The sequence below is a fragment of the Xenopus tropicalis genome, chromosome 3, assembly GCF_000004195.4.
Source record: "Xenopus tropicalis strain Nigerian chromosome 3, UCB_Xtro_10.0, whole genome shotgun sequence".
In the NCBI taxonomy this organism is placed as follows: Eukaryota; Metazoa; Chordata; class Amphibia; order Anura; family Pipidae; genus Xenopus; species Xenopus tropicalis.
Genome location: NC_030679.2, coordinates 72,460,330 through 72,604,508, shown reverse-complemented (window position 1 = coordinate 72,604,508; position 144,179 = coordinate 72,460,330). Strand labels below are relative to the sequence as shown.

The following is a 144,179-nucleotide window of genomic DNA, read 5'->3' as shown; positions in this document are numbered from 1 at the left end:
TCAGAGTAAAGAAAGAAAAGTGCATTAGGCCAGCCTAATGGAGAGAAGGAAAAACAGAAGACAGGAAATTTACCATTCACCCAGAAAAGGTCTGTCAGTCCATGTGAACACTTGCATTAAAACCAATGTAGCAGACTTTAGCACACATTACAGACAGATTAAAGTTTTACAATCTCCACAGTGGTGTATTGAAAACATTCTTTTATTTAAAGAAAAACAAAACAAAAAAGCCTTTCACGTTTTGTGCCTAAAAACAAGGGCACTTAATCATTTTTCTACCATGAAACAATAACGAGGAGTATAATACAATATTAAAGGAATAATGCAATAAAAGGCGCAAAGGATTTAGGGCCAGAATTATGATTGCTCAAGCAGTCATAAAGGAAACACAGCATGAATTTTAAACTCTGCTGCTAGGATTCTCCTGCTCTCTCCTGTTCAGTCCCAAGTAATATCTCTAGCATGGCTGTCTGTTAAGCAAACGATAGCCTACAAAATCCTTCTGCTAACATTCAAAGCCCTTCACTCCTCTGCTCCTCACTACATTTCTTCACTGGTCTCCCTGCACATTCCTGGTTGTCTCCTCTGCTCTTCTGAGAGCCTCCATCTTTTTACACCATCCACGCCCACTGCTCTCTCTCATCTTACACCTTTCTATCTCGCTGCTCCTTACCTCTGGAACTCTATCCCTGAATTCCTCCATAGCGAACACACACTCTCTTTTGGGGAAAAATCAGATGCTACCTTCTGGAGCAAAGAGAAAGAAAGGTAAAAACTAAATAAGCTTTATCAGAAAGGTCTATGTAAATACAGCCATAAGCACTTGCATAAATGCTGCACTGACTTTTGTCAAAAGATTTGTCTGTAATTCATGTGCCAGAGACACGCAGCTCTCTGCTCTCTCCCCTCTCCTGCTCCCCCCTCCTGCTCCCCCCTCCCTCAAGAATGCTAAGAACTCACTCCCCCCCCCCTTAGGAATGTGGATCTGAGCCAATCAGCAGGAAGCTGACTCATAATCTTACAAACTAAGCATGTACACTTGGTCTCGGTGCAGGAGTGAGGCATTATGGGAACTTTCTTTACACAGCTCAGTGTTTTTTCTTCCTGTTTGGCTTCTGATCATCTGAACAGGTGAAATATGGGGAGACTTAAGGGCACTATTGAGAGAACTGAAGGTATGCCTGCAGCTTGAGATTAACTCTTTATTAGCCTTTCCTTCTCCTTTAAGGGCAAATGCCCATACCTGGTGCACACTTACCTTCCAATTTGTGCCTGATTGTTACCCAACCACTTTGATTGTAAGCTCTATGGGGCAGGGACCTCCTTCCCAATGTCTCATACCACAAACCTCTGTGTATTTATAGTTATTTATTGTATTTATTATAGTACTTCTTCTCCCTGTGTGTAATTGGGTATATTGTAAGATTGTACAGAGCTGCGTATCCTTGTAGCGCTTTATAAATAGTTATACATACTGTAAGCGAGATCAGACATACAGACAGTCCTTTAGGTGAATACAGTCCATTTTATTATGTACAGTGACTGACTCTGGTATCCAGCAGGAGCATAAACAAAACCCTTGCCGCACTTGGGCTCTAACTAATTCATAGGGTGCTTTCCCTCTCTATTACCAGTCCCCTACTGGGGACTGGTAATAGAGAGGGAAAGCAAGAAAACACAACTCCCCAGAGTCACGGTACCTTTGAGAGTCCTTCTGTTTGGGAGAAAATGCTCCAAGCTGCTTTAGGCAGGCACAGACCCTCACACAGCAAGTTCAGTCCTCAGTCTCAGTCCCAGCCCCTCACTCTCTGACTGCAGGCATATCTAGCCTGCTAATTATTCCCCAGGTGAGACTCCCTTGGGGAATTAACCCACTCAGCACCGATATACATGAGGGAGTAGGAGATGAACCTAGGGGAAATATATCTCCCTTCCACCTGTTTACCTGGTACCGGTTCACAATACATATAAATACATTCAAGATTGGTTGCTCTTTTTCTCAAAACATTACTTTCTTCATCATACTAAATAAAAAACAAATATATATTCTAAAGTATTTATAGTGTTTTTACATTGTTTTACAGTGTTTTAGTATTTACCTGCAAGTACACAATGTATTTGCAAGTTTCACATCTGTGCAAAGATCTAATTGCAATACTGAATACACAAAAGATCTACACCATTCGAGACTGCTATTCCCGTGCTTCCTCCATTGTCTTGTACATGATAATATGTGCTAAGTGCTCTACATGAGGCATGTACATTGGAGAAACAGGGCAAAAACTATGTACAAGGATGAACCATCACTGATATAAGATGAAGGCCAAAGCATGTGATACACCAGTGGGACAACACATCTGCAATCAAGCCCACAGGCTTCAGGACATGAAGGTGTTATTCTGAAAGGGATCTTTAAAACTGAATGAGAAATAACGATCTATAAATTTAAATGGAGTTATTTAACACATTAAGACAGGACCTTAATTTGGGGTCAGGTTTCATGCCACGCTATCTGACCTGACTGAATCCAGACCCCTGGACTATTTACAACCCACCCTAATAAACAGTAATTACTTTTATTATCCCCACAAGTTATCTCTATCTGTAACTTCCTAATTTATTGCTCATGAACACTTCTCGCTGATCTAACAGTATATACATTGTGCCTTTCCAACTTTCATTTGTATCTTGCCTGATGAAGAGGCCTTAGAGCTCTGAAAGCTTGCAATGCATTTTTATTGTTAGACAATATAGGTATCACTTCTACAATACTTTTGTATTTGTTTGCGTTTTTATTAGTTTTGCCACTGGCTAATATGGTACCACAGTTTTTTCTCTTCATCATACTTAAAGTTAACTCAAAAGTGAACAATCTCTAACTGTTAACTCAGCCAGAGATGACAAAAAGTCTGTCTGATGGCAGAAGATTCAAGGATTGGGATGATAACATTTTAGAAAGAAGCATAAAACTAACATAACAGTCTGTGTATGCATATAAAATCACTTCCAGTAGCAGCATGCAAATATAAAGTGAACTCGATAATCCCATGTGCTACTATCGCTAACAGATCCTGATGAAATATGGTTAAGTTGCCAATTTAGGAGACCATGGGTGGGTATAGTAAATGTCAATTGTGCATAAAAATATAGCTGCTGGTGCTGTCAATTCACTCATTTCCAGTTTTATATATACTGGCACTTCTATGTAGGTTTGGCATTTCTCATGTTAACATTTAATTTCTCTCTGCAAAAGTGCAGCTTTTAAGCAAATGTGGCCCTACATCAAGCAGCTTTTGCCATTTAAATACCATTAAAGGAACAATATTTGATATTGCTTAAGTTGATTTTAATGCCTAAATGTGCATCAATTCTGTCCAGCTTGCATTAGCAAGAGCTGTGGGGAACAGTTTTACATTAGGATCAAAAGAAGTTTTTAATTCTCAAGTCAGTACAGTATTTTAATATAATTTTAACCTTCTGCTTTGTCCAACTCATGCCTTTTCCAATTTCAGTTAAAGATAAGATACCATTATGAATCAAAGTTAAACCAGAACTGTGTAAATTCCAAGAAATACCAGCATGCACACCATTGCTTCTCCTATTGCATTATCCCATCAAGAGGGGATTTTATATAAATGTATGTAGAAATTATGTAAACGTTTATCTTGAACAGAGATTTTAAATCTGTGGTTATTGCATACCATTGAAATATAGCTCCTCAAATCACCCAATGGACAAGCTTCTTAAAACACACTTTGTGACCTATATACTGTATATATAGATATATATTTATATAGACTAGAGAGTGTGTTTTAAAGTAGCTTGTCTGTTATGTGTGTGTGTGTATACAGTATATATATATATATATATATATATATACGTGTGTGTATGTGTATATATGTATATATATATATATATATATATATATACATACACAAGACAAGGGTGCACAGCAAACAATGTAAAAACAGCTGCTTTGCACTCCCACTACTTTGGTGGACAAATCAAAATTATTTATGTAATCATATGTTCATAAGTTCAACAATTTGGTCACTACTCTGTCACTTCTCTCAAGGACCTGTGTTTCCACTAACAGTGAGGAACCACCTCCCTCACCCAATACAGAAAGAAGAAAAGAATTTGCTGTTATCAAGATTTGAGATATAAACAACAAAAACAGAAAGGAAATAGACAATTCCTCTTTAGTAGCACAGCTACCTCTATGTGCGCATCCTATACTACATTTCCCAGAACTATCCTTAAGCCCCAACTTTGTGTTTGCATTTAATTACTAGTGTGCTGCCCAAACCACTGCTGACACATATGAGCACAGAGACAAATTAGTGTGGTAAACCCAACCCATTATTGCGAAGTATTCACCACAAAGGGATTTACTTTTACCTCTATATACCTTACAGAAAACATAATGCAAATGAGAGTTTACACTTTAAAAAGTGACTGCTTTGCTATAATATTAGTATTCTGGTATAATGTGTCACAGTACTAATGGGGAACTCTTAAAAGAGTCAGTCTAAAAGTACAGAGAAACGAGAAACTAACGCAGAAAGATCATTCACCAATACTAATAGGCATTAGTAGTGTTGTTTCCTTGGTTATTGCATTTTAAGCAAATCTCTCTGAATTTAAAAAAAAAACTATATAACAACCACAGTAAATGTTATATTTGCTTTTTTTATACTAACGCAAGAGTCTTCCACCCAGGGGGTTAAAATACATTATAAATTTACAACAATGAAAAATTGCAGTATTCCAGCAGACTAATATACCATATCTCTGAAAATGTAACTGGAGAAGTTAGATCTAATACATTTTAGGTACTCCAAGGTCCTTCTGATTATGATTGAAAAGGATTATATTAAAATAAATGCGGCTGTAAGACCGGCAGATACATGTCTTGCAACCACCTCCTTCTTCCTCAGGCCGCCTAATTATTTATGCAAGCATCCCTGATGTTTTACCAGCTGTTAGAATTGCAATGATAGTTTTGATTTGTTATAATACTTTGTTATGATTCATAATTAACTGTCGGTTTTCTTCCGCATGCTTCTTGCTTAATCACCTTAAGTCTTAAGGAACAGTTGCTTCCAATTTTCAAAATACAAGTGCATTTGCAATTGAGGATGTTTTCTTCCTTTGGTTAATAAAATATATTTTAATGTATGAAAGTATAATTATATATTTAAACATCAACATTATTCTTGGATCCAAGCCTGCATATTACTTAAAGGCACACTATCACATATTCATTTCTATTTTATTTAACATTGTATTATATTTTTAACATTTCCGCTACTATTACTCTCACAGTCATAAACCCATTTCCTAACAGCAGATTCTTCTTTCTGATGTACTGAATAATTACTGCTCTAGGCACAGTGAACTGCCAAAAAGCACAAAAATCACTTGGGAACCCTAAATACTGTTACCAAGCAATACTTAAAATGTAGTGGAACTATGTTTTCCAGCATCTCATTTCTCCCAGAGAAGACCCATTACCCTAATATTGCCAGCCTTACTAAACTCTCTTGTTTCAGCCACTCACCCAATATATCCTAATAAAAACTTCAACAGGGTTATGTAATAAAGCTAATATAAGCTTATATAATATAATGTTTGCTACAGTTCTTATTACCTATAGCAACCAATCAACAGATACCATTAACTAGTCTCCTGTTTAAAAGTAAGCATGTCATTGGTTGCTTTGGATTACTGCACCTGGGCAAACTTAGTACCTTTTATTACAAATGGGGGTAAATTCTGCAGTGATGGGCCTCAAGAAATACATTTACCTGTGCAAGCCTATTGTATTCAAAACTTTTCTAGGAGACTAGGGGGCACATTTACTAAGCCACGAATGGGCCAAATGCGTCCGATTGCGTTTTTTTCGTAATGATCGGTATGTTGCGATTTTTTCGGAAAAATGTCGCTACTAATACGATTTGTGCGAAAAAACGCGAGTTTTTCGTAGCCATTCCGAAAGTAGCGTTAAAACTTGCGCAAAAAGTTGCGCTTTTTTCGTAGTGTTAAAACTTGCGCGAAACGTTGCACCTTTTAAGTTTTAACGCTACGAAAAAGGCGCAACTTTTCGCGCAAGTTTTAACGCTACGAAAAAATCGGGCGATTTTGCGCAACTTTCGGAATGGCTACGAAAAACTCGCGTTTTTTTGCGCAAATCGTATTGGTAACGGAAAAGTCGAGACAATTTCCGAATAGTCGCAAAGACGCCGAAAAAATCGCAAAAAATACGCAAAAAGTCGCAAAATGTTCGTTTTCAAGTCGGAATTTTTCCAATTCGGTTCAGATTCGTGTCTTAGTAAATGTGCCCCTAGGTTTGTTTTCAGAAATAATACACATTTTTAACTTCCATTTTACATTTGTTATATTATAATAAGCCAAACCTGTTACCCAATGCCTGCATGTGAGAGAGTGGGGCAATATTAGGTCTATTACCAGTTTGGGGTCTTTCCTTTTTCTTTAAAAAAAATTGGGTTATGGTGGAGATAAGCTAGTTTGGAACCATTCCTCTTACCATTGCCTTAAAACTGCAAAGAAGTGACCCAGAGCAGGGATGGAAGAGCTAATGTGTCATTTTTGGTGCACAGAATGCTAAAATATATTCTGGTTACAATAATCCCCATTAATATGTTGATTGCCACCATGACCCAACTGTACTCAGGATCTAATCCATTTTCCTACATTCCTGCTACCCTAAATCACATGGGATCACCAGTGGTATTGAAGTTTTAAAGATTGAGGTTGATTATAACAAGATATCTATTTTAAGCAGTGTTATCTCTATTAGGCATTCACAATTTCCACTAACCTTCTAGTCAGTCGTGAAAAGCTACAGTATATACATTTAACAATAATACCCTTTAAATATCCTTTCACATTAACAGGCTCAGTTACTTGCTTGAATTACTTTTGTTATACAGTATATCTAACACAAGTTTTGTGAGATCAGATTAATTACAAAGCAGAAAAGATAAACTGCATTGACACGGGCTGGATTGACACTGAAGAACATTCTATATTTTGCACTATATATTTTAAGATTGCCCCACTGATTTCAGTATAAAAAGATGCATAAGGTCAGCTTTACTCCTGCATTTCTCACAGCATTCCATAAGAAGAAGTATTACAAGCGAACAATTTCAACTTGAAATAAAGAAATTCTCTTTCATAAGTGTTTGTGTTATTTTAAAGATAAATATTTGTTTGGTTATTTCCTTGCTAGAGCTAACCAAACTGTATAATATATCAGCGATTTCACTGAATGTTTATTTTGCTATTTAACAAAATAAATGATTTTTCTAAATAATGTGCTTGTATAACAATGATATAGATAACTACTGTTGCTCTACTGTATGGCAAGTAAGTAAAAATGAATAGGCCATGACTTTGTAAATAGGAATTTGCTTTTTGCAAATGATCCAAGACTATATAGGAAAATGACTCTTTGGGACCATGCAGCATTATGTAAAATACTGAGAAAGACATTGATATTCCATAAACAATTCTGCATGAAATTTCATTTCCCTGTAGGGAATATCAGAATATTTTTAAATGAGTTAAAATTAAGATAAACTGCAGCTGACCCCAGGCATTATAAATGCCATTAAAATTCTCGCTCTGCTAAGGCCATCTGTTGCTTCTGAGGCCAGCTATTCATTAACCTTATTAGTGACTGTCCCTACAGCCTTCAACTGACATTTCCCTGGTTAATAAGACCTGTTTTCTAACACACAACAAAAACTGATTAAAGCATTTATATGGATTGTCAAATAACTACAGTGGTAACAAATAGCAGCTGCCAGTAAAGGCATATTAGATTATATTTATGGGATGCTTACATTCCTATTAGCCTGCATCATCTTTAGATATCCCAGTTCCAACATCATTAGAGTATTTATAATGTGAGCTTGTTATAACTAATCATACTAGTAAATGCAGATGAGGGTGAACCCTTAAGCCTTTTATGGTACCTTAAATTTTCCAAAATTTTCACAGGTTCATATCTCCCGCAAAATGACTACGAGTAATGTACTGGTTATTGATTAAAACAAGGATTCATACGCTATAAAAGCATACGCAGCAGTTTAATGTAGTTCAGTCCACTTGTAATCCATGAAAGAACAGCTTTTCCACCACCGCCATGTTTTGTAATGTCCCTCAGTGTCTATACCATCTATATTTCCTTTAACAATAGGGCCCCAAGTGAGATTTCCAAGTATAAATCTGCATTTAAATGCAGCTATGTAAATATACAGTTATATATACTTCTACAGACTTTTTAGACTTATACATACAGATTTGCTCAATACTAATTACCAGCAGTTACTGTCACATGCAGTGTGGCCATTTAAGCTTTCCTGGATTTGGAAAAAAGCCTTGCAAGTGAGACTGGCCTCACAGTTTGAGAGACATCATTCAAAGATATAATTCAAACATTTTAAACACTTCCAATTTTGACAAAGGTGAATTATCTTGTGTTATTCATTGGACAAGTATTGACTAATACAGGGATCAGTTATCTGGAAACTCATTATCCAGAAAGCTCCAAATTATGGGAAGGCCATCTCCCATAGACTCAATTTTATCAAATAATTCAAAATTAAAACAGTAACTTGCACTTGATTCCAGCTAAGATATAATGAATCCTTATTAAAGGCAAAACAGCATTGCATTTGGATTTATATTAGTTTTGTCACATAATAAATCACCACAAAATCATGTTTTTTTCTGCCCTATAATCGGCTTTTGGCAAAAAACCCAAACTGAGAAAATCAAGCTTTAGTAAATGCCCCCCCCCTTAATGTATTGAGATCCAAACTAAAGAAAGACCCCTTATCTGGAAAAGACCTGGTCCCGAGCATTCTGGATAACAGGGCCCATACCTGTAGTTATAACTAGTGTAAACTCTGTAACCTTTCCACTATAGTTCTATTTTTGCAGACACTTCTTTAGAAATCTTTTTAAAATACACTATAGATATGACTGAATCATGCACATGTATAGAACAGAATATTACATCTTTGTATTTTAGACACGGGCCAATGAGATAATGTGCATATCTACCAGGGGATACAGAAGGCAGGCCTGGGTTCACCATTGGCATTGCTCCAGTGATATGATCATTTATGGGCTTATTTATAAGTTTTTGAGTTTGTGAATTCATTTCTTTTCCCTAAATCAAATAAACTTGCAAATATTTGAAGTTTACAAACAAATAATTTGAGTTTGAAAATATGGCTTGACTTTGCCTAGGACAACTCCCAATGACTTCTATAGAAACTTGCAAGATTTTAGATGGCAAAGTTTTACATTTGAGTTTTCGGGTGTATTGCATTTAATAAATACCCGTAGTTCCAGTTGTAGTGCTGAGAAACTCGAAACGTGAAAAAAATCAAACTCAAAGGGGATAAATCTCCCCCATACTGCACTGACTGAAAGACCAGATAATGTGAAATGTGATCAAACATGTGGTTGGACTGGTTTAGATGATTGCATTTTTTTGGACTAAGGAATGACTTCTTTTTAGAACATCAACCATCATGATGTTTTGTTCTAAAAACATCATTATGGTTGATAATAATAACTGTCCAATCAGGACAGTCATATTCCTTTTTTTATCAGAATTATTAAGAATGACTTTTTTCACGGTTCAAGTTTTTTTGCACTAAAAAAACGCAAATTCAAATTATGTCAAATACTCAAATGTAAGATAAAATTTAAGGTAAAAATACACCATCAAAAACCTAGCGCGTTTCTATAGGAGTCAATGGGATTTGTCCTAGGCAAAGTAAAGCTATTTTTTCACAAACTCAAATTTTTCGAGTTTTTCGAGTTTAATTCAAAAAATTCTTTGTTCTTTCTTAGTGATAAATAAGCAAGCATTCGATATGCAAGTTTATTCGATTTGGAAAAACAAACTCAAATTCACAAACTGGAAGTACTGTGACTGGCTGTGCTATGATATATTTTGCATAGCTGAGACAATTTTACAATTTCAAGGTTTTTATTTCAGTATTTAGAAGAATGTAATATAAAAAAGGTAACATAGATAGACAGTGACACTATTTTGTTAGCCCATATAGTTGGTTCAAAGACCTGAGAATAAACATCAGGAAAGCAGATTTCACATAAATACCAGGAGCAGCAATCCATCAAACAGAGATAGACTAAACTCTTAGCATCATGCATGTTTCCAAAGTGACACTATCTTTTACTACAAGACAAGCTAGGCAGGTGAATGAGAAAGCTTAAATCCATAGTGATGTGGCATTAATGTCTGTACACCTTCAGTGTGTATTTTGATTTTGTTAGCCACAGTTGAAGTTGATACCATTAGATTTTCTCTTTCAATTAAATAAAATTCTAACAGTATAAGTGACTTGCTTATGATAAATAGCTGTATTGTAGATTGAGAACAGACAGACAAACAATTATACAGTTGTAGAGGGTATACTGAGTTGAAAATTGTTTATTCTCTCCATGGACTCTAATGAACCAGTTGCCTCTGGTGGATACCATATTGATTTCTAGCATGTCCTGATCATTGAAAACAAATTAAACATTTTTTACTTTACTTACAATATGGCAATTTGACAAAACCATAAATGAAATTGCATCTTGGGTTCAAGCTTTGTTATTGTATTTGTTTTAATGTGCTCCTAGTTCCTTTACTGTTCAATACTTCATCTACTGTAATCTCGAGGACTTCATTTTAAAAATGGTGCTTATACTGCACAAGTCATGGGTCAAAAAAAAGTCACAAACCATTTAGGATATCATAATAAATGTGTCATATAAAACATGGTGACATCATTTTCTGTTTGTTTTTGTCAGATAGTACAAAGTACTTTTTACCCGATCCTGTACTTTTTCACACATATCATCAGAATTAGCCACTTCCAGTAACAATTCTATTGTTACAAGAATTCATTGTGATATTCATACACTGAAACATTCATATTTGTTAGACTATTATATGAACAACAGTACACATTAGCCATTGCCTAGAGTATCACAGAAGCAAATGATGAAGGTGCTGAGTTCTTTACGTACTGTATGTATAAAGAAGGTCAGTTTACATTGTCGAAAGCACAAACCAACTTAATACCAACAGAAAAGCTTTTTCATAAACTAAGTTATGTAAATTGCAGAATGCCCTTACTGTCAGCAGGTGTATTATTTCTTAGAAGACAGACAACTGTGTTAATCTCCTTCTTGCTTAATCCCTGTCTCTCTACAAATCATCACTGACAATTTAAACAGATTTAGATGTGACTAAAATCAAGAAAAGGGGATCTTGGGATGCAGGGAGTAATGCAGGCTTCATGAGGTAATTTTGTTTGTGGGAAAGAGAGTAAATCTAACAAATCTAACAAAAGAAGCCCTCTGGCCCAGCCCTGAGGATCAAATTCAATTCTACCAAGATACACATTAAGCCCTGTCTATCACAAGTTTGCCCTTGAACAGAAGAATAATGATGAGATTCACCTGACTCCTTCTGTCCCTGGAGAGTAAAAGATGAAGAGACATTTGAAGAACAGAAATACCATATTTGCATTGGTATCGTACATTAAAGAGATATGCAAGTATTATTTAAAATGGTCAGAAGACTGAAAAAATAAATGAATGTGAGTAAATATTTACTCATGCTCATGCTCTGGCTATAATATGAAAACAATATAAAAATTGGCGCTATGGTGCGTTTCCAGAGAAACAGTTAATTCAGTGCATTAATGCAGTATTTCATCATGCTCTGCACAAAGTAGCTAGTGCTGTCTATAAATAGGTTTATGCATTCATTTAACATTTTTATATGCTGTTTTTCCACTGAATCATTATTTATAATATAATAATAATGTGTATATTCTCTAGCAACAAGTTCAGCATACCAGGAAAAGCATGCTTTCTGTATACTGTATACTGCCCTCTAATGCGCTTTATCTTTTTCTTTTTTTAATAATGAGTTTCTCCTTGAAACATTCGTTTAATTCTATTTTAGTAGACTGGCTAGTGATCATTATGACATTAGAATAAAGTAATCCGTGGGACATATTTAGATAAAATGATGAGCCATTGCAATGCATGAAAACCTGTTTCATTCATTTAAGACATCATCCTAATTTGTATAATTTTGCACTTTAATGGAAAAAATAAAACTGGGCTTTCCCAAGTGGATGCAAATCACTAATCTAATTTCATTTACACATATGGACTGCATCCAAATGAATCTGCCTGGTTATGTTCTGTATAATGACAGTATTTAAATACATTTTTATTCAAAATGAGTATAGGTATTGCATTCCTTTGGCATTGCATTCATACCTATATATTAAAGCATTTATGATTTCTAGGCACTAAAATAGGAGCAGAATTGCACCAATAAAAATGCCACAAACAATTCACTTTTGCCTACTTGCGCACATTTATACTAGGGAAATAGGTGTTTGTTACCTCTTCTTTGGCACTGTGGCACAAAGGAGGCTTGTACCTAAACTTTCTTGACAAGGTAATAGGTACATGTTGGGCCTAAAGGGGCTTGATGAATCACATGAATTCCTGCATACCAACCATCTTCACACAGGTCACTCTAGTGGAGTAACTAGATTGCACCAGGCACCCCCGCAAAAATATCGACTTCCCCATGACTTGTGTCCCTTACATTCTTTGCTCCCTGCCCATAGGTTGGATATCGGCAGGGGAGGGGAGCTTTATTTGCAACCATGGAGGCCACAAAAGCCCAGGCCTAGGGTGGACAAATGAATGGGCAGCATGATGCCCAGTCACGCCTGAAAATTGCTCACTCTGTAGCGATGTGATCTAGGCATGCTGGTGATCTCTGTGCATCCTGTCCCCTGTGCTCTGGTGTAAGATCAAAGGATGCACTTGCATGCTATACTAGAGGGGTGGGGTGGGCGGTGGAGGATGCTGGTTTCTGGGCACTCAGAAAATAAATCCGGTCCTGCTGCAAATGACTAGGGACAAATACTCATACTTCTAGATCTCTCTGCAGTTGACCATTCTCTCATTTTAAAATAAGTCCAAATGCATGGTATGAGTAATTCTGCTTTAACATGGTTGTCATGGTGATTTCTCTATGCATACCTTTAAGTGTAACTGCTTTTAACATGACATCTCCACCTGTTGATTTCTCTGTTGGTGTGTCCCAGGGCTCTATTCTAGGGCCTCTTCTCTCTTTACATTCTCTTTCTTGCTGACCTCATCACATCCTTCGACTTCTCCTATCACCTTTATGCAAATCAGTTACGCAATTCCATACTGCCATAGCTGCTCACCACCTGAAACTTAACACTTGAAACTTAACTTTTTTAGGCAACAATGGATTCTTCATTCTAAGAAACATCACAAAAATATGGCCTTTCCTCTGTTCCTATACTGCTAAAACACTGGCTTATTCTCTCCAGGACAAACTCCTGCTACGTATTACTAGTTGGTCACCCAGAATCACCTCTCCACCCACCACATTCCATCTTTACTGCTGCTGCTAACATCATTACCATTATCTAAACCTCTCCCCACCACCTCCCTGCTCAAGTCTCTCTCCTGGGTTCTAGTCAAGTGGCACATCATATTTAAAATTCTTATCTTGTCTTTTAGAGCCCTGCTGTAACAATGAGGCAGCAGGGACCTTGGCCTTGCCTTCCTCTCCCCGTTACTTCTGGAATACACTCTAGTTCCCTCACCTGCCCAGAACTCTTGCCTTGGTTCTCTCACATTATGTCCTGGTGGCATCCAAATAGCAGAGTGCTTCTCCTGAAGTGAAAGGCATTTGCTATTGGCAGAAGAGTGATCTCAGACTGAAATCTTAGCATTTGTTCTGCATGTTGGGAAACCGTGCATGACACCTGCATTCTTATGCTTCTCTCTATATATCTGTGCCTGGCACTCCATACACTCTTCTGGGCCTTGCACTGAACTCTCGAAACATTTTTAACCATACAATTTCTCTCCAGAGAAACATAAAACATTTTTCATTGATTGCATCTCGCCTCTAGAATGCTCTACCACCTTGTTTAGCCCCCACACTAACACTAAAAATCGCCTTCTAGAGGGGGCACTTCTATAGTTTTCCTCTGCATAAACATACTCTTAACCAATGTATGCTCTTGTTTTTTACCCCTTTTAGCCTCTGTCTGTCTCCTCTTCCAAATAGATTGTAAGCACTTCAGGGCATTGAACCACCTAGCACTTAAGTATATATTAATTTACTTTCTCTGTCTAATTTAGAATAACTATACCTCTGTTTATGTTTCACCTTGTAAAGTACTGCACACATTTGTGTTGCTATATTATTAGATAAATACACACATACAAACCATTTTGCTGATGGTGTGAAGGAATTAAATGGTGTTTAAAAAAACAGAGGTGCTTAGAACTCAGTAATTGAAATGAGTATAAGTAATTGTTTGCTCTGTAATGTAAGATAAATATCGTACAGTATGTTAACAAAAACTGCCCAGCACCTTCACATGTAAATAATTTCAGAGTGGCAGAACATTTCATGATGCAGGATCTACAGTATAACTGTGTCCCAACCAGCACCCCTTGGCACTCCAGTATTCCTGTTTGACCACAGCAAATTAACCTTTTTGTTTAGGGTGTGAGAGCAATTATTTGTAAATGACAGAAGCCTGGATATTAAAATACTACTATGTTAAAAATTGTTAAGACACATGCAATATACAGCAAGATTGGATTGAGATGGGTCATAAAAACACTTGTATATGTTTCACAACAATGAACATATTTTTCTAAAAAGAAAATTACACATAAGCAATCAAAAGTGTGAGCAACATAAATAAATCACTCACTGGGGAGTAGTGGCTCATATGCTACAGAACATGATAATAACATTGACTCTGTGCAGAAAGTACTTTAAGATGAATGTTTTGTGTTTAGTTTAATTATCACAAGCACATATCTCAAGTCAAGAACCACTGTGAGCTCACTGTAGAGGGCTGCGACTCATGCAGTGTTTGCACAAAATCCCATTTTTTTCATTGAGAAAATAGCCATCTATTTCCTGCATAATATGTAATCAGTTCTGCTTGTAAAAACAATTACTTTGCCATAGATGGTAAGTGTGTCTTAAACCATTCCATATTTTATTCTTTTTATACTACATAACACCATGACTGTGTTTCTGTGCTGCTTGTAAAGCAAAGTCCTCTACAAAGTTAACTGAAGCTGTTTATAATGTAACAATGATATGCTTAGCAGGAAGAGACAGCAGGATCCCAGTGTAGAACATTTAGCAGTTCCACAGTGAGAAAGACTATGTGCAGAATTCAGATTCAAGCAGGAATTCAGAAGAGCCATTGTCAGGCTAAACTGCAAGACCAAGAAGACTAATGTAGTTAGAGATAAGTTGGCCAGTACACAGGACTGCAATGTCTCCTTATCTCCATGTCTCCTTTAATGCATATCATTATGCTAAATGTTACCTTGTGCTTTCATTATATATATGAAACAAATTCTGTTTGAAACATCACCAACTCTGTTAGTTTTCACATCTTCTCAGCTCCCAGATAACCACACATAGAGCAAGAGGGCCCAACACAGCTTGACTGCTACTAATTCAGAGGCTTCAACTAGCTATTCCAGCACCTGACATATGTTTGAGAAACTGAAATCCAGTTTCAATCAGGACTGAAAAGCTTGTTAGCTAATGACCCCCCAAGTATGTGCGTGGGAGATCATCTGCTAACAGGAAATAGCCAGGGCTGTATCTCTCTCATGCACCATATGTGACTTGCCATTTAAATAGGCTATATCATCAATATTATGTTGCATTATGGACATAGCAACACACATTTTCTTCATAAGTACAACTTTCAAAATCATGTTTTAAACTATATTTGTTTTGTTTACAACTCCCCTAATGAATTGTCACATATATTAAAACATGCATTATTATATGCTGAACTCTATACTTACTCTAGTTAGATGGTACATGATGAAATAGTTCTTTACTGCTTTGCTGACATTACATTTTGCATCACCTCACCTCAATAATTGAAATTTGGATTAATGATTAAGCTCATTATTTGATTATTTAGTTTATATTATGAAATAATGGATCTACCTCAGAAGAATATGTTCATTAATAATTATTCATTACAGTACACAAATAATTTATGCTTAAACAAGAACTGAGACCCCTCTGTAGTAGGCCAAAAAAGAGACATGAAACGTGGGCAACCCAGTGACATTTACAGGTAAAAAAGGTTCAGCCCACTTAAACAAGCGACATAGATTGTATCTTTTCATATACAAGTATGGGATCTACTATCTTGGGGTTTTTCACATAAAGGGCTTTTCCATCATTTTGATTTCCACACATTAAGGGTACTAAAACCATCTAAACATTAAATAAGCCCTGTAGTATTGTTTTTGCCCCCAAGATGTAGTTAAGTTAGGATCAAGAACAAGGCCCTGTTTTGTTCTTATAGAGTAAAAGCGCAGGTTATTGAAGAGCAGTCTGTTTTCAAGACAAAGGCATACTATTTCAGATGGGATCGGTGCACAGGTATCTTCTATTCATAATGTCCTAGCATCTGCCTCCATTAGAAGGCCACAAACATTTGACATGTCTTGCCAAGAATGTGATATGCCAAGTTTAAATGTGTCAGTTTCAAGGATATGCTTGCGTGCGCTGAAAATAGGACATTGTTAGAAGGTTCCAATGGTAAGTCTACCTGTAATTGTGCCCCAGTATCTTGCGGTTTCAGGATCTGAGTCCTGTGTAATAATATATAATGTATATTGCAATAAACACAGGATGACATTTGCTGCTATGCTTCCCCATTTTGTGCAACATTTTGTGACAATACTGCTGCTGGATGTTTGCAAATAGCGGTAAGCAATTATTGTTCTCGCAAGCATTCTCACCCCTGCTGTTTAGGGAAGAAAGTCATCTTGGCTCCACTCCCCATAATACTTTAATTGCTTTAATTGTGCATAAGTGTCTTATCACCACCATCATTTACTTTGCTGTCAGTGATGCCCACCTTTCTCTAGTCAGCATTGTCTTTTGGCGTGCTGTTTGTCAGTGGAAGGCTGTTTGGCTTTATAGAGCTTATAGTTACACTGAAGATTCCTCATGGACTGACACACTGGTTACTGTGGTGATATGTAATCTATAAATAAGATAATATCTATTTGCATTGGTTTTGGAACATGCAACTTATTATTTTATCTTAATCATGCTCTGCTCCTGGTTGTTGGTACTTCCTTCTGGCTGGCAGCCTGTAATTCATAATGATATGTTATGTTGATACATTCTGATTGTTTTATCATTTCAATTTACCATGACATGGTTTTTTTTAGTTTTTTAGTGCTTCTTTGTCTTCAGATATTTAGTAATGTCAAAATTTCCTTATGGAGGGAGGTAGTCTTTTTCAGAATTTCTATCCCACTTGCTGCATATATTACTTGTTTTTGAAATTGACTTCCAAGCAAAAATAATCAAACAATCCGGTAGTTAAATAAAATTGAGATGATATGAAATTAGAATTTGTCTCTATATCAGATATGCTGTCTATTTCAGATTATTAAGTGTAGTTGGCTTCCGTGGTCAAACACAGTTTCTTGTTATTTGTAAATGTACTGAAGTCACATGAGGAAAGCCCAGTGTGTTGGTTGAATATTGCTTCAGTGCTTTAATGTTGTTTGGGGAAGCACTGGAGAACAATAAATGCTCAATGGTCTTATTTTATTGAAGCTGCCACTTACAGACACCTGATGCTGTACTGAATTATAACATCTGCAAATGTTCTCCTAACAATCAATTTATCAGCAACTTTTTATGATAGAAGGATATATCATTAATTTCTCGAAGGAGTTACTGCATAAAGATACTGCAGGCAATAATCTTTATCTTGCACATTATATTTTTCTTCAGTACATTTCCAATCACCTTCTTTTCATTTTATTGCTTTGAACAGTTTCCTTTCCACTGTGAGATCTTTTGATCTTTTTTTTATCTTACATGCTAATATCTGACAGTAGCAATGGTGAATAACAATACTTCAATGTCCCCTTTGAGCTCTCATACACACTGAATCTATTATCTAACATACAAGTATGAAGTTTCTGTAGGTCAACTTGAGATTCCAGCCTCTTCATTTTTCTTTATACTTTTAAGTTTAAATCTTCAAAAATGATTTGATGACCTAGTGACTGAAACACTGTAGACAAAATCATTAGGGCATATTTATTGTTTCCTTATGTCATGTCATATTATAACATAAAATTGAGGTTTACATATCATTTATATTGCAATTTGGTTGGGCAGTTTGGAAATTATGGAAGTTCTGGGAGAGATGCACCTAAATGGAAGGTGGGCATTGATGGTAATGCTATATAAATGCTATCCATGAGCACCAACACTGAAGGGCATATTTTTATGACAGATACAGTACTTTTAAAGGAGAAAGAAAGGTAAAAACTAAGTAAGCTTTATCAGAAAGGTCTATGTAAATACAGCCATAAGCACTCACAGAAACGCTGCACTGAGTTCTCTGTGAAAAGATTTCTTGTGTCTGTAATTCCTGTGCCACAGACACGCAGCTTTCTGCTCTCTCCCGCTCCCCCTCCCCTCACGAATGCTAAGAACTCACTCCCCCCCTTAGGAATGTGGATCTGAGCCAATCAGCAGGAAGCTGACTGGTCCGGATGTCTCTGCAGGAGTGAGGCATTATGGGAACTTTCTTTACACAGCTCAGCGTTTTTTCTTCCTCTTTGGCTTCTGATCTTCTGAACAGGTGAAATATGGGGAGACTTAAGGGCACTATTAAGAGAACTGTAGGTATGCCTGCAACTTGAGATTAACTCTTTATTAGCCTTTCCTTCTCCTTTAAGTTGGTGTACAGGCTTTTTAAATTCAAAGAACAAGATGGAGATGGGGGTATGCTGCTCTCCTGGTAGAGCACTGCTACATGCAACTGTTTCAGCTGGGTCCTCACAGGAGTGGCCCTGGGGCCAAACGATCGAATTCTGCAATGGGGCAGTCGGTTCTGGGACCGCATCAACGAGCCCATGCGTCTCCGACTGGATTTTCTAACCTGGCCGATTGATATCTGGCCAATTTCAGGCCAGATATCGGTTGGCCAGGCTCCTTGTTTCTGCCCCTACACGGGCCGATAAGCTGCCGAGTCGGTCCAAGGGACCGATATCGGCAGCTTCTATCGGCCCGTGTATGGGGGCCTTAAGTTAGGCAGTTTAGCTAGTAAGACAAGCCTTGTGCTCCAATTTGGGATTAATATCAATGCCATAAAGTGAAAGGATCACAGTTTAGACTGAGAGTTTTCCAGTGGAAGGGATCCAGACTACTAGTTGATATTTCATAAAGGTGTATATTAAGCCTGCCAAACTGTCTCCACAATGGTGACAGTGTTCAGCTCTGTATTGAAATATTGCTACAACCCATCTACCTCATTGATTACCATGTACTACATGAGTACTTACTCTTGTGTGCTAAATAAACACCTGTTTTGCTTAGTGTTGCCTTTAATTTCTGCAGGAAAGCAGCGACAATGCTAAGAAAAACTTGCTTGTGGGACCTAGAAACATTTTGTAAGGAATGGGTGGGCCAGACTCCAGTAGCAAACATTAAGAAGGCAAACCTCTAGAAAAAAAGATTTAATTCTAATTAGAAGTTTAAGATGGTCTTTATGACCAGGACACAGAGTAGAAAGGCTACCTGCCTCTGCAAGAAACACTCAGGGGGACTGGGGTGTTTTCTGCTTCTTCAAGGAAAAGAGGGAGAAACTTATTGAGACAGATGCCAGGAAGCTGAGCATCCCCGAAAGATGTGTCAAGTGTAGAGTACAGGGTGAACCCCCATTATATTTCTGCTTGTTCTTGGTCACAATAAGTGTAGTCAAGGAACCCACCAAGTATGGCACCAAGTATTTTTTTCTGATTCATGTTTGTAGGGTAATCAACTGTTTCAGTAGCTGTAATAGATTTGATATATCAGCTGTATTCACCTGTTTTCCTCAAACATTGTAAAAAATATCTCTAATTTAACAAGAGGTCACAAGCTAAACATAATATCATGAAATTGTCACCAGCAGAAATAATTTACTGCTAAAAGCACACTCTAAAATAAATGCTGAATACACCAGATGCTTGCATAATACTGAAAAATCGGGATCAGGCTAATTATTTTTTTACATCAAAGTGTTTTCCGAAACACATTTATTCATGGCATTATAAGCATATTTGTGATTACCATATTTTTCCAATTGAGTTATTAATGCATGGGTTTTTACTGTGAGTTTCTTTGAGAGATTTTTTTCCAGTTTTTCTTCCTCTGAAGGAAATAGGCATAACAAAAACATTTTAATGCAGTGAAACAAAAAAATAGGCTGCACTGAACAATTAGCATTTACACGGAAACCTTTCAACAGTAACCGCTGGTGGGAAATGCTACCAGCTCCATGGCCCAAGGGGTTCCATTTTAAATAATTTATCAACATTTTTCTTGCAGTGAGATCAAAATTAGCTGTATACTTTGGGGACAAAATTATAGCATAGCAATCAAACATATTAGGCAACCAAAATGAAAAGAATTCAAATACAGCAGGAGATGGACCATGTTTTCAAAGGGAAATTAACTATTCTTTTCATTTCATTTTTTTTTTTGTTCTCGAGTCACAATCTTAAGAAAAAAACGTAACCTTGTAAATTGCCAACATGATCACAAAGAAATGACAGCTTTGCTTTAAAATCGTTCACTATTATAGCACCCTTGCTTGTTCATTTGCTATATGCAAAGTGGTTAACGGAAAGTTCCATATAAAATTGGTTCTGCACATAAACCAATTGCTTTATAACAAAAGAAATTGATCAACTAGAAACTAAATAGATATATACTGAGTCAGGAGGTTAACTTGTGGGATTTATATTTTTGGCCTTGCTTGTATTTACTGTATTTGTATACTACTTTTGCCCCTTGGACTTTTCTTGTTCAGCTGGAATGAGGGAGATAAACAACTGAGCATACAGAGCATTAAGGGACCCTTTACTTTCACCATAATGTAAGGCTTATAAGAGAACAAACCATCAAAACAGTTATGGGTAGAAATGCCATAAATTAAATACAGATCTTGGAAAACTAAAGTTTCAGTGTCTCTATAACACTTTTAAAGAACAGGCCTGCGCTCCTTGTCCAAAGCTTTACACCAGGTGCAAATCGGATGGGGAATCTTGGTACTCCCCCTCCATTACCACAATCCAAAAAATATTCTGATGCACTCAGGATTTTTTTGTATCAAAATTGTAAAAATATTTTCTTTATTATATCAATGTTTCAACACAAGTGTTGAAACAAAAATTTATATCATAACATAAAGAACCACCCATAATAGGCTGGTCTAATAAACAACTCTTCCCTAAGTATAAAACACAACATATCCATCACCTGACATTTAAAAAGCATTTAAAGGACAAGTATCTCTATAACAGTAATGATTAAGGCCTTCAAACTTGTGCACAGGGGCACCATATTGGATGCCCAGTGTGGGTCTGAGCAGCTAAGTTTAGGGGTCATCACAATTCATCAAGCAAAAAATAAGGTTCACCAGGCTGATAAATTGTGGTGCAACTTGCATGGAGCTGCCATGTTATGGAAATATGAATTAATTACTAACCAGTCTTGGATTTGGCAGGTTATATATAGGCTTAAAAGATTGTTACTATGTATTGTGACATATTCTAAAATACAGTATATTGTGGGTCAGTCCCTAAGCCCAGGTAACTGACAGCAGCAACAGAGCATGTGTGGCAAATCAGCAGAAAAGAAGAAGATGGGGAGCTGCTAGGGGTCTTTTTCAATACTTGCCTTGGGCTCTTACAGAATTTCAAAACATAATATTTAGCATTTGTACCCTCAGAGTTGGACTGGGGGGTGCAGGGCCCACTGGGCTACTGCCTCAGGGGCCCCTGTACCCCCCAATGGGCCCCTGCCGCAGCCTTCACAACCCCTGCAGGGGCCCACCAACCAGCCAACCCCCTCCTCCGAGCGTGCGTAAATGAAACTTAACTTCCACACGTCGGGGGAGAGACCGGCAGCTCAGGGGAGGGCCCTGCAGGGTTTTTTCCCAGTGCCCCGGCGCCCCTAGCGCACCCTGTGTACCCTAGTAGTTGTTAAACTTTAGGTCTCCTTTAAGAATGTGAGAAGGTTAACTTCCTTTCTTTGCCACATTGTGCTAAGGTATAAATAAATGGTATTAAACACAGTGGGGTGAGCTACTAAATTATCCAAATAATCTAAATAAAATATCTGTCTGTTAAATGATGATGGTGATCTTCATCATCATGCACTGGGATATATGTATAGGCATTATAACAGTTAGTGAAAATCAATGCATGGAAAATAAATAAATGCTCTAAGCTAATCATATTGTGTTCTAGACCCTTATCTATGTTATTGTAACAATACACTCTCAGGTGGGAGATATAAAATTGCATTATCCAATAGGTTACACATAGAGGTCAAATTGGGTTAATGGTATTAACACCCAGTTTAGAATTTGTAATACTTCTTACTCACGCCTGACTAGAAACTGCAATTCTATTGCACCACTACAAATAAGAATCGCATAGCTTAATGGTATTAAAATCCTACAAAATGTATATCATAATGTGAGTTATAAAGGCCACATAAATGTTTTTCTTGAATTGTGATCAAGATGCAAGACAGTTAAACCAAATTGGTCCTGTGAGATCGGTTTGTTTGGGCTTACTATATATACATACAAATATACAGGCATGGGATCCATTATCCGGAAACCCGATATCCAGAAAGCTCTGAATTACGGAAAGCCTGTCTCCCATAGACTCCATTTTAATCAAATAATTCAGATTTTTAAAATTGATTTCTTTTTCTCTGTAAAAATAAAACAGTGCTTTGTATTTGATCCCAACTAAGATATAATTAATCCTTACTAGATGCAAAATAATCCTATTGGGTTAAATTAATGTTTTATCGATCCAAATTACAGAAAGACCCCTTTTCCGGAATACCCTTGGTCCCGAGCATTTTGGATAACAGGTCCTATACCTGTATATATATATATATATATATATATATATATATATCCAAAAAAAAGAAAAGACCAGCAACACCGAGTTATATTCCAAAAAGATCAATCATGTATTAAAAACGCATGAGGCAACACTCAGGGGCACATTTACTTACCCACGAACGTTCCAACGGCGTCCGAATGCGTTTTTTTTCGTAATGATCGGTATTTTGCGATTTTTCGGAAAATTGTCGCAATTTTTTCGTAGCCATTACGAATGTTTCGCAAAATGTCGCGACTTTTTCGTAGCCGTTACGAATTGCGCGAAAAGCCAAGACTTTTTCGCAGCTTTCACGCCGAGTACGAAAGATTCGGATTCATGGTGACTTTTCTTGGGCCAGGTTGGAGCTGCAGGGTGCCATTGAGTCCTATGGGAGGCTTCCAAAATCATGCTAAGTCTGAAAGTTTCGCCCACCGCTTACGAGCGCTCAATACGGAAAAGTCGCGACAAGATACGAGTGAATCGTAATGGCTATGAAAAATTCGCGACTTTTCGCGCAAGTCGTAATGTTTACGAAAAAGTCGCGACAATTTCCGAAAAGTCGTAAAGGCGACGAAAAAATCGCAAAAAATACGAAAAAGTCGCAAAATGTTCGTTTCCAATCGGAATTTTTCCAATTTGGATTCGAATTCATATCTTAGTAAATCAGCCCCTCAGTGTTGCTGGTCTTTTTTTTGGATATTTAAATCATTTACCTTGCACACGAGGTAAGAGCTGAAGCAGAGTGCCACCCTGGGTTCGCTATATATATATATATATATATTTCTTATGGGAGTTAGTACTTTGTTTTTCGTTTTGTGTGTCTAGTATTTCTCCATATGTGTTGTCCGTTGAGACTGACTGGTAGCTCCTCCCGCGCTACATTGTAGCGTTTATAGATATCATGTTTTATTCATATGTTTCAACTTGAATATCTCAACACTGTATAACTTTTTCCAGTTGCTGTCTTGTATAAGTTTCGCTTTATACATATGTTAATGTAATTCACACAATAACAATGGGTGTTAGTATATTGTATAGTGTGACGTCACGCTTGCACATTTGTTGTCTGTATTTTCCCGCCACTAGGGGTAAGTTGAACTGAACTGAAGTTGCTCGGATGAGTAGTGAAACGTCTTCAATGATTACCAAACAAGTCCAGTTGCTTTAGATTTATTTATACTAGATAGGGGTATTTATGGTTTGATTTCACTCTGTATTGCCACTTTGAGAAAGGCTGAGGTGTTCAGCCGAAACGTCAGTCCACCATTCATTAAAGGAATCTTTATTTTTTCACATAAGTCCTGTGAGAGCGGCTTCTTTATTTTCTATTCTATATATATATATATATATATATATATACACAAAGGATGGCACACCGCTACATAACATACCTCGGGTGCTCGGTAAAGGGTTCCAATAGTATAAAAAAGACCAGCAACTCCGGGCTGTTTATGCTACTTTGAATACATGTTTTGATTTTTCACAAGAAATCCGGGAGTTGCTGGTCTTTTTTATACTATATATATATATATATAATCCAAAACAAAAATCGGCACTCACCGCATCAGCATCTCACGCCGGGTGCTAATCACACATAAAGAGCACATTCACAAAAAAGCACTCACGGCTTCAAAAATATAGAAAAACAATTTTAGATTTATTAGATCATCGCATCAACGCGTTTCGATCCAAATAGGATCGTCATCAGGATGGGGAAGGGAAGTGAGGTGCACCCATAAATACAGAACTCAACCAATCAGAGTTCACAAGCAATTTACATAATCAATCACTGTGCAAATGTCAACATTTAAATAATTAGTATATATATATAGTGTATAAGTACCCCCAGAAGTGAAAAATACCCAAGTTCATAAGAATAAAAACTCCCATGAAGTATGTGAAAATATATCACAAGTGTAAATAAATATTAAGAGACCTCAATATTACCAAAGGAAATCAGCCCAGATTAAACCTGGATATAAAAAGGTAATAATCACACACAACAGTGGCGATATGTACCAATAGTATATCACATAGTGAGATTAATTTGGTAACACTCTATACCCGCAATAGAGGTCATATTAATAAAGTGAATAAGTGCAATAAATACAATAAATATGGGGATAAAAGATGTTAAAAAGCGTCAATCTTATTCGAAAATATTAAAAAAATTACAATAATCAGGGATCTCAGATGAAAGGGATGAATATATCATCTCATCAAATCGTATCAAAAAATAATCAGAGATTGGATATTGATCTTAAATTGTAAATTGTAACACCTCCATGGTCATGGAATCAGATTCATAGAAAGCACGAAAGTGAAAACATTTCATTAAGGCCACGAGGGGCAATGGTATCCAGTCTTCGAATCCACTGGGCTTCTCTTTGTAATAATAGCCTAGAACGATCACCACCACGTGAAGGAGGGGGGATATGATCAATTAAAGTAGCCCTAAGCATAGGTAATGAGTGTTTCTGTTGTACAAAGTGTCTAGCAAGAGGACTGTCAGACTCCCCAGAAACCAGAGCCGCCCGTATCACAGATCTATGATTGTTCATGCGTATCCGGAAAGATGTAACGCATTTGCCTATATAATATAAGCCACATGGGCACATGATGCAGTAAATAACATGATCCGAAGTACAGGTCAATCTGTATCGAATTAAATACTTTTTCCCAGTCCGGGGGTGAGCAAAGGTATTGCCAGTAATAAGGTGGCCACATGTCATACACCCACTGCATTTAAAGCATCCTGGTTTCCCAGGTTTCAGCCATGTGCCATTTGGTTCATGTTTCAAATCAGTTACCATCAGTATGTCTCTGAGGGACCGGCCACGGCGGTATGCACATATCGGGGGAGGCATCTGGGTAAATGGTAGGCTAGAATCCAACTGTAGGATAGGCCAATGTCTTTTAAGTATATTATTTATCTCATAGCTCACCGGCGTGTAGTTGGTAACAAACACCATCCGATCCGGATGTGTCTCTTTCTGCAAAAATTCAGGTAAGCCATCCCGTGTCTTCCTAATCGCCTTTTCCATTTCCCCATGGAGAAAATCAGCAGTATATCCCCTTTCAACAAAACGATTGCACATCTCCACAGCTTGTTGTGATGCAGTTGCAAAATCAGTATTAATCCTAAACACTCTTAGAAATTGTGTATAAGGGATCGATTTGATCACAGAGGAAGGATGAAAGCTATAAGCATGGAGCAGTGTATTACGATCTGTCTCCTTGCGATATAATGTGGTACCTACACCAAAAGGAGTGCGGAACAACCTGACATCCAAAAAATCTATTGTATCCTTAGCATAATTTAAGGTAAATTTAACAGGAGTAGGGAGGGCATTAAGACTGGCAACGAACGATTCAACTCCAGTGTGGTCCCCGTGCCATAAAATTAAGATATCGTCGATATATCTGCAATATAGCAGTAATTTATCCATATAAATGATAAATGTTTCTATATTTTTGAAGCCGTGAGTGCTTTTTTGTGAATGTGCTCTTTATGTGTGATTAGCACCCGGCGTGAGATGCTGATGCGGTGAGTGCCGATTTTTGTTTTGGATTATATTTGCCACTTTTTGGCTTTATGATCGTGCACCCCATCTGAACGTTTGCTGCCCTGGTGAAATTCTATAGAACTTTTACCTTTTTTTGCCGGTTTGGATCGGAAGCGGTGACTTGTTTTTTCAGGGACTCTGAGTGAGAGGGAGCCTATGGAGGATAGATATGAGATCTCGAGATTTGACGTCGAAGTCACGCGAGAATTCGCCTTCACACAGGAAGACGCAACGCGGATCCTCTTTACAGACTCGGCTGCCGCACATACTGATGGTAAGTTGCCAAAAGATGTATTTAATCGGTTAAACACTCTTAGAAAGCGTGAAGTTGACTTCTACTTACATGGTCTCTATCTGTCTGACTATTATCGGTCACGGAAAATCCCTAGGGGATTTAGATTACGTAATGTACCTACCATTGGGAGGTCAAATGCAGAGTTTTGTAGCCGTTGGTGCGGCATCCTAAATAAATGTTCCTTTGACCTTATGTTGTTGGTCATTGAGGAAGTTGGGAAGGAACTAGTTAAAACTCGGGCTGACATTGTTGAATTGGAGAATAAATCTTTACAAACTCTCACTACGGATCAGTCTAACAACTGGTTACAGAAGCTTGAAACAGGCATACGCCAATACAAACAGGAACTCATTTCTTTCAAGCAGACTAAGTTAATTAAAGTTGAACAGGATTACAAAGACAAGAGGGTTTATGGTTGGTTGACTGGTCGGGGGGAGGCACCTAGGAGAATACGGCGCCACTATAAACGTGATAAAAATTTGTCTACTGTTGATAGTTCTGGTGATTCCCCCTCATCTGATTCGGAATTTACTAGTTCAACTACACCATGTGCTACTCAGCAAGGGGGAGTAACCATTACTCGGGGTCAGAGTCTTTTTTTAGACACCGACACAAGAAAAGAAACCACACCCGTCGGGGGGGTCGTGGCAAATCGCAGGGGCAGACCTCCCAGAAAACCGATACAGTGATTTTCAATTTGAGTCAGCATGTGTTAACTACAGGGGAAATTTCTCTGCTTTCACGTGGTTTATCCTTTGTACCTGTTGATAAAAAAGATCCTTTTGACCTTGAGGTTGATTTATTTAGATTTCAACGTAAATTAAAATTAAGAGATCATTTTAAGGATCATGAGGATGAACCAAGGGAGAAATTCCGTCCTGTTAGTACTTTTGATCCCCCTAACACTGCAACTTCTATTAAAACATTTACTCAAATTGTACAAAGGGATAGTAATGAGATTCTGGGTAAACCAAAAAAATTTTTTTCTAATTTGACAAGAATGGAGAGGGATGCGATTAATTCTTTACGTAATGATAGACAGTTGATAGTGCGCCCCGCTGATAAAGGTGGTGCTGTTGTACTACTGGATTTGACGTATTATAGACAGGAGTTGTTACAGCAGCTCTCTAATACTGATGTATATGATAGGTTACCTGGTGATCCAACTAATAAATTTAAGCAAAGACTTGATAAAGAATTGGAGCTGGCATTGTCAACTGGCTGGATTAGTCAGGATTGCTACAATTTTCTTGGTACTAAATTTCCTAGGTGCCCTATCATATACACTTTGCCCAAGATTCATAAAAATTTATCGGCTCCTCCTGGCCGTCCCATTATATCAGCTAGAGGCTCCTTATTTTCCAATATTGCTATATTTTTGGACACCTTTTTACAGCCACAGTGTACCCGAATGAGATCATACATAGCGGATACAGCGTCTCTACTGGAAATTTTGAAACAAATTGGTCCCCTTCCAGATAATACATTATTTGTTACCCTTGACGTTTGCAATCTATATACCATTATTCCCCTCCAAGAAGGGATTGCTGCTTGTAAGGAAGCACTCATTGAGGGTCACAAGGGGATCCCACCTATTGAGTTTTTGTGCTCATTATTACAACTAGTATTAACATGTAACTATTTTAGGTTCGAACGGACATTCTATCTACAAAAGACTGGCACGGCGATGGGCTCCAATGTGGCCCCCTCTTATGCCAATTTGTACATGAATTCTTTTGAATCAGAATACATTTATCCTATCTATATGGATAAATTACTGCTATATTGCAGATATATCGACGATATCTTAATTTTATGGCACGGGGACCACACTGGAGTTGAATCGTTCGTTGCCAGTCTTAATGCCCTCCCTACTCCTGTTAAATTTACCTTAAATTATGCTAAGGATACAATAGATTTTTTGGATGTCAGGTTGTTCCGCACTCCTTTTGGTGTAGGTACCACATTATATCGCAAGGAGACAGATCGTAATACACTGCTCCATGCTTATAGCTTTCATCCTTCCTCTGTGATCAAATCGATCCCTTATACACAATTTCTAAGAGTGTTTAGGATTAATACTGATTTTGCAACTGCATCACAACAAGCTGTGGAGATGTGCAATCGTTTTGTTGAAAGGGGATATACTGCTGATTTTCTCCATGGGGAAATGGAAAAGGCGATTAGGAAGACACGGGATGGCTTACCTGAATTTTTGCAGAAAGAGACACATCCGGATCGGATGGTGTTTGTTACCAACTACACGCCGGTGAGCTATGAGATAAATAATATACTTAAAAGACATTGGCCTATCCTACAGTTGGATTCTAGCCTACCATTTACCCAGATGCCTCCCCCGATATGTGCATACCGCCGTGGCCGGTCCCTCAGAGACATACTGATGGTAACTGATTTGAAACATGAACCAAGTGGCACATGGCTGAAACCTGGGAAACCAGGATGCTTTAAATGCAGTGGGTGTATGACATGTGGCCACCTTATTACTGGCAATACCTTTGCTCACCCCCGGACTGGGAAAAAGTATTTAATTCGATACAGATTGACCTGTACTTCGGATCATGTTATTTACTGCATCATGTGCCCATGTGGCTTATATTATATAGGCAAATGCGTTACATCTTTCCGGATACGCATGAACAATCATAGATCTGTGATACGGGCGGCTCTGGTTTCTGGGGAGTCTGACAGTCCTCTTGCTAGACACTTTGTACAACAGAAACACTCATTACCTATGCTTAGGGCTACTTTAATTGATCATATCCCCCCTCCTTCACGTGGTGGTGATCGTTCTAGGCTATTATTACAAAGAGAAGCCCAGTGGATTCGAAGACTGGATACCATTGCCCCTCGTGGCCTTAATGAAATGTTTTCACTTTCGTGCTTTCTATGAATCTGATTCCATGACCATGGAGGTGTTACAATTTACAATTTAAGATCAATATCCAATCTCTGATTATTTTTTGATACGATTTGATGAGATGATATATTCATCCCTTTCATCTGAGATCCCTGATTATTGTAATTTTTTTAATATTTTCGAATAAGATTGACGCTTTTTAACATCTTTTATCCCCATATTTATTGTATTTATTGCACTTATTCACTTTATTAATATGACCTCTATTGCGGGTATAGAGTGTTACCAAATTAATCTCACTATGTGATATACTATTGGTACATATCGCCACTGTTGTGTGTGATTATTACCTTTTTATATCCAGGTTTAATCTGGGCTGATTTCCTTTGGTAATATTGAGGTCTCTTAATATTTATTTACACTTGTGATATATTTTCACATACTTCATGGGAGTTTTTATTCTTATGAACTTGGGTATTTTTCACTTCTGGGGGTACTTATACACTATATATATATACTAATTATTTAAATGTTGACATTTGCACAGTGATTGATTATGTAAATTGCTTGTGAACTCTGATTGGTTGAGTTCTGTATTTATGGGTGCACCTCACTTCCCTTCCCCATCCTGATGACGATCCTATTTGGATCGAAACGCGTTGATGCGATGATCTAATAAATCTAAAATTGTTTTTCTATATTTTTGAAGCCGTGAGTGCTTTTTTGTGAATGTGCTATATATATATATATATATATATATATATATATATATATATCACTAAATATTGCCCTTTTATATCCCTTGATCCACCATTTAGTGATGGGCTGTGTGCCCACAATTCTTACGTTTTAATTTAAGTTCGAGTAGGCTTTACTAATTAGGTGGTATGATTTTAGTGTACAAATTAGACACAATACACAGCAGCTAATCTAGGTAGAATAAATGGCAAGATGAGATTTGAGCTCTGAAGATGCTAAGTCTTCTGTATACAGAAAAAAATGGATTTGATAAAAGGTACGTTAAGAGAAAGTTTAGTTTTGAAAAGGGGAGATGTGTGACATGTTCACAGCCCACCACAGCATCTATTTCCACTTCTGTGAGTTTGTCTAATAACTATACCTAGCATAGGGCAACAGGAGAATCTATGTGAGATGGGGTGAGCCAGTGTTCAATGATTACTATTAAAGTTAAGGAAGTGGAGAGGAAACAGGTCATGAATGCAGGTGAGCTTATTTCACACACAGCATGTTCTTCAAATCGCACATTTAACGGTGGCAGGAAACATGTTGGCTAGCAGGTAATATAAATGAGGTTACTTTGATTTCTCAAATTGTTAGAAGCATGCTGAGAAATGCATGAGAGGAATAAGAGACCAAGACCAACATTAGGATACATTTAACTCAGCTGCTAAGAGAGGAAAGAGAAGATAGGGAAGAATTCACAGGACCCTGTATAAAGTCAATTATGAAATAAAATGGTTAGTTTAAAAAGCAAATAGTGTAATACTAAAGAATAATAACATTTGAAAGGCGGGTAAGCAAGTTGATGGGTGATTTGCAAAAATTGATACAGATAAGAGGCCTCTGCCTACTAATTAAACTTCCTTGAAGATACCCCTATGTTAACATCTGTGACAGTCTCATAACTTATATTTTAGGACCTGTTTTATACGTTCAACAGTTCACAAAACTGTAATTCCTGAGACAGGCAGTTGTATTTAAACAAGCAATTCTTAATTTTTAACTGACTTTCTTTTTCACTTAAATAATAATACTATACTTTGTGCTTAATGTTGATCCATGCTCATAAATTTGCAGACAGTTTTTAGGCAGAAACAGCCTGTGGGATTCCAGCCTGGGGGTTTCCATTCTTGGTACAGAGGTCTTACAGCAGATGGCACGAACAACGTAGAATTATTAGACCAGAGCTGCCTGTTTCCTCACTATAGAAAGTCTTGGAAATGGCAAAATAAGTTTGCAGTTTGGTAGTTTGAAGAAGAAATACATATTTACCCATTTTGACTTCACCAGATTTTGCAAAACTTTTTTCTGGACTCCACTTAGTTTCCTTCTTGTGCCTTCCATGTCAGTATGCATGGGTAGTTTTGCACCACCTAAAAAAGGAGGTAAGACCTGTAACATAGCCAATCCAAATTAACCATGACCTAAAGGACCACATGAACTGCTGCCTATCACTGTTATTTTTTTGCCATACTGGCCAGGGAATATGATCTTCCTCTTCACAGTTTTAATTTTCTTGACTCTCTCCTGTGCTTACACAGGCTATCACTGGCCATTGCAACAGTGCTTGCATGAGCATTGCATGTATGGCAAATAACTATTGCACCAGTGTTGCATGCGTGGTAGCTGGCCTTTGTGCCAATCTTTTCATGTGCTGTAGCTGGTTATGTCAGTGTTTGTGAGGCTATGTTATGGGCTCTGACAGGTTTCACCAGGCTTTTCACTAGCATTGTGGATTAGGCCACGCATCATCTGTGTATTTTGCATGGATTCTTATTGTTGGTTACAGTGATGCTGTAGTCTGACCCTAAATTCTTGGCTTGCTTTAGGGCAGGTAGTGTTACCTTGTAGTATTATCAGAAATATGTTTAGGTTCAGTGGTTGTTTTTCTGAAATGCTGACACTGAGATTCAGAACTGGGTTTACTGAAGCAATTTTTACTTGTTTATGCTAGGAGCAGATGTTTTTAATTCTCACCCCTTGTTTAGGCTCGGCTTGGTAGATTCCATGAGTACTGAAATAAAAGGGATGAGATAAAAAGTAAAATGACAACAGAATACCCCTGTCATTCATAGTTAATAAGTGAAAGCATAACAAACACAAACTAGAAAGGGAAGTTTGAGAACAAACTTCATGTTGGGTTGAAAAACATGAAGTCACTGAATGGGCTCTGCCCACTTTCTCTGACCATGGACCACAGTTATATAGTAAAAACCACTGTGCAAAGTTTGGGGACCCTGGTTTTAATAGTGTCTGCATGGCAGCAACTTAAATTTCCCCACTGAAAGTCAACGACATCTGATTGGCGGTTGGTGGCTCCACCCCCTTTTTCTAACCTGGAACTGCAGTTACCCAGTGACTAACTCTGCGAAGTTTAGGGACCCTAGGATTAATAGTTAAAGAACGGCAGTAATTACACCAATAAAAGTCAATAGGTGAATTGTGATTGGTTCCGCCCACTTTTTCTAACCTTGAGTCGAAGTCACCCAGTGACAAACAGTGGGCACCCTGGCATAAATAGTTTGAGAATGACAGCATTTTAAATTTAAACCAATAAAATTCAATGGATGAAATCTGATTGGCTGTTAGTGGCCCAACCTACTTTTCCTATTTTTGAACTGCAGTCCCCCAGTGACCAACTTTGCAAAATTTGGGGACTCAGGCATTCATTGTGAGGCTGACAGCATTTTACATTTCACCATTAAAAGTAAATAGGTGAAATGTTATTGGCTGTTGGTGGCTCCGCCCACTTTTTTCTAACTTTGAATGGTAAATACCCAGTGACTAACTCTGGAAACTTTAACAACCCTGGAATTAATATTTAAATAATGGCATCAGTTTAAATATAAACCAAGGAAATCTAATGGGTGGAAATGGATTGGCTGTTGGTGGCTCCTCCCACTTGTTTGGGAACCCTGACATAAATAGTGTGAGCAAAGCAACATTTTAAATATAAACCAAAAAAATTCAATTGGTGAAGTCTGATTGGCTGTTGGTGGCTCCACCCACTTTTTAAAACCTAAAAATGCAGTTCCCTAGTGACCCTGGTGTTAATACTGTGAGAATGGCAGCAGGTTGAATTTCCCATTGAAAATCAATAGGTAAAACCTGATTGGCTGTTGTTGGCTCCACCCATTTTTCTAACTCTGAACTGCAGTTACCAGGTGACTAGCACTGCAAAGTTTGGAGACCTTAGTATTAATATTTAAAGAATGGCCGCAGTCTAAATTTAAACATATGAAGTCTATAGGTGAAATCGAATTGGTTGTTGTTGGCCCCACCCACTTTTCTAAACTTGGAACATAGTCACCTAGTGACAAACTGTGCAAAGTTTGGGGACCCTGACATTAAACATGTGAGAATGGCAGCAGTTAAAATTTTCCCACTGAAAACAATGAAAGAAATGTGATTGGCTTTTAGCGGCCCCGCCCACTTTTTCTAACCTTGGGTACAAAGTCACGCTGTGACTGACTGTGCAAAGTTTGCGAACTCTGGCATCAAACCAATAAAATTCAATAGGTGAAATCTGATTGGCTGTTGGTGGCCCCGCCCACTTTTTCAAAACTAAAACTGTAGTCCTCTAGTGACCAACTGTGAAAAGTTTGGGGACTCTGGTATTAATACTGTCAGAATGGCTGCAGGTTGAATTTCCCCATTTAGAGTCAATAGGTAAAATCTGATTGGCTGTTGGTGGCTCCACCCACTTACAAAAAAAAAATCTTAAATGCATAGTCACCCAGTGTCTGACTATGCAAAGTTTGGGAAGCCTGGCAACAAACCAATAAAAATCAATAGGTGAAATCTGATTGGTTGTTGGTGGCTCCACCCACTTTTCAAAACTAAAATTGCAGTCCCCTAGAAAAGTTTGGGGACCCTGGTGTTAATTCTGTGAGACTGGCAGCAGGTTGAATTTCCCCATTGAAAGTCAATAGGTAAACTCTGATTGGCTGTTGGTGGCTCCGCCCACTTTTCAAAAGTAAAATTGCAGTCCCCTAGTGACCAACTGTGAAAAGTTTGGGGACCCTGGTGTTAATTCTGTGAGAATGGCAGCAGATTGAATTTCCCCATTGAAAGTCAAAAGGTAAACTCTGATTGGCTGTTGGTGGCTCCGCCCACTTTTTCTTACCTTGAACCACAGTGACCTGGTGCCTAACTCTGCAAAGTTTGGGGACCCTGGTGTTATTACTGTGAGACTGGCAGCAGGTTGGATTTCTGCCAAGTCAATAGGTAAAATCTGATTGGCTGTTCACATCTCCGCCCACTTTGGGCATCCAACAATCATCATATTTTCATTCAGGCTGAGCCCATGACGGTGTGATTCAAGTTTGGGGAGTGTGGCCTCAAAGCTGTAAGTTTGGCAGCAGTTTCGATTTCCTCATAAAAGTCAATGGGTACAATATGATTGGCTGCTGTTGGCCCCTCCCACTTTGTGGTTTGTTTTTTTTTAATGCGTAGTCACCCAGTGACTGACTGTGCAAAGTTCGGAAAATCTGGCATCAAACCAATAAAAATCAATAGGTGAAATTTGATTGGCTGTTGGTGGCTCCGCCCACTTTTCAAAACTTAAACTGCAGTCCCCTAGTGACCAAGTGTAAAAAGTTTGGGGACCCTGGGGTTATTACTGTGAGAATGGCAGCAGGTTGAATTTCCGCTAAATCAATAGGTAAAATCTGATTGGCGGTTCACAGCTCCACCCACTTTTGGGCATCCAATAATCATCCTATTTTCATTCAGGCTGACCCCATGACTATGTGATTCAAGTTTGGGGAGTGTAGCCTCAAAGCTGTAAGATTGGCAGCAGTTTCAATTTCCCCGTTAAAGTCAATAATTAAAATTTGATTGGCTGTTGTTGGCCCCTCCCACTTTGGGGTCATCCAACAAATGTTGCTGCTTCATTTGGGGTGACACCATGATTATGTTATTCAAGTTTGGGGGCTGTAGCTTCAAAGCTGTAAGTGTGGCAGCAGTTTGAAAATCTTCCCTGTCAAAGTCAATGGGAAAATTGGGGGGTTCGGAGCGGCGCAATCGCTTAGAAAAGCACAAGCAACCTGCTCCGCTATTGGGCGAAGAAGTGTGGGGCGTTTGGGTGTTGTACCCCTAAAACTGTAGGAGGAGTAGCGTTTAGAAAATGGGGGGCGCTAAGAAGAAGAAGCAGAAGAAGATGAAGAATAAGCTAAAGTCGAAGAACAGTATGTTGGGGTTTTCAACCCAACATAAATATAGTCTTTATGTATTTACAGTATTCAGTGTTCGCTTTACACTGACTTTGGTGGTGCACAATTGCACACATGTGTATGTATAACTATAGGAGCTATCTGTGTCTTTCTAAGTCTGAGATGGGGTGGCTAATGGCAGGTATTATGATACATATAGCGCTATATATGGCCAAACAGCATACACCTCAGAAGAGGGTGCACCCATCATGAAGTGTATGCTACCAAGTGCATACCAGCTTAGGACCATTTTGACAGAAGGGTGGAACTAAGGGTGATCACTAGCATTACAGGTAAAATGTTGTCCATATAGTGCAAAATTGCAATTGTGGCTTTAGTTTGTTATCTTATCATTATTTCCATTGGCCTCTTGTAGGATTAATATATTTTAGTAGAATGATGTTGATGCTGAGGAATACATTCAAGGGTGGAACTTTATGGACAGTCTTTTTTGTAACCCTATTCAACTAACAATCTTACATGTCACATAGTGGCTGCTTGCTGTGTCCTTTAGACAAGAAAAACTGTCACAAAAACGGCTTCATACCTGACCATTCTTCTTGTAAATCTACTTTCTTGAAAATACAGAACATATCCATGGTATAAATATTTGTTATCAGCAATTATTTCATATTCAGCAACTTGAATTTAGGTACAGAGGTCTTTAAGTGTCTCATAATCTGAATATAAACTGTCTTGATGTGGAAATGGTGTAACCCAATATACAGTATATCATTTAAGGGTGCTTGTAACTATTCAGTATAGTTCCTTTAAATAAGACTTGTTCTGCAGAATAACAATTTCTCTCCAGGTATGATACATATGGAAATGAATGATTTATGTGGGTAGAATTTATTATTCATATCAATAAAAGTACTCTCTCAAATATGAAAGGATCACAGAGCAGACAAAGTGCTGCATGAGCAGCCTTGACTCATTTTATGATGCATTGCAACCAGAGACCTTGATAAATAGCTTCTGTATCATTTGGTGATCCCCTTGGGCAAGGTCTCTTCTGATTTCATGCCAATACCAGAAATGATTGCAAGATGTGTCAAGGAAAACATCTGCACAGTTGATTTAATGAAAATGAGTGACTTTTACAGAGAGCAGGTTGTTTATGCAGAGAATTTTAGTTACTTATAAAATGTTTCTGTTATTTATCCGGACCTTAGAGATTGCAACTAACAGCTAGCAATTTTGCCTGCTGTGTTAAGGTTTTCAAAATACCCCAAAATAGTTACAATAAACATAATTTAATCATATTTCAGTTAATATATATATATATATTTTCAAAAAATTATAGGTTTGGCTAAAAATGTACAAGTGCTTAGTCTATATACTGTAGTTCATCCTGATTATTTAACTGTCTGTGTTCTTCAGCATGTGCTTCATACTTATTTTGTATATTTGAGTGTTATCAAACAAATTAGAGTTTAGTTAAATGCTCTTCCTCCATACTTGAATGCAGGGATCCCCAACCTGTTTTACTTGTGAGCCACACTCAGATGTAAGAAATGTTGGGGAGCCACACAAGCATGAAAAAAGTTCATTGGGGATGCTAAGTAAGGACTGTAGGAGGCTCTGCTTGGAGTAAAACTGTGTCTCTGTAATTCCAAAACTTGCTTCCAAGGCAGAAATTTAAAAACGGGCACTTACTTTGTGCCAATTGCTCATGCCTGGAAACATCAAAGGCATGAGCCTCAGCCTGGAATCAAATTATTCTATATAAACACAAACTCAGGGGGCTGCAAGACTGGCATCCCAGTGCCAGAGCTTTTTCCAATATAGGACAGGTCCTAAAGAACCAACATTATACTTTATAGTTTCCATCTGAAATACTGCACACAGTGTCTGTTCTAGTGTTGTTTGGCAAATGTCAGAACAAGTGCCAGATGCCTTGTGTGAAAATTATCAGTTTCTCAGGTTCTGTGACAGAAACACTCCTTCTCTGCGTTGCACTGACAGATGGACAGGTCCCAGGCTACAGTCACTTCTGAATAAGTGAGGGCATGGTCAGGCCTGGATGCCATTTTCATGGTGAGGGTGAATTGTATAGGGTCATGCAATTAACATACACCTCAGCGACAGATCTGCTATCATAATTATTGGCATTGTGAGTGTAGGTAGTGTTATACTTTGTGGCTTTAAAGGTATTCTGGAAATGGTGAGTTTGCATGTGGGCTGTCATTTCTCTGCTGTGGATGGACTGAGAGGAAGACTGATTGTGGCTAATAGTAAAAATACACCACTATATAAATTGCAGTTCATTAAAACTGTTAAATACATTTACTAATATAGGCATGTACATTTTTTAAACTGGTGCAACCAGTTCATGGTGTACATTAAAATATCTAAGGTCCTTTATTTGAAGTCATAATAAGAAGAAAGTACTTTGATGATTAAGCATCACGTTTGTATTGTAAACAATAAAGCATTCTGTTCGACATTGCATTTGAGAGAATACGATTGCTATCATAAGGGCTTGATTGAATCAATACAGGCAGAACAATGTTTATTTCTATGCAGTCTATGCAGCCATTGCTTTCACACAAGGCCTAAACACATCAATAATTAATCATGTAGCCCACTCTCAATCACACAAGAAAAGGTCAGTGTCACACATTAACAATACAACCATATACATGACTAGAAACATGTACCGTTACAAATGTCACCTTTGCTGGAATTATTTAGTTAGTAAGGTCTGCAATGATAGTATGACCTCCATATTTTAACTGTTCCCAATATGTATAAGAGGGTTTATAAGGAAAAAAAATTGTGTTGTAAGTACCAGATGTCTACCAAAACATTGCAACTGGCTAATATTAGGTTGAGAGAAACAGGACTGCCTTTTAAAAAATGAGTTTACATTTAAAGCTACCATCAAGTCTTGAAAATTCTTTCCTAAATGTATAATGCATTTATTTATATAGCCTTGACATATATAGCAGTACTTTACAAATATTATGTTTATCGGCAAATTTTCATTTAGGATTGGAGACCTGCCTGACAATAATAATAATATTAATAATAAATAAAGGCTTTTCTGACCTGTTGGGCTCTAATTGCTGTTGGCTAGCGACGGGAGATCTTCCAAGTGATAAGTGGCCTGCTCACTAAATCTCACTGAATGTACAGAGAGAAGTGGCTACCAGGGTACAGGCCAGAACCAAGAGTCCTGTACCTGAAAGGGAAATGCCAAAGCACAGAATGTGGAAGATACTACTCCTGACAAATGCTTTGTGGATGACAGAGACAGCTATTGTTCTCATACAGTGCTGGATGGACTGCCTATCAGGTGGAACACCATGGAGGGGGGGGGTCACCCCACAACATCATATTTATGGGAGTAATATGCCAAGTTATTATATTTATACACTTTCCTCTCATATACGTTACATGCATGCAAAAATATGTTCAACATTTACAAGTAGTTGTTTTATTAGTACAGGTATAGGATCTATTATTCAGAATACTTAGGACTTGGGGATTTCCAGTTAAGGGATCTTTCAATAATTTGGATCTCCATACCACACATCTTCTGAAAATCATGAAACATTAAATGAACCCAATAGGATTGTTTTGCGTTTGGAATTAAGTACAAGCTACTGTTTTATTATAACAGAGAAAAGGGAAATCTTTTTTAAACATTAGAATTATTTGCTTTAAATGGACTCTATGAAAGATGGCCATAACATAATTCCAAACTTTCTGAATAGCTGGTTTCCAGGTAAGGGATTCCATATCTGCCACATACAGTATTTTGTTTTGCAAATGTTTCCTAGCCTGACTTACTACACAAACATTTCTTCATGAGCTGGAGAATTGTCCTTCCCATTATATTTAGAACTTGGGTGCTCCTGTAATTGGTTAGAAGTCAGCGCTAAACTACATGGGCGATTTTGATCAAATTTTGCAAGTCAGATTTTTTCTTGTCACGCAACAACACAGGATTTTGTGGGATCCTACAAAATATGATTCCCACAGCTGTAACGCAAATCGGATCAGATAGTTGGATGGTATGTTTTGTCCTTGCATCTACATCTAACAGTCAATGTATTTCACTAAGAAAATAAAGTGTCATATACCATCAAATTTTATCTTGTTGATGCAAACACAGCAAACATCGCTCCATTCCGACAGGCGTGTCGTGTCAGATGGCAAATGTTTCATATGAAACCTAGCTGAAGCCTTGCCTGACCCAGCCCACCGACCAGCAACCCAATGGAAACAGAGCTGTCCACCTCCCCAAAAATTTCTGAAGTGTCCCGATTTTGCCACAACCCCCCCCCCATCCCCCAGTCGTCAATATTAAACCACTCATTTCCTCTAAAACCATGAATGTCTAGTCATCTAGATCTGAATATAAAAAACACTAACTGATTAAAATGTGGAAGGAAAACCTCAAATATTTTGTTAGAAAAAACAATAAAACCATGAACTAAATAAAATTGTTACAGTTTGTCTAGTACAGCTCACTTTAACTTCTACATGATGTCTACAGCGTTTAGATGGAGTATTCTTACATTTGCGTTTTTGTGGTTTCAACACATAATAAATGTAGAAAGCTGCTGTTTTAGTTTAGTTTAGTTTAGTGTCAGACTGGCAAAGGGGTTTTTGTGTACTTTTACCTTTTGTTACTCATGGCTGCAGTTCAGTTAACTCTAGCACTGCTGTAAAGGTCAAATATTATCAGTAAAGGAAGGGGCCATCCTTAAAAAGAATCCTTAGATATTACACAATATATATTTGTTGCATTTATACGACTTAAGTGGCCTTTTGTGCTTGCATATGATGGACCCACATTTCTGCTGAATACATTTGCCCTATATTACTTTCCTAAAAATAACTGCCTTTGTGTTCTCCCCCATGCATACAAAGAATACGTATTGCTTGGCTGTAAAGGGAAAAATGCAGTTGTAAAAAGGCTTGTACATTGATTAAACTGTTTATATAAAAAGCTGAGTATTGTTATTGAATATCTTTTTATAACAATGCCTCAATGAGCATTTTCAGTTACCCTTGAGTGCTAATACACCTAAAGTCCAAGACTGCCATCTTGTGGGTAATTTGCACACAAACGCAAACAAAATCTTAACCAGTTTTATCCTCTTAACCTGATGTCATAAATTCTTCCTTTTACATTTAAATGCAAGAACAAAAAAGTATACTTTGCGTATTTCTAACTTTTTCAGATATTTACCAAGAATTAAATTCCCTGCCTTAAACAGCTTCCAGGGATATCACTATGCATTTAACTCCCAGTTTGCACAATACTACAGAGGGACTTTTGCATAGTTAACTTTAAAGAAAACAATGACCTGCCTGCCTGTGCCTAATGAGTCTAAAGCAAAGGGATACATTTGGGGTTAGGGAATTATTTTAGGTGGAATTAAAGGGAAAGAGAATTAAAACTGTATTGACAAATATAGAGGCCTGTATTGAAATACTGTTACCGTGCCCACATCATACAAGATAAAGGGTTTGCTCTGGAATGTAGTCAGCCCTTAGGCTAATGCCACGCGAAAACCTTTCTGACTTTGAAAGTTCAATGCATGATTTTGGAAGCCTTCCTTAGGACTCAATGGCACTCTGCAGCTCCAACCTGGCCAAAAGATACCACGATACCAAAGCTTGAATGAATAACGAAAGTTTCATAGTCGTTGCGCAAAGCACGAAAAGTATGACTTTTTTAACTTTTTAATGGTATTATTGTTAACAGTATGAAAAGTTCTTAAAATATGATTTTTTTCTAATCGTGGTCATCGTGCTTTAATGAATGGGCCCCTAAGTGTGGCATTAGCCTATACTTTGCTGAGGGACTGTTTAATTGTGGGGACACTCTGGGACTTACAGTGGCTTGCAAAAGTATTCGGCCCCCTTGAACTTTTCCACATTTTGTCACATTACAGCCACAAACATGAATCAATTTTATTGAAATTCCACGTGAAAGACCAATACAAAGTGGTGAACACGGGGGAAGTGGAACGAAAATCATACATGATTCCAAACATTTTTTACAAATAAATAACTGCAAAGTGGGGTGTGCGTAATTATTCAGCCCCCTTTGGTCTGAGTGCAGTCAGTTGCCCATAGACATTGCCTGATGAGTGCTAATGACTAAATAGAGTGCACCTGTGTGTAATCTAATGACAGTACAAATACAGCTGCTCTGTGACGGCCTCAGAGGTTGTCTAAGAGAATATTGGGAGCAACAACACCATGAAGTCCAAAGAACACATCAGACAGGTCAGGGATAAAGTTATTGAGAAATTTAAAGCAGGCTTAGGCTACAAAAAGATTTCCAAAGCCTTGAACATCCCACGGAGCAACTGTTCAATCTACCAAGACAAGGCCGTCCACCTAAATTCACAGGCCGAACAAGGAGAGCGCTGATCAGAAATGCAGCCAAGAGGCCCATGGTGACTCTGGACAAGCTGCAGAGATCTACAGCTCAGGTGGGGGAATCTGTCCATAGGACAACTATTAGTTGTGCACTGCACAAAGTTGGCCTTTATGGAAGAGTGGCAAGAAGAAAGCCATTGTTAACAGAAAACCATAAGAAGTCCCGTATGCAGTTTGCCACAAGCCATGTGGGGGACACAGCAAATATGTGGAAGAAGGTGCTCTGGTCAGATGAGACCAAAATGGAACTTTTTGGCCAAAATGCAAAACGCTATGTGTGGCGGAAAACTAACACTGCACATCACTCTGAACACACCATCCCCACTGTCAAATATGGTGGTGGCAGCATCATGCTCTGGGGGTGCTTCTCTTCAGCAGGGACAGGGAAGCTGGTCAGAGTTGATGGGAAGATGGATGGAGCCAAATCATGGAAGAAAACCTCTTGGAGTCTGCAAAAGACTTGAGACTGGGGCGGAGTCCCAGCAGGACAGCAGGACAACGACCCTAAACATAAAGCAACAATGGAATGGTTTAAAACAAAACATATCCATGTGTTAGAATGGCCCAGTCAAAGTCCAGATCTAAATCCAATCGAGAATCTGTGGCAAGATCTGAAAACTGCTGTTCACAAACGCTGTCCATCTAATCTGACTGAGCTGGAGCTGTTTTGCAAAGAAGAATGGGCAAGGATTTCAGTCTCTAGATGTGCAAAGCTGGTAGAGACATACCCTAAAAGCCTGGCAGCTGTAATTGCAGCAAAAGGTGCTTCTACAAAGTATTGACTCAGGGGGCTGAATAATTACGCACACCCCACTTTGCAGTTATTTATTTGTAAAAAAATGTTTGGAATCATGTATGATTTTCGTTCCACTTCTCATGTGTACACCACTTTGTATTGGTCTTTCACGTGGAATTCCAATAAAATCGATTCATGTTTGTGGCTGTAATGTGACAAAATGTGGAAAAGTTCAAGGGGGCCGAATACTTTTGCAAGCCACTGTACATACATCTTTTGAAAAAATGATTTCAATGCAGGATTCTGTTGGAGGATGCATTTTGAAAAACACATGTTTCCCATTACAGAATCCCTTTAAGGTCAGCACTGATCTCATCAAAGACTGTCTCCACAAATGATTCAACACCATTCTTAATTTCTTTATTCCTTGATAGTAAATGATTTAATATGACCAGTTTGTTGATAGAGAGAGACATTCAAAGCAAGACATTTCTAATCATAAGCATTTAAGTTGCTGACTCTCTCAAAAGAATTAAGGTTCAGAATTGTAACTACTGTCAAAGAACAGTATCCTATTGGCATAAGGACAATATTTCTTGCCATGGTACCCTGAACATTTGTATTGCATCTCAAGTTCAAAAATAGCTCAATGGGCAAAGAAAAGTATGTGAGGGAAAGTGGATAAGTATGTTTGGGTACAAAAGGCAGCGAAAAGAAAGAAACCTCAGTTTAAAATGGATTAGATCAAGAAAAGTACAATGAAATATCACATTACATTTGATACAGACAGTTATTAGACGGCATACCCCTGACCAGGAATAAAAATCAGCAAGAGTAACAGAGACAGGAGTTGAGTAGACTTGAGCTTGGTTAATAGACCCTTGGATAACAGGTTATTTTTAAACTACTTAAAATATACACCGTAATATGGTGAAAAGTGCCTCTTAAACATTCTTTTACTTTCCCACTTTAGATACCTTTATGCACTCACTCCACTGGCTGCTGTGTGGTGAGCAGGATTCTGGGCTCACAAATAACCTTGCCTTCATTCTCACAATTAACTGTAATCTAGTCCTTAATGAGAACAGTCCATCTGTTTTTCTCATCATCATCATTTTCCTGTCAGTTTAAATTTTACACACATGTTGTCTCCCATGCAGAACAACCAGTCATCATAAGGAACTAGTTCGTTTTTAGTTCATTCCTAATCACTTTCTGAAAATGGATCTCTGGGCTGCCTTATTCTAGGTGGTATCAACCATCCACCTTTTGAATATTACTGCATAATCTGCTGCAAATAATTGACCGTCAGGCAGACTTAGTAAAGCAGATTCAGCAGTAAAAAATCTATTGGAGTAGAAATTGCTGACACAAGCCATTAAAATAATAAAGCAGTGGGCTCTGCTGTTCACTTAAAGGAGCGGGCCAAGTAATTGCTTTGCCTTAAAGGTTAGAATAAATAAAGCTTTCTCAATAAGCAATAAACACTTGATATTTCTCTCTCTTCCTCTCAAATTTATCAGGGAGAGGCATTTTAGGACTGCTGGGGTAGTTTGTGGGTCATTACATCCTGAGCTTCTTCCCCTTCTTCTGTATTGCAGTTCTCATTGCAGCAATTTGCTAGGTCAAAATTACTGGAAACAATATTACTAACACAGGAAAAGCCTGTTTCCCAGAGGAGTTGGTAACAAAATAACAATTAGGTACCTGATAAGGTCCAATATTACATGGGCAAAATAGACCTGGCCTTAGGCTTTTGTATGGATGCCCACAGGTCTGTGATCAGCACAGCGTTTAGGGATGGTAAGACTACAAAACATGTTGTTATCCCAAACATTTTTGGGATAACGCCTTCCCATTTTTAAATACACTGCAATAGATCATATACCCTCTCTTAAGTTTGAAGGGGGGGGGTAGTGACAGGTCGAAGCTTCTGTTGCATTTTCTCTAGCTTGTTTTTGAGTCAGTAACAAAGTAGAACTTTGTTACTGATATCATGTGTTTCCATATGGTTCTAATGTGCATGTTGTATCATGAAAATAGTCCTATGTTCCAAGAGCTAGAGCAAAACATTGATATGTATACATTGATATACACTATACAAGCTATACTATACATGCTAATGACACAAGGAGCAGTTTCTCAACAGTGTGTAGGTGGCAGAGAGTGCCTAAACCACTCATGCCACTTCCTATTGATATAAAAGCAAGTACATGTTGTTATGTGTTCTTGTCCTTACAATGCACATAAAAGCATTTTAATAATTGTCTGATTAGGGCTGTGGAAAACTGGGCATTTTTCCTTAATCAGCAAACTAAAAATGCTTTTACTACTCCTGATAATATTAAACAAAAGCATCTTAAAGGAGAAGGAAAGGCAAATTCACTTGGGGGTACCAAAATTTTAGGCACCCCCATGATTTTAATCGCTTACCTTGTACCCCGGGCTGGTGCCCCTGTTCGGAGAAAACAACACCAGCCCAGGCTACCTGGAGCGCAGCGCTTACTTCTTCCTGCTTCCCTTTCCGAAAATGCCAGCGGTCGGCACATGCGCAGTAGAGTGAAAAGCCGACTTCTCTGTTAAAGTTCAGCTTTTCACTCTACTGCGCATGCGCGCACAGGGAACCAGGAAGGAGGAAGCGATCGCTGCTAGGAAGCATGCTGTTCTCTCCGAGCAGGGGCACCAGCCCCGGGTACAAGGTAAGCGATTAAAGTCACTTGGGGGTGCCTAACATTTTGGCACCCCCAAGTGACTTTGCCTTTCTTTCTCCTTTAAGTGATAAACATGAAAGACTGAACATCTCTCCATGTGCACAAGATGCAACCTAAGTGAATTCCATGAGAATGCTCCCTTTAGCATTTTTGCACAATTACATGAGAAGTGATTTGTGACCCACAGAGATTCACATAGGGAGCAATCCATAGGTATTTTCTGGTTCCCTGTTGCATGCAAGGAGCAAGATTCTCAGGGGCAATTAAGTGCCCTGTCTGTGCTCCTGTAAAGGGGAGGCAGTATGGGCAGTTTTTGCCTATTTCCCCAGTCACTAAAATACAGGATGGTATTTTTAAAGAAGAATGCAAGTCAAAATTTAAAAAGCATACTGCCCAATAGTCCTCCTATTGTTTAGTAAAAACGCCACACTTTTGGCTCACCTAATCAAATATTTACTCAGTCACACTTACTTCACATTTTCTAGAACAGGCAGCCATCTCTAAAAAGGTATTCTCCCTTCCTTTCCCTCCTTGCTTCATACTGCACATGTGTTTAATTCTCTCCCCCCCCTCCCCTCTGCCAGATCCGCTTCTGATTGGCTGGTGGGCATGTGTAGCTCAGAACAGGAGACAGGATCAAGTTACACACATGCTCAGAGAATAGGAAGGCAGCCTACAGGAAGGGAAGAGAGATTTCAGTGATGTCACTGTAGTCTTCACAATGCTGTAACACAGTAACATAGTAAGTTGGGTTGAAAAAAGACATACGTCTGTCAAGTTCAACCATAATGCCTATATATAACCTGCCTAACTACTAGTTGATCCAGAGGAAGGCAAAAAAACCCCATCTGAAGCCTCTCTAATTTGCCGCAGAGGGGAAAAAATTCCTTCCTGACTCCAAGATGGCAATCGGACCAGTCCCTGGATCAACTTGTACTAAGAGCTATCTCCCATAACCCTGTATTCCCTCACTTGCTAAGAATCCATCCAGCCCCTTCTTAAAGTTATATAATGTATCAGCCAGTACAACTGATTCGGGGAGGGAATTCCACAACTTCACAGCTCTCACTGTAAAAAATCCATTCCGAATATTTAAATGGAACCTCCCTTCTTCTAAACGGAGTGGATGCCCTCGTGTCCGTTGGAAGGACCTACTGGTAAATAAAACATTAGAAAGGTTATTATATGATCCCTTTATATATTTATACATAGTTATCATGTCACCTCTTAAGCGCCTCTTCTCCAGTGTAAACAGACCCAACTTGGCCAGTCTTTCTTCATAACTGAGACTTTCCATACCCTTTACCAGCTTAGTTGCCCTTCTCTGGACCCTCTCTAACTCAATAATGTCCCATTTAAGCACTGGAGACCAAAACTGAACAGCATATTCTAGATGGGGCCTTACCAGTGCTCTGTAAAGGGGAAGAATAACCCCCTCCTCCCGTGAATCTATACCCCTTTTAATACAGCTCAAAACCTTGTTTGCCCTTGCAGCTGCTGCCTGGCATTGCTTGCTACAGCCAAGTTTATCATCTACAAGGACTCCAAGGTCCTTCTCCATTATGGATTTGCCTAGTGCAGTCCCATTAAGGGTATACGGGGCTTGCATATTTTTACATCCCAGGTGCATGACCTTACATTTATCCACATTAAATCTCATCTGCCACTTAGCTGCCCAGATTGCCAGTTGGTCAAGATCCTGCTGCAGGGATGTCACATCCTGGATAAAATTGACTGGTCTGCAGAGTTTTGTGTCATCTGCAAACACTGATACATTACTCATAATACCCTCCCCTAAGTCATTTATGAACAAGTTAAACAAAAGTGGACCCAGTACAGAACCCTGAGGGACCCCACTGAGAACCTTATTCCAAGTAGAGAATGTGCCATTAACAACCACCCTCTGTACCCGATCCTGTAGCCAGTTTTCTATCCATGTGCAAACGACTTCACTAAGACCAATAGACCTTAGCTTAGAAAGCAGTCGTTTGTGGGGAACGGTATCAAATGCTTTGGCAAAATCCAAATAGATTATATCTACTGCATCCCCACTGTCCAGCTTCTTACTTACCTCATCATAAAAAGCAATTAATTTGGTCTGACATGACCTGTCCTTCATAAAGCCATGCTGATTACTGCTCATAATGGCATTCTCCACTACATAATTTTGAATGTGATCCCTTAACAAGCCTTCAAATAACTTGCCCACCACGGATGTCAAACTTACAGCCTATAATTGCCAGGCTGAGATCTTACTCCCTTTTTAAATATAGGAATGACATTCGCCTTCTTCCAATCCGTAGGTACCATACCTGATGAAAGCGAGTCTGAGAATATCAGAAACAAGGGCCACTGCAATTCTGCCCCTAACTCTCTCAGTACCCGAGGATGTATTCCATCTGGCCCAGGTGCCTTGTTTACATTTATCGTGTGTAACCCTTTAAGCACCATATCCTGTGACAGCCACTGTGTAGTTGGAGCTGAGGCAACAGTGGAGCTATTGGGTGGGACTTGGCCCACTGGCTCCTCTACTGTATACACAGAAGAAAAGAACTGGTTAAGCACATCTGCCTTTTCTGTATCCGCTGTAACCATATTGTTACTATAACTCAATGGGGCCACACCCTCAACCTGCATCTTTTTACTATTAATATACTTAAAAAACTTTTTGGGGTTAGTCTTGGCCTCGGCCGCGATGCGCTCCTCATTTTCTATCTTTGCCTTCCGGATTGCTGTTTTACAACACTTGTTATAGTGTTTATAATCATTAAACGCAGCTACTGTCCCCTCTGACTTATATTTCTTAAAAGCTTTCCTTTTTCTCCTTATTAACTTCTTTACCTCAGAGTTAAGCCACATAGGTTGATTCTTAACACTTCTACTTTTTCTTATTAATGGAATGAACTGAGAACAGTAATGATTTAATATCATTTTAAATGACAACCATTTCTGCTCTGTGTTTTTATCAGAAAACATAATGCCCCAATCTATGCTCTGAAGCGCTGCCCTTAAGGAGCTAAAATTTGCCTTCCTAAAATTCAGTGTCTTTGTTGCCCCCGTGTAAATTTGTTTCCTGCACCAAACTTCAAATGAAATAACATTATGGTCACTATTACCCAGGGGTTCAACCACTTGCACATTTGCTATACGTTCTGGGTCATTAGAGATCACTAGATCTAGTATAGCATGGTTCCTGGTTGGCTCCTCAACAACTTGTGACATAAAGTTGTCATGCAGCAAGTTTATAAACTTGTTCCCATTTACTGTCCTGGCAGTACTATTGCCCCAATCAATATCAGGGTAATTAAAATCCCCCATTATTACCACTTGCCCCAAACTAGCAGCCTTTTTCTATTTGCAACAGTAGCTGGGCCTCCTCCTCTTCGCTTACATTAGGGGGTCTATAGCAAACCCCTACAATTAGTTTAGTAGATTCTTTACTATCTGTGAGAAGCTCAACCCATAAGGATTCAGCTCCCTCTGTTACCCCCATCACTTCCTCCTTAATATTTGCTTTTAATTCCTGCTTAATGAACAGACACACTCCTCCTCCTTTTCTATTGCCCCTGTCCCTCCGAAACAATGTATACCCCCCAATATTAACAGCAGGCTGTAGGCTGCCAGCACCATATCTCAAGCAAGCAGGGATCTGGAAATTTAGATATGCAGTAAATACTTAAAAAGAATGCCTTTAGACTTACTTTTAATTTATATTAACCTTTCATTGTCCTTTAACAACTGTGCTACTAGCTAAAAGCAGAACAGTGTTATCAGAACATGCTGAGTAACTTGGGAATGTAAGAAAAGTTCTTGTCTTATGTTAAATTACAAGATTAATATTTAAAAAATGGATTTTAGTACAGGATTTAGCTTGAGGTGTTTTGTTAAAACATGTGTTTTGAAAAATACGTTTCTCTTGTATCACTTTATGGTTGTACAACACTATCAACACTTTGATTCAAAGCAGTCATGGGGTAAATGTAACTGCTACCGCAGTATTGATAAAGTTAAATAAAATGAAACATTTAAAACAATTTTCTTCCAAGTTTTGCTTCCTAAGAAAATTCCTACCTATTCTGTCCAGCAAAACTGTTAACAGACTACCTACTGTAACTACCTAAGCGATCTACTGACTACTACTGCAAATGTTTTTGGGCAGCCCAGCACTCTTCTCAGATATCTTTCTTCCTGCCTTTAATGTGCTATGTCTTTAGTATAGCAGCCATGCGCTTAAAGAGATACTGACACCAGAAATTAATCTTTTTTTTTCTATCATAAAATTGTCTTTGCATGCTATTTATAATGTTGCTATAAAAGTATTTGCCTGATGCTTTTATATTACCCATCTGACCCCACTCTATTAGGGGGCTGCCATATTTGTGCAGCAGTTGTCCGTCTAACTGGCAGGTTGACAAGGGACAGTCAGGTTGGCAAAACAGTCAGGTTTAGGAACTTCAAGTGTGTGTGGGGGTAAAATAAAAAATAGCCTAACTTTAGTGCTTTCTAACAGCAAACATATTTTACATTAAAATGATAGGCAGAGTGTAATTTCAATACAAGCCCTACTTTTTAGCAAAGGTGTGTTTAGGTGTATACTGTCCCTTTAATACATAAGGCTCTAACTATCTGCTCCACATGTCTCTCTTTTTTCTTTAGGACAAGAGAAGAAAACTACCTCCAAGTCAGACCATGTGGACAGGACCTTTCGCCACTTTCTTATGAAGAACAGTATAAGGGGAGTCTGCCAGGTACCTCTGGTTCACAGGTACTTTTTTCATAATAACTTTTGGGTCCTTCTTGAGTAGGCAATCTCTATGGTTTTAAAGAAAAATTGATTTGTATACTGTTTCACTGTCTTAAGTGAAAGTGAGGCATCAAAGAATGTAACAGTGGTTTCTTGATAATGAAAGACATTCCTGCTGGAACTGTTGTGCCTTCAGCATTGTTTTACTGCTCCACCTATCTCATATCATGACATTAAGTCATTATATAAGTATTTGTCCACGCTTCCAGGCCTTTCTGTTTCACAGATGCCTCTCATCTCTATGTATTTGTACAGATTATTAACCACAGTGTTTAATGTACATTGCTATGCTAATCCATATTATGCTTTGTAGTAAGCATTGTCATTTTTTTATTCCTCCAGTTTCCCTTTGTTAATAAAACTGAAGCATAAAAATCTGTTCTCAGTCATATGATCAAAGAAGTAGTTTAGCTGCATGTCAAGCTACACACTACCTCACGTAGTGAGGGCAGAACAGGAACTTATACCTACTGTCTAAAAATGCCTTCGGTCCAATATCAAACTGGTCCAAAATGTCTGCAAATAAAAACAAGTTGGCAGTTGGATTCAGCTTCAACTTCTCCAAGGCAAGTTCACAGAAAACCTCACGAAACATGAGCTGGAAGCCTTTGATAGGCTAGCTAACCACTCTCTTCTGTCCATTAATTCATCAGACAAAGGGGATTCTATTGTTCTGATGCATACTAGACATTATATTGCTAGGTATCGCTAGGCATCAAAAATAATTTACAGTACATGTGCATGCAGTATATGAAATTATTACATTCACAGAATGTTGAAATGTCTTAGCACGTTTAAATTAAATATTGCCAAAAATAAATTAGAAGTCTGTTCTTCATTCAGGCCATTTCATTGCAGATGGCACTAAAGTTAGCCATACACCTTAAAATAACAATCTTTCCTGTGACCATTGGTTGCGGGAAATATCGGTTGCTCCCTCCACTGACGTTCAGAGCTGAGTCGTCAGATATAGGGGTAGAAACAATGTATGTATATATGTATATTTTTATTTATAAAGCGCTACTTATGGGATTCTACCTCCACCTGACGATTCAGACCTAAACCCAGGATTGAAGGCACTTGAGCAGCAAAATCTTTCATCCCGTCCAATCGTTAAGACGACCGATATCCGGTCGCCTCGTTGATCCGCCATACACGCACCAAATATTGTACGAAATATCAGTGCATGTATGGCCACCTTAAGTCCGTGTGTCCCTATTGGTGTCATGTATCTAATTTAAATCTAGGAGTAAATGCTATCTCAGAGACACCAATCATTTTCTCAATCAAATATTATAGGACAATTAATGGTTTTAATGTGTTATCCTTTTTACCTCTGAACCATACAATGATATTGTATGTGTAAATGTAGGCAGTTGAGAATTTCATCTGCTAAATACACAGATATTAGGATTACACTTTTCTAGGCATATTTAGATTAATTCTATTTAACCTATCTAGATTGTAAGCTCTATGGGGCAGGGACCTCCATCTTCTTGTCTCTTACTATGTGATGTAAAGACTATGACCAACATTGTCCTATACACCATGTTCCAAATTATTATGCAAATGATATTTTTCTCATTTACCAAAATAATTGATGTAAATAACAGTCAGCGTAATTCTCATGTTATCAACTATTAAGAGTACAATTCAAATTTTATTGAACAAACCTCCTAATGATAACAGTATTTTTTTTAAGAATAAAAAACTTACAATGCACTGTTCCAAATTATTACGCACAGTAAGTTTCCAAACACTTTATAGGTTGTAAAGAATTGAAAATTGTCATTTGTTGTGTTTGCAGCATATTTACTGAAATCAAAAGCTATTTCAATCAAACGTTTAACACCAATTTAACTTTTTAAACATTTTAACAGGTCACGTTACATTTTAACATAGGAGCCCTTATTTGCAGCTTCACAAGTCTTGCATCCATTGAACTTGTGAGTTTTTGGACAGTTTCTGCTTGAATTTGTTTGCAAGATGTCCAGCGCCGGATTTCTAAATGACGCGCCCCGAGGCCGCCCCCATTCGGCGCCCCCTACCGCCCCCACCCGCAGTACGAGCGCGCATGCGCAAACCACCTCCTCCTCCCCTGCCGCCGCGCTGACGCGCATGCGCATGCGCCAAAGTTAAAACTCCCATACGGAGCAGTGGGGAGAGGTCCCCATTGCTCCGTATGGGAGCAAAATTTTAAAAATTTGCGTGCGGCGGGGCGGCATGCCGCCCCTATGTTTATGCCGCCCTAGGCCCGGGCCTTTGTGGCCTCGCCACAAATCCGGGCCTGAAGATGTCAGAATAGCCTCCCAGAGCTGCTGTTTGGATGTAAACTGCCTCCCACCCTCATAGATCTTTTGCTTGAGGATGCTCCAAAGGTTCTCAATAGGATTGAGGTGAGGGGAGGATGTCACACCATGACTTTCTCTCCTTTTATCCCCATAGCAGCCATTGATGCAGAGGTATTCTTTGCAGCATGAGATGGTGCATTGTCATGCATGAAGATTATTTTATTACAAAAGCATAGTTCTTCCTTCTGTACCAGGGAAGGAAGCGGTCAGTCAGAAACTCCACATTCTTTGCAGAGGTCATCTTTACACCTTCGGGGACCCTAAAGAGGTCCAACCAGCTCTCTTCCCATGATTCTGGCCCAAAACATGACTCCACCACCTCCTTGCTGACGACGCAACTTTGTTGGAAGACGGTGGCCTTCCACCAACCATCCACTACTCCATCCATCTGGACCATCCAGGGTTGCACTCATCAGTGAACAGGACTGTTTGAAAATTAGTCTCCATGTATTTCTCTGCCCAATGCAGCCGTTTCTGCTTGTGAGCATTGGTTAGTGGTGGCCGAATAGAAGGTTTATACACAGTTGCGGACTCTGGAGGACTCTATAGCTTGATGTCCGTGGGACTCAGATTGTAAGCTCTACGGGGCAGGGACCTTCTTCCTACTGTGTCTCATACCACATGGCACTTATATATATATATATATACATATATGTATTTATTTATTATATCACTCGTCCTCCCTGTGTGTAATTTTGTATTCTGTTAGACTGTACAGCGCTGCGTACCCTTGTCGCGCTTTATAAATAAAGTTATACATACATACATACTCCAGAGGCACCAGCAGCTTCAAATATCTGTTTGCTGCTATGTAATGGCATTTTAGCAGCTGCTCTCTTGATCCGATGCATGGATCTGGCAGAAATCTTCATCAATGTGCCTTTATCTGCACAAACACGTCTGTGCTCTGAATCAGCCACAAATCTCTTAATAGTGCGATGATCACGCTTAAAGTAAAAGTAACACCAAAATTTTTTAAGTAAAAAAGCTATTCTACCTTGCACCAATAACTGCCCTATCCTGCAAACCACTTGGTATTTTAAATGCTTTAATAGAAAATACCTGCTAAAACTTGGCTTCCTGTCAATTGAAGTACGGCGATACTGCGAAGGAAGGAGCAGCAACCACTATGCGACGATCGTTTGATCGAGCCTAGCCTTTTTTCTGTATAGGAAGGAGTCAGGCTAGGCTCGATCAATCGATTGTCGCATAGTGGATGCAGTTCCTTCCTTCGCCGTATTGCTGTACTTTAATTGACAGGAAGCCAAGTTTTAGCAGGTATTTTCTATTAAAGCATTTAAAATACAAAGGGCCCGATTCACTAAAGTCCGAAATAAGGAGTGCTATTTATAGCATGCGTTAAAAATCTTATCACTTCTTATTTTTCGCTCGATTCACTAAAAGGACACTTGTCATAATTAAGAAGCGATGTTCTTGGCGTTATTTATCTTGCGACAACATATTTTCAAGCAACGTGCTGCGTAATATGTTGTGCGCTGCGTAATATATTGCTTGAAAATATGTCATCACAAGATAAATAACGCCAAGAACATCGCTTCTTAATTATGACAAGTGTCCTTTTAGTGAATCGAGCGAAAAGTAAGAAGTGATAAGATTTTTAACGCATGCTATAAATAGCACTCCTTATTTCGGACTTTAGTGAATCGGGCCCTAAGTGGTTTGCAGGATAGGGCAGTTATTGGTTGGTTTTTACTTAAAAAATTTCCTTAAAGTTTTCGTGAAATATCTTTTTTCATACCTCGCCCAAGGCATTGAGACACAATGTCATCCATTATTTTAATTGAAAACCAAAAAATCTAATCTTTGTGACACTTAAATAGAATTTGCATAATAATTTGTACCAGTGCATTGTAAGTTATTCTTAAAAAAATACTGTTATCATTAGGAGGTTTGTTCAATAAAATTTGAATTGTACTCTTAATAGTTGATAACTTCAGAATTATGCTGACCATTATTTATGTCAAATATTTTGGTAAATGAGAAAAATATAATTTGCATAATAATTTGGAACAGGGTGTATATGAATGTTTAGAGTGACAATATTATGTTTAATATTCAAGTTAGTGTAGACAATGTGAACTTTGTGGATGTTTTGGTTGAGAAGACTGATTCTTCGAGCAGAACTATTTACTGTAAAAATGACTGCCCTTAATACTTGGTTGTATTTTTTAAATGAATCTATCCATTGACATGTGCCTCCATGTGTGCATGCATACGATCGTCACAGCATTCGTTTATACTCTTGGCTGTGTGCACTAATTAATCTGCCTTCTTTGCATGTTCATAACTTGATGCTATGTTTGGAAGCTAGACAGGATGCTCCATTGTTATGGCGTAGCTCTGTGGACCTGTTCCTATGCCTAAATCTAGTTTGACAACTCCTCTGCTTTATATTGATCCATCCAAACTCTTACCTCCTGCCTCCAGATTTTTGAAGTTCAATTCCACCTCACCTAACCACGGTCTGTTGCTAGAATAGTTTAAAATTTCTCCATCTCCTCTATATTTTTTCCCTTTTGTCATCATTGGGTGCAGCAGTATTAATTAAGTGGAGAGAAATAATTCCACTTTTCTGTTCTCCCTTCACCTAACCTTACATCAGGTTAGTATCACCAAAAAGTAAAAAAAAAAATCCATCCAATGCAATCCTGAAATCAGGATTGTTGAGGATAATGACAAATGTGGAATTAGATTAGATTAGTAAGAAATCAACCATTGCTGAATGAAACAAAGCTACCCTATGACATTGGGGTTATACAAGACAGTGATCCCCAACCTTTTTCATTTATGAGCCACACTGTAAAAAGATGTAAAAAGTATTGGTGAGTCAAGCAAGCATGAAAAAAATTTATTTTGGGATGACAAGTAAGGACTGTGATTGGCTATTTGGTAGCCCCATGTGGACTGCTAGTCTGCAGGCTCTCCTTGAAGTAAAACGGTGTCTGTTCTTCTAAAGCTTGCCTCCAAGCCAGAAATGTAAAAATAGGCACCTACTTTGAAGCCACTGGGAGCAACATTAAAGGGGGGTGGAGCAACATGTTGCTTACAAGCTGCTGCTTGGGGATCATTTTGAGGGGCAAACTTTGTGCCTATTATCACATAAAGGGTTAATGTGTGATATATTTGTAAATATGAACAATATTTGTAAATGTAGTTGCAGTCAAAAGCAGTGTTTATCCCTTTCTGATCTCTGACTGACTTAGAACTATATAACAAGAGCTTTTAATCATTTTGGCTTGCAACAGTTTCAGGTGTAAGAGCCAAGGGTGCAGAGAATGTAAAAAGCCAGATGCTGCTTTCAAAGGCAATTACATTAACAATTAACTTTAAAATCATTAAAAAATGTTTAATGAATGTATATTGTAAAGATGTTTAGAAATACATTTTCTTGTACTGTGCAAAAAGAGTTTTGTAGCTACTCCTTTAAACAGGAGGCATAGCACCGTATGACTTGTTAAACACATCCAAATCGATGAATTCTAGCATATTCAAATAATATCCTGTTATATAATAAGTTTTGCACACTTTGCCCAGTGTTTATAAACAAGCCTCAATGCTATACAGTTTGTATCAATAAACCATTGGAGAAAATGCAATCAGCAGCATGTTGTCTGTCTTTAGAACGCACCCTACAGGCATGGCATCTGCCGGTCTGTGCACCCATGGGGCTGATTTTGGCATGAAAAGCTGAAAGTATGCATTCGCTCACTAAATCCCCCCTGGGTGTCCAAAGATGTGGTGGAAGGCTGAGGAGGTGGAGAAACACAACGTGCAACACTAGCCTAAGAGGCAAATTTAACATGTTGTATTTTTGTGATCTCATGTTCTTGTTGAAAAAATTTTCAATCCAAGTCGGGTAGGGGAGATAAAATAACCTTTGGTTATTTATGTTAGATCACCACTTCTTGAAATGGCTTTTATGGCAACCCATACGTAAACAATGTTGCAGCACATTGCCCATAAGGTCAGAACAACATGATACCTTCCACAGGGAGAAATGAGCAGAGTAGTGATGCTAAAGTCAGCCCAAGTCCCATGTCAACCTCAGATTGGGTTAGGGTCAGGGTCAGCATGACGATACCAATCACTAGAGCAGAGGCCCAGAAACCTGGATGTCACATTTGTGTATAGTACATGGCTCGAGTAATGTCCTCTCCAGAAAATCAACCTCAAACATTTATTAGGCTTACATTGCAACTTTACTGTTTCATTCCTTTAGTTGAACATCTCTTAACTATTCCAAGCTTATTATAACCTTCCTGTGGATATGAACACAAAATGGAATGCTATACAGTCTTGGATTACAAATACTCCATCACCACCTGTAGTTCTGTTCATGCTATTGAGCTAAGCACTACCTGATTTGAATACTTATTCTACTAACTTAAAAGGAACAGTAACACCAAAAAATGAAAGTGTATAAAAGTAACTAAAATATAATGTGCTGCTGCCCTGCACTGGTAAAAGTTGTGTGTTTACTTCAGAAAGTCTACTATAATTTATATAAATAAGCTGCTATGTAGCCATGGAGGCAGCCATTCAAAGGAGAAAAGGCACAGGCACATAGCAGATAACAGATAAAACACTATTGTATTCTACAGAGCTTATCTGTTATCTGCTATGTAACCTGTGCCTTTTCTCCTTTTTTCCAGCTTGAATGGCTGCCCCCGTTGCTACACAGCAGCTTATTATATAAATTATAGTAGTGTTACTGTAGCAAACACACCAGATTTACCAGTGCAGGGCAACAGTGCATTATATTTTTATTACTTGAAAGCTCTCATTTTTTGGTGTTACTGTTCCTTTAAGGCAGTTTTATACACTTGACTTTTTCCAGTTTATTTAATTTGACACAATGCCCCCTGGCATGCACTGCTGTTTATTTTCACTAATTAGAACGTATCTGCTCTATGATAATGATATCTTACACAAGCCATACTGCTGATCAATGCTTAGATAATGCATGATTTAGTTAAACTTATGAACAGGTTTTCATCCATTTGTAACTTTGTTGTTAGGTAAGGGTCAGCCTAACTAAATGTTAGAACAAACTGTACAAGACTTGAACAAGTATCGGTATCAGTCTCTGAAAAGGACACTTACCAATTCAATATAAAGAACTAGAAAAAAATAAATAAATAATTAGCAGCTAGGGTTGTAGTTATTATTAACTTGTGGATCAGTGAAGCCGTTCAGTTTAGCCTGACTCGAGCCAGAGTGCAGAAAACCTCAAATGAAGAAACAAAACTCTACCATTAGCAGTCAGCAAGTAGGGTAGCTGTAAAATATACCAAGAAAGCTGTACTGTATATGATTAAGTAATGAGAAAAAAGTTTAACAGGTATCATACAGGACTGCCTGCTACTATTCGTACCTAAGTTTCCATATACAGATTCATAAATCATTAATTTATTATGCGTTGTTTATAGTTTAATTGATTTTCTATGTTCGTGTACAAAATAAGTCATCAACTCTCGAGTCCATAAAATGGTTTTGTACATGTTTGCCTGGTAATTACTCAATTACTGCTGTGGAATATTTTGTATTTTAACAGAGGGGAAAACATTTAGAGCACTTTTCGATAAACATTGCACTTAAGAGAATAAGTTATTAAATAAATATATGCATATGGATTTGAATCATAACAGTTTCCTAAACCCCCAAATGACTAACAAAGCAGTAAAGGCCTCCACAATTTTCCCCGCCGCTATATTTTGTGGCTTTACACGTAGCTCCTCCTGTTGGCACTGTACACTTCATAGCTGCCTGCTTTTTGCTTATAGGAAACCAGACACTTGTGTCCCTATACAAGTGGTACATGATAAAGGAGGATCTGCAGATAGAGTGGGCATAGAATGTGAAAATAAAAAGGGAAGGGAGGTTGGGGCATGCAATGCACAAAACTATGATTTAATGTGCATGCTTTTGCCCGGGGGTTAAGGGATGCATAGTAACCCTTGTCTAAAGGGGTGAATAATATACAATAATAAAATCTTATGAGAAATCTAGCAGCACTTTAAATGTGACATTTACAATGACCTTTCTGATTAAGTGGGATCATATTCTACCTTCTCTTGTTCTTTAAATCAGCATGCTTCCAAAATGCAACAGTTCATCAAAATCTTGACTTTTTATTTTCATATAAAAAAGCAGCTCCTGAAAACCACCATACATATATGTATATCCCTAACAATGCTTCTTGTCTTAAAAATAAAAAATGTACTAAGTCTATATACATCACATGTACCATACAAAATGTATCCAAAGTTTCTATTGCTACCAAGCTTTTCTAAAGTATAACTGGTTACATAAACTGCCTGTCCTTCTAGGGAGACAAAAACAAAACAAAACTATAACACAGAAAAGCAGTTACATATTCAATAACACATTTTGATGCATATTCTTTCATAAGCAGGTTGCCATATGTATGTGCCTTTAATAAAACACACATTAATAGAATTTTTCAAAATTAAATTCTCAATTTAAACAAACGAATATTTTTCAAACAACTCAGGCACATATATAATTAAATTTATTTTTTTTTCTTTTATACATAAAAAAAATAAAATCTTTTGGGAAAAGGCAGTGGGATTTTGAAGAGGGGAAAATGAGCTGAAAACTTTTTCTCCAGAACTTTTAAAAAGGATAATTGCAGTAAATTAAAAAAAAATATATATAAAATTCAATCATATGCTAAAAAGAAATTAAAACTTTGGGCATTGAGTGCGACTGTAAGCAGTTTTGAAAGTAAAAACACACACCATAATCCAAACAGGGGAATATTATGCCAACATAGTTATTTAAGAAGAACACTGTAGAAAAATATAGAAAGTATGTTCCTAGATGGTAATTTACACTATAGTTTATGCTATAACAGTGTTAAAACTTAAAATATAATGCATAACTGATCCGATACAATACTTTAATACGAGTGGATTCTTCCGATGTTCTGTGTAAATAAAATTACTTTTTTGATACACTGAACTCTTTTGCAAGGACTTTATATAATTTAAAAATATTCCTTTAAAGTACAGTAGTCAAAATATGGGAATGGACACACCAGGTAGCAATACATGTTATTTAAATAGATTTTTTGAACATAACTATTTTTTCAATCTAGTTGACAAATACAAAACACTTTTTATGTAAAGTGGTGCTAAGGCTCAACCATTTGTTGTCAATTAAAAAAAAAAAAAGTTTAAAAAATTTGCTAAAAAAAAAAACAAAACAAAAAAATAAATTCAACAGACAAAAAGCCGAGAGGAAGCAAGAACTACCTCAAAGTCAGAATAAGTTAAATTTCCCAATATACATATATGTACATATTATGAACACTATAAACATAATTTTCAACAACTTTAGTGGAAGCTACTCCAATCTATATGAATTAGATAAAATCAGCAGAACGGCAGCAAGAGTTTTCATGCTCCATTACAGAACATCTTTACCCATCCAATGATTGGGCATTTTATCTTCAATACATTCTTTTCAAGAAAGAGGTTCTAAGTAAAGCTTAAGAGTACATGAGGCATGTTGTGTCTTTGTAGCACCTTCTTTAATCAATATCACTGAAGTCACTAACGGATTCTCCTTGAACTCTACTTAAATGATTCAATGCTCGATCATAGGCAACCCTAACGGCCTTTCGAATGCTTGAATTACGTCCTTCCATCATTTTCAGCTTGTCAATTGTTTCATCGACACCTAAAGGAACCATTTTGGATTTCGGAAGCCACTGCCTGTAAGGTAAACAGCTTATGTTTTAGTTCCAATCTTTTTGACATACTAAGCCCATTACAATAAATTTCAAACAGGATACTAACAAAATATTTTCAAACTGGACATTTATAGGAAAGCCTTAAAAATCAATGTAGAGCAGCGTTTTTCAACCGCTGTAGTGTGCCGCGAGATGTTGCCTGGTGTGCCGTAGGCAGGGCCGCAATTTTTACTTTAAAAAAAAAATCCGGGCCCTGTCATTGGTTGCGCCCCCGTGTGTACGGGTGACGTCAGTACGCACGGGGCGCAACGTTATAAAAGGGCCTGTGTGCGGTCGCGTGTAGGCAGAAGTGCAGAGGCGGCGCGCGTGAGGGGAAGATGCTGCTGAAGCCACCGAAGAGTAAAATGCTGCTGGGCACCAATGTATTAGGGGGGCCACGGGGCACACTGACTTCTGGGGGCACTGCTGCTGGGCACCAATGTACTAGGGGGGCACTGCTGCTGGGCACCAGTGTACTAGGAGGGCACTGCTGCTGGGCACAGAGTTAAATTTTTTAACATTTTCTAATGGTGGTGTGCCTCGTGATTTTTTTCATGAAACAAGTGTGCCTTTGCCCAAAAAAGGTTGAAAAACACTGATGTAGAGCAACAGAGGATAAAGTGAAAATCATTATATGGCAGTGATAGGACTTTAACAGTAAAGGGGTGTTGTGGGCCAACTGTTGGCGCTGTGAGCCAATTACCTGCTTTGTGTGGGGACAAGTTTCATTATAACTATTGCAAAGATGTCACACAAAGAGGCCACTGGAGAGCTTAGGAATGCAGGCGGGCCATAAAAATATCTTTGACAGCAACATTCTGCCCAAAGGCCTGAAGTTGGTCTGCCCTAAGGTAAAGAATAATTGTGAAAACAAAGGGAATAGCTGAAGCTATGCTTCCTGAAATCATTACTGTTATGTTTTAGATGACTAAACACCAATTATATCAAACTATGTCCCTTTGTCACTTGCCCATTTCTGCTGTTGGCTGCTAATAAGAGGATTATAATATTGCAAAAGTGGTTTAATGAGTTAAAAAGGCATATTGTGGGCATAGTCTTGGAACATTGGTGCCTTACACAAAGCATATACAATTGTCAGTCAATTAAACATTTACCTAGCTCTAATTTCACTGAGGGGTGCAAAACTCTAAAAATCACATTTCAGATTCACTTGGGTCTGACTCTCACATAAACAATAAAGCTGTGCTAGGTAAATTGCATTATGAGCACTGCAATTTCGCTAGGTAAATTGCACTACAGCACTGAAATTCACAAAACTGTAAACAGAATTTTAAAAATAATGTAAAATTCAATTGCAGCATGCGCATACAAATTGCAATCAACCTAAAAATGTTTATAAGTTTACCAACTTACCAACTTCTTTTATTGTCAAAAAACAAAACCAAAAATAATTTTTCTTCAGCCCTGGTTTGCATCTGGTCTCCAGTTTTTAGTACATCCATGGGAGGTACGGGAATTGCAACACCGTTGTGGTGGCAACCAACTCGAGGCATCTTAGGGTCAATTATCTATAAAATGAATATTTGTAAATTCTTTAGTAATAATTTTAGAAAATAAAATCATTTCTAACAATGGTAAATAAATACATTTTTCGTACTTGCTTGAATTCAGAATGGGGATGGGTGGGTGTACAAACAAAGGCTAACCCTGTCCAATAAAGAGAAAAGCACCGCCTTTGTAACTTACCAAAGCTGGATAGGAAGGATATCCACTACATTTAGCCCAAACCACTTTTAAAGGTTCAAGAAATGCAGATGTACTTGCAGCAACCCACATATTCGTCTGACCAACTTCTATTAAAAAAAAAAAAAAAAAATTACAAATATACAGATTCATCTATCATACTTTTAACACTGACTCCTAAATTTCTAAACGGAAACAATACCATAAACATTGCAGATCTCTTTAAAAATTTTCACATAAAACAGCCCATATGCATTTTTTTCAAGTAAGGTGATCACTGTGGCGTACATTTGCTGTGCTTGGTTCACCCTGAGAGGTATCAGGGGGCATAGGGCCTTAAGCAACATGAAAATTACAGTTAGATTACAGCACAAACTCACTTGCATTGAACTCCTTGTATTTTTATTGCTGGCACAGGGGTATCTCTCTAACAGCAATAATAAGTAAAAAGTCTTCTACTTCTCAAGTGGTATGCCCTATAATCCATCCCTATTTTAACTTCCCAAATGGCAAGGGAAGCCCTTTAACTGTACACTAAATCATAATTCAAATGCACCTTGTATTGTGTACAAACCCAACTTCATATTTTACAGGGAGTATAATTTATATTTTATTTAATATACACAAGTGTCAGTGATTCCTGGCACACTAATGGCACCACTAAGCACCAATTATAATTGATATGGAGTAAAACAGCTGACAACAGCTATATGACCACAAAAAAACTAGTAGATTGTTAACACATACTTGCAAAACAGGCAAGTGCAGGCAAATATATGCAAAACAGGAAATAGTTTAAGTATAAAATAACATACCAGCTGCAATTCTTGCTGCTCTAGCGTAGTTTCCATTTTCTATACAAGATATTAATTCACTTCTGTCTTCTATTGTATGACGTCGTATAAGAGCTGGTTTACCTTTCCCACATTTTGGCAAGCCAAAGCTGATACATAAAAACAACAGAAGCATTAAGCAGGGTTAACAGATAAACAAAAAAACTTGGTACTGGTAATAGAAGGAGGTGAAGTCTATGTAGAAGAAAACTCATTTAATACTCTATATGTAAAAGATTCCCACATTTTACCTAGTCATTAAAGGGGACATATTGTGTGAAGAACAATATTGTGCCAATGAATTGTACTTATGTAAATATAAAAGGAATGCACTTTAAAAAATAGTGTTTTGGGCCGATTTATTGAAAACTTCTCCCAAAACCCTACTAAGTCCCACTCATCTGTTCCACTTCCTGCTGCCTCCTTTCCCTGGCTTGGCAGGGGGGCCGGCGGCACTTGGCACACTGTACTGAATAGAGAAAATTAGCAGCTAGGCTGAACTGATATTTGAACTGAAGCCTGTCTTGGCTTGTGCAGGGCTGTGATTGGCTACTCCCCTATTACTGTTCTTCTGGCATGGACCGCTAGGTCACACCCACCCCTCATTTGAATCTCTGACAGGGACATAAGAGGATCTATAGGGAACTCCAATAAAGGGGCCATTTTTTACAGACAGTACTAATTTTTAGACCTAAGTGAAACCAGCACCATATGTTACTCATATTTGCCTACAAGATTAGAGGGTTTTTTTGTTTATCCTATAGGTCTCCTTTATAAACAAAAATTCAGAAATAGGCCATCACCAATGTTAATAATTTGTACCTGGGATTGCACAAGATACTGTTGTTAGAGGAGATGCTTGACTCTGATGCACATCTTCTGCGAGGTTCCAGTTTTCTTCCTGGAGTTATATTGAATTCTTTTTCCTTTTCTCCTTCTCCATAACCATTTGAGAGACCTGCAACATAGAGGCATGTTTTTCAATAATAGATCTGAAAACATCAAATGCCAATGCATTTCTCACTATTGTTGCATAATATAAGCAATGTAGCAAAGTAATAAATTTAAAAATGTATAAATATGCACCACAAAATCTGCTCCACGTCATCAGCCATAATAGAACATTCATTACAGAAGCAGATGCAGTGTTCTACTGTATTAGAGCTAGTGAGGTGGGAGCAAAATGGCTTACAAAACATTGTACTCAGGTGCCCTCACTAAAATTTGCAGTGTAGTATCATTTGAATATACCTATCTGCTTGACACTGTGCATACAAAAGCATACTTCTTTAAAAGGATAAAAAAAAATGAGCTAATCACTTTTAGTGAGCACTGCTCTCGCTATCAATTTTACTCTATTCTATTTCACAGTTAATCATATCTGCTATTTAATCCTGTGCCTTTTCTCCTTTTCATTTAAAACACAAAATTTTGTGTTACTGTTCCTTTATGAAAATGACACATGGGGACATTTGTTGCTTGCATTAAAAGTTTGCTACCACAAACTCTCCCTGAAAATGCCCTGCCCTTTGCTAACATTGTAATTGTGTCAAGTAAATTACCTTAACTTTCGGCAATTCTGTTTAATAGCAGAATGTGAAAACAGGCATTTCCCTGAGATTAAGCCAAGTCACTGCATGTAATGCAATTTACATATGGTAGCAAATTTTAATGCATGCTACAAATGTACCCATGTGTCACTGCCCTAAAGGAGAGGGAAAGCCAAGCCATTGCATCCCCAGTGATTCTAGTTGCTTCCCTCCTACCTAGGCCAGTGCATCTCTTTAAAAATAAATAAAAAATAAAGAATTACCCTAACATTCAGTTATTGTACATATTGACAAAAATCATTTACACTATCTTTGATTTTATTATTTTTACCACTGAACAAAGAAATTGGTTTATGATTTGGATTAATGCTAATAGTAAGCCAGACAACAAGTGAGCCTGAGTTACATAACACGCTATAACACTTGCAGTTGCTAAGGGCACAAAACTAGTAATCCTGTGGGATATTTAGCCGCCCTAAGTATAGCTACATGTTTTTTTAATTGACTGTATTGATTTTAAATAAAGGTAATATTAAAAAAAAGAATTGCCTCTGCTAAAACACACACAATATATATATATTATATTATTACATGTAGAATGTGTATATATATATATATATATATATATATATATATATATATATATATATATATATATATATTTTTTTTTTTTTTTTTTTTTTTTAAATAAGATCATCAATTATTCCTAGGTCTACACTGAAGAGAAGCTCACAGCCAAGGCCTTATTTTGAGGCTAAAATGGAAGATGACAACAAAAAAATGTAAAAATGTAATATAGGTGTCACCTCATGGAAACAAGATATTTTATAAATTTAACAGATTACACTGTACTGTTTTGTACTGAGAGGGGGATAATTTCAGAAACAGTTACAAAATTTTGATTACAAAACAGAATTTGTTTAGGGAAAAAAATATACCATATCCAGGCTTTTTAACATGAGTTCATTTAGTTGGGTTTATGTAAAAATGGTATATATACTATATAAGCTTTTTTTTACCCAATATAGACTGCCTGTGCTTGCTGGTATAAATGCAGGCAAAAAAACCCCAGATAATCAGCTCTGTCCTGTTTCTGCACTGACAGACGCTGTTGTCCTCTGTATAATTGTAATTTCGTGCATAAACGCAAATACATGTATTTTCCTGCCAAAATGTAATCCATGTGCCTGCAAAGAGGGTTATGCAAACAGCCATGTGTGGCAGTAACCTAAGTCCCTCTGCTTTCCATAGCAAATCCATTTAAATTGCAGAATCCATCACTAACTATATAAATAGTGAAAAGCAAACTACTTGGAAATCATATGTATTATATATAAGAATTAAACGACCAGCACAAAGGGACAATTACCTTAATGCACTACATGAAGGTATAAATCCTTTTGTGCAGGTTTTTTTTTTTTTTTTGCTACATGACCTTGCACAAGGCCAGCTACAATGTGGTTTTAAAAGGCAAAGGTGCTATTTATTTGTATTTTATATATGTATTATATACTATATGTAAATATTAAATGCTTTGACTGCTGTTACTAGTCCTTTTTCAACATTAGTGTTGTTGCTTACCTACATGATGGTTTTTGCTTGTATTAAAGGCTCACTGACACTAACGAAGATTAGATTTTAGCCAAACCAATTCTGTATCAGTAAATGTAACTTGTAGCCAATCCGCTCATTATGTTAAAACATAACTTTTATTAAGTAACTTGAAATAACATTACAAAAACAAAAAAAAAATGAACATTTTACTTCTATACATCCCTACTATGAGTACAGCCCTTAATGCGACTGCCAATAGAGCACATAAAACACAACATATTTTAAGTAAAATTGTGATACTTTGGATGCTGCTTTAGCAACTGGTATCTACAGCATTATATTAACCATACTATTTTATAGTCTGCCTATAAAGCTATTTTTTGATTCAATTCAATTAGTTTTGTACAAGACATCTCCTGCAGTGTTTGGTAAGTGTCATGAATAACATTAACCTGTGATAGCACAGATGGGGTTAATTTTGTGCAAAAAACGCTTGTGATTTTTCTGCTTAAAATCAGCCCTGTATGTGCAATGACAGGCAGATGTTATTCCTGTCAGTTACAGTACACAAGGGACAATAGAAGGCTGTATCTGTCTTCTCTGTGTGGTGTGACATAGCCCCAAAAAAGCCTGATACTAATTGGGGCCCTGCATTATACTAATAGATTTGGGATTATTTTAAACTATTCTGGAACCAGGAGTCCAATTTATAAAGCAAATAAAATTGGTCAAAATGTGCAGGTTTTACAGCCTTTGCCTATTAATAAAACAATCTTCGAGGAAACCAATTCATTCCAATACAACTGACGTCATTTTTCGCAGCTGAGTTTATGAGCTCAGGCCTAGGAAACACCATTATTTCCTATGGCAGGAAAAGGACCTCTTCTGTAAAATGAGAGAACAAATCATTGATATTTTACTAGCCACTCATGATTTTGTTAGTGGTTAAAATGGTATCTATACAATGGATAATTCCCATTATGACACCACCTACTTAAGTCACACCAACCTTTTCAGAACATTTTTGAAGCTTTATAAATAGGCATTTCCAATGTTGATGGCTACTTGCAAAGCACATCAAAGTAGTAAGCATTACTACTTCTATGGTTTATATATAGGGAACTATGCTCCTACCAGTCATTAAAAATACATAAGAATTGGCCCTAAAGCTGTCAGTTCCATCACAGAAAATGGCACTGATGTAAGACCTAGGTTTAACAGAAACAAAAACAAACATGTAACAGAGGTCACAAGAGTGTTAAGAATATGCTTTATGCAGTGTTACCAGTAAGTATAAAGGTACTGTTATTGTTCCAGATAAAAAGGATATTTTCCCTAAGTGTACTGTGTGAGGTTTTTTTTTTGGGGGGGGGTGCTACCAGGTTTCAGGATAAATTCCATACCAGTGCAACAACATTAGGGCTGATTTAAGCTGTTGTTTCGAGCCCATCAGACCAAGTCACCAGTTTAACTGGGGGCAGAACATCATGGGCATGTTCTGACTGCCTCTAACATATATCTGAAAATTGCCAGACATCTGCTGGGCGAGGTCCGTATTGTCATGTTGATGTGGTTTTCTTCCAACAAGCCTTTATAAGTGTTGGCTTGGGGGCTGAATGATCACATCAGCCCAATTTGACCCAGAATGTAAGTGGCCAACTAAAGCAAAGATCTGTTTGTTTGGCAACAATTAAAGTACAGGTATAGGACCTGTTATCCAGAATGCTTGGGACCAAGGGTATTCCGGATAAGGGCTCTTTCCGTAATTTGGATCTTTATACCTTAAATCTACTATCAATAAAAAAAAATTAATTAAACCAAATAGGATTATTTTACATCCAGTAAGGATTAATTATATCTTAGTTGGGTTCAAATACAAAGCACTGTTTTATTTTTACAGAGAAAAAGGAAATCAATTTTAAAAATCTGAATTATTTGATTAAAATGGAGTCTATGAGAGACAGGCTTTCCGTAATTCGGAGCTTTCTGGATATCGGGTTTCTGGATAAGGGATCCCATGCCTGTATATGGCCTGCTTTTGTGACCAAGCACATACTAACTGCAACTAGGACAAAAAATGTGCTCTAAACGGTGCAACAATTCAGTTCAAAACACTTAGTACAGTGCTGCCAAGCACAAGTTAGACCTGTACTTAAAGGAACAGTAACACCAAAAAAATTAAAGTTTTTTAATGTAATTAAAATATAATGTACTGTTGCCCTGCACTGGTAAAAGTTGTCTGTTTGCTACAGGAACACTACTATAGTTATATAAATAATCTGCTGTGTAGCCACGGGGGCAGCCATTCAAGATGGAGAAAAGGCACAGGTTACATAGCAGATAACAGATAAGCTTGGTAGAATACCATAGTATTTTATCTGTTACGTGCTATGTGCCTGTGCCTTTTTTCCTTTGAATGGCTGCCCCCATGGCTACACGGCTTTGTTTATATAAACATTCTGAGGCAAATACACCAGTTGTACCAGTGCAGGGCAGCAGTACATTATATTCTAATGACTTTTATACACTTTAATTTTTTGGTGTTACTGTTCCTTTAATGAGACAAAGGGTAAAAATACTGGGCTTCCCTGCTTGCTGTGCCTGTAGTTGCTGCATGTTGGATTTAGGCACAAGCTAAAAAAGATATTCCAGGGGATGCCCATGATAAGTCCTTTTTTGTAATGCAGCATTGACGAGGGCCAAATGATCAGATTATCCTGATATTGCCTGCCTCATTTGAATCACACATAGAGAGGTTTGGCTTAAGATTCTTTTCTTTGACTTCCACGGAAAATACCTAGATATCCACTGTAGCAATGTATGCATGTTTTTGTTGTAGACAGACTGTTATTTGTGCAGAGCGAAATCAGCTAAGCCTTAGGAAAATTAAACTTTTATGAGCTGCTAGGAAATTAAAAATGAAATACTACAGTATTTGATGTTAAAACTTACTAAAAAAAAGATATACTTTGGAACACTCCCTATTTAGAGAAAACTGAATAAATGTCATGCTCACCATCAACCTGAAAATATAATACGAAATTACATTAACATTTTTGATGTAAAAAAATCAATGCACATCTAAAATATATATTACTTACCGAACTCCATAGAACAGTGATCCCCAATCAGTGATTCGTGAACATGTTGCTCCCCAACCCCTTGGATGTTGCTCCCAGTGGCCTCAAAGCAAATGCTTATTTTTGAATACATGTCTTGGAGGCAAGTTTTGGTAGCATAAAAAACAGTTGTACTGCCAAATAGAACATCCTGTAGGCTGACAGTCCACAAAGGAACTACTAAATAGTCAATCACAGCCCTTATTTTGCACCCTCATTAACATTTTTCATGCTTGTGTTGCTCCCCAACTCTTTTTACATTTGATTGTGGCTCACAGGTAAAAAAAAAAAAAAAAAAAGGTTGGGGATCATGTCAAGAGGACATGTAGTATAAAAATTTGCATTTTTTAATACCACATATTCGAGAAGGAATGTTTACCCTGGGGCTCAGACTCACTATGCACTTTCCTCCACCACTACGTTAAAGGTTTAAATCCGACTATACAAGTATCTTATCAATACATATCTGTGTATAAGAAGCAATCACTCATTTCCACTCATTTCAATAAGGAAAATACCTATTAATGTTCCTAACTGTGGAAAACATAAGGCTCTGGTCAAAATAAGCTGGCTTCGTCCCCCATAGGTACAAAGAAAAAGGGGGCAATCATTTTACCTACTGACTGCAGCTACATGCAAATTATTAGCTAGTCAAATCCATAGTAAAGCTTAGTAGCATGAATCCTATAACACAGCAAACAGAGTGAACTTATTCAGCTAACTCTAGAAGGTGAACACTTACTAAAATCTTACAAAATGATTAATAGTTATGAGGACATCATGAAATGAATACATTTTTGTTAAATAGGAAATACGATATTTGATTAATATTCTTGATCACATAATTAATGGAGAAAAGGTTTTTACCTGTATCCAGTCGCTTCACTGGGGATTCTCCATCAACCTCGGAATCTCCACATGTGCTTCTTGATCTTTTTCTTGGTTGCAGGAGTGTCTCCAACCTTGGAAGGACTACAGACAAAAAGGTTTTGGTCCCTAGCTGTGGAGAAGTTGGCTGGGTTTCAGTGTTCTTTGAAGGCTTTTGGGGGCTTACACTTTTTGATTTGCGGAAGAGAATAGATGTACGTCTGTTTACATCAGTTGATGATTCCGCTACTTCAGAATCTGACGACTCATTGAGATTACTGTCCTTAAGTAAATTTTCTGGAGTATGTCCATTTATCATTTCATTTTGAATAGTAGTGCTATGCAATTCATTATCAAATGTGACTCTTTTGTAAAGCTTACTCTGCTCTGGATTGAGTTCTATAGGTTTGAGGGTTGGTGGTTCTGAATTAGTCTCCGAGTTTGAAGGTAGAGGTAATGCATCAGATGGTTCAAGTTTAGGGGGAGATTTATCTCCTGAAAAAATTATAAATAAAGTGCGGTTTTTGAAAACTGTATATTATAAAGTTATCTATCAAACATAACTCTAGGTGTGTAATATGTATTTCTGCCTTAAACACAGTAAAACACTTATGTATGTGAATGAACTTAAGTTCTGATACAAGGCAATCAGGTAAACCTGCTGGTTTTTCCATTTGTAATATAGCTAACAAATTTGTGTGTTTAAGTTGGGGCAAATTACAATTTTAAAAAACTGCTCAACAGACTATTTATTACAATTAATCACTTTTCCTATACAAGCACAGACACAATTCTGTGTTGTGTGTATGCTATCCATTTGTATTCTGTTTTATAGGCCAGAGACTAATATTATAAACCACCGTAATAGCTGTGCACAAGCACCACATGGGGTGACAGACGTAGGGTATGATGTTTTTACACCCAGTAATTATTTAAAAAAAAAAAGTACCGAGTATGACCTTTGAGATAAGGATTTGATAAAGATGTGCAGAGATATTGTTCGCTGTGGAGAAAAGGCACTTGCAAGGGGACAAGTTACTCTTTACATTAGAATACATTATAGACAGAGAATCTTTTTCACATAAAAAAAAAAAAAACGAACAAGAGGCTACACCTTCAGACTTTAGAAGTGAAATTTCATTTGAAGCAGCAAAAATTAGCTGAGGGCAGAATGTCCTGCCGGGTGATGGCGTAATGTCAGATTCGAGTGAAGCCTTTAAGATATGACTTCTTGAACAAGCATACTATCCAAGCTATTGTGATCTCATGATCTACAGTTAGTTTAGTATAGGTATGCGCATAGAATTTTGTACTGTACTCTAACAATATAGCGGTTTGTATATATACACACTGGGGATTTTAATAGTATATTTACTAGGTGTGTTCTTCAACACACATCAAAGCAGGGCTGTGGAGTCGAAGTGGGAGTTGAGGAGTCAGAGGCAATTTTGGGTACCTGGAGTCGGAGTCGGCAAAAAATGAACCGACTCCGACTCCTACTAAATTTAAATGGGAAAAAAAAAAAAATAAAGCAAGTTTAAAAGTCCCAATTCACAAACAGTCATAATTAATTACTTCTCTGCTATAAGAATAAAGCCCAATGCACGTAGTGCATAAACAAACACGTTGAGTGACCATGAAGCATGCTTTTCATTGACTGTATGTATATTAAAAACAGAGGAGTCGGAGTCGTGGAGTTTGAGTCGGAAGTATCAGAAACTGAGGAGTCGGAGAATTTATCTACCGACTCCACAGCCCTGCATCAAAGGGCATCAGAGTCCATGGTCTAACTGGAGAAATACTATTTTATCCAAAAAAAAAAAAAAAAAAAAAGCTTCTAGTGAACGCTATGCTGCCAACACCAATAGGAAGTGCCAAAATAATTATATTTCTTAATTAAAAAATGTGTTTACACACACACGCATAATGAGAAGGTTCAGGCACTTGCTCATTATGTATACAAACGTGCCCCTACATAGCCTTCTGCACTGAGAGCTGCCTCCCAGCGATATCCTGACCAGATCTCAGTAGGGTAGACCCGTCGGAGGTGCCCATACATGGGCAGATAAGCTGCTAAATCAGTTTAAAGGACCCGAATCAGCAGCTAAAACCTGCCCGGTGTTTGGCCACCTTAAGTAAGGGAGGGTCACTAGGACGCCACTGCCCAGTAAGAGTATAATATTGTTATATACTGGCCACTATCTGTCTATTAACTACCACCTTAGCAGCTGAACTATCCTGTCTTTGGACTAAAATATTCCTTTGCATATTATAAAAAAAATATCTGTTATACAGGTAAGGGATCTATTAACCAGAATGCTTAGCACCCAAGGTTTTCCAGATAAGAGTTTCTCTGTAATTTAGATTTTCTTACTTGAGATAATCATATAAAGGATATTAAAAAAACATTTATTCATCAAGTAAAACCATATGCAATTTTTTTGCCACCAACATGGGACGACGATTAAGATGCGAGATGGACTTCCCACAATTTGTAACTTTATGAATAGCAGGACTCCAGATAAGACATCCCATATCTGTACAAGATTTTGACATAGAATACAAGTGCAAATGAGCCAACAGTATTATCATCTGATAAGATAAAATATTTTTTATAGATATAACAGTTCCTATGTAAAGTTCGACTGCCACTGGAAAAGTAAAAGTATGTTCAGATTTAACTTTTATTTTGTATAAATGTTTAGTATATCTTTTCACATAGGGTACTCTGCACAGGTATGTGCAAATCTAATTGCAGCACATTATGAAGATAGTATTGACAGAGCCATTCATCTGTTGCAATGTTTTCAATAGGTAACAATGAAGTAGTTTGAATTTTACAAAACAGTGGTTAATAAACTATTTATAAGAAGCTCTGTTAATGCTGTTAAGTTAGTTTGTATACCCTGCATTGGTAGCCTTATTTATCTGCATAATTCAGTTACACTTATAGGAGTAAAAGCAGCTATAATTGCTATTATAACTATGTAACTATGTATAAGCATTAAAATGATAATTGCAAATTCAGCCATAATCAGACCATAGCACTACAGGTTTTCCTGTATGTGAGGAGATCCTTTCACATTCAAAAAAAAAAAAAAAAACAAAAACCCTTCATAGGCAGAATAACTGTCTCCTGATTACTGATAAAACTGACCCTAATGTGTGTGTATTGACAGTAAAGTTAGAATGTAAAGCTCCCTATACACGGGCCGCTTCTTGTTGCCGATATCGGTCCCTTAGACCGATTCGGCAGCTAATCGGCCCATGTATGGGCACTACCGACGGGCCTGCCCAACTGATATCTGACCTGAAATCGGCCAGATCTCGATCAGGCAGGTTAAAAAATCTAGTCGGATCGGGGACCACATCAACGAGCCAATGTGGTCATGGGCCGATTAGCTGCCGAATCGGTCTAAGGGACCGATTTTGCCTATACCCACCATGATAATTTGAACGTTTGGCCCCAGGGCCAAACAATTGAATTAGCCTGTTTTCTCCCGATATCGCCCACCCATAGGTGAGGGATATCAGGAGAAGATCCGCTCGCTTGGCGACATTGCCATTAAGTGCAGATTTTATACTAATTTCAGTTTATGGAAAGAAATTGGTCTAAAAGGGTTCATGGGATCAAATGGATTTAGAGTAAAAATGTCCATTTCTCGGATTGTAAAACAATGGCATACCTACAGGGTGAGCGCTATAAGATATAATTCGGAGTAAAAAGATCAGCTTTGCGGACGGCTAAGGGAAGCTATTAGGTTTCTTGCAAAAAAAATATATATGAGAAGAAAATATTTGATAGGTGGACAAAGGAATATTTGCTTTATAGCACATGACAAATCAGAATAATAGCAGAACTACCCCTTTGGTTATTTTTGAAAACACATTCTGTATGGATGGATTTGTCATAAATATCAATTCCTCACAGTTTCTGGTTAAAAGAAGAAAAAATTCTAATCTCTTCTGCCTACATATGTACTATTAAGTTTCTGCATTATGCCACTAGATGGAGCATACAGTAAAACCAAAATGTTTTTGCACTGCTAAAAAGCTTATGATATTACAGGTATGGGATATATATGGATGGCTTATTAATCATAATATATATGGTTACACATGCATCATAACTCTTGTCAATGACTTGTGGTTTATTTTTACACTGTAATGTGTTCCACAATGTAAAAAATAAACCAGGAGTCATTGACAAAACAGTGCTGATCCATCTGTGTATATATGTCTATATGTCTATATATATGTATATATGTATATATATATATATATATATATATCTCTCTATATTATATCGAAAAAGAACGGCACTCAGGAAATTTCACACCAAAGACATTGAATGGTTTGAAGAAAAATGAGGTTTCTTTATTAGTCCGACGTTTCAGTTCCTACAGGAACTTTCATCAGGGACAGCAGTATTGTATTACACAGTGAACGCCTTTTTAAACCCAAAAGGGCGCCAAAGTGGTTGCCAAACGCTATTGTAAGCTTACAGTGGCCAGCGCCAAAGCATTCAGATAGAACCGCCAGCCTTCCAGTCCCAACGTCTGAGGTACACACCACTTACCCAACCCACCGTATGCTCAACCCGTCCGTGCCCGAATGTATGCTGCTCTGCTGTGTCACCGTTATTCACCCGTACTTCCGACTAGTTGCGGGTGGTTGCTAGGCAACCCGTCAGAGGTGAGGGGACTCAGTAGTCCCTCATGTGCAGGCAGTACCGTCAATGTTAGGACTCAAATGGCCACGTACTCTACTTAGCCCAGGATGGCAGGCAGATTTCACGGTCCTAACATGGAAGGGCCAGAGGTCCGTGCCAATCCTATATCCAGCTACGTGGGGTTCTTTTGAGTCGCTGACCCCCAAGTGGGGTAAAAGCGGATTTTATATTGCCATTAGCACAACTCACTTGAGGGTTGAAGCCTATTTAAGAGAAGCTTGGCCCTACGCAGGGCAATTTATTACAAGCAGAAGCATTATTGACGGACCCGGGTATAGAGACGTGTCCCCATGCGGGGGCACCTTCACTAGTGGGTCCCCACGCGGGGCACCTTCCATGGTGGGTAGAAGGACCCAAGGTCCTAGGGGGCGCGCCTGCTGCCCCATGATATGTGTCAAATGGGACCTATATGTGGCATAAACAGAACTGGAGCAGTATATAAAAGACGTTCATAGTTAGCCCAGCTAGGAGGATACAGACTTGTTACATTATATTAAACATTGTTGCAAACATCACATACTGATCAAAATAATGCAACAGTGTAGTCACAGAAAGGGAATCATTGAGAATATGTACAAGGTAATGCCACAGTGTGGCCATGGGCAGAGAATCATTGTATACATAAGCAGGTTATTGCGACAGTAGAATCACAGAATGGGAATCATTTTATATGTCAAAATCCAATTGGTTAGACAAAACAGCCAAGGGGTAATGTCTCATTTAGGCCCCAAGGGGCCACACAGTCCAATTTGTGAATCCAGCGTGATTCTCGTCGAAGGAGAGCCAAATCTCTATTGCCACCCCTAGGTAAGGGTGGTTGATGGTCAATGGCCATACATTTAAATGTTGGGAGGGTATGGCGCATGTGTAAGAAATGTCTGGCAACTGGTTGATTAGATTCGCCCTCTTTCAGGGCCTTGCTGATGGCAGACCGGTGATTGCCAATACGTTCTCTGAGAGTGGTCACTGTTTTACCCACATAATATAAGCCACATGGACAAGTGATGATGTATACTACATAAGTTGATAAACATCCTAGTCTTGAGCGTATTTTAAGTCTTTTACCCGTATGGGGATGTGGGAAATCAGGTCCGGTCAGTATACACCTACAGGTCACACAATCAGGACATTTGTAGCAGCCAAGTTTCTGTATAGAGGATAGCCAATTTTTTTGTTTGGTACCTAGCCCTCTGAAGTCCGTTTTTACCAATAAGTCCCTCAAGCTGTTACCCCTTCTGTAACCCATTAGGGGCTTCTGGGCCTGGTATCTGAATGCTTTGGCGCTGGCCACTGTAAGCATACAATAGCGTTTCTCTTCTCTGCATAAATCATACGCGCTAGATCGGTGCGCTCTGGAAGCTTATGTGTATAATAGAATTTCCCTTTGTTTTGACTCCCTTCATTCGGCCCACTGCCCTACACTTATGGGCATGTTTATACTATTACCCCTGTTCGTTTTTTATGCGTTTTGATTGTTTTGTATGTACTTTATTTTTTTGTATATGTTGATGGTTGCCTGTTGATGGTTACCAGTTTGTCACTGAGGAAGAGCACAGTTGGTGCTCGAAACGTTGGATTTTTTTTATTAAAAAAATGTTGTGTTTTCTAACTAAGTCCCTGTGTGTGCGGCTCACTGTCTTGCTATATTATATATATATATATATATATCAGACTGCCTCAACTATTCCATTTATAACTCCCTAACTTTTTCTCCTGCTAATCTGCAGGGTCCCACTAGGTGGCATATTTATGCATTTTTAGCAGTAAAGATGATTTCTGAGCTGTAGGATCCTGAAACCTACTTCTGCCTTCAGGCAACATGCTTTTTGGAAAGGAGGCGGCTAAATGGCCATCTACACTCTTAATATTAAATGAAAAGCACCAGAGTCTCACACACAGAGCAGTAAAAGGCAGGTCCATCCAACAATATTTTACATTACATGGAACTCTCTTTGCATGTCATACCAACAGAAGTGGTAACGGGCAGACAGGGGAGCTTTGACCACTTATGGTTTTCCCTTGACCGTAGCAGTAGAAAAACCCTTAATGAATGGGAAACGGCGTGGGCAGTTTTCCCATACTCCAAATTCCAAGATGTTTGTTTTCACCAGTAGCCCAAAGCAGAGCAGTGGTTAACAGCAAACAAACATGGAGCACTTATCAGTTCATGCAGCTGAGAAATGTCAAGAAGAGCTGATCACCTGGTGTTACCGATATAAATTTGCAGGGCAGCAGTATCGGTGATAACAATGGTGACATATCTCAAAAATAAAGCTAAAATATAAAAATATAACGATTTTCTCTTTTATAAACTAGATTACAGTACAGGATTATTTGTAAGAGAAATATTTAGTGTGATCTAAAAACAGAATGTTTCCCTGTTTATGTTGTTTATCCTCTAATTATCAATGGGCCATGTATCCAACAGTAAACAATTAGTCTAGCTACAAAATATTTACACCTTCAATATATTGATTATCAAGTACTTAAAATAAAAAAATGCCAAAATTCAAGTGCTGTTGGTTACTTGAAAAAGCAGCATTATTTGCTTGCTATTTTCATCTTGAAAACTGAAAAACTAAACATATATAAAAGACTAAAATATTTACCCTCTTCTTCGCCATCATTCAGCATGGATCCATCTTCTTCAAAACTTCCAATGCCGGATTCTATTTGTGGGGGCTGTACATGCTGTTGAGACAGCATCTGACGAACATTGGCAATCTCTCTTTTTAGCAACTTCAGCCGTTTACTTCTGGATCCACTTGATTTCATTGCAAAAGTCAAATCTAATTTTTCCAGTAGCTCTTTTAGCTGTTCTTCTAAAGCCATGTGTGCTCGGTTATTAGGATTAAGCAGCTTATCAACTAATAAGAGATACAGATGAAGATTGTATTTGGGGCAGCTCTTTTAAATTGTTAAAAACACCTGATTTATTAATAAAGACATACACATTTGTTACATCCATTTTTTTTGTACAAACTACTGCTGGTAATCCACCGAAGAGGAAGCTCGTGCACACCCTTGCTTTTCCGGGGACAGTGAGGTCCGGTGCTTAGTGACAGAATCAGAACCCTACCCAATTCAGTTTTAACATGGAAGCACAAGGTTTCAGAGCCACACCCCTTTATCAAGCATGCAATGCAATGCTTAGATGATAATCAGAGACCACTGGTCCGATTTGTTCAGACACACTACAAAGCTTAGGGCAAGGTCACACGAAGTGTATATATGCTTCTCTCAGCCCTGCGTTTTTCTGCCAGGCTAAGAGAAGCAGATCAGTTTCCCTGTGCTACTGCCTTAAAGACAACAGCAACTGCCCAAGTGTGGGCACGCAGTGGATCGGAGGTTGGCCTGGAAAACATCCACTTTCGTGTTTTTCATGCCGCCCTCCGATCCACTCTGCGTGCTCGCAATTGTGGGAGTTAATGCAGGCACACAGAGGAGCGTAGGGAAGTGGATAAGCTTCTTTCAGCATGGTAGAAAAACGCAGGGCTGAGAGAAGTAGATATATGCTTCGTGTGACCTCGCCCTTAATGTAACTTTTACAAGTTTTGTGGAATTTGCTGCATACAGAAGCAGGCATATTAACATGTCTGAAAGCAGTTTTGTGCAAAATTAAATTAACCTTAAGGGGCAGTATCTGAGCTGAAAGTAATCAACAGCATCTTAGTTATAGAGCTGCTGACTTTATTACTAACTGCCTAGGGACTCAACAAGTGAACCTTAATTCTGGTCACCACTATTATCTTTATAATGAGAAATGCTGGTTACATAGCAGTAACTGAAACAGTGGCTCTATATTGAACTGGCACAGTCAATGAATCTGAATAAAAACTCAATAAGCACAGTATTTTTTTCATTATAAATATACGTACACATACAAAGACCGTATACAAGGTGGAAGGTAATTAAATGACTTACCATCCTCCCATGAAAATTGTGGTGGGGCTTCAATTTTTGGTTGTTCTGGTAAATGCATCCCTGTTTCCTCATCGAAGCCAATGACATTAGCCTCCCTTCTAGCTTGCCTCAATAAAACACCTCCATGGTCTCTTAACCGTACTGCAGCTCTATAGAAAATGGTATCCTTTGCATTGTATTTCATACAGTTCTCAATAATAAGGTTGAAATCTTCCTCAAATTCATTCAGATTTCTGTATCTCTGATCTTCTAACCGTTTTTTCATAGTAGAAAAATCCATAGGATGCTTTATATGGTCCAAATAATCTGGAACCTGTATATCAGGAAAAAAAACCCTTACTTAGTTTGTTAAGAGAGGTTGATGCCCTACATAGGTTACAGTGAAGGTGGCATAACAGCAAAATCAAAGCCTATAGCTTAATCGTTTCCTTAAAAAAACGAGTCAGTTATTCTTTAAAGCAGTGTTCTCCAACCAGCCGTTCATGAGCAACATGTTGCTCACCAAACCCTTGGATGTTGCTCCCAGAAGTCTCAAAGCAAGTGCTCATTTTTTAATTTCTGGTAAGGAGGCAAGCTTTGGTTGCATAAAAACCTAGTATAATACCAAACAGAGCCTTCTGCAGGCTGCCAGTCCACATAGAGGATATTAAGTAGCCAATATATCTCTTATTGCCACACCCAGGAACCTTTTTCATGCTTGTGTTGCTCCTCAACACTTTCCATTTAAATGTGGCTCACGGGTATAAAAGGTTGGGGATCCCTGATTTAAAGAAACAAGACTTAAAGCTAGGCAAACATGGCTAGATTTGGTCTGGGGTTTTGACCATTTGACCATACTGGCAAGCTGCTTGGGAAGGTATGTCAGGTTATGGGTGGGATCTTAGATTATCTGTCCAGTTTGGGAATATTTAACCTGTCAACACGTCGGTGGGTGTATGAACCAGCTCCTCTTCACTTCATGCGTTACAACTGTTTGGGCTGCCAGCTGAAGAAGTCTACAATGGAAAAGGCCCGTACATCTATGACCAATGGTACCGTAGCAGTCCTTTCCAATATCGCTTTTAAGGTATTGTGGAGGATCACCACTCTTAAGGGCTACATTGTAAAGCAGATTCCATTTATGAATATTTTTTAGACAGACATTATATCCAGGCTACAGTAATCTCAAGATCTACAAATTAAATGTTTTTATATCTTAACTCTGGGAATAATTTGGAGGGGTTAAACTTGATGGTCTACTGCCATTTTGCCTAAGATGGGGTTAAACTTGATAGCCTACCATTAACACAAATAAACTATTTATGAGCACCTTAATTGCGCATAACAAATTAAAAATACTCACCTCTGTAAGGTTAACAGGATGAGCAAATATGCGAGCTGGATCCTTTTCCTGTAGCTGTTCAAGAAGGGATCGTAGCAATACAGTGAGTGGAGTCAGTTTAAGTTCCATAGCAACTTGCTCAACTTTAACCTAGTGAACAGATTTTAAATAAGAGTTATTCATATAATATTAACAAAATAAATAACACTGTCCAAGTTATGTGATGTTACTATTTCCTTTGCTTAATGTAACCTATAAGGGAATTTAAGTGCAAGCACCTTTTGATTTCTCTCTATCTACAATCTAGAATATGTGGTAGTTAAAAGGAGACTGTAGGATAGACTTCCATGGGCATATGCAGCATAGTCTTCGTGATGGCCAACCTCAAAAGACAATAAGGATGATATTTGGGTTGAGTGTTTTGCATCTCTAATCTTGTTGTTATGAGCTAACAGGTGGGATTGTCACACACAACCAAGATAAAGGGGTTTCTGAAAAGGAGAGAGAGGATTATGGTACCGGTATGGGACCTGCTATCCAGAATGTTTATGACCTAGGGTTTTCCAGATAAGAGATCTTTCCATAATTTGGATCTACATAACTTAAGTCTGCTAAAAATCATTTAAATATTGAATAAACCCAATAGGATTGTTTTGCCCCCAGTAAGGATTAATAATTCCTTAGTAGGTATTGTTTTATTGTTACAGAGAAAAGGGAAATCATTTTTAAAATTTAGAATTATTTGCTTATAATGGAGTCTATGGGAGATGGCCTGTACGCAATTCAGAACTTTCTGGGATTCCGGATAAAGGATCCCATACCTGTACTGTTAAAGATTGAAAGTCGTCGTCGTCAAAAAAAAAAAAAAAAAAAAAAAAAAAAAAAGATTTATATATTACAGGATGCACAAACAATTTGAGAAAGAGTAAGCAGTTAAACCTTTTACATGTAAGGGGCCACTTGTCATACATGTCCAAAAGTTGATATATAGTAAAATAATAATACTGTGCACAGAGGTCTATGAAGCCTTTGAGCAACATACATATTAAGCATCATATTACATTTATAGTACATTTATATGAATGCCCGGAACCCAAGTTTTCCAAAAAGGGAGATTTCTGTAATTTCCATAACTTAAGGGGGGGGGGGGTATGTCAGCAGGTAGCATTTACTGGTCACCTATTTAAAAGCAAACATCTTATTTTTGTTATGGGTTACTGCTCCTTGGTAAACTTTGTGCCTTTTCTTACATATGGTAGTCTACTAGAAACATTTAAGCATTAAGTAACCCCAAAAGAGATGTTTTGCCATTAATGTGGATTCTTGTAGCTTTGTAAAGATACAAGTACATGTTACTGCTTTATTATTACACAGAAAAAGTAAATAATTTTTAAAAATTAGAATTATTTGCCTAAAATGGACTCTGTGGGAGCAAGCCTTCAATGAATTTGGAGCTTTTTGGATAATGGGTTTACAGATAAAGGATCCTATACCTGTACTAGTCCCTTACACCTGCAATAAACAGTCTGACATCTGCATTTGCAGGTCCGTTATGATTTCAATATTATATCGTTACATCTATCCATAAAAAAAGACAAAACAAAAATCAAGTATATATTAAATGTTACTTAATTTATTTTCTCACAGAGCCACCCACCAAGTAGCTATCTGGCAAGAGGAAAAACAAAAATATTCTGATAAAAAAAAGCAACAACATACCTGTTCACGCTTTAGTTTTTCACGTTTTCGGATAAGTTCAATCAACAATCGAGCCCTTTCAAGGTCATGTCTTAAACGCTGCAAGTACTTCAATTTCTTCTTCAGGGCCTGCACTTCCTCATCATCTTCACTCTAAAAAGTTATTTAAAAAAAAAAAAAAAAAAATGTATCCTACTGATTGAGACAATATCTAGTGTACGAAAAGCAGCCAGAAAGAAATACAAAAGGGGGTTTGGCATGTGCTGATTGTTCTACCTAATCAGTGTTATCTCTAAATCTAATTAAATGTATTTTAGTAAACGTAAAGTCAGCTTTGGGTTTGCATGTATGTATTTAACTGCTGTAGATTGCATATGGATGCTGAAATTAAATAGTGGTACATAAAAAGTTTGAAAGCACCGGCTACAATTTCTAGTGTATTGAATGAGCCCTATCTTGAATTTTTTTTGCCAAGTTAAATTTAACTGCAGTTACAGATATTGCAAAACTTTATCATGTATTGGGGGTCCATACCTCTTGTATATTCCTTTGTGACTGTAAACTTGACTGGAGCCTCCTCAACAAGGGAATGCCATTTCTTGAAAGCCTTTTTAACATCCAGTAACTGTGAACTCTTTCAATGAACTGCTTCTTCCTCGGAATAGACACTTGATTTATGATTTTATTTACTCTATATATAAAAAAAAAAAAAAGAATTACATATATTAGTAGAATTTACAGTAAAATAACTATTGTGGCCTTTCTTTAGACATACACTGCCACTGAAATCACAATGTCCTGGAGAAGGACTTTCATTATAGATCATTTCCAAGGTAAGCTAAAGGGTGTAACTGTTTTGTTAATGTCAAAAGCAATACAGTATTTCTTGCCTTAATTTTACAATGATTAACATGGGGTCCCATAATTGAATGCAAACAGGAATAGAGTATTTTAGAATATTTTTGGCCAAAATAGCCGAATGCTGGTTTATAAACATAGGTGCTAAATTGCAGTTGCTAATAGTAACCAGTCAGCAACCAGTCCACCGGCGATTCCCTTTAGGGCTGTGACACACGGGGAGATTAGTTGCTGTGCGACAAATCTCCCTTGTCGCAGGCGATTAATCTCCCCGAAATGCAATCCCACCGGCTAGAATGTAAATTGCCGGTGGGATGGCATACGCAGGGCCGTGATTTGCCTTGAGAGGAAACTTCAACGATTTCGGCATATGGAATCCCACTGGCGATTTACATTCTAGCAGGTGGGATTAATCGCCTGTGACAAGGGAGCTTTGTCGCACAGCAACTAATCTCGCCGGTGGGATAGCATTTCGGGGAGATTAGTCGCTGCAACTTAGATTTGTTACGCGCCGACTAATCTACCCATGTGTCACAGCCCTTATTGCTGGTGGAAGGGCTTTTTAGGGAGATTAATTGCCTGTGGTAGCAGGGATTTATCGTGGGCAACTAATCTCCATGTAGGACATTACCCTAAGAGGCTATGCACAGAAAGTACACAGTTGGTGTCAAATAGGATGGATCTAAAAGCACACCTGTCAGGTAAGAACCACATTGATGAGCATTACAGTACTGTAACCATTAGGCTCATAGCAGTGAACAAACAATACCTGCGGTTAATTTTCCTCCATTTATATGAATGGGCAACCACAACTGCACTCAGAATTATCAACTAAACCTGACACACGCTAATGTACCGTGTTGACAAGTGGATGAAAAACTGTCAAATGAGGAAGTGAAGAGGGCTGCCAACTATTTTCCACATACTGTAGTTTTGGCTGTCAGCATAAGCACAACAAAAAAATAAAATGGGGTCATGCACAAGTATGGTCACTCATACTGTATCAAACCTTTCGACCTGCAAGGTAAACAGTCGGATACAGATGATCACTTCATCACCACCTTATGTACAAAGTACAGGCTGGAATGAACACTTACCTCATGGGGAACAGCGTCTACAGCCCATAATGCACTCTTACTCTAAAAGATGACTTTAGTCACTTAAGAGGCTATTCGATAATTCTCCCTTGTGAGGTCATAGCATTTTTTTTCCTTAAAACATTTTAAACAAAGCATTAGCTGTTAATAGACATACCTTTGATACATAACCCTGCAAATCAAGCCAATTAAATAAACAAAAATTGAATAGGATCTTACCTTTGAGGTGGGATATCAGGTACAGTGATTGTTGGGAGAACATTACATGTTTCATTTAATTCTTTTTTTGCTTTCGTAGTTTTCCTCCTCGCTTTCGACGTTGATCGGATATTTTTATCAGAACTCTTTCTACAAATACCATTTTTAGATTCTGGCTCTTCATAAATATTTAATGGCCTCCTCACACATCCTGGAGGTGTGTGTGCGTCACAGTACGCAGTCTTTTTAACAGAGAATGTTGTGATGCTGCCAGCCACTTCTTTTACAGGTTCCATTTTCATATATAAACCTGCTTTCTGAGCACAAGTCACATGGAAAGCAGTATAACAATTAGCCTTATGGCACTGGATACAGGCACCAACACCTTTTTGCTTGCAGAGGTAACAAGTTAACTTCCATCTGGCCGGAGGAATGTTTCGAACACCATCAATTGGCTCAATAAAAACTGTATTTGCAAATCCAACTTCTGGTATCCATAGAGCACACACAACATGACCCCATCTATCATCATCAGTCTTTTTGAAGGCACCTCCTTTATTTGGGCACAAAACACAGTCAATAGGTATATTACGAGACTGAAGACAATGCCTACAAAGCCATTGCCCTTCTGGTATGTATGGCACCCCATAACACTCTTGGTGTACAGCTAAGTTACACATATCACAAAATAAGATGACATTGCTGTTCTGACATTCCCCATCCATACAAATGCAGCATACTGCATCCTCATCGATTAATGACTGCTGGTCACCCTGCTTTTGGTTTTCACAGTAAGATTCCTTTTCAAATCGGTCCATAAGAAATTCAAATATGTCTTGAGACACTGCAGAAAACCCCTCACTTTTACGTTTCTCATTAATAATTTCCAGCCAGGCATAATCCTCCTCATCCATGTCATACTCTACTTCTTTGTCAAGCTCTTCAGGTGATTTGTCCTGAAATTTGTAATAGCTGGGAGACCTGTTTGGAGCAGATGGTGGACTACATTCTATAACACGAACTTTGGGCTCTGGGAGAACGCTGGTAGTAGTGTGGCCATGTGCAGTTGGAAGAACTTCACTTTTCTTTTTCTCCTTACTTGCTTTATGCCTTTTGGATCTTAGACAAACCTGTGGAGGCTGTTCACTGTTTTCTTTATTGCTATTACATTCATTTATTTCTTGAGCAGTAAGGTCATCCTCTGAAACAATCTCCAAAGGATCAAAAATACTGATCCTGTGTAAACGACCCTCTATTTCAATTTCAACCATTCTTTGAGCTTGGGCATAAGTCAAGGTTTCCCGTGTAGGAGAATGTTTAATACTACATGGAGAAGTAGAGGAACGGGGAGCCGAAACCCGGTGCCAACGTCCTTTTCGCCTCATTTTAGGCAGTCTGCAAAAAAGTAAGTATAAGAATAGTAATCAATCAAAATATAAAAAAATAATTTAAACCATCATTAGCTATTTGTATACTCAACTCATACTAAAAAAATCCTGTTTGCAGAATTCACTATTGCAGTGTGTTTGCAATTATATTATTTTATATATCATAATATTTTATCTGTTGATTAAAGAGATACTGACAGCAGAAATATATCATAACATTGTCTTTGCATGAGCTTTATATATTTTCCTTAAACGTATTTGCCCAGTGCTTTCACATTATCTATCTGATCCCCCATGTTCCTCTATGAGGGGGCTGCCGAAGGGACGGTCAGGTTGGAAAACAGTCAAGTTTAGGCACTTTAAATAGCAATTACTTACAAAAGCAACCTGTCGGTGAAAAATGATCAGCACAACCTATGGGTAACTTTTTATGTACATTCATATTTTGAAAAGTTGTTTTTTCGTGTCAGTATCATTTTAACCTATTAATAACTTGACGGATTTGCGAAAATATGCTGCAGTGTGTGCTGAAGAGCAAATAATTATATTACATATAAATGTCAAACTCTATCCTAAACAGAGGGCAGTCAGCAATTGTAAGTGCCTATGCAGGCATTTAACATGCAAAGTAGGGGGGAAAGGAGGAAAAGCAAAGCGAAACTGAAAAAAACTGAGATTAAAAGGGACTGGGGTTTGTGTGGTTTCTGTTCAGGATGTAGCACGTGCTGTAAAGTGATTTTCTCTTCCCTTCTAGCCTCTCACTGTTTATTGTTTAAGTCAGAAAAATAAGCCAACCATGCCAGAGATTCAAAAAAGGTAAAAGCCTGGCACAAAGGATTTGTTATAAGAGGGAATACTGTCAACATGGCAAAAGCATTAAATGACTGCTTAATGAGGTACTCCACTCCAAAACTGATTTATGCTTAAAGAAAAAAAATCAGCTCAGTTCCCAATGAACATAAAACATATTTCAGTTGTATAAAAGGTTTATTTAATGTTCAAATTATTTTTTTAGTAGACTTAAGAAATGGAGATCCAAATTAAGTAAAGACTCATTATCCGGAGAACCTCAGGTCCCAAGCATTCTGGATAACAGGAACTATACCTATTGTAAGTAGTATCTGTTTTGGGTGTTTGACAGCTGATCAGCACTCTGGAGGAAAAATAGACTTTTGCTACATTTTCAATTGTCAGATCCAAACAACAGAAAAACAAACACTGCTTTGAACTACCATTACAGAACTACAATATAACAGAAAATGTTTACTCTATAGTAAAAAGTTGGTTAGAATTACATTTTCTATTATTACCAGAGCTTCTCTTTAAAAAAATCTGCTTCATTACCAAATGACCTCTCTAAAATTTCATACATATAACGAATTGATAGTACAATTACAAATATTTGTGTGTACATAAAAGGCATTTAGGTAGATAATACTACCTAAATAAGGCTAGTATTTTACCACAAGACTTTAGCCAGCTCACAGTTATTAACATGCTCACTGGGGTCGCCTGTTTTGACACTTAAAACAGTGACTTCCACAAGTAAAAACCAAAGTGCATGGCATCATTTCTACCCTCTTCGTACATACTGGTGAGTAAATACTCCAACTCCAAAAAGGTATAATTATAGGAGGCTTAGATAGATTTCACTGCATCTTACTAGAGAAGAAACTCCTAATAAAGAGATTCAGCACCAGCCCACATGGGGTCAGCATAAACACACTAGCACTTTATAAAATACCAACAGATGACCAGACATTACCAGTTGTCAAATCAAGGCAAACAAGAGTAAGTGGGGGTCACAACTTTGGGCAGCTCGTTTTATTTGCATATGGTTGTTTTGAACATTTTTCCTTTAATGCTTTCATACTGCATTTTTTTAATTTGTTCTCTGAACAAATAATTCAGTGTTGCACTGTTTATTACTGAGTGCCTTTCTCATACAGAAGTTAAAAATTAATACAGAAAGCCTGTACAAAAATAGAAAATTGTGACCATTTGTTCACAAATAAATTTTCTAATCAAAGTAGATGATGCCCACTTTGTTGCACTACAGCAGGGTTCTCCAACCTTTCTTAAGGTCCCCATACACGGGCCGACTATAGCTGCCGATATCGGTCCCTTGGACCGATTCGGCAGCTAATCGGCCCGTGTATGGGGAGAACAGAGCGGCCTGGCCGACCGATATCTGGCCTGAAATTGGCCAGATCTCGATCGGCCAGATTAGAAAATCCGGTCGGATCGGGGACCGCATCGGCTCGTTGAAGCGGTCCCAGATCTGACTGCCCCATTGCCGCCCACATAATCCGATCGTTTGGCCCCAGGGCCAAACGATCGGATTATTTTTTTTTTTACCTAAATGCCCCCCGATATCGCCCACCCGTAGGTGGGGATATCGGGGGAAGATCCGCTCGCTTGGCGACATCGCCAAGCGAGCGGATATGCTCGTGTATGGCCACCTTTACTCGTGAGCCACAGTCAGATGTAAAAAGACTTGGAGAGCAACACAAGCATCATAAAAGTTCATGGAGGTGCCAAATAAGGGTTAAGATTGGCTATTAGGCAGCCTCTATGCACACTATCAGCTTACATGAGGCTTTATTTGGTAGTAAATCTTGTTTTTATTCAACCAAAACGTGCCCCCAAAATAGGAAATTGAAAAATAACTACCTGCTTTGGGGGGAATGAGAGCAACATCCAAGGGGTTGGTGAGCAACATGTTGCCCCAGAGCCACTGGTTGGGGGATCACCACCCTACATCTTTCGTAACCCCCTGACTAGTTTTAGCTGCGAGTGCACGTTTGGAAATGCAGTTTATCCATATTCAATGTAACTGTACGGTGGGTAAGCCCGCGGCCCACGTGACTGAGGAACAGCTCCCCAGCCACCAGCGCTGGAAGAGTTAAGCGAGCCTCGCACAAGCGCGGAACAGCTGGAGTGAGCTCTGCAAGTCACGTGACTCGGGGAAACTTTATCATCACAAGTTGCCCAGCAATAATTCCACACACCTTCCTGTTATAACAATTACTCGCAGCTCGTTACTCCATATGCACAGCCGTGCCCTACACTCGGTATATGCTCTCGTATCAGCAGTACTGAGGCATAAAGCAGGGGCGATGGGTGGGTTAATATGCCCCTAAACATTGGGAAGGATGCCAGCCCCGTGACGTCACTGCACCAAACACTTTCCCGGGCCCGTTCAAATCAATGGGTGGCCGATAGACTACGGGGAGAGTTTCAATTAAGTCTGCCAAGCCCCCGCCGTATTGTTCGGCTCCTCTATAACTACAACAGCATCCCCAGGCCAGTTTATAGTAAGTACCAGGAGCGACAAACATGGCGTCTAACAAAACAAGCGCAGACAGCAGAGTGTACACATACACAGAGGGGAAGCACTGAGCGTCCTCCTTCCCCTGACGCCGGCAGCTGCCTGGGGGCGGGAGAAAGAGAGAGGTCAGGGCAGGGCTGTCCAACATGAGCTTCTTCAGCTTTTGTTCAGCTACAACAAAGGCCGAACGCAGAGGGTTTGTCGAGGGGCAATAGAGTTGTGGTTCAAACAGCACTGGAGGGACACAGCTGAAATAGTAATGGAACTGGAGTATTCCGTGAGGAAACGTGAATTAGACACCTTTAACGCACCTGCTGGCGACGGGCTTGCTCGCACTGGCTTGTCAGTGGTTAATGGAGGCGGTCTGCTCGGCGCTCCGTTTTCTGTGTAAACTGCAGACGAGCCGCGGAGCCGATCACAAAGGACCGCGCCGCTCCCCTGCGCCCTCAGTACGTGTCCCAGTTTGAGATGGTCGAGAAGAAACGAAACGGCCTGGCGGTTACAAGCCAAAAAGCTTGAATCCCTACAATCTGCGCCGCCGCCCCAGTCTCTCCCCGGCCCCTCTACTAGACGGCCGCGACTCGGCCCAGATTCCTCCTTTCAAACAAACAATGCGCTCTCACTACAGCGTGTTCCGCCCCTCCCCACTCGCCGCCACGCAGCTGCGTAAGGACTGCTACGTCCCGCCATCATTAGAGAGGCAAACGGGTTCACAGAGCTGTTGGGTATGTTTAGGTTGCTGTGGTAACCTTCTGGCTTTTCGATCACCTATGCCGCCTACTCCAGATTAGTATTTTCATGTGATGGACGTTCGCTTAAAGGCAATTGTCGTATAAGATGCGTGCGTTATTCATATACTGCCCGTGTCATGAAATAAAGCTTTTGGTCCACATAGGGAATGTGTACATTTGTGTGTGTTGTGTGGAGCAGTCCTGTCACGTCTCATAGCCAGGGTCTTACTGTGGGGGGGTGTAAGCTAACATCACCAGTGATGTTGACCATAGCAATCAACCAGAGTTTTTTTTTTGTTTTCTATATATATATCTGGCCTGAAATTGGCCAGATCTTGATAGGGCAGGTTAAAAAATTCAGTCGCGGTCCCCGAACCGACTGCCCCTTGCCACCAGTAAACAAATTTTGCGTGACAAAATTGTATTTGTATGAGTATGAAAGTTTCGGATTCATTAAAGCTTCATTATCATGACTTTCCTTGGGCCAGGTTGGAGCTGCAGAGTGCCATTGAGTCCTATGGGAAGCTTCAAATCATGCCCAGAAGGATCAAAGTCAGGTTTTCCCGCCGTTTACGATAGTTCGGATACGAAAATTTGGTGACTTTTGGAACGCCATTACAATATTATCGTGACTATTACGATTTTTTCGTAAGCATTTTAGTGATATTTCCGATCATCAGAAATTATTGTAGCTAATCTGAATTTTACCCATTTCGGGATTCAAACTCGTACTTTGATGAATCGGATCGGTTTTGCCGCTGTTTACAATCGTTCGGTGCGAAAATTTTGTGACTTTTGGATCACGATACGATATTATCGTGACTAAAGGTGGCCACACACCAGATCGTTAAATCCGCCACTAACCTTCAGGACTGAAACGGTAGATAAGGAGGTAGAAACAATAGGATTTCTACCTCCTTCTGCCGATTCAGCCCTGACGGCAGATTTTGCTCAGGCGCCTTCTATGGCGCCCGATCAAAATCTTTTAACCTGGCCGATCGGCAAGTCGACCGATATCAGCAGCCTCCTGCGATATCGGTCGACTCGCCGACTTGCCATACACGCACGGAATATCGCACGAAACGAGGTTTCGTACGATATTATCGGTGCGTGTATGGCCAGCTTAATACGATTTTTTTGTAAGCATTTTCGTGATATTTGCGATCTTCAGAAATTTTCATTTTCCCATTCGGGAATTGAACTCGTGTTTTGATAAATCTGCCCCTATGAATAATATGTAATATATGCCCACAAAATAGCCTTCCACCAGCCCACTAAATAGTTACTGTCTATGGCATCTTACAGCAGTTCCTCTGGCATTTGCCAGAATCCACCGATTGCAAGTCTGGGCCTGGTAATATACAAAGGGAGAGACAGAGCACACTGAATCACTGGTTTTAAGCAAATGCAAAGTATATAACCATTCTGCCACTTCTCCCCCCCCCAAAAAAACTGATAAATTCTTAAGGGCAAGAACCCACAGGGCGCCCCCGATAGATCTCTGCTATTGCAGGCGAGTACCTGCTCTGAAAGGGTTTCCACCACCAAAAATAGTAGTCCCCGCATCGCTTCGGTTTCCAGAGTTGCGCGAAGTTGCCTGCAGGAGGAAACTATGTGCAACTTCGGAAACCGAAGCGATGCAAAGGGCTTTCCACCAGTGACTCTATGGGCCCTTAGGAATGGTTGCCCTTAAGAATTGATACTTGTTACCTCTCTTTGTGGAAAATTAAAAGTCATTTAGGTATGTTAATGGTTGCCACCCTTTCTGGTTGAAAATTTGGTTTTCCTATCTTTTTAGCATTTTGCTTTCAACTAATAACATTAAAGGACAAGGAAAGGCAAAGTCACTTGGGGGTGCCTAAATGTTAGGCACCCCCAAGTGACTTAAATCGCCTACCTTTTATCCCGGGCTGGTGCCCCTGTTCAGAGAGAACAGCACCAGCCCGGGGTAGCTGCAGCGCTTCCTTCTTCCTGCTCCGCGTGCGCATGCATACGCAATAGAGTGAAAAAGCTGAACTTTAACAGAGAATTCGGCTTTTCACTCTACTGCGCATGCGCCGGTCCCGGCAAAATGAAGCAGGAAGGAGGAAGCACTCGCTACAGGTACCCCGGGTGCTGTTTTCTCCTAACAGGGGCACCAGCCCAGGGTACAAGGTAAGCGATTAAAGTCACTTGGGGGTGCCTAACATTTTGGCACCCCCAAGTGACTTAAGGTGGCCATACACGCACCGATATTATCGTACGAAACCTCGTTTCATACGATAATCAGTGCGTGTATGGTATGTCGGCGAGTCGACCGATAACGCAGGAACCTGCTGATATCGGTCGACTCGCCGATCGGACCAGTTGGAAAATTTTGATCGGGCGCCATAGAAGGCGCCTGACCAAAATTCTCCCTTCAGATCTGAATCGGCAGAAGGAGGTAGAAATCCTATTGTTTCTACCTCCTTACCTGCCGATTCAGCCCTGAATGGTGTGTGGCGGATCTTACGATGTTTCGTGCGACCGATGGTCGTACGAAACATCGTCAGATCGCCACGTGTATGGCCACCTTTAGCCTTTCCTTGTCCCTAGAGATTAGTCACCCGTAATAAATATCTGCTACCGCAGATGACTACTGTCTTTGAAAGGCATCTGCAAAACTTTTTTTTCACAGTTGTGTGACGTTGCCTGCAAGAGGAAACTGCCTTCAGGAGTTCGAAGACCTTATAATTCAAATTCTTTGTCTGCAGCATACATGTATATATCTTTATCTGTATATCTTTATTTATAAAGTGCTACTTATGTACGCAGCGCTGTACAGTAGAATTCATTAATACAGACAGGGGGTTAAAGATAATGGATAAATACAAAAGATAATGGATAAATACAAAGTACAACAATAAATACAAGGTGCAGTTGCAATAATAGTCAGAAACACAAGATGAAGGAGGTCCCTGCCCCGTAGAGCTTACAATCTATATGGGAGGGGTAACTAACAGACACAAATGGGCAAATGTAAGTGCTATAGGTCACAGTGGGTGACATTACAGTATAAGTGCCAGTTTCCAGATCAGGTGCTGGGTGAGTACATACAAAATTCCACTACATACTCCCACATCAAAGAATTTGGAGGCATGATCTCCCCCAGACTCAATGTTTCTGGTAAAGTAATCCTGTCTAGCTTTGCCAAGGAATCTGATCAATAATAGCCTCCCCTATGCCTATCACTGTGACTCAGTGTCCCAGAGCCTAGAACTCTCACTCAATATGCAATGTGCATCATTCCATATTCTGCCTGCCAAAGTGCACATGGAAGGAATTTAAGCCAGAATATGCTTGTATGAATTTTCTGCCACATTGTACAGTAAACTAGGTTGAAAAAAGACATTTTATGTCAAAATGAAAGCTGCCTAAAGTTGACCCAGGACCCAGGTCCTAACCGGATAGGGAAATCAAGCCTGCCCAAGTGATGTATGGAAAATGTTTGGCCAGGTATCGGTCTGATTCGGCAGCTTATTTTGGCCCATGTATGGCCAACCTAACTGCCTAACCCACAGTTTAAAAACCACTATCTGAACAGAATCAAAAATAATGCTAAGAGGGCTGATTACACTGATGTCTGGTACCTTTGCTTCAATGCCATTTCGGGGTTTTAGCTGAACATTTTTCCTTTGATGCTCCATCTAGTGGCAGTATATCTTAATTTAGATTCTGTGTTATACCCAGTTGCTATCTGACCTGTAATTTGGTGAATTTATGACATTATAATGGTTGGGGTTAAAGGACAATGAAAGGTTAATATAAATTAAAAGTAAGTCTAAAGGCATTATTTTTAAGTACTTACTGCAAATCTAAATTCCCAGATCCCTGCTTGCTTCTCTGAGATATGGTGCTGGCAGCCTACAGCAGTGTGAAGACTCCAGTGATATCACTGAAATCTCTTTGTCCTTCCTCGTAGGCTGGCCAGCGGCAGCCTTCCTATTCTCTGAGCATGTTTGTAACTTGATCCTGTCTCCTGTTCTGAGCTACACATGCCCACCAGCCAATCAGAAGTGGATCTGGCAGAGGGGAGGGGGGGCAGGAATGAAACACATGTGCAGTATGTTGCCTGTTAAGCAACAGATAGTGTACAAAATACTTTTGCTAACTTCATTCATTCCTCTGCTCCTCACTACATTTTTCCAATAAAGCACATTTAGGGTTATTCTTGTCCAGCACAACAATTGCCTTTCTCAGACATACTGTACTTTCGACTTGTTCACACAGAGTAAAGTATGAAATGAAAAGTTCCCCCAATGAAAAGTTCTCTGAGCTAGAGCAAATTTTTTTTGAAAAGAAGCACCATCCTCAGCAAAAAACACAATAATTTTATTTCAGCTTTTCTTGTTTTTTTCCTGTGTAAAAAAACAGAAAGGGTCACTTTGCACAATGCTAAATGTAAAAAAAAGAAAACAATTTTATAAAACCAAATTGATTTAGAATTGGAAGGCTTAAAAGATTTTCCCACTATTCTTCTTGCTGGCCACTGGACCCTGTTTACCCTTCTCTGATGAAGCACCCAATGGTGTGAAATGCATAAGGAGGGCAGAGTATGGGGACCATGTGGCACTGGGATGCACCTTTATGTGGTTTGGTATAGTATGTTTAACTTTTTGAACTTTTGTAACCAATTAGAACCATTAAATGTTTGCATATGTCACTGCTAATATGTTGTGTATCAGAGGAGCCTACTAAACTTCCATACCAATGGAATATTATGGCATTGATAGTTTCCCTTGCAACGGGGAAGTAGTTTGAAAGTAAAGATGGAAGATGAATAGGAGAGGACCTCTAAAAAAAAAAAACCAATAAAACTAATACACTAAAAACTTAACACAATAATAAAGGCTCAAATACCACTCATAATTAATAAAAAATATTAAACATTTATTTCATTCCATGAAAAAACAACAACACCCCTTACATGCAATGTAAGGGGTGTTGTTGTCTTTTCATGGAATGAAATAAATGTTTAATATTTTTTATTAATTACCCAGCACTTAATCATAGGGGGAACACACACTCAAAGTATATATAGAAAGTTCAAACCCCTCCCACCCTTAATTTAAAAAAATCATATCATGATTAACCCCTCGCAGAAGTTCACAAGTCCCAAATTCAATTCAATTAGCATTATGGAACAGAATCATGATTTAAAGAATACATGTTATAGGGTTACATGTCAATATATTGTTTGAAAACAAGAAAATTATTCCTACTATCATATCAAACATAGCAATTCACATCAAAAGTAAAATTCACGCCCAAAAGTATTTGTGTTAAAAAGTAACAGATCCAATACACCTCTCGTTTATGTAAAGTATATCACCACCTCTCTTTCTTATTTTGACCTGTTTAATAGCCTGTACAGAAAAATATTTTATATTATTGTTACTGCATTCAGCAAAGTGTCTTGTAACATTAGTTTTATTAGAATATTTGGTATTCATAATCTGATTAGTATGTTCCCTAATCCTGTCTTTAAAGGCTCGCATTGTACACACTACATATTGATTGGATCATTTTTGGCAAGTAACTAAGTATATCACAGCAGTACTGTTACAGTTAATAAATTGTTTAACACCATATGTTTTATATGTAACCGTTGAGTGAAATGTCTTGGAATCCTTTATACAGGTACACGTAATACAATGTCGACTGCCACATTTGTAGTAACCATGTCCAAAAAATGAGAATCTCTGTGCAATGTGTCCCTAAACAGTGTAGGTGATAATTTATCTCCAAGGATGTGAGCTCTCCTTGCTATATTAGAAATACCTGGCTCAAAATAATACCCATCCACATACAAAATGGGAAAGAACTTTTTATGAATCTCAAGATACAGTTAGTTTAGTGTAGCTGGTGCATATAGGTTATATATGAATGTATATATGCAATGGGGGTCAAACCAAAACCATACCCTGTAATTACAGATTTGGTTTCTTTGTGGTTTGTATTTTGCAAGTCTTGTGTGTAAAGATGATTCCTTGTCTTAAAATTATTACAGCCAGCTAAGACATGTTTTTAGCCACGCTAAAGCATAATAGCGGTGATGAGTGAATCTGTCCCATTTTGCATCTCCGAATAATTTGCGAAACTTTGAAAAGAGTTGCAAAACGCAAAAAATTTGCAAAACACAGAAAGTTATTTTTTGTTGCGCAGCAAATTGTTGTGCCTGTTTCACAAAACAATCCTCCAATGGCAAAATGCAGAAATTCACCAGAAATCCATGCCTGGTGAAAAATTTCGCTCTTCACGGCATAATAGTAATTTAAAAAAGAGAATAACAAATGTCCCTCACAGCAAACATTTTATTGCAGGATTGTAAATAGATTTTGTTTTCCATAGGAACTGAATAAAGAGTCCTGGAATTGCCAGTACCAGAGAAAACCTGTTAGTACCTAAAATTAAATATTATATCTCCCACCAGAACCGTCAGACGCTACACGAGGTTCAGAACCCAAACAACAGCCATCTGTAACACTGCATTCCCCACCCCCCACCTGTCACCACAGCAACGAAAACATAGTGGAGCCTCCGGTTTGCCTCCCTAATGATGGCGGGACGTAGTGGCTGTGACGCAGCTGCGTAGTAGCGAGTGGGGAGGGGCGGCACGCGTTGTAGTGAGAGCGCATTGTCTGTTTGAAAGGAGGAATCTGGGCCGAGTTGAGGCCGCCGAGTAAAAGATCTTTAAGGCACCGGGCACCCGTCAGTATTCGTGTGTTGTTCACATAAGTGGCTTTCTTTTGTTCTTCCAGTGGCTGGATCAACCTGGGTAACGGACTTGGTGTGGGGTGCTGTGCGGTCCTTTGTAACCGGCTACGTTACTCGCCTGCTTTTACTGGGGGATAACAAGCCGTCTCCGTTCGCTGCTGACGAGCCAGTGTGATTCTGCAACCAGCAGGTGAGAGAAACTACATCTCCTTTATGATTCTTTTTACAGTTGCTAAACTGGCAGTGGAATGCCCGACCTACAATTTTAAAAGTGCACCCAAGAACAACCTTCGACTGCTAAGAATACTGGGAGTTGTAGTAGGGTTACAGCTGGGGGGAGACGCATGCTGGGCAGCTGACCCATTACTTATGTGTACCTTGTGAGGCAGCTGCAGGCGTCATGGGAAGGGGGACGCTCAGCTCTTCCCCTCTGTATCTGTGTACACTCTGTTGCGTGCGCTTGTTTTGTTAGACGCCATGTTTGTCGTTCTTGGCGCTGGCTGTAGATTGGCCAGACGATACGGTCGTAGTTATTGTGCGAAGCAGCGCGACACATACTGTAATGGCCACTCATTGATTTGAACGGGCTCGGGCGGGAATGCGTTCGTTGTAGACACGTTATGAAGATGCCACTCATTGCAGGTTTTGTGTATAAGAACCCTATCGCTGCCCGTGCTTTATTCATGTACGCTGCCCATTCAGCAGCATGTCCTGTTTCACCGGAAATGCACTACGGCCTGAAGGCGTCAGACTTGTTGCTGCTAATCCTTGTATGTAGCCTCCTTGGTAACTTGTGGAACTTTGTTTGTACCTGGATCACGTGATTTGCAAGCCACACACCAGCTGTTCCATACGTGTGTGCGGAGAAAGCGCCTCTGATCTCCCCGCAGAAAGGAAGGTGGTGGAATTCATGTCTTGAATGATATCCTGCCTGTTTTGGAAATCTGTAATTGATCAACAGGGGTCTTTAATTTGCTGCTTACAAAGTATTAACAGGGTACTCGAATCCGGTCTCTGCTTCATAGCTAATACAAATGGATGTTCTCTTGCCTGCCTTACCTATGCCCCGCCCACGCACAGCCCTCAGACTGGGACAAAAAGCAATTGAAAGATACCAGAGCAGAGTTAAAAATAAAGACCCATAACTGGTCACTAAAAATAATCCTGTTGGTTGTATCAAATAAAGCAGAGTAGTGTAAAATATTTACCAGTAAATGAACTGACTGGAGCAGGTTTATGCCAACTTCTGAGTGGCCTCCCCAAAGAGCAGAGGTTTTAAGACTTCTGAGTTTAGGAAAACTTTTGCAGTCAAATTTCACTCTGGTATTTAGATCTGACCTCCTTTTATTTTGGGAATTATTTACAAAGTGTAAGAGCTTTTGGCTTTTCATTGCCTCTGTATCTTTAAGTTAATGGCTTGTAGAATTCTGGTTAACCACTTTATAGGTATGTGTTTTTGAGGAAATTAGAGCACTTCCTATATTTTGCAGGGCTTTTACCTTCCCCAATGACACAAATATCAACAGAGTAGAATAAATTCTGGAAACTTGCAGATTCTTAGCATGAGGCTCAGAAGGACATGGCGTAGATTTTGTACTAAATGAATAGCGGTCCCATGCATTATGATTTTAAAGTTGGCCATACAAAAGTGGAAAGAACACTGCAGACTGCTTTGGTGTGTTGATGTGGTCCTCTTCCACTTGGTTTTCCTATACCCATTCATAGCCTAATCAATAGCATGGGGTCCAAATAACTGGATCATCACGTTGACCCAGAGCATTGGTTGCAAAATCAAGTTGTAAGCTCCTTGTTTGATAACCTCAACAAACAAGGGGATCTTATAGGGTAAGCCTAGTTGAATTTTATCCATTGGTTGCTGCATCTGTGCCACTACCACTGACAGGAGATTTATGCCTGTAAATGAGCCTTGCTACCATTTAACTCCCAGTGTTCCTTCCCTTCATTTACATTTATTTGCTTGTGTTTTTGTATCATGCCCATAACTAATAAAAGTTAAGGTTTGTTAACATATTCTGAATTCTTCCAGTGGATAGAGAACGTATTGAAAACTTAACAGCAGAAAACCTGGAAAAAGGTCCAGATATCAATGGAAATCAGCCTTTAGCATTCTTATCCCACTCTTCTAGCTATCCTTGGAGAATGTTAAATAGGTTTCAAAAAGCTGTGGTTTGGAGGTTTTAAAACTTTTTGTCCCCAACACTTAAAGATGGAATGTGGAAAAACTGTGATATCTCTACTACTGTGAATTGTTGCTAATAGTTTGCTCATTATAGATAATGGGCACCTTTGTATTTAAGTCACACACAAGCAGCTTTTTTCTAATGTTGAAATCTGTGATTTAGTTGAGTTACATGATGGAAGCACCTTCCAACATATTATCCATATGCGTACACAGGAAAAAATGGTTTGAAATCAATTTTCATACTGTTATCTGCATGTGGGCTAGGCTGCTGATTCAGCCAATATCTGTGTACTGTGGATATGGGTTAGTTAAGGGATTGAGCAGGTTTTGAACATCTCATGTCAGCCAGTTCAAAGTGGATCAGCATATGATGTACTGTTCCAATCATTTGAATTCTGCAAGATCGATAATGAGATCTACATAAAAGAAAGGCATTTGACACTGGTAACAGGAGTATCTTGCCTCTGTGACACATGAAGCACTGATAACAAGCTGCTGGCTACCTTGGCAAAAAATTCTGAAAATGGCCTGCTTTCTTACCTTGTGATGTGAATGGGAACAAATAAAAGGGTATTGACCAGCCCAGTGCCCTAACTGAACAGTTCAGGTTATTTGCCAGCCCCATCACTTTGTGTGCATAGAGGTTATTAGCCAAGATGTGTAAACAGGCTACTGGTCATACCATATAATTATATGCAAATTATACAGTAAGAACAGCAGTTTTTGTGTAACATACAGTGGAGGAAATAATTATTTGACCCCTCACTGATTTTGTAAGTTTGTCCAATGACAAAGAAATGAAAAGTCTCAGAACAGTATCATTTCAATGGTAGGTTTATTTTAACAGTGGCAGATAGCACATCAAAAGGAAAATCGAAAAAATTACTTTAAATAAAAGATAGCAACTGATTTGCATTTCATTGAGTGAAATAAGTTTTTGAACCCTCTAACAAAAAAAGACTTAATACTTAGTGGAAAAACCCTTGTTTGCAAGCACAGAGGTCAAACGTTTCTTGTAATTGATGACCAAGTTTGCGCACATTTTAGGAGGAATGTTGGTCCACTCCTCTTTGCAGATCATCTCTAAATCCCTAAGGTTTCGAGGCTGTCTCTGTGCAACTCTGAGCTTGAGCTCCCTCCATAGGTTTTCTATTGGATTAAGGTCCGGAGACTGACTAGGCCACTCCATGACCTTAATGTGCTTCTTCTTGAGCCACTCCTTTGTTGCCTTTGCTGTATGTTTTGGGTCATTGTCGTGCTGGAACACCCATCCACGACCCATTTTCAGTTTCCTGGCAGAGGGAAGGAGGTTGTCGTTCAGGATTTCACGATACATGGCTCCGTCCATTTTCCCGTTAATGCGAATAAGTTGTCCTGTGCCCTTAGCAGAAAAACACCCCCAAAGCAAAATGTTTCCACCCCCATGCTTGACGGTGGGGACGGTGTTTTGGGGGTCATAGGCAGCATTTTTCTTCCTCCAAACACAGCGAGTTGAGTTAATGCCAAAGAGCTCTATTTTGGTCTCATCAGACCACAGCACCTTCTCCCAGTCACTCACAGAATCATTCAGGTGTTCATTGGCAAACTTCAGACGGGCCTGCACATGTGCCTTCTTGAGCAGGGGGACCTTGCGAGCCCTGCAGGATTTTAATCCATTGCGGTGTAATGTGTTTCCAATGGTTTTCTTGGTGACTGTGGTCCCTGCTAATTTGAGGTCATTAACTAACTCCTCACGTGTAGTTTCTAGATGCTTTTTCACCTTTCTCAGAATCATTGACACCCCACGAGGTGAGATCTTGCGTGGAGCCCCAGAGCGAGGTCGATTGATGGTCATTTTGTGCTCCTTCCATTTTCGAACAATCGCACCAACAGTTGTCACCTTCTCTCCCAGCTTCTTGCTAATGGTTTTGTAGCCCATTCCAGCCTTGTGCAGGTCTACAATTTTGTCTCTGACATCCTTGGACAGCTCTTTGGTCTTTCCCATGTTGGAGAGTTTGGAGTCTGCTTGATTGATTGATTCTGTGGACAGGTGTCTTTTATACAGGTGACTAGTTAAGACAGGTGTCCTTAATGAGGTTGACTAATTGAGTAGAAGTGTCTAACCACTCTGTGGGAGCCAGAACTCTTAATGGTTGGTAGGGGTTCAAAAACTTATTTCACTCAATGAAATGCAAATCAGTTGCTATCTTTTATTTAAAGTAATTTTTTCGATTTTCCTTTTGATGTGCTATCTGCCACTGTTAAAATAAACCTACCATTGAAATGATACTGTTCTGAGACTTTTCATTTCTTTGTCATTGGACAAACTTACAAAATCAGTGAGGGGTCAAATAATTATTTCCTCCACTGTATATGCCTATAGGAACACACAGATGCATGCATTATTTACTGGATTTGTTTTCTTGTCCTGTTTTTGCCTTTCCCTCATTTACTTATCAACAATATTCCACTTTTTTTAGGTTTCCATATAGACTGCTCCAGGGTTGCTTTGTTCCATCATACTGTTCTGTGTGTTGTCATCTCTATCACCATGACTGCACCTTCTAGAGGCCCCTAAGACTTGCATGTCTTCAAAAGTCATCTGATCAACTTGGGCACTGGGGGCAGAAGACCATGAGTGGCTAAAAAAAATCTTGACCCAATATACAAGGTAGGCTAAATGGGGGCAGTATGAAGGATTATTTTTGCAGGTTTTTTTTCTTTTATTAGTCTGGCAAGCCCTAGTATTGGAGGGTACAAAATTGTTTAAAGGGCGCATGTCAACGCCAAAAATATTTTTTTGCATAATGAAAGAAAACCTAATTCTAAGCAACTTTCCAATATGAAATAGTTAAAAATTTTGCAGCACTTTAAACGTTATTTGTAAATGTAATTGCTATTGAAAGCAGCATTTGCTGAACTCCTGTTTGTAACATTTTAAACAATGTTGCAAAGGTCTTGCTTCTCCAGCGAGGCAGGTCTGTCAGTCTGTTGGCTTGTGTTACAGTGTTTCAACAGTCAGAGCCACCAGGGCAGAGAATAGAAAAGGATAGGCAGACACTGCTTCCAATAGCAGTTATATATACAAATAACTCAAAACCATTACAAACTCGTAATGAAATGTATACTGCAAAGCTGCTTAGAATTTTGGTTTTTTATTAGGCAAAAAATTATATTTTGTGTTGCCTTGTCCTTTAATAGTTTTATGTGGAATCTACGTATTGAAGGGGATCTTTTATGAAAAGGCATTTTTTTCCTGTTATATCATGAAAATATCAACTGAATCCTCTGCCCTTTATATAAACAAATTAATCGTCATGGCCCTCAGAAGTCTCTCTCTATGCATGTAGGTTTTTGGTCAGAATTGGTTATTTTGAAAGAAAGTTATCTAACATTGTTTGTTGCCAAGAATGTGCACATTTTCATGGCTGATCTGCTGTTCCACCTGCAGTCAAAATAATTGCTTTCTCTGTGGCTATAACATATTTTTGCACTGTATAAGGATGCTATTGGTTAATAGGTCAAGCAAATCTCAGCTTGCTTTGACTTTTTCTAAACAGAAAATCTACCTGTCACTGCTATGGTGTTTTTTTTTTTTGCCCCATGTTTCTCATAAATCACCCATTTGATTGGTACTGTTTTCCTACTAACTAGAGGTGGTCAAATTGCTGTTGTGCTGTAGCCTTCAGAACAGATGCTGGACTTTCATAATGAAAAACACATTTGTATTAAGTAATATTTTTCTTGAAATGCTTTCAAAAATCTGGGTCCCAAATATGTTTTTGCCTATCCAAAATATATGGTTATGCCTTTCTGAAGAGCAGAATGCATAATTAGGGAACTGTGGGTTTATTGGCCTATGCTTTATAGCTTGGCACTTTTTTTTATCCCCAAATTTATTTATTTATTTTTTTTGCATGTACTGGATGAACATACACCACATTTTTAATTTAAAAACTATTGTGGCACTTATATATTTTATCATGCTTATCCAAAAAAAAAGAAAAAATTCAAGTTCAGCTTGATTTTGCAGCCATGGCTACTTACCTTTTCAAGTACGTAATGCTTCCTCCTTCATAGTTACACACAAGCATAAAGGTGGCCATACACGGGCTGATTGTAGCTGCCAGTATTGGTCCTCGATTCAGCAGCTTATCTGCCTGTGTATGGGCACAAATGACGACCTCGGTCCCCAACCGTAACCTGGCCTAAAATCCTCCAGATCTGACAGGTTTGATTTTTTCCATCTGATCAACTTGTAGATGCAGCCACCCAACCGATGGTGCCTATACCCACTGTTTTGATCATTTGGCCGAAAGCAACCGAATTAGCCCGATATCGCTCACCTGTAGGTGGGGATATCGGGAGAAGATCCTCTCGGTTGGCGACTGTGTATGGCCAGTTTTAGTCCCACATACGTGAAGATCTCTTTAGTACGAGAACAGAACAAATATATAAAAATAAGAGTGAGAATACGCAGGGTGGAAGGACACATCATAAGGTTATTGCAATAGGAAATATAAAATAAAGTGGATATCTCTTGTTGTGCATGGAAAACAAGCTACAAAAAAAAAAAAGGAATAAAGAACAAGGGGGTGCCTGGGGGAAGCAATTCTGGTAGGGTAGCAACAGGGTATGTAACTGTAAAGGCATGAGTAGTGCACAGTCATTTTTATTTTGCCTAAATCTAGTTATAGATTTAATAGTCAGTTTGCCATTTTTTCACTTTTAGATGAAAGTAAGAAAAATAAAATCTTGAAGCTTGCCATACTCGGGTCGATTCTTCATGGTGTCCAAGTGATGGACCTGTGAGAGAAATGTAGAAATGGCCATACACAATCTTCCGTTGTTTTGTTCATTGGGACCTACAGCTTAAAATCATTTCAACTGAAGCTTGGCTGAAATAGTTACATAACTACATAGGGTTGATAAAAGACCAGAGTCCATCAAGTTCAACCCTTCCAAGTAAACCCAGCACACACAACCTATACTTACCAATCTATGCACTCATATACATGAACTATATATATACAAACATTAATACTAAGGGGCACATTTACTAATCCACGAACGTCCGAAAAGCGGTCAAATGCGTTTTTTTCGTAATGATCGGTATTTTGCGACTTTTTCGAGCGCTCAATACAAAAAGTCGCGACAATTCACGAAAGTCGTAATAGCTATGAAAAAGCCGCGACAATTCACGAAATTTGTAATGGCTATGAAAAAATCGCGACAATTTGCGCAAGTCGTAACGGCTACGAAAAAGTCGCAAAAAATACGAAAAAGTTGCAAAATGTTTGTTTTCCAATCCGAATTTTTCCCATTTGGATTTGTGGATTAGTAAATCAGCCCCTAACTGTAGATATTAGTACTACAATAGCCTTGGATACTATGCTTGTTCAAGAACTCATCCAGGCCCCTCCTAAAGGCATTAACAGAATCTGCCATTACAACATCACTTAGAAAGGCATTCCACAACTTCACTGCCCTTACTGTGAAAAAAACACCTATGCCAAAAACTGCCTAATGAAATCCATTGGTCTGTGGCTAACTTCAGTCCTATCTAGGTTCATTTTTTTCAGTTTCAGTCCCCACACATTTTTAAATTTAAACTGTAAAATTAATTCATTTTTAATTTAAAGCTTTCCTATTTCATCCCAATCCTGGGATGACCGAACTTTATTGATGTGTGGTCTGGTTTTCGTAAACTTATTTTATCAGAAGGGTATAGTATGGAAACGCTAAACTTGCTATACATCAAAGAAAACTCCTATTGTTATACTTAAATGTATGACATTTTACAAGCCAATCGGTAATGAAAGTACCCAGAAGAGTAATCCAATAAAACAGTTGGTGAACAGTGGTAGGTGGTTAAATACTGGTAGAGGCTAGTAGCCAAGGTAGGACAACCTGATGTTACCTAGAGCATGTATTGCAATAGTATCTCAGAACTTCCAGTATTACTTTAAATTCTTTTATTCACGTAGAGCAATATCTGATCACTGTCCCAAAGCCCCGACAAATGGAGCAAAGCTTAAATAAATCATTTGGCAAATGTGGCCTATATAAGTCTGACCCTTCTCTTCTGAAATATGCCAGCATAGGTATAAGTATAGTGTTCTGCTTAAAAAGCCTTTCTAGACAAAAATATTTGCCAATCCTTTTGTGGACCTTGTTCTCTTGTAATCATGTTAAATTGTGGAAATTACCTTCAGTTGAAAATTGTTGATTATTGTAATTTTTGTTTTGATTTCTTTTAGGTACACTCTCAGAATGACTGAAACTGCATCAAATATGCTGGTTTAGAAGGCCACACTGAATTCTGTATTTTTGCAAGATACTTGTGGGATGCCACAAATTTCAAGTCTGCAAAATTTGATGGCAAGAAATGTCTGTGATGTAAAAGGCAGCTTAAAGGCTTTGTTACTGTGATACTTAAAGAGAAAAAAAACAATTATTTTTAAATGACCGCTTCAGTTTTTATCTAAGTTCTGACAAAATAGAAATTGTCCCCAAAAATGGAAAGTAATCTTGCTGAAGAAAAAAGCAACGATCTGAAAGTTGAAGATGATGAAGACAGAAATAGCGACTTGGATGGCATGCAAATAAAAATGGAATCAGATGACCTAAAACAGACCGAAAGCAGCGATGAACAAGAAGATAAGGATCAATTCTGTGCCGATACCTCAAATACTTTTGTTTCAGCTGAAAATGAGGATGATTATGGTGTTCTGTTTTCTCAGTACACTACTACTCTTTATGATGCAGCAATGGAGGCTGTTACACAAAGTATACTTACAAATAAAAATATTAGCAATCGGAAAAAATCTCCAGCTTGGAACCATTTTTTTATATCTCCCCGGGACAGTACTAAAGCAATATGCATGTATTGTATGAAAGAGTTTAGCAGAGGGAAAAATGAAAAAGACCTAAGTACAAGTTGTTTAATGAGGCATGTTAGAAGGGCGCATCCTAGAGTCCTTGTTTCTGAAAATGGAACTATGCCAGGTATATCTTCCTACTCTCCACCAACATTACTTCTACCTCCGCAATCTTTAGATGCTGCAGAATCCAATGTTACACCTGCTAAATATAAAAAATCAGCATTAAAAATATCTCCCTCAGAAAAAGTACCAGAGGAAACTTTGACTTTATCAGATGAAATATCCTCAGACTTTTCATTGTCAGGAAAAAACAAAGAAGAGGTTTCTGTGGTCTCGCCAGTGTCATTTCCAAACAGTCAATTAGATGAAACCACTGAGAACATTGTAGAAAAACACATTCCAACTCCAAAAAATTCATCTGGTTCTAGGAGAAGGTCTGCTGTCTGGAAGCATTTTTATTTATCTCCACTGGATAATTCAAAAGCAGTTTGTATACACTGCATGAATGAATTTAGCAGAGGAAAAAATGGAAAGGACCTTGGAACTAGTTGCTTAATAAGGCATATGTGGAGAGCACACCGTTCAATTGTTTTGCAAGAGAATGGCGGAGGAACAAGTTTGCCGCCCCCTTATTCTGTGCCTCCTACCTTGTTGCCATCTCTCCTTCCTTCAGATGGTGGTGATGTTGGATTTGTTGCTGTATCTCCAGGAAAAATGGGTAAAGACCCTGCTTCTATTCCTTCATCTCCTGATAGGGCTTCAGTGGAAATTCAGTGTGGTGTTCCTAATGGTAACTTAATTGATGACGATGATGAATCCGTTTTGCATTCCTCAGAAAGTAATACTGAGTCGTTATTGCTACCTTCCCCTGAAAAACTTGGTCGTGGTCGCAGATCTTTAACATATAAGCCGCACGTTTTTCAACCAAGTAAAAAATGTATGAAAAGGTTAAAATCTGAAGTATGGCACCATTTCTCATTATCTACAACTGATAATCAGAAAGCAGTGTGTAAGTATTGCAGTTGCATGATTAGCAGAGGCAAAAAAGGAGATTTGGGAACAAGCTGTTTAATGAGGCATTTATATAGACGACACCCAGAAGTCATATTGAACCAAAAAAAAATTGACATCAGTCTAGCCAATTCTCCTTATGCTACTTTAGCTTCTGCAGAGTGCTCATCAAAAATGACAGAATTAACAATAGTAAATCACGATAATCAAATTGTATTTCCAACAAACAGCAAAAAGACCTCAAAACTGTGGAATCACTTTTCAATTTGTTCTGCAGACTCAACAAAAGTTATATGTATGCACTGTGGTCGAACAATAAGCCGAGGGAAAAAACCAACCAATTTAGGAACCAGTTGTCTCTTAAGACATTTGCAACGGTTTCACAGCAATGTTCTTCAAAACAATAGTGTTTCCGAAACGTTGCGTCCTGCCGATTCACAAACACCAGTGAACACTGAATTAGCAGCCTCCTCTTTTGAAGACACCACTGACAAATTTAGTGACTCTCATCCAGTTGCCAAAAAAATTACAAGTCTTATAGCTGAAATGATTGCACTTGATCTTCAGCCATATTCCTTTGTAAATAATGTAGGATTCAATAGACTACTTGAATATCTTCAGCCTCAATATTCATTACCATCTGCATCTTACTTTTCAAGAACAGCAATCCCCGATATGTATGAAAATGTAAAGCAGATCATAGTCTCGCACTTAAAAGAAGCAGAAAGCGGTGTAATCCATTTTACAGCTGGAATATGGATGAGCAGTCAAACGCGGGAATACTTAACACTTACTGCTCATTGGGTAACATTTGAGTCATCTTTTAGACCACATTGTGAAAATCACCACTGTTCAGCACTTCTGCATGTTTCGCAAATTGATTGTGACTATAATGATGTTAGTGTTCAAAAACATCTAGAATACTTGTGGGAATCCTGGATAGCTTCATGTGGACTTCAGATAGGCATAACAGTAACAGATAATCACAGCATAGCAAAAACATTAAATGAAAGTGAACATTCAAGTGTTCAATGCTTTGGACATACAGTGGACCTAATTGTTAATGAGGCAATTAAAAGTCAAAGGATGGTGCAAAACTTGTTAAGTATTGCAAGAAAAATCTGTGAACGTGTACACCGCTCCACAAAAGCAAAAGAAAAATTAGCAGAGTTGCAAAAAGAATATGATTTACCTCAGCACCATTTGATTCAGGATGTCCCTTCTAAATGGAACACTTCATTTCACATGTTAGACCGACTAATTGAACAGAAAAGGGCAATTGATGAAATGTCTATCGAGTGCAGCTTCAGAGAACTAATAAGCTGTGATCAGTGGGAAGTAATGCAGTCTGTCTGCCATGCACTGAAACCATTTGAAGCAGCCAGTAGAGAGATGAGTATGCACATGGCCACATTAAGCCAGGTTATTCCAATGATTCATATACTTAACAGAAAAATAGAGATGTTATTTGAAGAAACCATGGGTATTGATACAATGCTGAAATCGCTTAAAGAAGCCATGGTTTGTCGTCTGTCGTCAACGCTTCATGATCCCCGATATATATTTGCGACACTCTTAGACCCCAGGTACAAAGCTTCCTTATTTTCAGAGGAGGAGGCTGAGGAGTACAAACAAGGATTAATCAGGGAACTGGAGATACTAAGTTCTACCTCAGATGATGCACTCATCCTAAATGGGTGCAACAAAAGTTCTTCGCCAAAAAGCAACGGTGAGGAAAACATTTGGTCACTTATGGCAAATATTAAAAGATCAAAGGCATTAAAAGAAAAATTGCCAGAAGATATTGTGTTTGCTTACTTGGAAGAAGAAGTTCTTGAACATAACTGTGATCCATTAACTTACTGGAACTTGAAGAAATCGGCATGGCCAGTTTTAGCAAAACTGGCTGTCAGATTCCTTGGATGCCCACCTAGCATTATTCCCTCTGAGAGACTTTTTAACACTGCAAATGAAAATTGCAATTTTAACCAAAATAGACTAATGATGGAACATTTTGAGCAGCTAATCTTTTTAAAAGTCAATCTCCCTTTAATTTACTTCCAGTATTGATCTACAGTTAGCAGGTGAAGCTTTTTCCCTAGATATTAACTGTATTTTATAAATTTGTTAAATTGCTCCACTAGGGGCCATGTACGACAACTGAGAATTGACAAATTATTCTATAACGTTCCAATGTTGGGCTTTAAATATTGTCTACATGTGCCTTACTTAGTTTTTCAGGCCAGACCTTGTACATTTAATTTTTTTTAAAGAAAATTTCACCCTAGAATGTTTGTCATGTAACTATTAAATATAGGTTTTAGTCTTCATACCTGTAAATACACATGTAAAGTGATTTCTTTTAAAACAGAATTGCAAAAAAAAGATGTAAAAATAGTAGGTTTTTTTTGTACAAAAGGTACTGTATTTCATTCAGACGTTGCTTTTATGTTGTGTGTTTTTAATAATGCTGCATATACAGGTTAGGGCATATTACTATGAAAGGGAGTCACTTACTGCAACTGATTTTGCTACAGTTGGCAAACAGTCTGTTATATCAGGTATCCAGTCAAGTAACGTAAAAATGATTAACTTTTGTCTACACTGCAATGACCCCTTTAGTGAAACACAGAAGTATTGTTTACAAATCGATCATCAAACTTTTGTATAAAATACATTTGTTGGTCTGTTACAAGCAAGACCTTTTATAGGCAAACAACAAAAGTGCGTATTGCTGCTAACACACAGTACCTATTGTGTGTGCATGTAAATGAAACTCCTGATAGTGCTCAATGTGTAGCATTAAATTGGGTTATTTACATAATTTTAAATGTTGTTTTTAAAAGGAAAAGAAAACCCACAACATCTGCACCACCACTACTAAGCTGAGAAGGTTGGCAGCCCTTTATAACCAAGTGTCCGTTTCAAGACTGGTGCAGCAAAAGCCCTTCCACAGTGCTCTCTTCCTGACAAAGCCTACTGGCGTTCACTGATTCCCCACCTACTGACTGTCAATGCACTAAGAGCACATTGTAGATCTGTTATGCTTAGGGCTAGACTCCACAGGAGATTTTGTAGGTCAGATTTTATCTGATCTAGTCACGCAACGACACAGCATCTTGTAGGATAACACCAAACACATTTTGTAGGATCCTGCAAAATCTGATCCCCACAGCTATATTATAATATTGGATCATATTAGGTAGTATGGTGTGTTTTGTATATGCATCAGAGTCTGTATTTCAATGAGAAAAAATATCTGTCAGACACAGATTTCCTCTCTTTGAATGAAGATGCAGCATTCTTTTCTGACAGGTGAAGATGGCAATCCTTTTATGTAGTTAACACATCAGAGTTTTGTATCAGTCCCATTATCTCTTAAGCCATGCAACTACACCGATATGAGATCAGCACCATCCTACAAAATTCCCTGTGGAGTTTAGCCTTTACATAGCCTACACAGATTGGAGGGTTTATATGATGGGTTTTCTTCACCTTTAATATTGAGGAACTTAGTTGGTCTTTTGCTAAAACACATTTTCATATTTTGTATTAGTTTTTGTATCAGGCTGCATTTTCTTTTATTGTCCAGTTTTTAAAATACATGTCTACCAAAATTCATTGTTTGTCTTGATTTCACAGCATAATTTTTATATTTCTGATGCTGTTGAAAGATTTTTCTGTCATAACAATGTTCTCATGCAATAGAAAAGTAGGGATCTTTGTTGCATCAGTTTTTTCACCGTTGCTGTAAACTATCAATTTTTTGTGTTTAAAATACTGTACCAGTCTGATTTAATTTTTACATCTATGTATTAGTGTATTTATAAATGGTAAACAAATGTTTTTTTGAAATTAAACCATTTATTTACAGTAGACTTGAAATGTCATATTTTGATATTGTAGTGCTTGAATTTAATCTTTTGATCTCACAAAGCCTCCATATAGCTATGATTTAAAATTTAGGCCAGTTAGCTATAACTTGAAATCGGCATTTCTTGTATTAGAGGCACATTAGTGACCAAGCTGTTACAATTATTACGCCTCATTCCAGCACAGAATATAATTTGCCCACATGCTATTTGTCAGGGAGTAAGTATTTAGACAGGTTATAGGTCAGAATGAAATTTGAGTGCAAAGTAGTCAAAGCTTTTCTGACAGGAAAGTTTTGATAAATAGGGAGGAGATTCGACCGCTAGGCATCATTAAGGATTCCCCAGCTCAAAAGTCTATAAATCAGCCCCCTAATGTTCTGTAGAAGACTCAAATCAACAAAGGAAAAAACACACTATATCAAACAGTGTACATAGATATTAAATTGTAAATCATATATTGATCACTGCAATTTAACCAAAACCAACGGTAGAAATCAATTCATACCGAATATGAAGTAAAGATCCGGGTGTTAATACCCCGGATTTGTCACACAGATGAAAATCTGGAGAGTCACAAAGTAAACCAACATGCGGTAAAGGAGCTCACTGTAGTCCGAAGGTGTTCCGGGTGCTCGGGGCCCCAAACCCGTAGCCAAGGAAAAATGCCGAACCTGAAAAAGGCAACACCAAGCACTCCGGATGACAGGATGTTCTTTTAAAACTTGATCTTTATCCATTTAAAAACATAAAACACCTAACGCGTTTCCTGCACATATGCACTTAATCATAGGCAGGAAGTAAGAAAACGTCTTAAGGGGTTTAAATAGCAATATCACAAGGATTGACAAGGCAACATAACAATGACTGACAAAACAAATCTACACCTCCCCTAAATAAAATTAAAGGAGAAAAGACCAAAAAGAACATCCTGAATTCATTATAACAAAATACGTCATTAAATTAAATTGTTAAATCTCGTAACAAAATCAAATAGTTTATAAAAAATCATTACAAAATACACCATTAAATTATTGACAAAATGAAATAATTCATAACGAAAGTACCAAAATCAATCATTATTAAATACATTAAATTAGATAATAATAACATAAATTAGTTCATAAACAAAAGAAATGAATTATTTTATTCCATTTTTTTATTTTATTATGATCATGTTAAACATAACAGGTAACGTCAAAAACAGAATTCAAGCCATTAGGGTGACGCGTGCCTAACAGATCCTTTTTACCTCAAGGCGTAGAAGCCCTCTCATACATATCCGAGCCGCGCTCATCTGGCAATACTCTTACTATGACTTGTATCTGCAAAAAAGATACATTTGACTCGCAACATTGCATAAAGTGTCGAGATATAGGACTATTACTATCCTTAGAAATTATTTGCCTTATGTGCTCACGCATCCTACTTTTCAATAGTCGGATCGTGCAGCCCAGATATTGGATATTGCAATGTAAACAAGTCAATAAATACACAACATGCTGCGTGTTGTCAATCATTGTTATGTTGCTATTGAAACCCCTTAAGACGTGTTCTTACTTCCTGCCTATGATTAAGTGCATATGTGCACGAAACGCGTTAGGCGTTTTATGTTTTTAAATTGATAAATAAAGATCAAGTTTTAAAAGAACATCCTGAGGCATGTTTGCAGATAAACGGATATGGCAGCATACCCAGTGATCAGTTTTGTTTTAGTGGGATCATAGTCTGATAACTGTTAGGAATACACAAAATCCATAAAACATTTCGGATCCCAAAATTAATCTGAACAATAATTTGCATACACAGGCTTTAAACAAGTTGTTTTTTTTAAAAAAAAATCTCTAATAGTAAGACAGTACCTTGTACTTGATCTCAACTCACCTGCATGAATCCAAATTGGCAGCAAAACAATCTTATTGGGGTTATTTAATCTTTTTATCCAAATTACAAAAAGGTCCCTTGTCTGAAAAACCCTAAGCATTCCGTATGATAGAACATAAACCTATTCAATAACGTTCATCTCTTTGGCAAGGAGCAGGTTCTAGATCTATGGAATTTACTAAAGCTTAATGGGCATGTCTACTAAAAAATAAAATTTTGCCTAAAAAAACACAATTCTTTTAAAACAATGTAACAAGCCAGCAGATTGACCAACCTGTCTTACTGGAGGAGACTAACCTTTGAAATGTTTTTTTAAAGAAAATCACAACCAGGATTTAAACAAATGCAAATTACATTTACACATTTGAATATGCAAAAAAAATTAATAAATTCATATTGGAAAGTGGCTTAAAAATCTTTTTATCAGGCAGAATATTTTTTTTGGGGTTGACATGTCCTTTAACTAAAAAAGAAGGGTGCAAAGCACCAAGGGAAACCCTATAGCAGGGAAGATTTGTGCCTTGCAGAAGGTGCCCCCAGTAGCCCAAGATTCACTTCTCAACAGCTGCCCAGAGCACACCGAGCATGGGAGGGCCACTGAAACTCCTTTGATTACTTTGAAGCCCTCGATCATTGCTGCTATTGAAATGTTGAACCTTTAGGCTGGTGCATTTAGCTCATTATAGAGAGTACAGCATTTCTATCCATATTTGCTTTTACTTCTCCTTGAATATGTGAGTAAGCCTCTGTGAGCTACAGCTTGGGAAGATCATTATGAGGGCCCAAATTGGGCTTATGGCTTACATGTACCTTTTTATAGGAACAGTTCAGTGTAAAATGAAACTGTGCAAAATAAAGAATATTTCTAAAATAGGCAAAAACGTTGGCTATATAAAGGCTGGAGTGGACCGATGTCTAACATAATAGCCAAAATTTTACTTCCTGCTTTCAGCTCCCTAACCTCTTATTTAGTGTGTGACTTTAGGGGGGACATAACTATTCAGTTAGTTTGTGAGCACACAGGTCAGATTCAAATGTGTAAACTAACAGTTATGTCCCAGATGCCCCCCACCCAAGCCACTGATTTGATTACTGACTGCTAACAGCTTAAAAAGCTGTAAAGCAGGAAGTAGTGTTCTGGCTGTTATGCTAGACATCTGCCTACTCCAGCCTTTATAGATTACATTTTTGCCTATATTGAAAACATTTTTTTTTGCAGTTTGTTTTACACTGGACTGTTCCTTTAAGAGGCATTTATTTTTGAACAAAATGGACTGTAAAATCTTCCTAAGGCTGCATCCTGTGTAGTAAGGAAAGCCCACTAAGTGTGTTTTTTAAGACAAAGTTTGAAAACTATTGATGGAAGGTTTTACTTGGACATAAAGAATATATCATACTATTAACTAAATCACTACAGGTCATTTTCCATGACTGGCTTTGGTATTATGCATTTATGTATAAAAAAAAAGAGAATTTTGGCCTTGCCCTGAACTGCAGTAGTGTAGTGAAGATACATGCTATCAGTTTTTTTTTTTACTGTGAACACCACCTCCTTTCATCAGGTTTCAGGTTGCCTATAGTAAATTTGCACGTTTTGGATTAATGAAGCTAATATTCTAAAAACGCTATATCCATTGGGGAAGTTCCCAATTGTTACCTGATTAAACTTTATTTTTTTCTTTTGTCTCTTAAATGACTCTCTACAGCCCCCAAGAATAACCATTCTCCCTGTGCTCATTCTTATGCAGAGCCTCTATCACGGCTTAACTTCAGATACTTCCTAGTCTAGTGTGTCCGGCCTTTTTTTTTTTTTCTTCTTTCTCTGACTGCAAAGGAAAGGGGGCAGAGTTTCATACAAGACTAGGAAATAGCAGAGAACTGAAGTTGAGTTGTTATTCTGGGGGCTGTAGAGTAATTTTAGGGGCTTAATTATGCTTTACGGTTTTACACTGTAAACTGCTTCTCAAACCTCCGCCCCAAAATTGCGTTCACAGGGGAAAAGCTGGCTAAATTAATATTCACTCCTTAACCATAGGGGGAGAGCCTGGCTTCCTTTTCCCATGTTTGTTCTACTGAGGATTCACAAATTTCCAGGAAAGTCACCTCACACAACTCATAAAGCTCCTTTAGTGCAGAGAGTGCTCCCACCTTTTCACTTTTGGTTAAAATGTCAGGAAAATGCTTGTGTTCACTGAGCTTGTGAACCACACAGTTTTTTGTGTGTTAACCCAAAGTGGTTTGGGTTAACATGGAAGGAATAAATAAAGAATCATGTACCAACCTGTTTAGAAACACTTAGGGGTATATTTATCATGCTGTGTAAAGTGGAGTAAAGCATTACCAGTGATGTTGCCCAGGGCAACCAACCAGCAATTAGATTTCAATAGTTAGAAAACCAAAGCAAAGCATCCACTTGGCTGCTATAAGCAACATCACTGGTAATGTTTTACTCTTTTTACACAGCATGATTAATTTACCCCTTAGTAAAAAATATTTACCACCTCCTAATTTTAGCAGGGGTGTCTGAAAGTAGGAAGCAACAGACTTACAAAAAGTTTCTTGAAGCCAAGTAATTGACAAAACGGTAAAAAAACATTAAATCCATACAAAATAAATTTATTGTATACAAACATTAATAGGCTTGTGGAAGTTTTTCTAATATAATTAGTTTTTCTGTTAACTTAATATATACAGGAGGAAGGGCAGTGAGGTTCAATCCAATTCCACTCATTGCAGGTATGGTTGATAAAACTTTATGAGTAGCTCTGTAGAGACTTAAATGTGAAGCCACAGATTCCATTATAATGTGGGAATAGTGCATCATATTTTCATCTCCTGGCAAAATGTCTTCCCTTTTGTCGTACCTTTGAGAGAGAAAAATTGATAATAAATTAGTATTCTCTAGTAGTGTTACAGTCTACAATGAAATAATGTTTTTCTAAGTCAATAGACCTGACACTTGATATAGATTAGGAGATATATCTGAGAAAGTACCCTTTTAATTGTTGCCCAACTACTAGCTCCCTGACTTGTAACTGTGCTTTTTAGTAGTAAGACCCTGTTGCACCTACCTTTAGCTCAAAAAAGGCTCTAGTGAAAAAGCAGGGAGTTTTTAAGCCGCCGCTCAATAGCATACACATGAAAGTGATTCATTAGTTTAAAGGCTACATAGCAGCTAGTAACAATTAGTGAGATTGAGAAAGAAAACCTAAGATGTATCTCACTGAAAAGGTCCTGAAATAACATACCATTAATTAAACACATTATTCAGTGAAATACACAACCATTTATTGGCTCAGAATTTAAATATAAAATTCAAAAAACAAAACATACTATACCAAATGGAAAGGTACATCCCATGCTACATGGCACCCTCTCTCCTTCCTAACCCGTTTCGCACACTAGGTGCTTCATCGGAGGAAGTATGGTGTGCCCATGTCACTTCCCTTTTATACCCAAAAACTTTAATTTGCACATTTTTCAGGGTTACCATTAGAGCCCTGTAACAAGCATATATTACATCAAAGCTTTTTCAGGGTTACCATTAGAGCCCTGTAACAAGCATATATTACATCAAAGCTTCAAATATACACCTCACAGGGCCCCCAAAAACCGCCCTGTACTAAGCACAAATTATACAGATTGATCAAAAAAGTAAAATCTAAAAAATTGTAAACAAATGTGAAATATATAATATAATAATATAAACTAATACACAATAATTTAAAATTTTACAAACACGAAACATCTTAAAAGTTCTGAGCCTAAAAAGTGAATATAGATCATAATAAGGTGCACTACCATATAGTGGCCACAATCACAGGTGCTATCAATGCTACCAATTAGTTTTGCTTAGTTAGTGAAGGAGAGAGGGTGCCATGTAGCATGGGATGTACCTTTCCATTTGGTATAGTATGTTTTGTTTTTTGAATTTTATATTTAAATTCTGAGCCAATAAATGGTTGTGTATTTCACTGAATAATGTGTTTAATTAATGGTACATAGCAGCTAGAAGCAAAATTTGGCTACAATTTGTACACAAAACACAGAAAGAAATCGCCAGCGCTCGGTCTAACCCATGCTGTAGCGTTGATCAGCTGCCTATATCCCATCCTATATCCTATGCAATAGACCAAATAAGCACCCCTCCAGGGACCAAACACCAGGGAGGGCAAGGTTTTCCCTTAAGTATTTAACAACTTTAGTCCTATAATCCACTATTGGGCAGTTCCGAATCACAGAGTGAGAAAGCCTCCTGCACTGCACATCTTCAACATGTTGCAATGGGATTCTGGCCATGCTTTTACATTAACTGGTGTCATGTATAAAGGATACACAAAGCAGGCTGAATCTTTATTTCAAATTTCATTACTTGCCTCCAGTGAGGGTGGATTTCAAAAAATCTTGAAACGCCTGTCTGTGCTGCTGCAACATCTATATGTACAGACACATCTGGGGAAAAAAAATGAACACTTGAATTCTTCACAACTAAAACTCCACTGCATCTGATGTTCAGAAACTAAAAGAAACAATAGAAAATCTTGCAAACCTGTTGAAGGATGGAGAAGGGTATGCAGTGCTTGCATTGCTGCACCACCAGGATAGTTGAAATGTGACACATACAGTGAAGTACCAGAGTAAGTCGCATTTGCCAGGATATGTGCTACAACGCAGAAAGACCCAGCTTTAAATATCCAGGATTTGTTATAGTTATTGATCCTGTGAAAACATAAGCAGAAGATGAAAAAAAAATTATAAATGAAAAAGCAGTGAGACCCCAAATACGAGTTAAGGTTTATAGTAAGGTGCTTTTAAACTACCCAAGGGTTTTTTTTTCCTAGACACCACTCAAAGGATGTATACATCCTGAGCAAATTCAGATTTTATATACCCCAAGAAAGGAAGAAGGCTACTACATAGTTTCAGTCAGACGGCCAAGCCAGTCGGACACCCTAGGCAACCCACAAGAGACATGGCAGCAGATCGAAGTTGTTTGCTTCACAGCAAAGGCTGTTGTGTTTTTTTAAAGGAGAAGGGAAGGTAAAATGATACCCCGGCCGGTGCTCCTGTTAGCAGAAAACTGCACCAGCCTGGGGTACCTGCAAGTGAACAATCATATTCCTACTTTCTTTGTGCCATTTGCGCATGTGCAGTAGAGTGAAAAGCCAAACTTTAACAGAAAAGCTGGCTTTTTCACTCTATTGTGCAAGTGTTGACCCCAGAACAACAAAGAAGATAGTAGGCACCCCCTGTGATTGTACCTTTCCTTTCTGTTTTAAAGAAGGAGAGTACATTAGAATGCTCTACTTCCCATAGAATTCAATTACACAAATGCTGTGCCTCAAGCACACACAGAGTTGACGGGTGGAGAGGGCTGTAAAATATTACTTGGCCCTATTATATTAAATACACTTTATACAACATGTACTATTGAGGGAAAAACCCAGTACTTACAAGTATGCACATCCTCTAGACACCACTATATTTAAAACAGGAAATGTGTAAATTATAAATCGTAATTCTTTGTGAGGAAGGAAAGAATACAAAAATATAAATCCTATAACTGGTGCAATCAGAATATGGGTCCTCTTGTCTTGAAGACCAACAGGTAAAAAGAAACAGCTAAATGCTAAAGCTCGTGGTATTGCTGAGTAAAAGTACCACAGGAAGGGTGATGTCTGAAATAGTCTAGGTTAAGAAAAATGTTGCCAAGATTAATAATTAGCACCAGCTTAAAGCAGTCAAATGTAATACAAGTATGGGACCTATTATCCAGAATATTCGGGATCTTCATAGCTTAAGTCTACTAAAAATTCATATCAACAGTAAATTAAACCCAATAGGGTACTTGGCATTTCATACATATGGTCAGTTATATCACCTGCAATAAACCAAATAAAATTTAATTACATATGTTTAGATGTTCTATTCACCAAGCTGTTTCCATTTTCACAACCACCAATGTTTAATATCTGAAAAAATATTTCACATGAGTTTCCTATAGGTTTCCAATGTATAATTTACCATGCATGGTGAAACCTTGTTCAAATTCAATCTGAATTTGGAGCAAAATGCTTTGGCCATCAGGATATAATGGTTATCTCCAACTCAAATCTGCCTTTACAAGACAAGGAAAGTTTCAAAATAACTGGGGTGATTTTTCAACTTCAATCTCCATTTCTCTTAAAAATGCACCAGTACGCAGGTTAGTCCTGTGCCAAAATGCTTTCTGACTTCCCAGTGGGTGCTTGGGACCATGCACACACAAGGTATAATGAAATCGTAACAGACAGCCACAAATGACTAATGGAAAATCACAGAAGATGGTGCAGCTCTCACTGCACCAGGGTCAGTGCGCTTTTCAGCAAATAGGAGCACAGACCGGTTCCTCTGTCAAAAAAATACCAAAATTGTGGTACCAAAATCCTGAGGCTAAAGCTGGCCACATGTTTGGCTCCTAGGGCCAAACAAGTGAATCCCTAAGATAGGTGATGTTTGATTAATCTGATCATTTAGACCTAGACCCTACAATGTTGGTAATATTAACCGCTGGAGCGGGACTGCATCAATGAGTCCACGTGGTCTCGGGAAAATCAAACCCGCTCAAACGACATCTGGACAATTTCAGCGATATATCAGTTGGGTAGGCCCAAAGGAAGGCCCCATACATGGGCAGATAAGCTGCCAAATCAGTGTGAAGGGCCTAAATCAGCAGTTTAAATCTGGTTGTGCATGGCCACCTTAATATTGCTCTTTTATCATATTCATATTAGAATTTGTAAAATGTAATTCTTAGTTTAAAAAGGCAGAAAGCACAAAATAATGTAAAAGGATACACCCCAGTCTGAGCTTTTATTTAAAATTGTGTTGTACCACAGTACTTCTCCTTCAGGCCAAAGTAGACGTTTCCAAAAATAGGAGTCAACAACAACTGTTATTCCTAAATGCATTACATGGAAAAAAAGGTAAATTAGGTCAGGTTAACAGGAAACTATGACCCCTCCAGTCTGAAATAAATTAGGGGTGTCTGCATTTGCAGGCAATTCTGTACCCAAAAACACAGGCACAATGTATCTGCATAATGTGTTATAGTCTGTGCACACACAATTAGATTTACGGCTGCTTTTTTACACTGTAACTTACTAAGCAGCCGTGAACAGTGCTTGGGTGTAAGCTGGAGCAGAGCTGAGCCTAAGAGCATCTGCTTGGGACCAGTGGACTGCTAGCTCCAGATAGGAATTTTCTTTGTGTCTGCTGAGGCAAGGTGAAAACTGGGTACTTTCTCTGAAAAAAAATCCAGACCCCAGGTATGTATTCCAAGAGCTAGATCTCCACGCCCCTGCTAGGACTACCTATGCATGAGCCAGGAGTGCACAGAAATGTGTCATTGATCATCCATTGTAGAGGAGTACATCTTTAACACCCATTTCAATGTTTAGGCACAGAAGCAAAACCAGAGCCCCCCCTATACATATTAAATGCTGTTTCAAAGAATAAAAAAAAATGTATCCTTTTTTAAACCAAATATGATACTCACCCAGCCAAAGAAATCCAGCTGGGACTGCATGCAAAAGGATCTTCAAGACACTTATATTTTTCCTTAAAAGTGCCACGAGTAGTAAGAGTCCAAGGAATATACACAGCTCAGACCTAAATACAATAATGGCAAGGGCAGACAGCCATATAAACTGACCATGTTCCTTCTTTATCCAAGATGTAACAGCAAAGAGTACTGGAAAAAATATTATACATATAGAACTATAATTCTTAACAAGGTAAGAAAATCTCTGAAAGCATTATTTCTAATAGGCACTGGCCTGATTCTCTGCATTACTAAAGAGCAGTAATACTTAAAATTGGATATTAAAATAATATTGGCAATTAAGTGGCAATATAATAGAAACATCCAGATACTTTGAGCTTTTTTTTGTAGATTTATCAAACATAAAATGATGTAAATGTGTTCATTTTGCAGGAACTGAAATGACAGAAATGACAGAGCATATGGGGGGGTACTTATTTTGGGGTCCCTATATTCCAAATACAAGCTGATGTCAGACGTAGCATATTCTCACCCGAAAAACGCTTGCTAGACTTTGCATTCTCTCGTGTTTTTATGCGTATTTCGGCTACATGTGCCTGCAACTGAACGTATCTCATTCATTCGGGTGCAGGCACAGGTAGGATGCATTTACAGTAGCCGGGCATATTTCGGCTTGCCGAGAATACGCCACGTCTGACATCAGCCTAAGATAAACCTAAGCACATTGGGCAGCAAACTGTTAATTGGACTCCTGGCATTCATATTTAGGGTGTTTTATTTGGTTACCTTATGACCTGTAGAATATAAGACACTATAGATTGGAAGCTTTAAAGTGATTTTTCAAACTTTTAAGAATTTTTATAAAAACCGATAGCTTTAGGAAAACCATTTCAACTTGATAGTTTAATAGATTCGTCAAAATCTGTTCATTCCAAAAAATTGGAAGTTTTTGTAGTTTTCTAGGTTAAAACTGTGAGTGAAATTTTGGGCATTAAAATTGAAAATTGAAGTGTGCTGCTTTCTGGAGCAGTCCTTTGGAAATGTGTGTACCGCTGGGAGTTTTTGTCCCATACAAGTGAGAAATCTCCATAAAACTATAAATATTTGTTACTGGCGCATTCAAGAGACATGGGCCTTTCCAAATTAGTTGTATATTCATGCATAAGATAATCTATGTTTCTGGTATATGTGTTTATATTATGAAAAATATGATTTTTTATTTTCTTCATTTTTTAGACATTTTGTAAGCTATATCTTGTTACAGAAGTGAAATAACACAAAAATTCTAGCAAATTTTAAAAGCTTAGGTTGTCCTGAAAAAAAAAAACATAGTTTTCCTGGGTAAACTAAATGTCTCCCCAAGAAAAGGCCCTTAAAGCGAATAAGCACAAAAACTGTCTGGCAATAAAAGTAATGCAAGTGACCAAACTGGCTGGCAGTGAAAGGGTTAAAGGAGAACAATCCCTAATATCTCACAACCAGAACATACAGAGGACTGTTTCTTTCTTATAGAATTCCCACAGACAACAGAAGAAGGGCAAATGGAAAACTGAATCAGGATTAAATTACTGTTTTGAAAGACCCACCAGAACTCAAAAACTCAGCACAGAAAGTGCTCAAACTATTCAGCACAAGAATACAGCTATACCAGCCCCATAAGTGCTTATACAGTTCAGCACAGACTAGGTAACACACACTTTGAAGCAGACTAGATGTTCATTTAAAAGGATACTGTCATGATTTTTATGGTGTACTTTATATTTTTAAATTACACTGTATACTATTAGTTTGTGCCAGCATGGTTTTATGCGTAACAGATCTTGCCAGACTAATTTAGTCGCCTTTTATAGGAACCTCGATGCTGGAATGGCAGTTGATGTCATCTACTTGGACTTTGCTAAAGCGTTTGATACAGTACCTCACAGAAGGTTAATGATCAAATTAAGGAATATTGGCCTAGAACATAATATTTGTAATTGGATAGAGAATTGGCTGAAGGATAGATTACAAAGAGTGGTGGTAAATGGAACATTTTCTAATTGGACCAGTGTGGTTAGTGGAGTACCGCAGGGGTCAGTCCTTGGTCCTTTGCTTTTTAACTTGTTTATTAATGACCTGGAGGTGGGCATAGACAGTGCTGTTTCTATTTTTGCTGATGACACAAAATTATGCAAAACTATAAGTTCCATGCAGGATGCTGCCACTTTGCAGAGCGATTTGACAAAATTGGAAAACTGGGCAGCAAACTGGAAAATGAGGTTCAATGTTGATAAGTGCAAAGTTATGCACTTTGGTAGAAATAATATAAACGCAAACTATCTACTGAATGGTAGGGATGTAGCGAACATCACCAAAAATGTTCGCGAACCCGTTCGCGGACTTTCGCCAAAACTCGCGAACTTTGCGAACCCCATAGACTTCAATGGGAAGGCGAACTTTAAAACCTAGAAAAGCCATTTCTGGCCAGAAAACTGATTTTAAAGTTGTTTAAAGGGTGCCACGACCTGGACAGTGGCATGCAGGAGGGGGATCAAGGGCAAAAATTTATCTGAAAAATACTTTGTAAAAAAAACGCCAAAAAAAAAACGCAAGCTATTCCTATGTATACGCAAAGGCGAAAAACCGAACCGAAAAAACGCGGCGGAAAACGAGGCGAAAAAAAAACGCGGCGAACCCAAAATGGCGAACATCGCCAAAAGTTCGCGAATTTGCGGACTTGCGAATTAGTTCGCCACATCTCTACTGAATGGTAGTGTGTTGGGGGTATCCTTAATGGGTTTTTGTAGATAACAAGTTGTCTAATTCCAGGCAGTGTTATTCTGTGGCTACTAAAGCAAATAAAGTGCTGTCTTGTATAAAAAAGGGCATTGACTCAAGGGATGAGAACATAATTTTGCCCCTTTATAGGTCCCTGGTAAGGCCTCACCTTGAGTATGCAGTGCAGTTTTGGGCTCCAGTCCTTAAGAAGGATATTAATGAGCTGGAGAGAGTGCAGAGACGTGCAACTAAACTGGTAAAGGGGATGGAAGATTTAAGCTATGAGGTTAGACTGTCGAGGTTGGGGTTGTTTTCTCTGGAAAAGAGGCGCTTGCGAGGGGACATGATTACTCTGTACAAGTACATTAGAGGGGATTATAGGCAGATGGGGGGGTGTTCTTTTTTTCCCATAAAAACAATCAACGCACCAGAGGTCACCCCTTTAGATTAGAGGAACGGAGCTTCCATTTGAAGCAGCGTAGGTGGTTTTTCACAGTGAGGGCAGTGAGGTTGGGGAATGCCCTTCCTAGAGATGTGGTAATGGCAGATACTGTTAATGCCTTTAAGAGGGGCCTAGATGAGTTCTTGAACAATCAGAATAGCCAAGGCTATTGTGATACTAATATCTACAGTTAGTGTTGGTGGTTGTATGTGTGGTTTATGTATGTGGGTGTATGGATTGGTGGGTGTGGGTTGTGTGTGCTGGGTTTACTTGGATGGGTTGAACTTGATGGACTCTGGTCTTTTTTCAACCCTATGTAACTATGTTTACATAGCAAATAATTCATTCTACTATTCACTACTAATTCATTCTAAATTTAAAGTAACACTAAAATTTTTAAGTAAAAAAAGCTATTCTACCCTGCACCAATAACTGCCCTATCCTGCAATCCACTTAGTATTTTAAATGCTTTAATAGAAAATACCTGATAAAACTTGGCTTCCTGTCAATTGAACTACGGCTATAAGGCGAAGGAAGGAGCTGTATCAACTATGCGACGATCGATTGATGGAGCCTAGCCTTCTTTCTGTATAGGAAGGAGTCAAGCTAGGCTCGATCAATCGATCATCACATAGTGGATGCAGCTCCTTCCTTCGCCTTATCGCCGTAGTTCAATTGACAGGAAGCCAAGTTTTATCAGGTATTTTCTATTAAAGCATTTAAAATACTAAGTGGTTTGCAGGATAGGGCAGTTATTGGTGCAGGGTAGAAAAGCTTTTTACTTAAAAAAAATGTAGTGTTACATTTCCTTTAAAATGTTATTCTTGAACCAACAAATGTATTTCTTTTTAGCTGTAATATTGGTGTGTAGGCAGCCATCTCAGTGCATTGTGCCCGAGTCTGAGCTTTCAGAAGAAACCTATTGTTTCTTCTACTCCCATGTAAGGGCCGTGACAGATGGGGAGATTAGTCGCTGCGCGACAAATGTCCCCAACATGCCTACTGAAACTTTGGTGTTTTCGCGCCTCCTATGCCATCCCACCGGCGATTTACATTCTAGCTGGTGGGATGGCATTTCGCCTTCACGGCCTTAACTGGAGGAGACCGAAGTTGACTTGGATTTCTTTTAGGGCTCTGGCACACGGGGAGATTAGTCGCCCGCGGCAAAACTCCCTGTTCGCGGGCGACTAATCTCCCCGAGTTGCCTTCCCCTGCCATCCCACCAGCGAACATGTAAGTCGCTGGCGGGATGGCAGACGCGGCGGCGTGATTTCGGCGCGATTTCGCGCAAATCATCCTGCCGCGTCTGCCATCCCACCGGCAACTTACATGTTCGCCGGTGGGATGGCAGGGGAAGGCAACTCGGGGAGATTAGTCGCCCACGAACAGGGAGTTTTGCCGCGGGCGACTAATCTCCCCGTGTGCCAGAGCCCTTAAGTGCTTTTCTGATATCTACTGGAAGCTGCTATCTTGCTACCTTCCCATTGTTCTGCTGATTGACTGCTGAGAAGTGTGATTGAAGTTTATCAGAGCACAGGTCACATGGCTGGTCACAGGCTTGCAAACTACTAGTCACATATAAAGACTCTGCAAGTAAATTATTATTATTTCAGTAAAAAATATGGGTCAGACATAATTCACGTGATTATTATAACAAAGGCCCATTTTGGTTGCATTCAGGGAAGTTGAACAAGCACCAAAGATTATGCAAGCATCAAACAAGACATTTGGATTCAGATCACTTTCAGACGGAAAGTGATGCACAATCAACCACACAGATGAATATGTTATACACTCATTATAGTCTCTACTCAAATAAGTTTTGATTTTAAATTTTGCATTTTTCATTCATAAATATCATTTTAGATATGTATACTATATACTAGTGATTGCTTCCATAAACAGTGATGAAATGCTTACCAAATGGGACTGCAAAAATGTTTGGAAGGGTTCGAGTGCAGTAAAACATGAAATGAAACTGAGTGGCTGTTATCAAGCAAAATAATGTAGACACTGTTGATCCAAACTGCTTATGAACTTCTTTCTGCAGGGTCCAGAGTGCAAATATAACAGTCACTCCCAACGATCCTCTCACTATTTAGAAGAAAGTGAAAATAATGTTAGTAATTTTAATATTAATTGAGAAACATGTATAATATGCAGAGATTTAACTGGCAAGTTAAAAAAAATGCTTTAGTTTAATTATAATTAAGATTTATTATACAGATGTGCCATCTGAAGCCCTCGGTTCATTAATAATAACAAATGTAAATTAAGTGACCAACCTGTGGGGCTGCTTGTTTGACACCCTGTGACAGGGGAAGACAATGACTGAGAAGACGGCAACATGGCTTATTATTAAAATAAAAGTGGTGCTCCACTTTTAATAAAATTACCCAGATCAAAATAGTTTTACTAGGCAGTTATAAACTCTACCTACAAGTTTTGACTTTTATTTATATAGAAACCCCTGTTATAATTAAATCTGTAAACTGTCAGGGAACATGTCGCTATAGCCTTCAAAGGAACACTAGCTACTCTGGGAATCAAACTGATCAGCTGATTGAGTCTTTAAGAAACCTGTGCAGTGCTTTGATAGTTTAGTTGGCGTTTAAAAAAACAAAATAAAAACCTTTATTCAGACTGAAAGCTGATCAGCAAAGTATCAAATTCATTAACTAATGTAGCACCAGTCCCCTTTTCCAGCAACCCTGACAACACTCACATATTATTCAAGAAACTTTTTAACAGATATCACATAGGGACAGATTTATCAGAAATTGGATATGTGTAGTTTTAAAGGTATTTTCTACCATGACTAAACTCACAAATTAAAAAAGCACAAAGTCCTTATTTATTAAAAAGCGCAAAAAGAAAAATGCAGACATCCAAATCTGTAACATTACTTTAATAGCACAAATTGCTCCCCCCAAAAAAAACTTAAAAAAAAATATCTTGAAGTGCAAGGGCCACAAAAAAAAAAACCTAGGTCAGTTCCCACTGAATTTTACATGGCAAAAAATGTGTTGTTTTAAAGAAAAAAAAAATCTGATTGTAGTGGAAAAAAAAATTGCCTCTAATATACGATAACTGTACTTTGCGATTGTGAAATTGACAAACAACAACATACTTCATTACTATTTAGTCCATGTCAAGACTTTTCCTATAATTAGGGTTGATTTTTTAAACTTTATTTACCCCAGAACACAGTTTTTTTTCCTGAATTCAAAAAAAAAAAGTTTGAGTAGCCTTAATAGTCAGCACAAACATCATTGTCACATATTAGATTTGACCCATTTATTCAATGACTACACCTCTTGCTTCTCTGGGCAAGCTCAGCTGGCCATACACTATTGGTCACCAAATGATGTGCCAATGTGGTCCGTAGCCACCACGAAGCAAAGAAGGATTTTCCAGTTGTAAAAAGGACAGCTGCCACTGACTTCGACATGATCTTGAACTTTTAGATTGGGTTTTTTTCTATTAGATTTGTTGCAGTTTTGTCACATAATAAATTGCAAAAAAATTGTTTTTTTTCTGTGCCAAAATCATTCTTTGGCACAAAAAATATGAATCATGAAAAAAATTGAAGGTTTGTAAATGCCCCCATAAACTAATACGCTTTTGACTAAGCTTGGAGAGGCAAGGTTGGCAGTTTACATTAGCCTGCACCTATAAGGAATGTAATAAAATGGTAGTAAAGGGAAAACATTTGCATAATTACTTGCATTTTTCAGAGTAAATTGCATTTAGGACCTGCTTAGAAGTTATGTAGTTTGCTGGCAGCAGCAGCGCTTTTGTAAACAAAATGCCTCGCACTGTGTGCATATCGTTTCCCAGAGGACCTTTAGCTTTTTCCCAGTAGTTTTGTTGTATTTTTATTACCAATCAGCTGAGAGTAGAACTTTGACACTTCCAAGACAGAGAGCAAGCACACCGCGGGGGCGCTCAGGGCAGAAAGGAAGAGCGGCCCGAGGAACGTCCTTGGCACCACCCCCGGGAAGTCATGATGATCGTACTGTGGATAAAAGCAAAAACTGAGATGTGAGCTGGCATTGGTACAGTCACAGAGCAGCACAGCGCGTCAGTAGCGTTTTACCTTATCCAGATCAAGTGCGTGGTAAAGGATATCATGAGTGGCTTGCAGATTGAAACTCTCCTCCACCTTAGTGAATGGACAGGCCATTAAATGCACAGCAGCCACACATACTAGAAGAAGCAACAGCAAAGTCTGTCTCCCCCTCAGCTTCTTGGAAGCCATGTTTGCTGGGAAGCCACGCCTCCGCGCGGAGGTCAAAGGCAATGAAGCGGCCGGAGCAGGACCCGCGTAAGAACACAAGCCCTTTAGCCTGCTCGCTACCGTTACTGAGTCGCAGAAAAACTGCAGCTCCTACCCATTCCTGCGGCTCAGGTTGAGAGGCTGATGTGGGAGCTGCGGGTCGGTGTGTGAGCGAAGTACGAAATGATTCCTTGCAATAGGCGTTTCAGTAGGCTACGGCTGTGTCTGAGGTTTTGGGAGGCTTATGTACACTTTGTATATCACATGCCCCTTTCTCTTTAGTGCTAAAGCCTGTCTGTCACCAACCAGTCTTTAACAAGGACACGGGTAAACAAGACGTGACAGGAACAAATGCGCTGCTTCCCGGCTACTTCATAGTAATGGGAATTGTTTTTATCCTGAACCTCATATCCATTCAAATAGCCGGGTACCTCTTGATAACACCACTTCGTAACAGGTTCCAGTCCCGGAACCGAATAGTACGCGTGTGGTCCTCATTGGCCCAAGCGTGGCGAGTCCTTATTGGTCCACGCTCCTAGCGGTCGTGTTGGAACACCAATAGGGAGTGTCGGTGAGCCATTTGGGCGGGCTTGGATGCCGGTAGCTGACATGGCCGTGGAACGCTGCGAAAGATGCTGCCATTGAATCAAATGACCTGTGTAAGACTGCCCATTAGGAATAATTAGCACAACTCTGTATCATTACCGACCAAATCCCCTGTCCGTACAGGTACAGCCGCGGCTTTATTGTATACGGAGTGTGTGTAGGCTGCTATGAATGGGAGCAGAGCTTTGCACTTAGCCGCTTGGCTGCTGTTCTGTGTCTTCTGCTCTGCAGCTGTAGCCAAAAAGGAATCATGTGAGACGTGCAGGCAGCTGGTGGACAGGTTCCACAAGGTGAGTACGAGTCTCTCATGTACAGGTTCAGTGACACTGCTGCATACAGAAAGATTTGTTGAAACACTGCTTAGAATGACTGGTGCTGAATTGGACTGCTGTTGCTCTGACAGTCTGTTCACCTTTACATACTAATGTAATTTGTAGACTTCTAACAATACGTGATGAAAGGTCCCATAGCTTTTGGGATAAAGGGTGTCCAGCTGGTTTTCAACTACTCAGGTATAGTGCAGCAACATCTGGAGAGCTGTAGGAACTTCTTTTGTCCTGACAGTACTTTCTTTTTGTTCCTCTGCTCTAGCTGTGGTTCAGTTGGATAGCACAGAATAATCGCCCAAATGTCTGGATCACTGATCACAAGTAATCTAGTTCATCCCAGAATTTTGATCTGGCACATTGATTTCTTGTGCCAGCTTCAGAAGGTTATATGCATTATATGTGAATCTGTCTGTATTTCATTCATAGACAAGAGATAATAATATTTTGTAATATTTTATATTCATAGGTTGTTATTTCAGAATATTTTATATATTGTTAACCATATTGCTTCTGGCTTTCTGAAACAAAAGCAAATGGTCAAATAGGGTAAATCATGTAACATGCTGTAGCTTGCAGTTTGCATGCCCTCACACTAGAGCTGAAACGTTGAATAAATATACATTTGATTTTTTTTCATCAAGACCTGTGAGTGCTGGACTCTGTTGGACTACATTACCTATTGGTTTTCTAAGCACACATATATGTATATATCACCTATATGTTATGTTAATCTCAAGTTTCCATCATCATTGTTTGTGAATGTTTTCCATTTTTATCACCACCACCACTATTTTTTGTCATTTAATTCTTGATAAATAGGATGATGTGTTTATGTTAACAAATTATGCCCTTCTTTTTTCATTCATTTTCTTCAGGGATTAGAGGATACAAGGAAAAAAAATTTTGGAGGTGGAAACACAGCTTGGGAGGAAAAAACATTATCTAAATATGAATCTAGGTATAGTATGATAGGTTATTATGTATAGTTTAACTAAAAAAGTGTATTTAAAGTATATTTGCTGCTCCCAGTATCCTTTACAAGCAAGCATCAATTCACTTTGGTCTTTTACAGTTGCTGTAGCTTAGGCTAATGTCACATAGGAGCCTGCCCTTAGCAAGTTCTAAATTAGTGTCACTTAAGTGACCCCCCCTTTGTCTGTCACTGCTTTTCAAAGTAATCTATTGGTAGTGCAGTGCCTAAAGCAAGTGTAGCAATAATAAACAGATATTTGCACAAGAATGCAAGGGTTTTTGTATCATTTTTATGTGTTCTTTAGGTACCTCTTTTCCCATAGATTACAGATGGATGGTGTAGTGCTACACTATGGGTTTTTTGGTTTTTATTTTTCAAAGTCATTTAACACTGTACACTTAGTATTTTTGTAATCACAAAGTTTCTTCAGAGTTTGGACAAAACACTTGCAGCTTGCTCCCCCTTGGCAAATAAAAGTATTTTCTGTTACTATTGCTTTTTTTCTCATTTTAGTTCTGTCACCTATCTTAAAGTAGATATTTTCTATAACTTAAAAGTGGGCATACAGCTTTTTATACTGGTTTGCCGCTGTATTTAACCCTTTTTCTGACATTGCCATGGACTCTACTTCATCGACTTGGATTTAGCAGTCTGTCAATAACGTTGAATTTGTTTTTTAGTTTTTAAGGTTACATTATGGGAAATCACATTGCTAGGCAACTGTTCCTGTATTGATTCTGTTCCCAGCCTAACTACAGGGAAACGTGTAAAGTGTTACCAGAAAAATAATAGAACATAATTTGCTTTCTTCAATTATAGGTAGAATGCAGACAGCATTATGTGGCCATATTGTTCTGTCACTGGGTAAACAGTAAAATGCTGATCTGCCTGAACATAAGCAACCAGGGAGCATTATCTGCAACAACAATTACATGCAGAAATTGCTCAATTTTCTGTTCACCGTGGATTGCCTGTTAACACAGTACAGGTATTTACCACCCATATGGTGCCAAGTGCTTTCGTGTTTCCTATATCTAACTGGAGCATGATACATCATAAAGGAACAAGACCATAATCTTTGTCACTAATGTGGCTCTTGCTAAGGCACTAATCTGAACATCTCCTGTATGTAACATATACAGTACATGTCCTAACTGCACAAGCATGCATTGAATGCACACACAATTAGTAATAAGCTATCTTGTCATTTTGTTGCAGCGAAATACGCCTTGTAGAAATTATTGAAAATCTCTGTGACAGCACTGACTTCGAATGTAACCACATGGTTGAAGAGCATGAAGAACAAATTGAAAAATGGTGGTTTAAGATGTAAGTTGTAGTGTGGTTTGTGGTTAAGCATACATTCTTCATAATGTAACTCTTAAAAAATGTCGGGGAGTATCTGTTTTGCAGACAGTTGGTGAACCTCCTAAATCAAGACACAGAACTACATAGGTTACACAAGTTTCCCACAGCACCATCAACTCACATTAGGAAAAAAAGCAATTTGCTTACTCTTCCCATCTCTTTATAATTGCATAGCAACTGTTTTAGCACTATTTTATTGTAGGATTTTATATTCCCTTATTCTGTTTAAAGGAGTGCTAAAGTGTAACTAAAGAAGTAGGGCAGAAATGTTGTACATTTTATGTTTTGGGCTTCTGTACTAGCCCAAGGCAACCACAGACCTTTAGCAGGGAACATCTGTGCCTCCAAAGATGCCCCCAGTAGCTCCCCATCTTCTTTTCTGCTGATTCGCTGCACATGCTCTGTGCTGCTTTATGTTACTGATTTTAGGGACCGACTCACAATATACTGTATATAGAGAATATAAATGGCACACTATAAGGCTGATTAGTAAATAACACAGATTATTGGCACATGGCAACTCTGAAACAAGTGTAAATAGCATCAGAATTTAATAATCAGCCCTGTGGCATCAGCTTATTTGACAGACAAACTTCATTTTCTAATTAATAATTCCAGTATGGTGACCCCCTGTGACAACTTTGAAGTACTGGATCATTACTACTATAGAGAAGCTGAACCTTAAGGCTGGTTCAATAAGTTCAGTATATAAAATATGGCATTTCTAGCCATACTCACTTATTGGGTTTAGTTCTCCTTTAAGACTCTTCAATGAAGTCCCTATGGGAGTTTAAAATATTTAGAAAATAAAGGTGCTTCTGCTACTTTTATTTTGCATAATAACATTGGCACTCTGGTCATAATTTCTTTAGTGGAGTGTACTTTTTGGTCTGCATGTGAGGACAATGTGTACATTTTCACTCATATGTCTTACAACAGGTATTCTGAAGAAAATTCATTTTTTTATTATACAAGCCCTGTGAGTTCAGATTTATATGTTGTTCTATAGTTTCTTGATCCTGGAACCCAGGCTGTTAAGGCTTTCTAAATGGAGTGCACAGTGTTTGTTGTTTTATATATACAGGTATGGGATCCATTATCCAGAAACCAGTTTTCCAGAAAGTTCCGAATACCTGTATTGCCAAATTATATAAGTAATTTATTTTGTAAGTGAAGAGTTGTAAACGGCATTACAGAATTAACTACATGTGTAATTTGGCAAGGGGTTTTCAAACATTTGTGCTTCTAACTGCACATAAACGCATGTATAAATTCCCAAATATATTTACACAAAATAAAACATAGCCCTGGGTAGGGGTGGTTCATGTTTACAAGACTTACATTTCTTAAAAATATGCAATGAATAATATTTTCAACAAATTTTTTCTTTTTTTATTTCATTTTTTATATAGCTTCCAAAATGAATTTGTGTCGGTTGCCTTTACTTATATACAGTGGATATAAAAAGTCTACACACCCCTGGTAAAATGTCAGGTTCCCGTGCTGTACAAAAATGAGACAAAGATAAATGATTTCAGAACTTTTTCCACCTTTAATGTGACCTATAAACTGTACCACTCAATTGAAAAACAAACTGAAATCTTTTATGGGGAGGGAAGAAAACCAAAAAAACTAAAATAATGTGGTTTCATAAGTGTGCACACCATTAAACGAATACTTTGTTGAAGCACCTTTTAATTTTATTACAGCACTCAGCCTTTTTGGGTATGAGTCTATCAGCATGGCACATATTGACTTTGCAAGTTTTGCCAACTCTTCTTTGCAGAAACACTTCAAATCTTTCAGATTGCGAGGGCATCTCCTGTGCACAGCCCTCTTCAGATCACCCCACAGATTTTCAATTGGATTCAGGTCTGGGCTCTGGCTGGGCCATTCCAAAACTTTAATCTTCTTCCGGTGAAGCCATTCCGTTGTTGATTTGGATGTATGCTATTGGGTTGTTGTCATGCTGAAAGATGAAGTTCCTCCTCATGTTCAGCATTCTAGCAGAAGCCTGAAGGTTTTGTGCCAGTATTGTCTGGTATTTGGAACTGTTCATAATTCCCTTAACTAAGGCCCCAGTTCCAACTGAAGAAAAACAGCCCCAAAGCATGATGCTGACACCACCATGCTTCACTGTGGGTATGGTGTTCTTTTGGTGATGTGCAGTATTGTTTTTGCGCCAAACATATTTTTTGGAATTATGGCCAAAAAGTTCAACCTTGGTTTTATCAGACCATAACCATAACACCTTTTCCCACATGCTTTTGGGAGACTTCAGGTGTGTTTTTGCAAAATGTAGCCTGGCTTGGATGTTTTTCTTTGTAAGAAAAGGCTTTCGTCTTGCCAGTCTACCCCTTAGCACAGACATATGAAGAATACGGGAGATTGTTGTCACATGTACCACACAGCCAGTACTTGCCAGATATTCCTGCAGCTCCTTTAATGTTGGTGTAGGCCTCTTTGTAGCCTCCCTGACCAGTTTTCTTCTCGTCTTTTCATCAACTTTGGAGGGACGTCCAGTTCTTGGTAATGTCACTGTTGTGCCATATTTTCTCCACTTGATGATGACTGTCTTCACTGTGTTCCATGGTATATCTAATGCCTTGGAAATACTTTTGTACCCTTCTCCTGACTGATATCTTTTGACAATGAGATCCCTCTGATGCTTTGGAAGCTCTCTGTGGACCATGGCTTTTTCTGTGGGATGCGACTAAAAAAATGTCAGGAAAGACCAACTAGAGCAGCTGAACTTTATTTGGGGTTAATCAGAGGCACTTTAAATGATGGCAGGTGTATACTGACTCCTATTTAACATGAATTTGAATGTGATTGCTTAATTCTGAACACAGCTACATCCCCAGTTAGAAGAGGGTGTGCACACTTATGCAACCACTTTATTTTTGTTTTTTTGGTTTTCTTCCCTCCACCTAAAAGATTTCAGTTTATTTTTCAATTGAGTGGTACAATTTAAAGGTCACATTAAAGGTGGAAAAAGTTCTGAAATCATTTATCTTTGTCTCATTTTTGTACAGCACAGGAACCTGCCATTTTACCAGGGGTGTGTAGACTTTTTATATCCACTGTAATCTCTGTAAGATATGTTGCCAACCTGCAAAACTGTTAAAATGTGATACTTTATTTGAAACATTTTATATGATTACTTAAAGCTACAAGATATGTGAATTCAAATGTGCACCAGTGCTGTGGGATTTAAGCTAGCAAACGGCCTTGCTAAAACTAGTAATTTGCATGCATCTTCTCAAAATAGCCTAAAAGCATGCATTTTTCAGCATCTTATAGCCAACATGTTCATAGGTATAAGGGCAAAACATCATAAAATGAATGCTGAGGTACATGGCCTGTAGAGACCCAAAAATGTACCTTTATACTTATATATTTATATGGCTGGTACTTTGGGGGCAAACACAAGCCTCTACAGTATACATACTCATAATTTCAGAATGGGTAAATATATCTAAGTCAAATCAACTGTATTTGCTATAATTTGTTTCATTAAAGACTTTTCACTAATGATCCAATTGGCATTCTCAATTCAGAATGACTTGTACAAGGATCTTTCTGGAATAAATACCATTGAATTTTGCTCCAATCAGCATAATGTGTTTATCATATTATAGCATTGTATGTGACAGACAATAGATGTTGCACCCCCGCCTCTATTCAAGCTTGGTTTTTCCGTCTTTACATATATGGCTTCTTTAAGACCTCTTTTGAACCAGTCTTCCTCCCTGTCCAGAATGTGAACTTGACAGTCTTCAAACATTACTCTTCGTATGCTTTGGGATTGGGTCATTTGGGTGAATCAGTTGCTGTCTCTGTGTGTTGCTGGTTTTAAAGCAGACAGGGACACCCCAGCTACCTATGGGAGGAGCAAGTTTTTTCATCGTGCTTTTCACCTTAATCGGTAGTTTTTGTTAATAACGGATACACATCCCAAAGATGAGAATTACCTCAACGTTTTGGCAACAAAAGGCTTTATTTGCCGAAACATTGGGGTAATTCTAATCTTTGGCAAGTATGTATTAACTTTTTAACGTGAATGTGAAAATGTGAAATTGAAATTGATGGTATTGTATTAAAATGAAGTGATGTTATCTTTCTTGCAAATCTTACAAAAAAGACCAGTACTTTTTTACTACCACTGTGCTAGTGATTTTTTGTGTGCAAGCCCTTATTTGCATAAATTATTACTATAGACAGTAATGGACAATAACAAGTAATCAACAGTTTAGAACAGAAAATATAATAAAATCACTAAGAATGCAATACACTGTGGCACTAAACATGGTACACTTGACATTTCAGCACATTTGTACATTCAGCTTTCCAGGCAGCATGTTTTACTGTTCTGAGATGGAGCCCCAGGGCTCACCTTCTTGCAGCCTATGCAATTATCTCTTTCCTTCTCTAGATGGTCTCCTAAAAGTGGCAGGCCCATATACAGGCTGCAGAATCAGAGCTCTTTTTGGTTTCTGACATGGTTGGCTGTTTGTTTGTTTTTTTTTTTTTTACAATTACAAAATGATAAATAATAATAAATTGTGAGGTATATTGTAACATGTCAGAGTCACTGTAAAGATGATTGAATAATTTGTCTGTATTTAACAGGAAAAAGAAATATCCAGATTTACTAAAATGGTTTTGCATTGAAACTATCAAGGTTTGCTGCCCACCTGGCACTTATGGACCAGACTGTTTAGGTAAAGGCATATGTAACTTTTTAAAGAAAGGCAATTTACCTGTTATGTTCCTTAAGAGAAGTTTGTGCTTTGACTTTCATGTTCTTTTCTTGTGAAACCATGTAGTTCTACATGAGACCCACTGGTAGTAGTGTTTTTCATACTTTCCTACCTTCTGTTTTCCGTACAAAGAAGAAATTGAAATGTTGCTTGTGGCTCAGTGAATTTGATTATAATAGGTTACAGCATGAATGACCATGGCTATAAGGGCAAAGGATGTTAGACTTATAGGTAAAAAGTAATTAAGGTTTTAGGGGCTTAGCTGCCCAAAATAGAGGTAATTTGTCATATACAATTATATACAGGGCCGAATTTATTGTACATACACCTTAGGGCTCTGGGGTGCCTATGTAAAAATAATCATTTCCCCTTCAGAAAAAAATAAAAAAAAGGGGGCAGAACTGAGGGCAAGGGGGGCAGGCTAAGGTCTGGTGCCTAAACAAAAATGTCATCCTCCATCTCAGATCAGGATAAACATTTAGCAACCATTCTGTCCTTTTGTTTAAATTTAGGTAGATGCTTAATTGATTAGTTCATGCTAACTACTTTAAATTTTACCCTCAACAATGGAAGTAGTTTTATCATACTGTACTGTACTGTCCAGTGCAGGGAGTGATAATATTTGATTAGTGAGTTTGTCTCATGGGTGTTAGAAAAGCTGCCTGGTACGGTCATCTTAAAAGGTAATGTATAGGAGGAGATAATGCCTCAGGGAGGGCGATCAAGAATAGTTTTGCTGGGGATTTGGAATTCAAAGCTGTACGAAGTAATACAGTTACGCACTATGGCTAATGCCACACAGGGTAGATTTTCTGCCTGCAGATAAACTTAGGCCAAGAATCCACCCCTATACTTCAAAAATAAAATTGGCAATTTTTTTCTGGGTGGTGAATAAAAGCAGAGCGATAAAATTCTGTATGTGCAATTGTTTTAAAGGCTCTGTTGGTTTTTGTCCTTTCTCAGCCCAGGTATTAGTAACACTAAGAGCAGCAAAGTGTGGGTAAGCTCACAAATAAATGAACAAATATTATCTTTATATTGGTATTTTTCTGAAAGTACTGAACTAAATGAAACTTTGTCTTTCAGCTTGTTTGGGTGGTTCAGAACGGCCGTGTCATAACAATGGTTTTTGTACTGGTGATGGCACAAGAATTGGAGATGGATCATGTCAATGTAAAGCTGAATACACAGGACAATTTTGCCTAGAATGTGCAGATGGATACTACAGTTCTGAAAGAAATGACACACATTCAACATGCACTGGTAAATAATCTGCAATCATTTACTGCAGTAGGTCAGGAGGTACAGAGCATTAGGCTTAGAATTTCAGGCAATTGATGAAGTAGAGTTAAGGGCAATGACAAACAGAGACATTTTTGACCATGTTAAAAATTTGCTAACATGGGTGACATATCTCCCCAAAAATGGCTCGTCCTTTGCTAACATTGTAATTACTGCATGTAAATAATACTACTTCGTTGATTCGGCTTAGTCATGGGAAAATGCTAAAGCAGGCATTTCCTTGTGATTACGCTGAATTTCTGCGAGTAATGTAATTTATTTGTGGCAATTACAATGTTAGCAAAGACCAAGGCATTTTCGGGGAGATTTGTCACCCACGTTAGCAAATTTTCAACAAATATCCCTGTGTGTAATTGCCCTAATGTTGCACAGTAGGCTTTCTATATAGACAGTTGTGTTACCATGGCTGTAAAGGGTCCTACCTCTATAGTAACAGGGGACCTGCAAGTGGAAGCAGTGGGTAACCCACAATGCATGCAAAATTATGGCTGACCCACAATTTTGCATGCAATATGGGTTACCCACAGTTTTGTGCAAGGGGGGCCCTGGTTACATCTCCTGTATCCAGATAAGAAGTACATTCACACTTTAAAATTAGAAAATGTCAGAATAAGGATAGAGTGCACTTCATATATTCTTTGTGTAAATATACACAAGCTACACACCCACCTAACTAGAAATACAATTATATACCAAATATCAGCATGCATTTTTCCATGTAAAACTATTCACACAAGAAAAGAAAAAATCCATGATTCTGGTCAGAACCATTAATACGAAATACAGTGAATTTAAGTTTTTAGTGGGTGCTTCTGTGACTCGGTTTTCCTAGGAATGTCTGTCTTCTGAGAACATTATCTTTTTTTTTTTTTAATTAAGAAGTTGAAAATACTAACTACATGCATATCTTGCCCTGGGTCTGTAGTGAATTGCAATTAGCTGCTACTAGATAGCAATCTGCAAATAATTTCTTGCAGAGTGATCTTGAATATGCTGACCCTGTTGTATAACATTTATGTTGCACAGTTTAAAGCTTATGATTTACACAGAAAAGTACTGTATCTAAAACAAATCAGACTCCTCTGCTTATATCCTCTGAATGTTTAAAGCTTAAGTTGCTTTACCTTATTTCGCTGTTTTGTTTTTTTTTCTGTATTTTACAACTTGTTTCCTGGTTGCATAAAAGCTTAAAATGCAGGTTTGACTGTATATATTTCAGATAAACTAGTTAAATTATCATGATTGTTATGCATACAAATACCTCTCTATAAACTTTTGCAAAGCAAAAATTATTTCAGGCATAGATGTACTTTGGCGGGTTGATATTGGTCTCTGAAAATTGTTACAATTTGCCGTATTTATCTCACAACATTTCTTACATGCAGTTTCTGAACAGTTTGATGCCGAATATGTATAGATTTACCAAAGAATGTGATATGTATGGACTCCAAATTAAAAACAGTGCATATGAATTTTCTCAGCTGCCAACTCAGCTTCTGCAAACAAGTGCCCTTGCTTTTGTGTTATGTATTTTGACACCCCCAGAAAACAATATATTTTTAGAAATTACATTTTCAGACAAATACAAAATAGACCAAACTACCAAATGGCAAAGCTTCCTAAAGTTTTTTTATGTTTTGATGGCATTTCTGAAAATCACCTAAAAATTTTGCACTTGCACTGTATACTGTAAATAAATAATATATAAAAGATTGGTTTAGCTTTCTAATAGATTATTGTTTATGTCCATTATATATTTATCATTTTTAATTGTTTCTTAATCATTTAAAAAAAATAGTATACCCCTACATACATACAGAAAATCCCGCCTCTTTATTGACTCCTGCTAACAAACCAGTTACATCAAAGGGTGACTGGAGTGGTTGTATACAGGTAATCTAATTATCTACCTCACAAGGACCAAACATGGAGTAGCTTCAGTTTCCTTGTTTGACCTGTTTAGCTCAAGAAATAACAAAAACCATAGATTTTTCTTTTTTTTTTAATTAAAATAGGCAAAAAGTTTGTTCCACACAAGCCCTATTAATTGAGCCCATGTTATACTGTCCTTTTAAATACCTTGTACTATGTTGTTGGCTGCATTCATATTACTATTGCAGGAAATGCAGATGACATTGCTAATTATCCACATTACCAATATATCCACAGCTTGCAACCAAGCATGTCAAACTTGTAATGGCCCATCTAATGAAGACTGCAAGGAATGTAAAAATGGATGGTTAAAAGATGGAGGAAAATGTGTAGGTATGTGTTTGTATAACAAGGCCTTCTGTGCATTAACGTAAATATCATTAGTTTTACCATTATTATAGATGCATAATTTAATTTACAACAACATAGGTATCTGTTTTGCCATGGTAAAATTTCTGGTGTACCAAGCAATGTCCTGCAAAATATATAATATGTAAGGTAAATATGCTACAGCAACATGAAATGTAACCGACACAAGCAAATTTTACATGCACTGGAATTATTATAAACATTTTTACTGCGATAGATTTGAGAGTTGCAGAACTACATAGAATACCATTTTTCTTGCTATAACAGAGTAAAAATTAAAAGGGCAAGTAAATCCTCTTTATGAAGTACTATGGCAGTGGTTTCTAAAATAGGGGGGGTCATAGATACTGTACATCTGAAAACCAAGCTTGACAGTTAGTTAGGGTGCATTTTGGTGTAAAACCTTATTTGCTGTCCTAAATGTTCTTAAAATGATGACTGAATGGCTAAAAAGGTAATCCTATAAAGGCTGGAGTGAATGGATGTCTAACATAATAGCCAGAATACTACTTCCTCCTTTACAGCTCTTGAAGGTGGTAGCAGTCAGTGATTTGAGGGTGGGGGGGCATATGGGGACATAACTGTTCAGTTAGTTTGCATTTGAATCTGAGCTGTGTGCTCACAAACTAACTGAATATTTATGTCCCATGTGCCTCACCCCCTTCAAATTAATTGACTAACTAAGAGGTTAGAGAGCTGAAAGCAGGAAGTAGTGTTCTGGCTATTATGTTAGACATCTGCTCACTCCAGACTTTATAGATCTATACATTTTTGCCTTTAAGATGCATAGAGTTGCTCTGTTAAGAGGCCCTATAACAAGGCTGCATATGAACATTTGGGTTTTTTTGGTCCCATCAACCATTCCCCTTGGTTTCATACAGAAATCTACAGCTGAGCAGTTTTAAAACATTGTAATAAAAAGCTTTATGTGGTGGTAATTTAATTTGTTACAGAATTGTTAAAGGTAAACTATACCTTTAGAATAAATACTTAACCAACAGATTTATATCATAATAAGTGACCTCCTAAAGATTCTTACCAATCTACCATCTATCCAATCTATCCGTATATTGCCACTATTTTGTTAGGTGTGCTCCCCCAGTGATCATCCTACTAGAAATAATGCAGCTCTAACTGTAACAGGGAGAAGTGTGGGAGTAAAAGATTGGCTGGTGTGACCTAACATTCATGTGTGCCCTTAGTTTGTTTTTGTGCATTGTGCCTCATATAAGCCAGAAGGCAGACTTAGGTACAGTAAATGGTTTACCTGTTTGGCATTTTCCTGTGTCACATACAACTAGAAAAGTACATTTTTATGAAAAGGCTTTATTTATATGAAAAAGTGTTATATTTTAGCTGGTTGATATATTTGTATAGAGACCTTTATATGGGCAGGATATATTTTCCCTTTAATATATGTAACCGATACATTACACAGCAAGCACTAACAAAGTGCTTGTATTTTCCTAATGCTATTGTCTTTTTTTGAATATAGACCTAAATGAATGTGCCTCAGAAGAGTCCCCATGCAAGGATAACCAATATTGTTTAAACACAGAAGGCTCCTTTTTGTGTAAAGGTTTGCATTATTTATACTATACTATATATATAGTATATATATTTGCAGCTGTGGAAAAGATGCATATGGTTATCACTATGTAGTAACATTTTTGTTTATTTTAAGGATGTGATAAAAGCTGCATTAGCTGTTCTGGGGAAGGTCCTGAAAACTGTAAGGACTGCGCTACTGGCTATGTTTTGCTAGATGGAATATGCATAGGTATGTGTCCAAGCATTCTAAATAGAAGCACAACTTCTCTCTTTTTTCTTAGCCTGGAGAACAATCATAATGCAGAAAGCAGTGTTCAATCATAATAGTCTCTGTACATAATGTCTAATCTCACTAACTATCATGAAGAACAAGACCAAGCAGTGCAGGGAAGAATTTCTGCGGGTGCTGGATACTATTAATCAGCAGCAGCTGGTTAGCAGAAATACCAATTCTATTTTATTGCTTTGGTTTGTCTTGCGTGTTTCTGGGAAGACAAAGCACCGTACATAAAAGATATTGTAATCTCTATTTGACTGTATTTAGCAGATAAAGGCACAGAGGATCAAAAGGAATAGCATACTATATAGTAATATATACTTATTTTTTTTTATTCATTCTAGATGTTGATGAATGTGATGCCTCAGAAAACATTTGTGTGCGAGAAAATGAAACCTGCTTGAACACTGCAGGCAGCTACAAGTGCATATGCTCAGAAGGCTTTGAAGACAAAGATGGAAACTGTGTGAAAGTTATGGAAACAGGTAAGACCCTAAATGTTGTTATCCCCAGACATAATAACATGATAGTGGCAAGTTTGTGAGCATTGCTGGTTAATGGAACAGGCGGGACTTGAACCTTTTGGAACACTTTTGTATGTTGGTATATGAAATGATTGGTATTTAGATTGCAGCAATCTGGGAACAGATCAGCTTGTTGGTAGCCTCTTTTCCATTACAATCTGGGGGAGTCACACTGCCTACAGTGTTTTCTTTAACTCTTGATTACAAAATGCTACCTCCTTATTGTTTGCTATGGGCTACTAGATAGCAGGCAACTTTTCACATTTTATTATATTAACTATGGATTTATGTGTACATATCATAAAACCAGCTGTCATATTTACATGAAAAATCAAGATTCACAGGCCCTTAAAGTTGATGGTGTTTGGGGCAGGTCATGGGGTAACTAGGCATAGCCAGGGTGGATCAGGGAATTTTACTGAACTGGCTTACTGAAATGAGGCATGCCCTTTGTATGAAACACAGTGTAGAACTTCCCTCAAATGAGCAAGCTAATCTTGTCTTTATTTGTGTGTGTTCACAGAAGGTGAAATGGGGACATCAGAAAGCGACATTAATATTTTAGAGACTGCACATGAGGACCTCTGATATTCACCAAAGACATTACATTCAATATTTTAAGTTATTTCAATCTAAACTACACTCTACAAAGAAGGTATATATATGTTTGTTAAAGAAGTAACAACTGAGATTGGATGTGCCCTAAAAAAGCTGCATATGTTTCTTAATACAACAACGCAAGAGTCAACCTATATTTTCATACAATACTTTGTAATAAACTTGTTTCATTCTGTGACCATGTATTGCCTGGTTCTACCTACTATAAACATACATGTCTGGGAAACACTAGGAACAGATATTGCTGAAACTTTTTTATTCTTTAATTATTTGATTGTTCGCTCTAAATACTGTTTCTTTAATGCCACCACTTTTTTCTTTTTTTTTTCCTTATTTTAGACAGCAGAACTGATATTATCTCATGGATGGGCAACAACTGGTAGTCAAATTTACCAATGAAGCCCCACTTTGATGAACTGGGGGTGATTGGTTTTTGTATTAATGCCATAGAAGAATAATGACAATCTCTCCTTGAACCAACAGGGAAAGTCTACCTACTGTTTTCATAACTGAAAAAACAAGTATTTCTTGCAAGATTAAAATTCTATTAATTTCAGCAAAATTCTTCACTAGTTACAATCTGTTAAGATGTGGCAGTGATTGGATTTTAACAGCTGTTGCCCAAAGGGTGAGACCCATTTTAACCAGTATCTTTTTTTTTCCCCATTCATCTTGTGGTTTAATGGGCAATGAAATAACTAGTCCTTTCCACCTTGACCAAAGGAATTGTTCATTTAGGCAATTTCTCTTCTCCCTAGAATATAAAACTAGAAATGACTGCAGAATAAATTTGCACTGCAGTGTATATAAAACTATTGTTTTGGTTTGACTGAACCATGCTCTGTCAAAAATGATCCTGACATTAAGTGTTACCCAGAGCACCCCTTGGCTGACAGTTATACCCTGGTGACTTTTTCAGAAATATATCTTGACAGTGTTTAGGGAACTGAAGTATATACAGGGGAGCACCCCCACCCTGAACTCCTGCAAGTTACCTCTCCTGTGCTCAGGCCAGGTGAAAGGGAGCCATTGTTAGTGTAGGTCTAAATGTGATGCACAATACAGTGCATGTTCAGGAAGCTGTGAATTAATGGGACTTTTGCTAATGATGGATAACTGGGTTATATAACACCACAAATGTAAATTCTAGATTAAATTGTGTATTTATATCATAACTGTTGAAAGGGTAAGAGCAGTTTTATTTTATGTTCTAATGTTCATATGTTCTAATTTAACTGGATTAAACTTTTATCAAGAGCAGAATAGGGGCTATAGATAAAAAATGCAACTGAAATCGGCAAAAGGCAATACCATGAATAAACACTTGATGGCACCAAAACATAATCTGAAGGTGTAGTGATTCAGTAAAAAAGTACAAATCCGGTCTGACATTTCATTTGCTGTTACAGCCATGATTCAGCCTGCTGAAGCACAAGGTGGATATCAATGGATAGTAAAAAGAATCCCCCGATATGACTATAACGTGCAATATTTCTATTAAGATCTGTTCGGTTGTGCCATATCTGCCATTTAAAGGTAGATCAAAAAGCTAGAGAATTTAAGAGATCAATAAAAAGTAACCTCTCCTTCATTGGTCGGGTGGTTTGTCCAGTATATAAAAGCGTGCATGGACACATAATGGCATACATTGCAAAAGGAGTCAAACTCTTAAAATAGCCATGTATTTTAAAAGGCATTCCTTTCTGTGGATCATAAATAACTGGGCCCTTCAAACAATTTGACCAGCTGCAATTCAAGCACAGGAAAGTCCCGTGCTTAGCTGGTAAGAGCAGCTGCTGTTCCCCTTTATTACTGCCCAAATCTGGCCTTACTAACCTTGATCCCAGTTCTCTTGTAGGACATTAATGGTAGTTTTTTGGAACACTCCACATCAGGGATGCCCTTTTTTAACACCTTGCAGTGTTTATGAATAATATTCACCACCTGTGTACTGATAGCACTATAAGTAGAAACAAAAGAGATACAATTCATTTGTTGTCTTACGCAGCTCTGTAATAATCCAGTCTCTCCGATTGTCCAGTCTCAATATTTTGGTCTTGTAATTATTTCTTTGGAAAACCTCTTTCCTGAAATTTACATTGCAACTTATCTAATCATTAGCATAGAATCCTTTCCTCTCCTACTATATGCTTTACCCTCCCAAATTGAGACTTGGGTAATGACTTTTTCACTCGCGTTGGATAGAAAGATTTGTAATGCAATAATATATTCTTGTCTGTGGGTTTAACATACAGATCAGTGGAAAGGGTATCGCCAATCTTGTATACTATGGTATCCAAAAACCTAGTTTTGGATAATGCGAGTAGTTAAACCGAAAGCAAAATAACTTCAAATTGATTTGTGAGAAGATCTCCTCCAGGGACTAATGTGGCTCCATCCAGATCATGAACACATCGTCAAGCAAAGTGGAAAGGATGTCCTGCCAGATATAAAGTACAGACTTCC

The 144,179-nt window shown here is 38.2% G+C and overlaps 4 protein-coding genes across 9 annotated transcripts; 2 read left to right on the top strand and 2 right to left on the bottom strand.

Annotated features, from left to right (window-relative positions):
• Positions 1-58,962: 58,962 nt before the first annotated feature.
• On the bottom strand, positions 58,963-89,574 carry brd1 (bromodomain containing 1). 4 transcript variants are annotated; one of them, XM_031897998.1, is made up of 14 exons: positions 89,093-89,574; positions 84,084-85,457; positions 82,444-82,600; positions 81,931-82,062; positions 80,233-80,361; positions 78,891-79,203; positions 77,576-77,833; positions 70,616-70,729; positions 70,235-70,339; positions 63,967-64,102; positions 63,127-63,254; positions 62,315-62,421; positions 61,982-62,136; positions 58,963-60,590 (listed from the first exon to the last, which is right to left on the bottom strand). In XM_031897998.1, exons 2-14 carry the CDS (start codon positions 85,445-85,447, stop codon positions 60,407-60,409), a joined length of 3,282 nt encoding a protein of 1,093 aa, XP_031753858.1. In that variant the 5' UTR covers positions 85,448-85,457; positions 89,093-89,574; the 3' UTR covers positions 58,963-60,406.
• Positions 89,575-95,350: 5,776 nt separating this feature from the next.
• zbed4 (zinc finger, BED-type containing 4) lies at positions 95,351-110,202 on the top strand. Of its 3 annotated transcripts, none has more exons than XM_002932186.5 (3): positions 95,351-96,437; positions 100,910-101,100; positions 104,690-110,202. In XM_002932186.5, the coding sequence occupies exon 3, from the start codon at positions 104,948-104,950 to the stop codon at positions 108,392-108,394; it is 3,447 nt and encodes a 1,148-aa protein (XP_002932232.1). In that variant the 5' UTR covers positions 95,351-96,437; positions 100,910-101,100; positions 104,690-104,947; the 3' UTR covers positions 108,395-110,202. The 3 variants fall into 3 exon arrangements, with proteins under 3 accessions (XP_002932232.1, XP_002932234.1, XP_004913054.1); XM_004912997.4 differs by lacking the exon at positions 95,351-96,437 and adding an exon at positions 96,472-97,145; XM_002932188.5 differs by lacking the exon at positions 100,910-101,100.
• A 4,478-nt stretch (positions 110,203-114,680) lies between these two features.
• Positions 114,681-127,294, bottom strand: alg12 (ALG12, alpha-1,6-mannosyltransferase). Its single transcript, NM_001016120.2, is given in 9 exon segments — positions 114,681-114,944; positions 116,457-116,532; positions 116,630-116,799; positions 117,535-117,758; positions 118,917-119,020; positions 119,618-119,812; positions 124,743-124,916; positions 126,708-126,840; positions 126,922-127,294. Coding segments are annotated over 9 exon segments (1,470 nt in total). The 5' UTR covers positions 127,084-127,294; the 3' UTR covers positions 114,681-114,712.
• A 456-nt stretch (positions 127,295-127,750) lies between these two features.
• Positions 127,751-143,299, top strand: creld2 (cysteine rich with EGF-like domains 2). Its single transcript, XM_002932185.5, has 10 exons — positions 127,751-127,997; positions 128,912-128,994; positions 130,228-130,338; positions 135,010-135,101; positions 136,227-136,403; positions 138,612-138,707; positions 140,239-140,322; positions 140,428-140,523; positions 140,916-141,056; positions 141,619-143,299. The coding sequence occupies exons 1-10, from the start codon at positions 127,875-127,877 to the stop codon at positions 141,681-141,683; spliced, it is 1,068 nt and encodes a 355-aa protein (XP_002932231.2). The 5' UTR covers positions 127,751-127,874; the 3' UTR covers positions 141,684-143,299.
• The last annotated feature ends 880 nt before the right edge of the window (positions 143,300-144,179 follow it).

Excerpts from the sequence above, each read along its gene's own strand:
- creld2 (XM_002932185.5), top strand. The coding sequence starts at position 127,875 with ATGAATGGGAGCAGAGCTTTGCACTTAGCCGCTTGGCTGCTGTTCTGT. Across the intron at positions 127,998-128,911 it reads TGGTGGACAGGTTCCACAAG|GGATTAGAGGATACAAGGAA; the intron begins GTGAGTACGAGT and ends CATTTTCTTCAG. Across the intron at positions 138,708-140,238 it reads AGATGGAGGAAAATGTGTAG|ACCTAAATGAATGTGCCTCA; the intron begins GTATGTGTTTGT and ends TTTTGAATATAG.
- zbed4 (XM_002932188.5), top strand. The coding sequence starts at position 104,948 with ATGGAAAGTAATCTTGCTGAAGAAAAAAGCAACGATCTGAAAGTTGAA.
- brd1 (XM_031897998.1), bottom strand. The coding sequence starts at position 85,447 with ATGAGGCGAAAAGGACGTTGGCACCGGGTTTCGGCTCCCCGTTCCTCT. Across the intron at positions 82,063-82,443 it reads CACAAAGGAATATACAAGAG|AGTGAAGATGATGAGGAAGT; the intron begins GTATGGACCCCC and ends ATAACTTTTTAG. Across the intron at positions 70,340-70,615 it reads AGAACTCAATCCAGAGCAGA|TCCTTCCAAGGTTGGAGACA; the intron begins GTAAGCTTTACA and ends TTTTGTCTGTAG.